The sequence below is a fragment of the Zonotrichia leucophrys genome, chromosome Z (genome assembly GCF_028769735.1).
Source record: "Zonotrichia leucophrys gambelii isolate GWCS_2022_RI chromosome Z, RI_Zleu_2.0, whole genome shotgun sequence".
Lineage (NCBI taxonomy): Eukaryota > Metazoa > Chordata > Aves > Passeriformes > Passerellidae > Zonotrichia > Zonotrichia leucophrys.
The window spans coordinates 34,069,032-34,211,742 of record NC_088200.1 but is presented as its reverse complement, the minus strand read 5'-3'; the positions used below and the strand labels follow the sequence as shown (position 1 = coordinate 34,211,742).

General features: G+C 41.6%; 6 protein-coding genes across 11 annotated transcripts in view; 1 reads left to right on the top strand and 5 right to left on the bottom strand.

Annotated features, from left to right (window-relative positions):
- Nucleotides 1–439: 439 nt before the first annotated feature.
- MTX3 (metaxin 3) lies at nucleotides 440–10,275 on the bottom strand. Of its 2 annotated transcripts, none has more exons than XM_064736462.1 (9): nucleotides 10,137–10,275; nucleotides 9,631–9,700; nucleotides 8,084–8,160; nucleotides 6,632–6,724; nucleotides 5,414–5,596; nucleotides 5,200–5,276; nucleotides 4,182–4,339; nucleotides 3,699–3,787; nucleotides 440–2,339 (listed from the first exon to the last, which is right to left on the bottom strand). In XM_064736462.1, the coding sequence occupies exons 1-9, from the start codon at nucleotides 10,215–10,217 to the stop codon at nucleotides 2,220–2,222; spliced, it is 948 nt and encodes a 315-aa protein (XP_064592532.1). In that variant the 5' UTR covers nucleotides 10,218–10,275; the 3' UTR covers nucleotides 440–2,219. The 2 variants fall into 2 exon arrangements, with proteins under 2 accessions (XP_064592532.1, XP_064592533.1); XM_064736463.1 differs by having other exon boundaries at nucleotides 440–2,313.
- Nucleotides 10,276–17,022: 6,747 nt separating this feature from the next.
- THBS4 (thrombospondin 4) lies at nucleotides 17,023–56,276 on the top strand. Its single transcript, XM_064735320.1, has 22 exons — nucleotides 17,023–17,116; nucleotides 21,209–21,412; nucleotides 25,510–25,757; nucleotides 26,836–26,941; nucleotides 32,256–32,338; nucleotides 32,933–32,984; nucleotides 34,314–34,486; nucleotides 37,590–37,727; nucleotides 38,324–38,401; nucleotides 41,670–41,822; nucleotides 43,127–43,231; nucleotides 43,451–43,558; nucleotides 45,002–45,161; nucleotides 45,860–45,978; nucleotides 46,841–46,893; nucleotides 48,947–49,140; nucleotides 49,428–49,606; nucleotides 50,999–51,047; nucleotides 51,145–51,341; nucleotides 51,848–52,020; nucleotides 54,102–54,241; nucleotides 56,142–56,276. Exons 1-22 carry the CDS (start codon nucleotides 17,029–17,031, stop codon nucleotides 56,201–56,203), a joined length of 2,862 nt encoding a protein of 953 aa, XP_064591390.1. The 5' UTR covers nucleotides 17,023–17,028; the 3' UTR covers nucleotides 56,204–56,276.
- A 3,509-nt stretch (nucleotides 56,277–59,785) lies between these two features.
- On the bottom strand, nucleotides 59,786–99,562 carry SERINC5 (serine incorporator 5). Of its 2 annotated transcripts, XM_064735872.1 has the most exons (12): nucleotides 99,382–99,562; nucleotides 87,455–87,622; nucleotides 81,055–81,233; nucleotides 80,647–80,729; nucleotides 77,716–77,809; nucleotides 75,887–76,098; nucleotides 75,042–75,137; nucleotides 72,275–72,401; nucleotides 70,619–70,685; nucleotides 67,484–67,523; nucleotides 66,636–66,783; nucleotides 59,786–66,389 (listed from the first exon to the last, which is right to left on the bottom strand). In XM_064735872.1, exons 1-12 carry the CDS (start codon nucleotides 99,406–99,408, stop codon nucleotides 66,242–66,244), a joined length of 1,389 nt encoding a protein of 462 aa, XP_064591942.1. In that variant the 5' UTR covers nucleotides 99,409–99,562; the 3' UTR covers nucleotides 59,786–66,241. The 2 variants fall into 2 exon arrangements, with proteins under 2 accessions (XP_064591942.1, XP_064591943.1); XM_064735873.1 differs by lacking the exons at nucleotides 87,455–87,622; nucleotides 99,382–99,562 and adding an exon at nucleotides 83,794–83,885.
- A 10,913-nt stretch (nucleotides 99,563–110,475) lies between these two features.
- Nucleotides 110,476–130,407, bottom strand: CDK7 (cyclin dependent kinase 7). Of its 4 annotated transcripts, XM_064736321.1 has the most exons (12): nucleotides 130,238–130,407; nucleotides 129,973–130,032; nucleotides 126,899–126,932; nucleotides 125,051–125,118; nucleotides 123,185–123,253; nucleotides 121,732–121,842; nucleotides 120,461–120,579; nucleotides 119,339–119,438; nucleotides 117,516–117,602; nucleotides 115,559–115,708; nucleotides 113,815–113,962; nucleotides 110,476–110,687 (listed from the first exon to the last, which is right to left on the bottom strand). In XM_064736321.1, the coding sequence occupies exons 1-12, from the start codon at nucleotides 130,295–130,297 to the stop codon at nucleotides 110,662–110,664; spliced, it is 1,032 nt and encodes a 343-aa protein (XP_064592391.1). In that variant the 5' UTR covers nucleotides 130,298–130,407; the 3' UTR covers nucleotides 110,476–110,661. The 4 variants fall into 4 exon arrangements, with proteins under 4 accessions (XP_064592391.1, XP_064592392.1, XP_064592393.1 ...); XM_064736320.1 differs by lacking the exon at nucleotides 110,476–110,687 and having other exon boundaries at nucleotides 113,691–113,962; nucleotides 130,238–130,396; XM_064736322.1 differs by lacking the exons at nucleotides 110,476–110,687; nucleotides 126,899–126,932; nucleotides 130,238–130,407 and having other exon boundaries at nucleotides 113,690–113,962; nucleotides 129,973–129,997.
- Nucleotides 130,408–133,025: 2,618 nt separating this feature from the next.
- KGD4 (alpha-ketoglutarate dehydrogenase subunit 4) lies at nucleotides 133,026–140,288 on the bottom strand. The gene is made up of 4 exons (XM_064736526.1): nucleotides 140,169–140,288; nucleotides 139,087–139,150; nucleotides 134,544–134,746; nucleotides 133,026–133,314 (listed from the first exon to the last, which is right to left on the bottom strand). Exons 1-4 carry the CDS (start codon nucleotides 140,205–140,207, stop codon nucleotides 133,297–133,299), a joined length of 324 nt encoding a protein of 107 aa, XP_064592596.1. The 5' UTR covers nucleotides 140,208–140,288; the 3' UTR covers nucleotides 133,026–133,296.
- A 130-nt stretch (nucleotides 140,289–140,418) lies between these two features.
- CENPH (centromere protein H) overlaps nucleotides 140,419–142,711 on the bottom strand; it is a 6,918-nt gene continuing 4,625 nt past the window's right edge. The window contains exons 8-9 of the mRNA XM_064735832.1: nucleotides 141,968–142,128; nucleotides 140,419–141,242 (exon numbers count right to left, since the gene is read on the bottom strand). Coding sequence (XP_064591902.1) covers nucleotides 141,150–141,242; nucleotides 141,968–142,128 — 254 coding nt within the window. The 3' untranslated portion in view covers nucleotides 140,419–141,149. The remainder of the gene's footprint in view (nucleotides 141,243–141,967; nucleotides 142,129–142,711) is intronic.

The following is a 142,711-nucleotide window of genomic DNA, read 5'->3' as shown; positions in this document are numbered from 1 at the left end:
GGAAGTGTATGGCTCTGCAAGGTCACTGCTTGCCTGGGATGGTGTGCACGACTGCAGGCAATGTTTGCTGTCACCTCCAGCCCTGTTGTCCTCTGCCATCAAGTGAATGAAGTTCCATAAGCATTGGTTTACCAAAATTTCAGATTAGCCCAATCACACAGCCCAAAGCTCACATTTAGTAAGATCAGCAAATGTGTGCCTCCTCATTCCCTTTCCCAAAAGCAGTTGTGTTGAAAGAAAGGAATGGTACTGAAGAGGTGTAAAAATTTAAAATCTGATCTCATGAATATGCTAAGATGCTTCAATTTCTTGTCCTAGCAGTCAGCAGCATTTTTTTGTTGTTGTTTTTTTTAACAGACAAGACAAAACTTTTCTACAAGGAAATAAGAAAAACACTCAAAAAAATCAATGTATATAGCACAAAAAACTCTACCAAAAGTCCACGAAAAATGCAGAATTTTAATCTTGGAATAACAATCCTTTTTACAAAGAGATTTTATAGGCTGAGTGTATGCATTCACAAAAGCGACAAACTAAGGCATATTCTCCATAGCCGTGTTTGTAAAAGAAAAGCTCTGGAAAGCTACATGACATGATCTCACATAAATCTTGTCAAGATACAGGCAGTATGAATTTTAAACATTTAAATTACTTTTGCATGTAATGGACTGTCAGTTTATACACTTATGAGTATGAGCTAAATTAATTTCAAATCACTGCAACAAATACTCTAGTAAGAGCATGAAGCTTAAACAGTATTTTAAAGTGCTCATTAGAAACCCATTTCAATTAAGAAATGTTAAAGATTTTACATTCCTTACATATCAAGTCCAAAGGTACAATATGTACACAGTGTACCATCTTGTCTTTACAAATAGGAAGTAATTTATCTGTGAATCTCAAACATGACTAGTAGCCAAAGTGAAGCTGAAAGACCATCTCGATCTGGCCAGAAAAACAACAAAATATCCCCCCCAGAACAGTTATCCCACACATACTGCTATCAGAATTCTATATCTGAAGCACTGCCACTTTGTCCAATCTCCTTGTCTAATTTTCTTTACACCTACTCATGAAGCATCTGCCAGTACTTTGCCAGTAAAAAATTACAGCATCTCTCTTTTAACAGAATCGCTTGGGTCTCTAGAACTGGGAAGGCTTCTGTTAAAGACAAAATGTAACTGAACAAAATAAATACGCCCTGCAATATACCACAGTTTGCAAAGAGAAAAGAGCTCTTAACTAAATAGCCCATCATATAACAAAAATTTTGACAGCTGTTAGTTAATTTTTGGATCAACTGTAGTGCTTATTAAAAAAAAGATGAAACTAATTAAGAGGCATTTGTGACACATTTAAAAGCCTACATCAGCTTTCTTATACAGCCCTAACCTGTCCCTTTCAATCCATAGATGCAGTTAATTTGCTAGTTAAGTCTTGTCCTGACAGCAACTAATCAAACGTTTCCATTCACTACAAGTTTTCTGTGATTTTGACTTAACAATTTTGCAGCATGTGGTTATTACTCTGTGCACAGGTTAAGCCTGTTTCACAAAGGACTAATTCGAGGTACTGTGAAATGTTAGCACTGTGCATCATTTTAATCCCCATAGCGCACATGCTTTTCAATAATCCCCTTCAAAGTACATGACAAATTTTCAAAGGTACAAACAACCATAAAACACAAATCCCAAATTCATTAAAGCACAATAAAAATATTTACGTTCCTGTCATTGATTTCATGTCTCAGCTGCCATGAATGGCAACATTTTGTCTTTTCAGACTTTGCAACTGGACTTTGTCCTTTTTAGACAAAGAGCATACCCACTCACATACAGTAACATGATTACAGTAAAATCAAAACCCACAAAATAAAGTAACAGTGAACATTCCATAAGCAGATTCTTAACTTTAGGTAAACATTTCTGCTAGGCTAAAGGCAAAAATAGGCTGTACAAAATCATGTTAACATCTGCAGTAATAAGCTTTATTTAGCTTAGCTTAGCTTCAGCGTAGTGTGTGGCCAGCCTGATCTATGCAATTTCTTAAAAGAACAAGTAGATAGAAGATTGTAAAGATGTAGTTCTTCTCTACTTGTACCCATTAGCAGATTCTTCCCTTGCAAAACATTCATGTGTAAAAAAGATCTACTGTGGCACTCAGCTGAGTTACAAAACACACATTTATGGGCAACAGGAGATGTCAAGGTGATAAACGACTCATTGGACTGCTTTCTTCTCCTCCTGCAGCAAGCTTGAGCGTTGTGAGCTTACGAGGGGGATGCTGAGGACTCTTGCGAAGGTTGTCGTCCATCTGCAGAGAAACAATGAGAGCCGGATCTGGCAACAGCAGAATATAGATTGTACAATTAGTCTTATTTGTCAGCATTAATACTGGGTTGGTTGGTGTATGTTTACTGTCAGGACCAGCAGCAACTGCTGCTTTGGTTTCTTTCCACTCCCAAATATATGTTTGTGTTAGAGCTGCTAATCATTCCCTTACATATGATGCATCAAACCCAGGGCACCTGCATGTGCTTCTGCTCAAGTTATCTGGTCAAGATTACTGAAGGAAGCAACACCAATTCTAAGAGGTCAAATATTGTACAATAAGCAAATGCTGAGAAGGCAGATCAAGAGTCAAGCTGCTAACAACGGATGCTTCTGTATATTCAGCAGCACGCAAGAATAAATCTTTTGAAATCAGAAATGTTCTGGGGATGCCGGATGAATTTGTATTTAGTTACATTTCAAAAAGTACGGAATAAAGCACTTGTGGTAAGACCTTTTCAAAGACAGGTTAAAATTAATCTCTGGATATAAACAATTTATATTTTCATAGGAAGTCACTCTAATGCCCTATGTGTAATGTGGTCTGAAAAGGTTTAGTTGGTACAGAATAAAAGCACAGGGGAGATCTGCAGAGGCTGTCTAGTCTACTCCATTCCTTCAAGTCAGGATCAGATTTTCCTTAGTCATGACTGACAAATGTCTGCATAACCCATTGTTTAAAACTTCCACAGCCACACTTCAATGACAGAAAAAGCATCAATACCTAATGCTACAAAAGCTGATGATAGTTAATGATCTATTTCACATACTGATCTTTCTCAGAAGAAATGCCTTCTACCCTTTCAGTTAGAGTGTTCTATCTGCATGAAAAGGCTAACTCTTCACAAGGTTTTTTCAGTGAAGTTGTATAGTTTTTGATAGGTGCTGAGTGACAGCCTTAGAAACAGAGAACATAAGAAAAAACAGCTAGATGTAGAACATAAGAAAAAACAGGTAGATGTAGAACAAACAGGAGAAGAGTGACTGCTGGGTAGTTACTACAGCATGCAGCTGGGAGCAAGAAAAGCTGGTGATCAGTCTTAATTTGCAGGACCATTTCTGAGTTTTGACCAATACATTTTCCTCCTTAGCTGAATGTACACTTGCAGAAAGATACCACTCCTCTGTTGGTGTGCACACCTGCAAGACAATGTTCTTTTGGTTGTATTAAAAATACTTTTTAGTGCAAGGCTTCATTAATTCCTCCTTCCAAATGATGTAATATTCTTCCCGCCTCTCTACACACTCACTAGAAAAGAAGTAATTAAAATAAAGTCCACTGTACAGTTGCAATTGCCATGCAAGGATATCTGTGAACAAGTAACCACAACAAAGCAGTAAAATTAAAGATACTGAAGCAAAAGTAACCTTTTCAATCAAGTTGGATTCCTTATTTACAAGCTGTGTGAGTTTCTGCAGATTAGCATCTGCTGTATCCTGTCCAGCTGGAGAATGGCCTGGAGAGTGAAGGCAGAAAGATGAAGAGTGAAAAAGTATTTACAGAAGCTTTTAAATTCTTAAAAAATAAAGTCACATTGAAGAGAATTCATGCAGTATTTTAATGCAAAGAAGAATTTAAGTGTAAAAGCCATTCCATGTGAGAAAATAAGAACTACTGAGCATGAGCCATAACATTTTGCCAATGCTTGACAGAATCTAAAACTGAGTATTAACACTTGCTTTTAATTTTGAATCCTTTCTGCCCAACTTTAGAAGTTTCTTCATTTCCCCACAGAAAGTCTAGCATAAACTACATGAAATCTAATCTGCCTTGGTTCACAGGTGGAATCCTGGAATACTAATCCCAATATGGGTACAGGTGACAAAAAGGAGAAAATAAACACAACTTACCTGAGACAGTTAACCTGAAGTAGCAAGTTAAAATATCATCACAAAATCGGCACAGATTGGGAAGCTGTTTCAAATGTTCTTGCAAATGTACCCTCGGGAAGCACACTTTATAAATTGGTGCAAGGAAACCAAACACAAAGGCATCCAAGGTAGTAGGCCTAAAAGAGTGACACAGGAAAACACTGAAGTGACTTAAGACTTTTATGACTTTTACAACCTAGTTTTCCGTGTATTTCAACTACCACTCAGGAGAGAATATACTCAGTCCTTCTGTCATTCCACCTTTGCCTATCAACCTGGTAAATGCTTTGTATCTACTCCTTTCACTATCTCTTAACTAGAGACTTGCTGACAAGCTGAGACAGTAACGTCAGCATCACAACACAGTCATGCTATCCCACACACTGATAAGCAAGCCCCTCTAAAACACCTTTCTGGCACCATAAAATTCATGCAGGGCACCAGGAGACCAGGATCCCTCCCTTCTGGAGGATCAACTGCTAAACTTCAATTGCTAAAGAAGAGATCATGCTTTTCAGGACGTGTTGGCTCTATGTTGCTAGCCCTATCTGCTTCCTGCTCTGCACACATAAACAGGAAAAGTGTTCCTGGACCTATGCCCTCCTCCCATGAGGGCAGTAGTAGCACCTCAGCCTAAAGAATTTTTTCTTACATACAAAGCCAGGAGGAGACATTCAGTAGCTAGAAATGACAGTAGCTAGGGTTCTCCACTGCACCTCACATTTTCTTAACAGCTATGGGAAGCATTTCCTTCTCTGTGGAACAAAGCAGGATAAGAGAGACATCACATTGACTCAGTCTGACCACCTCATTTGTGCCCTGTTTGCTCATTCAGTTTTATCTGAAAAGCAGACTATGAGACATAAAACTACTGGGAAGCACTTTTAACATTCTGGCTGGTTAAAAACGAAAGAGAAAGCTCAAGTGTTCATAGAATGGTGTGGTACTTTTTTCATTACTCATTCACCAAAATAATTTTTTTAAAAATCACACTCACGTATCTCCAAAGAAAAACTGAGATGTTCCCAATCTCTTCGACAGGAGATTCAGGCACTCCTTGGCATCTCTGTATATCTGATGAGACACAAAAGCCCTAGGTGTAGCCACGCTGGTATGCCCAGCACCATTAATCGTTTAACAGTGTGCTAAATTGTTTAAGTTCTTGTCTTTGACAGAACCAACTTACAAATTCCCTTCTGCACAACTCATACCTGTGCTTCCACTTCAGTGAGACTGTAGAGTGGAGGGCCTCCCTTGGTCAGCAAGATCCTGTTCAGCGCTTCCCTGGACATCTTTCCAGGCAGATACAAACTCAGTGGGAAGGCAATCCTTGAGGCAAACCATGGCTTTGTCACACTGCAGTAATTTTCAGCCTCAATCCAAAAGGTGTGCAGCTGTATCAACACAAGGAAAAATGTAATTGAAATCTGAATGTCATGAGGAGACATCTCATGACACCTGATATGCAAGACCTCTCTCAGAAAAGCAGAAGAACAAGGAATTACTGTAATTTAAAGCTATCAAGCTCTGTAGAGTAATATACTAATCCTCTGAGTGCAGGATTACACGAGTAAGGAAATAATTATCTTCCAAATAAAGAAAAACACCAAAGATATTACAGAGATCTATATGCAGCTGCATAAAATTACATACGCACTATGTATGTACAGATACGTACACACAAACACACAGAGTAAATTGAAAATATATTGCAAAAGAGTTGCACACAGCAACATACACAAAGCAACAGGTTAGAAATTCCTGGAATTTGGTTTTGAAATTTTATATAAATCTTAAAATACAAGATACTACAGAATTATGAATTTGAAACCAAGGTCAGCTGAAAAGGCGAGCTCATTATACCATCTGGTCCGAGTATTTTTCACTGTACAAAGTGAAGCCAAAGTCATTCAAGAGAATCAGTATCTGTGAGTCTTACAGCTCTAATGTAATTACACTGAAATGGTGAGGGCAAATGGCCATGTATTTATACACTGTATTCAGAACTGAAAAATTTAACTGGTTATGGGCATTTTAATTTATTAGAAGTTTTAACTCAACAGTTCAAAAGGCTTTCAGGTGTGTGTCTCATATCAGACACATCTTAATTAAAAGTTTTTCAGAAAATCAAATGAACCAAAAAAAGGGCACAATAAGGTGTTTTCAGGATACTGTTCCCCAAACACCAACAGAAAAAAAAACCCTAAGTAAGTGTCCTTTTAAATGTCTTTCATAAATCTACTGTTATTACTTGACACTCCACAAACACACATTTATTTCCTTTTCAAAAGTTGGTAGGCAGTAATTCCAAAAAACAGACTAACAAAACAACTATGTTCCAGCCAGTGCTGTGGCTCTCACACTGGGCACCTCTGACAGTATTGAATTCCAAGTATTTGGACCATTACAAAGTATTTATTAATATTTACCAGAGCAGGAAGCAATTTCTCTTCAAGTAATGCAATATATGCCAGTGTATCAGCTCCTTGTTTTGCAGACAAATCATAATCAGCATTGTATTTCTATAAATTAAAAAAAAAAAAAATAGACTCACGACGAACTTTCAAAAAACATTATATCATGGAAAGTTACTTTAAACTTAATACCTATTAAGGCAGTAAATGTATGTACAATTTTTGGAACAGAAAGCATGCACTCAACAGAACTTGCCTCTCGCTTATCCACTTTCCCATTCCTACAGCTTTGGGCCCCCTATTTCCAAAATAATTCTTGTGTCTCCTTCCAATTGTTTTCCAAACAAATGTCCAGCAATACAGAGGCAATTTTTCAATACTGAGAGATGTAGCAAACCTCTAGTAAATCTCCTGTGTTATTTTCCAAGAAGCATCTGACACGTCAGAAGGTGTAAGCATGCATTCCCATATTTTGCTTTTAATGAGCATTCTAGAAGTTAAGAAATTGGATGGTAACAATGCAAGAGAGCAAATATACAGCGAAATTAACGCAATTACTGACCAAACTTTTAATTCTAACAGTGGGTTCTTCTAAGATACATTATAAGGATTGAAAAATTGCGGGAGAGGGGGGAGTGATTAGATTGCTTCAATAATTTATAAACAAAGGGCCAGTGCTGACACTTGAACATCTGAAAAGAATGCATACAATTGTTATACTTTTAACATAAACAAGGGCTTCCCCCCGCCCCGCAAAAATTTGAAGTTTCACTAACATGGTGAACATCAGATCATATGACCACACAGGAACTGTATTTCTAATGTAAAAGCAGAATAGTGGGCTATAGGACCATCTTGGGAATAAAAAGATGATGCCATGGTTTATTAAGTGTCTTTATACTTTGTGAAAAGAAGAAACTGTACAGTTTTATTCTTTGTGTACAAAACAATAAGAGTCCTACAAAAGGCAAGCAAGAGTCCATAACCTGGTGTGCATCAAAAAACGCCTGCAGACCTTTTTCTGTTACAACCTATAGAAAAAATACATAGACTAAAACAATGCTGTATATATTATCTTTCAAAAAAAAGAGCACTGAGAAATGACCTATTTAAACTATTACCTAAACTATGATATCCTAGGTCTGCAAAGTCATAATGACATTGAAAACGTTATAATTACAAGCAGGGTGATCAGGAAGAAACTGCTCAATTAGAGACAGTTTGTTGTCCTTTGCAATTATTTTTTTTTTCATTCTTATTTTTAAATCTTTCACACAACTAATGATAAGACTTTTAAACAGCAAATTCTTGTCCACCATTTTGCAATTCTCATGCCTGCATGAGAAAAAGAAAAGCACTGAGTCTGAACTAAACTCCAGGCTTTTGGAAGCCTGTATCAGTGTACAGAGGAGACATGAAAGAGTCACTGTGAGTCAGGGAAAACAAAACTTTTTGAAAGAGACCTACCTGTTTTCTTAAAAAGTTTAGTATTTTTGCTGGCTGAGAAATAACAATGTCTTCTGATACCAGGACTGGCAGGTCTCCTAGAAGGCATAAATAATACAGTTGATTTGTACAGATGACTTCTAACTAGAAAGCAATCAGTCATGGTATGTACTTTCCTTTTCTCAATAGCATGCTCTCATTTTTCTAACATGTAAACATAAAATTTTACACAGCAGGAGAGTTCCTAAAAGGTAACAAATATTTTACTAATAAAAAACATTAAAAAGGGCAATATCAAATCAGACTGAAGCCAATGTTTTTTGCTAGGTATCCAATACTTTAAAAACCAGGCTACTTGTCTGGATTTCAGATGTTCATCTTAAGACAGAAATTCCAGCTCAGCCCAACTGCCCTCTCAATTCATCCACCTCTGAGCCTCTTCTCAATTTTTCCTCTGTCCTTCCCCTCCAAATCTATTTTAACCACCTTTTTTCCTCTGGCCTTGCCAGAAACAATGCCCAAGCTACCACTGCATAACCACGAATTACCAAAAGAACTAAGTACTTCCCTTTTGCAAGAAGTTGACCGGACAGCCTTTAGTTTGCAGATCAAAGCCTATAGAGTGCAAAGTCTCCTTAACAGGGTCTACCTTACGGCACATTCCCAACAGAACTGTCAGAATGAGCCCAATGGAACAATGCTAAATACTATTAAATTATCAATTATCACCAACAATTACTATTTAAACTGCTTTCTTAACTGATTTTATGTATTTTCCTTATGAAGATCGGCCCCCAAATTTCTACAAGTCCACCCAGCTAGTTCTTGGTCTTTTCCCCTAACAGGAAACAACACTGAAAACCAAGAATCAAAGGCTCAACTTCTGCATGAATACAGTATTAACTGAACTGATTAATGTTGTTAAGTCTAAGTGACATTAACCCTGCAAACCATTAAACACATTGCAAAAGAGGTGATTTTACCTCTCTTAAATGCACCAAGACAATAACTGCTGAGCAAACAAATAAGCAATGAATAGAAGCATCCAAAACAAAGAAGTCCTCTCTGACAGCTTACCTTCACCTTTTCTCAGTCAAACCCTCTAATTCAACATGATACCAAACATCCCAGCTAGTGTAACTGTGCTGAGGCTCACATTCCACTTCCACCTGTACCAACTAATTAAGCTATGGGTAATTAAACAGCTCTTCCATACACATGTCTAGTTACTACCTTCATAAATATGCAGAGTGCACAAAGCTTACAAATTTGCTTTCACTACACTATCAACTCAGACTGCCTGAATGAAACAGTTATGTACTCGGCATTACGGCTTTGTTAACTGTCTATTGCCTCACCCATACACATTTTAATAAACTGTCCTCTGGAGCACTTTATTTATGACTTCCATTATTTCATTCTCTCAAATTCATCACACTTAATCCTGCGATGTCATTCAGCTGGGGCAGACTGCATTCATGAACGCAAACCCAATGCAAACACAGAAACTAGGACCTACATTTATAACACGGCTGTGATTAGAGCAATAAAGGCTGCAAAAATGGTACCTTTCGGAGTTCTCCAGGACTTATTTATAGTATTCACTGTCAGGGGAGCACCAGAAAATTTGGCGTATGCCTGCAATAAAGATTGGAAGGCAGGGAAGAAAACCTGTCACAATGTGTAAGAAAAGCGTAGAACAAGGCTTCAGAAGTTGTGTTAAACACCTTCGTGCACTGAGGACCAACCACCAGCAGGTGCGCGACGGGTTTCGGCTGGGCTTCATTGCCCTGAGGAGACTCCAGGGAATGCTGGGCAGAGGCCCCGCTGTCCCCGGGAAGGGCGGCAGCGCCGCCGGGAAGGGCTCGGCGCCCCCGGGAAGGGCGGCAGCGTTGCTCGCGTCTCCCGCGGGGAACGAGCCAGGCGCGCACCGCGGGCCCAACATCCCGCCTCCCACCCCCGGCCTCTCCCGAGGCAAGAAGGAGCCCCGCGGGCGTCCGTGCGAGCGGCGGGCAAGCCCCGGGGCGCCGGCGTTCCCTCCCTCCCGGGCCGGACGGTGGCCGCCGCCCGTTACCATGACGGTGAGAGACTCCGGGTGCACGGACGGCAGCCCCCAGTCTCCTCCCCAGCAGCTCAGCTCCATGGGAGCCGCCATCTTGTCCGCCGCGCCGACAGGGCAGCGCGGGGCCGCTCCCCCGCATGGCGGCGCCAGAGCGCCCGTGGCCGCGCGCGGGGCCCGCGGAGGGCTGGGAGCGCCGCCCGGAGGGACGCGGCTGCACGGGCTCCTGCCCCAGGGATCCCCCGCCGTACGGGCTCCTGCTGCTGGGAACCGCCGCCGCCCGGGCTCCTGCTCCCGGGATCTGCCGTCCGCGCTCGGGGCGCCGAGTCACCGAATGAACTGGGTTGGAGAAGGCCTCTGAGATGATCGCGACCAACTTATGGCCGAACACCGTGTCAACCGGACCATGGCACCAAGTGGCACATCCGGGTTTTTCTTGAACACCTCTAGGGATCGTGGCTCCACCACCTCCCTGGGCAGCCCATTCTAGTGTCTAATCACCCCTTCGGTGAGGAAATTCTTCCTAATGTCCGGCCCAAAGCGCCCCTGACATAGTAACTCAAGACTATGTCCTCATACTACCCATGTCCCTTCCCAGAAGGACAACCCTTGCCTGGAGGAAAGGAGGTAATGAAAAAAGCAGTAAATGTCTTCCCCGCGGCGCCTCCTTTCCACCAGGCTAAACAAACTCGGCTCTCTCAGCCCCTCCCCACAGGACTTGTGCTCCAGAGCCGTTCTCAGCTCTGTTGCACTTCTCTGGACTTGCTCCAGCACCTCAATGTCCTTGAATTGAAAACTACGTCCTCTTGTCACTAGGCTGGGAGAAGAGGCCAACCCCTCCCAGGGAACAAGGTCGTTTCAGGTGGTATCCAGATGGGGGTCAGTCTCTTGGGAAGGGACATGGGTGGCCAGTACCTGTGATCCTGTGGGGAAATGCAGCAGCCACAGTCCTCTTGAAATGCTTTTGGTACTGTGTGTCTGAACCCTCACCCTCCAACCCGGACACTGCACACAGAGGTGTGACTTTTCGTAGGAGCAAAAGAAAAGATTGATTCTCAATCAACAGTGATGAGCAGCCATGACCAGCTTGGCACTAGAAACAAGGAGCTCTGGTTGTATGTTAGCAGTTTTGACCAGGTTATAATGATAACCATTCAGTGTGGTTTTAACTACAGAGCTTTAGAGGCATCAAGTTGTCAGCTGTTTATTCCAGAGCTGTGCAGACGTGCCACAGCACGTCTCTAAATGCTAAGTCAAGTTTCCATCCTTCCCACAAAATGAAAAAATACCACACGCTGACCAAAAAAAACAACTCTGCACTGACCACCCTTATTTAGGTCTTCTACACATAAGGAGAGTAAGGAAAAACTTCATTTTTCATTTCACCTTCCTAGATCCACAATTTCAGATTAGCTTGAAATTTGTCAAAGAAAGTGTGATGAAAATTTATGCCACAGATCTGAGATCATTCTGCTCCATTTATGAGGAACACGGGAGAAAAAATACATGCCCATTTTTTCCCTCATAAAACTATACCACTGGCAATATTAACATAAGCAATTTTTTTAATTGTTATATTACATTTTTCCTTCTAAAGACTTATTTAAGATATACATTGTAAGGATATTTTTAATGTCTTTTCCTCCCTACAGGCACTAGCTAACTTCCCAGTCTGTCAAAGTACTTTGCTTTGGTCCTTTCACCATGTAAACTGAGATGCAAAGCTCTGAAAGGGAATTGTGGATGCTGGCAGCTGTGATCCTAAAGATCTGTTTCCATAAGGAGTATTTTACAAAGGGCTCAATAGTTATATCAGCCCCTTTTAGTATCTTGATTGATTTTGATGACCTGGACAAGGGGATCAAGTGCACCCTCAATCAGTTCACAGGTGACACCAAGCTGGGTGGGAGTGCTGATCTGCAGGAGGGCAGGGAGGCTCTGCAGAGGGATCTGGGCAGGCTGCATCATGGCTGAGGCCAATGGTGTGAGGTTCAACAAGGCCCAGTGCCGGGTCCTGCCCTTGGGTCACACCAGCCCCAGACAGCTCCACAGGCTGGGGCAGAGTGGCTGGAAAGGAGCTGGGGGTGCTGGTGACAGCAGCTGAACATGAGCCAGGCTGTGCCCAGGGGGCCAAGAAGGCCAATGGCATCCTGGCCTGGATCAGCAATGCTGTGGCCAGCAGGAGCAGGGCAGGGATTGTCCCCCTGTGCTGGGCACTGGTGAGGCCGCATCTCCAGTGCTGTGTTCAGGTTTGGCCATTTCTATAGGAAGGTCATTCTGGTGTTGGAGTGAGTCCAGAGAAAGGCAATGGAGCTGGTGAAGGGTCTGTAGGACAAATCCTGTGAGGAGTGAGCGAGAGAGCTGGGAGTGTTTAGCTTGGAGAAAAGGATTCTCAGGGAGGACCTTATCACTCTACAAGCACTTGAAAGGACACTGTAGATGGGTGGGGTTCAGTTTTTTCTCCCAAGTAAGCAATGTTAGAATAAGAGAAAATGGCCTCAAGTTGCATTGCGCTGGGGAAGGCTTGTATTAGATATTATGAAAAATTTCTTCACTGAAAGGGTTGTCAAGCATTGAAGCAAGCTGCCCAGGAAAGTTTCCTCAACATTTCTGGAAATGTTGAGGACATGTTTTAGTGGTGGATATGGTGGTGGTGCTGGGTTGATGTTTAGATTTAATGAACTTAGAGGTGTATTTTTAAGAAAAACCTAACTATTCTATGAGCTTCTCTGTCATATGGCTGTTTTGAGGCAGGCTGAAAGAAGGCTTAGGAGGTAAATAGGGAAATAAACTTTGCATTGCCTTCAGGCCCGGTTTATCTCTGTGTTGTTGTGGAGTCTGGAGCAAAGATAAAAAAAAGAGGCAATCTGTACCTTCCCTCCCCCATGTCAGGAACTTTTTCCTCTTGGTTGCCTAAGTGGAATTCCTAGCAGTGTAAATGAAAAGTAAATAAGTGCATTGAAGATGGATATATGACTTGACTTGAAAAAATGGAGCTTCAATTTGTGTTTTAGAAAAGCAAAAATTCTTTTGAAACCTGTCTTTGAAATTTGAAACCCTTGAAACCAGCATTTTTTTAAAATTAAGCAGGATCAAAACCAGGAGTGTTGACATAAATGCGAAAGGATGTGGTTTAGAGCTGATACTTCACTTGCCTTAAGATTTCTATATCTTAATTGCCCATGAATCCTGGTATTTAATAATCCATATACTTCCATGAAAACAGTGAGTCTCCTGATGCATATTAGGAACAAAACATGTAAGGTGATTAAGCATCAGGGTTCTTTTCTATTTCCCTTACCCCATTATTTGGAATTTGAACAAGTTACAGACACTTCTGTAAAACAAAATCTGTAATGTTTGCAGCTTCTCTGTATTCTGTATGCTTAAAATCTTATCAAATTTACATAATCAGGTCAAACATTATCGTGATTGAGGTTTTCTTGCAGATGCTATTCAAAAATTACAGTCACATACTTATGACTTCCTGACGAAATGTGACTGACATTATGAAAGTTTCTTGGAAACACAATTGATTAATCATGTTTTTATTCTTGCTTCTTATTTAACCTCCAGTAATTTAAACTGGAGTTTATATTTCAGAGAATACAGAAGACTGAAAAGGGAATTGCTAGTATTCCATTGTTTTTATTGAAAATGTTGATTAAAAGGTCAAGTAGTCCCTTCCAGACAGCAGATAAACTTACCACTTTGTCAAAATCCTTAAAGAAGGTTGTGCTTGAGCACCAAATCCCCTTTAATCTGTAACACATTCCAACATAAAACTCAGAATAGAAATGAAAACTGAAGAAATTACAGTGACCTTTAAATGTGCTAAGTTCATCTAAACATGGACTTAAGCTTCTGTTTATGTACATCGTGAACCAGTCCCCTTATGTCATACTGGATTGTGCCTCGTGGGCTGTTTGCCAAACATGGCTTCCATGTGCATTCTTTGTGAGTAAGCACAAAGAATAAGCAGATACAGAGCAAGAACACCATATGGTCCTCACAAATCTAATACTAATGAAGATCTAATACTACAAACAAAATCCTCCTCCTGGAGGGCTGGCCAGCACCAGTATGAGAGACTCCTTTGTATGTAAATCAGAAGTAAGGAATGGTAAGTTATAATTACTTAATATTTCTGTCAGATAAGGAGATCTTTCAAGAAAACATTTCATATGCTTTAATAATCTCAAATTCACTAAACTCAAAGTGCATAATAAATAGCTACAAATTCTTGATGGTTCTCCCCTTAGGTGAAAGCAAATCCTTTTTTTTTTTTGTTTTGTTTTGTTTGGTTGGGGTTTTTTTGTGGTTTTTTTTTTTTTAGGTTTTTTTTTCTTTTTGTTTTTGTTTTGGTTTTTTTTTCTTTGTTTTTTTTGGTGTTTTTTTGGTTTTGGTTTTGTGTTTTGGTTTTTTCTGTTTTTTTCCACAACTAATGATTTTGCAGACCTTATAGTGTTCTTCTGTCATGCACTTAAGTATATGTTTGCAAAAAATGCTCTTTGTTGAGTCAATGCTTTTCCTTAATAAACAGTTGAACATCATCAGTACTGCTCTAGATCTGCGTATTAGCCTTGCAGCACTTGTATACTGTCTCCCCATGCTTTAGGGTGGGGACAAATTCTGAACTAACACTTCTCTTTAAGGAGTTTATGACATTCAAAGTTCTTCCTTTTCTTTTTCCGTCTGCTTGCCTCCTGCTTGCCCCTTTTAGCCTCCCTTTTTCCCCAGCTCCACAGCACTTTGCCCCTGATGATCTGTTTTTCTCACTCCCCTGTGCAGCTCTTGGCCAGCTCATTGACACTATCATGTCATCCTGTCACTTGCACTGCAGGGGCAAGGATGTGGGAATGAAGCTGAGGTGTTTCTTCTTGTGTGGAGACGTATACAGAAGAGCAGTAGGGTGAGGAGGAAGAATAGCACCATGCTGTCACACAGGGGCTATGGCAGAGCACCCTTCTGCCTGGCAATGGGCAGAGGAAAAAATGGGCTACTTCAGGAGCGGGTCAACACTGCTAACAAGAATAAGCTAAGAAGCAGGGGTGTGTTATGGAATGTATGCCATGTAGGGAGGGCAATTAGAGGACATGTGAATATAGGCCAGCTGAAGGTATCTAAAAATCTCACTGGGGCTGTGTTGGGGAGCAGCCCACCGCTCTCTGTGCTGTAGAGCTGCTGGGGCAGCCCCTTTGCAGCGCTCGCAGCCCCCACCCTGCAGTATGCTGTGTTTTGCCTCCCACACGATAAGCCCCTCAAAGGCTGTTCTCTGTGGTGGTTCTTAGATATATGCACCAAGCCTGATGAGACTGAACATTAATCAACACTACTTTGCTCACTTTAACATAAACTTTCCCTTCTATTGTTGCCCTGCTTTTTATGAAGTAAATAATATCAGACAGCTCCAACTTTTCCAACTGAGTGTGGATAGCAAGCTGCGAAGGGGCCAGGCAGGGCTTCCTGGATTTCTGACGTGACAGGGGTCCATCAGCAGAGCTGATACATACAGAGATGTACAGGACAAAGAGAGCTGTGCAGCAGGATAGGAAGCTCACAATGTGTTTGAATTTCTCACTTGCTCCCTTTCTCCTGTACTTTCTTAACATCAGCAGTGCAGACTAGAATTTTCTGAAGTAGAGGACAAACAATGGGATAATGATATCCTAAGGAAACACACAGTGCTGAAAATTGTTGTAGTTGAAAGAAGAAGGGTTTTTTTAAATTTACTTTGGCTAAGTTATTGAGTTTGGGAGTTTGCTAAGACTTTTTCCATAGTCTCCATCTGGTCAGTTTGAGCACTCCCAATGGTTCTGAACTCTTTAAATGAAACAAAGGAGCAGATGATACATTCCTCAGTTTGCCAGTCAGAGCCTTCTAGAAGCCCAGTTTACCCCAGTGTGCAATCTGCATGACCCCTTTTAGTGACACTCCTCAGTTAGGAAAAATGGAGTATTTAAATTTCTACCAAGACCATGTCTGCACACCAGAGCATGCCCATTTGTTTTGACTGAAGATGTGCATGAGAGAGAATCTGTTCTAATATATGTTAAACCTTAACAGCTGACACTAAATACCTGACTGCAGAGCAGGCAGAGAAACCTGTGAGAGGGCTTTGCAAAGATGACAGCTGTATCTTTGCTGTCAGAAGACACAAATATATGGTCACCACTTGGTGAACATAGAAAGGGAGACAAGAGACATTTTAAAGTAAAATTTTGCCAACCTCAAAGTTAAGCATCCTGCAGTCAGCAGGACTGGGTGAACAAGGCTGCATTATCTTCATGTTTCTGACACTCTTCTACATCCCTCACCAGGCAGGTGGTTCTCTGAAGGGCTGCTTGTAACAGCGCTGGACTTGCCGTCCCTTAACTTGCAGAACTTACAGAACTCATACTCACCGCCCTGAACTTACAGAACTCCTACTCAGCTCTTAAAGCACATCCAGTTCACTTTTGGGGCAATCTTCTTGTGACTGGTAGTAAGCATAGTGGCTTATTAACCACTGAACTCCATGATCTTCCAGGTCCTTTCCTATCTCGCTAATTCTGTGATACTGTGAATTAAAAACCATTAAACACATTGCAATTTCCAGGGCTCCTCAAAGGGCAGACTCCAGACAGCGTCCTCACAGGTGTTGATTTTGGGGGGCGTCGCCAGGATCTCCACTTCTGTCCGAGCCACCTCCATCAGTGCCAGTTCTCGGCTCGGGTTCCGACGGAGCGCTCCCCCCTGGTCCCCCCAGGGCTCGGCCGTCCCCCTCCGCGCCCCCCGCCCGCCGCCCGGCCAATGGCCCGCCGCCGGCCGCCGGCCGTGCCCGGCCCCGGGGCCGCCCCCGTTAAACAGCGGGGCCCGGTGCAGAGCGGCGGCCGTCCCTCGCCGCCCTGCCCGGCCCGCGGCCGCCATGGGGTGCGAGCGCGGCGCCGCGCTGCTGCTGCTGCCGCTCGCCCTGCAGCTGTGCCCGGGCCGCGCCGCCGCGCCCGCCCCCCGAGGTAAGGGCCCCGCGCCCCGATGGAGCGCGCTCTCCTTTTCCCTCTTCCGTGGGGAAGGCTCTGGGCTTGCGGTGTCCCGACCCCTGCCCTTCGCCGGGAGCCCTGCCTGGCAGCGAGAGGCAGCGCCTCTGCAGGTGCTAGGGGAGCCGGAGCCGTGGCGGGCAGCAGGAGCCGCCGCTGCCCGTCGGGGCGCAGAGCGCGCCCGCGGAGCCGCCCGGACTAGCGGTGGGGACCGGAGGAGATGGCGGTGACAGCCGCTCTCACGCAGCCTGCAGAAAGTGTTTCTGCAGGTGTGCTGGTGGGTGCCTGGAGCATCTGAATAGCCCTTTTCCAGCTGCAAGTTCTCCTAAATGAGAAGTGAATTTCTAAGCCGGGAAAACTCTACTGCATAGCAGAGTCCATAGGAAAACTCGTACTTTTTAAACCCAGCATTGTCGTGGCAATATTACGCGCGTAGTAAGTCAGGAGCTGCTGTATTTTAGAGCTTGAGCGAAGTGGGTGGTATTACTCTGCGGTAGCAGCTTATGATTGCCGCCAGCTCGGCTGCCGAGTGCAGCAGTTAGTGCAACTTCGTGCTACTCCAAGAACCTTAAGGCTGCTTGTGGTTTTCGCTACATTTTTAACCCCCTCTTCTGCCTTACAGAATTATTTTTAACATGCCAGTTATTATTATTATTACAATCAGTTATTACCTAAGATCTAAAAGACAGCCGATCACAACAATATAGCTGCATTTTCAGAAGCCTTTGTTGTAGATCTTTATGATGTGAAGACATTTCAGAGAATTTTTGTAATGACAAGTTGCGTATTACCGGATTAGAAAAAAGCCAGCTTTCTAACCTGTCAGGGGCAGTGGCCAGCTTTCTAACTTGTCAGGGGCAGTGGCCACTCCACTCTCGACAAGGGATGTTTTTAGCTTCTTGTGGTCAGTGGGAAATTGTTGTGGTAGGGGTTAGGATTTCACTCCAAGTGTCTAAGCCATTAATAATTGCCTCGAAAAGTGCTTAACAGTAGTGGAGTAGTGTTTATATCTACAGCTGTGATTAGGTGTGACCAGAAAACAGCCTTAGAAGGTCTCAAAAAGCTGGTGTGATATGACAACAGAGTTAGAGAAAAGAAGTTCCATGCTCTCCTGTGTCACTAATTTCACTCTTCCATGCCTTCTCATCCTAGCACTTTCCGTCGTGTCTTCTAGCTCTCATCTGAAAAGCTAGCCTTGATGGGTTTGGGCAGATTTCCAAAGTGTGGTTTGCCCCTGTCTCACCATGTAGCTCATCCTTTGTTAGCATTTGGCTAGGAGGATAAGCAGCTCTATTTTAAAAACCACAGAAGGAAGGTGCAGGAGAGAATTCCTGGTCTGTCTCATGAGTGGGCTCAGTTTAGCCCAGTGGGTATGCACACTCGTGCTTGAAGGCATGAAGGCATGTCGGAGTTTTCAGTCCATTGCATGGATTAGAACCAGCTGCTTGTGCTTTTCAGCTTTGGCAGTCATATTCTATGTATTTGCTTTCAAGTCTGCCTTTCCACTGAGAGGAACAGAGAGACAGGGTTCTTCAAAAAATGAGATGTCAAATCTTTGTGATCTTTTTTCCCTGTTTCTTCCAAACAAATAATTGTCTCTATAATGGCCAAGAGCTGTCTCTCTTTGCCTACTCTACTAAGGATGTAAAATGAATTTTCATGGCCTCCTCATTCTTCTGCTAGCTACATTTGCTAGCATATGTGTAGCATTGTGCTTAAGGATGGATCTGATCATGTAATGCATCATCCGCATACTAGTCAGTGAAGATATTCCAGGAAAGATTTTGATAACATGGTGCTAAAGGATCGGGCTGAGGCACTGTGCTCTGTGGAACACAACTGCCAAACCAGTTTCAGTATTAATTGAAATATGCAAATAACAAAAATTTCAATAAACGTTTTCTGTAACATTAGACAGATGTCTCACAGTGTTTAGTCATTACTTTTGTAATATTTTGAAGTGATTCTACCTTAGATTAGTGAGTATCACAGAAATTGATAGAAATTCAGCCAATAGGCCCAGAACTGAACAAAATGTATATATTTTGTACTATATTTTGTACTATATTTCATGCTCTCAAAGTCTTTGGTATTGTATTGCATTGCTCCACCTGAGGAAACACAGCTGTATTTTATGAATGGCTGTTCCTTGTAAAATGCTGTTGTACAGAGTAGTGAGTTGCATTTCAGTGTCTTATGTGGGCAGTTGCTCTACTCTCTCTGCACTAAGTGTGATGAGGCACCCAGCCTTTTGCTTCTGCTTTCCAAGTCCCTGCTTTCAGTGGGAGCAGTGGTTGTCCTGGTATGCTGCAAATCTGAAACTTAATGAAGGAGAAGTCTTTTGACCAAGTCCACCTTACTTTTATATGTCTTAGTTGTTTGACAGCAATACTACTAGTGCATGCAAGTCAAGGGCCTGATATTTTTTGTAGTGTGTCCAGAAAATTCTCTGTAGAGTCATGAGATCCTTAGACCCAATGTAAGTGTAGACTTCAGAGATTACTTCAATGACTTCATGAAATGAAGGGAAAATGGTCTTCTTTTTTTCTCTTTTTTGGAAATAACATTAGTGTCTAAATGAATGGATGCTTCAGAATGACTGATGGGAGCAGCATAAACCCACACTCTAGTATAAGGGAACAGGGTTTCCCACATATCTGTGGGAAGGTCTGCATGCCCATTTGATTGTTCTTTGAGTGCTCTTCAGTCTTTTCCTGTGCGTAACTTACGGAAACACTGGAATGGTAGGATGAGCTCATCACCTTGTATACACAGCAACAGCTTCGGGGTTGTGCTGCATAGACAAGGATCATCTGAAAAGGTCCACCGGTGTTTTTTCAGCCTGGGAAACAAAACTTATTAGTACAACCACTTGAATCAAGCTAAGGCACAATGTGCCTTTGCCATCTGCCTGGTGTTACAACTCTTCTCTAGTGAGAGCTCTACAGTAGTGTTCCAGAGTGGGAGAAAAATATGGCCCAGCTATGGTGGGCCTGTGGAGCGTCAGTGGTATACAATGGCTCAGTGTGCTCTTGTATTTAAACGACACTTGTGCAAAATCATTTATCAAACTTTACTGCCAGGGTATAATATATATACTGCTTTAATTGCAGTGGGTTGGAATAGGAAATAATCAAGAAACCTAACAGAAGTGTTTATTGAGTTTGGAGATGTCGTGGATTTGGGAACATTGAGGAGAACCCCACTTCATTGTTTCAGTTGCATAAAGGACATAGCTGACTTATATATGTGTAAAATCATAGACTCTTTGCTGATGCATTGTAGAAAAACTAAAATAAAAATTTGAAAGAGCTTTTGCTATGCCTTCAGGGTTTGTGGGTTTTGTTTTGGTTTTTGTCAGGCCTGTATTTCTTTGTTTTCTTTGCCAGAAAGGAAAGATGAGTCTTATTTGTATAATATATATTCTGGAAACTCAGTGAAGTGAGAAAGTTGTGAACATTGTATTGCTTACCTGGCTTTTTGGCATTTTAATTGGTGTTCTGCAAAAGCTATCAAAGGATGAGCACTCTGAAAATCTGTCTGAAAATTTTAATGATGAATCCTTATCTAATTGAAATGTGAACACAAATATCTGAATTTATGAAAGCAGAAGTAGGTTAAAAAGCTTTCTGTTGAGGTGGATCCTCAGAAGAGAAGCACCTTTGAGATCTACCTAAAAATATTTGCATACCTCAATTTGAAAACTAGTTATTTCTGTGTTAGTAACTTATCAATAATTCCTTTGAAAAATAAAAATAGTTAAAATAGTTGCAACAAACTATAGATATTTTGATAGAATTATAGAATATCATAGCTGCAGCTGGCAGGCACCACCTTGTCCTAACTCCCTGCATCTATGGGGACATGTTTCACTAGACCAGGTTGCTTAAGATAGCCCTTCCAGTGCCAGGGATTTGAACTTCATGATATTTACAGATGATCATCATATTGATAACTTTTTTTTTTGGTGGGAAGAGTGTACAATCTCCAATATGTGGCTTCAAATATCATTCTTCTTTGGTCATTATTATATTTAATTTTCTGTTGAAATTTGCCTTTTTTTCCCCTCAGTTTTTGATCTTCTTCCTTATTCAAACAAGCGAGTGGTACTGAACTTCTTGCAACAAGCATTTGGGGATCCTATGCTGAATGAAGTTTACTTGCTTTCAACATTCAAATTACAGCCAAAGAGTACAGCCACTGTTTTTGGCCTATATTCATCAGCTGACAACAGCAAGTATTTTGAATTTACGGTAATGGGACGGATGAGTAAAGGTGAGTTGCTTGGAATGTGTATGGTATAACTGGTGTTGGATCCATAGTCACTGGTCTGTGACAGATGAATGTTGACAGCTGTGTGATTAACCTTTGTGCTTGAGTCATTCCTGTTGCGTAGTGTCACTTTTCACATCCCCTTTCACCCCTTCATCTCCTTGATGCTGCTCTCTCCTGGCCAGGGAAAACTGACCTGACAATCAGCTGGTATCTTCACTTTGGCTGCAGTGCTTACTCTTAGCAATGCTGAGAAAGGAGAAAAAAGACATGGAATATGGAGCATGGAGACAATTTGGTTTGGTCTTTTTTTTTTTTCCTTTTTTCCCTAGGGACAATCACTGGTTCTTATTACCCAGGAATGTGAGGGACACACGCACATGCTGCCTCATGCATATGAAAGGCAGGTTCTTGTTCCAATGACCCTGGAGGTTAGATGTGACTACGCAAGACAAATATTCCCGGCACTTACGAGATCTGTTGGGTGAAATAAAGCATTAGTCACGAGTCAAAGTAGGAACTGCAGCACTTTTGAAATAAAAGTAATAGTTTTATTGATCTGTAAACCAGATCTGGGATATACTACAATTTTAAGGTTCAGCGAAAGATCATTGATTTATTGATTGATTTTTGTTGATTTATGTACATTATTGTTGCTGCATTGACTTCACTACTATAGTAATTTGCTACTGAGTAATTAGCTGAATCGAATATACTGTGAAATTATACTGAATAATTCTTCAATACATTATTGTTGCTGCATTGACTTCACTACTATAGTAATTTGCTACTGAGTAATTAGCTGAATCGAATATACTGTGAAATTCTACTGAGAAATTTCAGTTTCTGCATAGGGAAATTATTCAATATGTTGCAAAAGAAGAAAAGCATGCCTTTTCATTAAACATGGTTGGGGAATGAGTTCAATAAAACATTGGTAATTTTATCAGGTCTGCCAAAATCCTTCTGAGGTAAGGCAATAAGAACTCTGTGTGTGTAGGGAATGGGTAATACATGGTCACACAGCCTTATCAAAAGTGCCATACAATTCCCAACACTGACTTGCTTAATTGCTAAATAAATGATAAATTACACATACTCCCTCTCGCGCATGTACAACTATGTGTGCAAATGTTGTACATATATATATATATAGGAACACATGTATATGCACTAATGTGTCAATTTACATACAAGTTTGAACATGTCGAACTGATTTTCCAAACTGTCTGTGTGATTGCATGACAGTCTCTTAAGCCTGTTAGAGCGTTTCTGGTGGAAGGTTACATGGTTTCTTTTGGTTTTGTCCTTGGTAGGTTGGTGTTTGAGTAACATCTGTGTGACAGGACAAATGCAATAATGGCCTATGCATAGGCAGCATGAAGCAACTTGTCCTGTCAGTGACCAGTGTTGAGTAGATGGGGGACATCTGTAACCTATTTTATGTAAAGGATTTACCGTCAGCTTGATGTAAAAGATTGGCCAAAGAGAGGGAGGCTTTTTGCAGTAAGACAGTTCATTGGACTTCTTTGCCTCCTTGTTACTTTAGAGCACCTTGGTTAAGGCATATGGCAGTGAGCAAGTTGTAGGCAGTGTTTTCACATGTGATTTCTCTGAAGTGTTAGGGATCCCATATGGCTACTTCATACAGTAAGTTAAACTACATCCACGAGATTGTCATGTCAGCTGCAAGTATGGAGTGTGTGAGTTGTGTATGATCCTCTCAAGACTGAACAGCAGTGCTTAAGTGATGAACCAGTGTCGGCATCTCAGCAAAATGCAGGGTCTTCATATCTGTGGCATTTCTCTGCATGTTACTTCTAGTTAGCGCCCAAATCTGATTTAGGGAGCTCAAAGCAGACCTTAGTTGTAATTCAAAATGCCACATATAAGAGTTTTGTTCCCAATGGTTGCCTCATATTATGTTTTATTGTGGTATAACTGATAGTAATGTGTTTATAACACCTAAATGTTTATAAAAGCACAGGTCTGAATTACTGAGTTAACAGCTAAACTTACTGTAGACAATTGTGTCTTTCAGAGATAGATAGCAACCATGGATTTCTTATCCTTTTTTAAGTATTCTTGTATGGAGCAAACAGCAATTAGTGCATAGAAGTGTTGCTGTTAAACAATTCTGTGAAACAGCTCCTATTTTAATTAGAAAATTTGTTTCTTAAGCAGTTTACGTGACACTCTTATGGATTTCTGTAAAATATTCAGTCAGCAAACATACTGCAAGGGCTTGTGTGAGTTAAATCTTGGAGGTGGAGGCTGTGATCCAAGAAAATCTCTCTTCAAAAGCCTACTCTGGTTTACCAGATGAATATTTGGCTTTGGCTGAGGAAAGAATACTTGATCTTCTTTCCAAGTCTGATTGCTCCTTGTCCTGAAACTATTCTGGCAGGGTCTGTTCTGGGCCCTGCTTCCATCTCCTCTTTCTTTCTCTAGGCTACTGTTGTGTTTGGTCACTCTGAGTGGGGCCCAGATCCAATTTTATATGGCCGGGCGTGTGTAATATTCACATAAATAAAATGCCTGCAATGTCCTCTCTCTTGCCGTATCTTTGAGTTTGCCAAGAAATGCTGCCTTTTAGCGAGTTACTGGTGACCTCATGCACCTTTGCGGAAATCTCAGCTCTGGCAGTGCTTTGACATAGACAGTAGTGAAAACATTCCTGATATTGATCACAGCTGCTGAGGCTCTAGCACTGGTGTAGACTTCAAAGATGGAGACATACCCTGCCCCATTCATGCTGGTATAAATCTGGGGATTTTTTCATCATCAGACTGAGGAACTAAAAAAATTTTAGGGAGCATGTCCCAGTAAGTTGGGAGGTCACCAACAAACAGGTATCATAGCATCAAAGCAATTTTATTAGTAGTGGAAAGATGGGAAGGTAGTTTGTTAAATGAATAGAAATTGGATGGTTTCAGTAAGTAGCTGTTATTAGGTCCAAAGCTAGTATGAGCTTTTACCTCCACTATATCCACAATTTTTGGTTGACTTAGTGTCAGATCATTTGTGAGCTCTCGCTTGACACAACTGTAGCAGCCATCTGTGAATTTCAGACTTTAGCAAGACCCAGCATGTAAATATTTAGATGCCTCATGTCTCTGCAGCTTGATTTCTCATGCACATAACTATTATGATCAGGAAGTAAGAGGCTGTCAGCTGGTGATCAGCAGGGTCTTTGAAGATCTGTCTGATTTTGCAGGGTAGTTATGCACTGTCCAGATGCATTCAGCTTGTTGCTTCTGCAGATATGCAGTTGGAGAGCCAGGGAGAGATTTTGTGGAGAGAACTAGCTAGCTGATCTTAGAGATCTGGCTCACAGATTCTAGCTTACTATCCAATTTCCTTAGGAAAGAGACTTTCAATATTACTCAGCAGGCATTTATTGTAAGAGTATTTGTCTGCTGTTGCGGGCTTTTTTTGATGGTGAATTTTACTTAATGAAATGAGAATTTTTGTCAGGTAGGCTTTTTAAAAGAGCTGAGAAAAGGTTTAGTCATCCCTAGGAGTGGACTATGTATTTTCTGTATTATACTTTGGTTTTACTGAGTGTTTGTTACAGAGAAGTGCAGGTTATTGGTTTGGAAACATGCTTCCTTTGATTTTTAATTATGCATTTGGATGCACTCTTAAACGGGTCCACTGTATGCAGTATGCATCACTAAAATTGATTTTCTAGTTGTACGCTTCTGCTGCAGAGTATCTCTGGGTCTGTCAGATGTATACATACCAAAGTGCTGACTGGAGGCTGCCTGCTACGCCCTGTGACTTTACCACTTGCATTTTAGCACATTATGGCCTGTAAAGTGACTTTGGTTAAGCCATTTAGGGAACCTTGGACAAAGCAGAGGAAAACTCAGCACAGGCCACAGAGTTTCACAAATGTCATGCAAGCATCCTGCTAGTGCTGCTTCGAGAGTCAATGTCCCATTTATTATTACCATTGTGTCTGCATATGGGATGCATTTGCAGAAGCGGACATGTGGAAAAATACCAGAGCAATTGCAGATTTCCACAGGATGTTCCATGATCAGCCTTGGGCTGTCTGCTACCCTCTGATAGTCCTTCTGTGTGTTTTGTCCTAGCGGTGCTGCGCTATCTGAAGAGTGATGGAAGGCTGAATTCCGTGATCTTTAGCAACATCCAGCTGGCTGATGGGAAACCCCATGCTGTCATCTTGTGGCTGAGTGGTCTGCAGCAGGGAGTGAGCACTATAGAGCTGTATCTGGACTGCCTGCAAGTAGGTGCCATTGAGGACTTGCCAAAACCATTTTCAGCACTGTCTCAGAAGGTGGTGGCAGCTGAGTTGCGCACTCTCCAAGAGAAGCCACAGGTGAGCATGGAAACTGGGAACAGGCTGAGGACTTAGAGGGATCACCACTGAACCTCTGGATCACTGAATTCAAACCTCAGTCCTCACAGCAGCCAAGCTCTCTACAGTAATACTTTAATATTAAGTTGTGGAATAAATGTAAATAGAAACTCCTATGGAGCAGGCGAAATCTTAGCTCACATGAACCCTATAATATTTATGCTATTTGTTTTAGACATAATTTTTAGCTTTTTAAATAAAATTTTAAAAACCTACTGCCTCCTTCACTTCAATCTAGCTGTTTTTTGGGGAGTAGACTTTTTGTAAGGACTCGACTAGTGCAGTAAGAACAGTTTTTCAATGGCTTTTTACAGCTATCCTGTATGAACAATGCTTGTCTGTGTAAGTGGCTTTCCTCTTCATGATATGCGAAAAGACTAAAAAAGACAAAAGAAGGGAGGACTCTTTTGGTGCCAGAGGGAAACCTTCATCTGTTTGACTGCAATAGCATTTCTTCCTCTGTCTGCCAAGCAGGAGTTGATAAAGCTTCCTGTCATCTCCCTATCAGCAGTCTGAGATAAACAGAGTCTTCCACAGCATCTTCCATCATCATTAATCAAAAATACTTATTAGAAGGTACAAAGGCATTCTGCCCCCAAGGTTTCCCACTTACTTTGTTTCATTACAGGCTTGAAAGTGAGCCTGTTTTTATGGAGAATGACTGATGTGCCCATATTCCTGACATGAATATGTGTACGTGTTTGAGAGGAGAGGAAAAAACCACAGCTTTGGATGCACTTAAAACAAAATCATATGCCACAGAAATATGGGAGCTTCTAGTATGTGAGATTTTATTAATTAGAACAGTAAAAAAAGTTTGAAATAAAACCACAGCTATATGAAAATATGCAAGGCAAAGACTAGACATTTTATACAGTTCAAATGGTAATGGGCGGTCCTGAAGGGAATGGTGTAGGACCCATGCATGCATAGGAAATGGACTCCCTCTCTTAAAAAAATAAATTTACTTTGTCTGATATTTCATATTCTTCCCATTGTTGTACCAGAATTGTGAGCTCTGTTTTTCTTGTGAGCCCAGGATACACTAGATGAGCTAAAGCTGGTAACTGGAGGAACCCTTGCTGAAGTGGGCAACCTGCAAGATTGTTTTCTTCAACAAATTGAGCCTGTACCTCAGTACACTGGTAAGGCCTGCAACTGGGAGTTAAAATTATTCTTAATGATACCAGTGCAAGGAAACTAATGTGATGAATACTGAAAATGTGAAAAAGCCTATAGTCAAGTAATAGCAATTATTTGACTAAATTATAGCTATGACAATTTCCTGTAAATGTTTTAGAAATAGCTCTGTTTGGAGATAAAATTCTTGCTGGTGATAAAACAATGATCTGTTGTTTTAGTGAAAGACAAGTCTGTAATGATTAAAAGAGGTTTTTTAGCCTAATTTGGACGACAGATTTTTGTGATGATGATCTACTTGTGTCAGCTTAATAATATTTTAAGTACTCAAATTACAAACAACTGCAGCTGGAAAGTAGCTCTAAATGGGGTACATTGCTACAGGTTGTGTGAAAGGAAGATCAATGGAGTAGCAAGACCTACCCACGTACTTATCCACACTCTCAGTGTCAATCTCTTGTTGAGCACTGGACTGTCATCCAGAGGGGAGGAGCAAGGTGTGAAGAAGCTTGCAGGAGACTAAAGAAAACATTTGTGCCATGGCTGCAGAGCCTGTATGTCTATGTGGGAAAAACCATTGCACAGTAGCCACTAGTCCTGCCACAATTTAGCCAAGGCTTTTGTCACCTGCTGAAGGGCCTCAGAGGCCTCTTGCAATCCCCTGTGTTAGGTGAGGGTGCTTCCCGACCTCTAGACGCAGAAAACCTGTGCTAGACTATCCCATCTGTAGTCGTTCTAGTTCCGTTCATCTGCCTTTCTGCTCTGAGGGAGAACAAGGGGTTCACACTGTGCATGGAATATGTTAATATATGACAACCATAGGAAGGAAATTCAGTTCAAGGTTTGAAACAGGATTAATGGTATGTTTTCTCTTGTAACCTTTCCTGTCCCCCTGCCAAGCCCAACCCTGCAGCACTGATAGTTTTGATAAGAACGGAGACAAGATGCAGAAATTTTGTGAGAGCATCCCGGGTATGCCACATGAATGTAGGCACCATTGCAGTGGTAACAAAATCTGGTCTACCTTTTATCTATGTAAATCCTTAGTTCCAGATACTTCTATTTCCTTGCTTCCTAACTTAGATACACTTAGATTAAAAATTAATTTTATTCTCCAGGCTCTCTCTTTTTCACTAGACCAACAGGCATTCGAACTTGAAACAGAATGGTAATTCAGTGTTTCCTTCTGCAAAAACTGTCAGCTCTCCCATGGCAGGTTTCCAAATGACAAAGTTGCAGCTTTCTCATTTTTATCTTTTTCTCACTAATCAATAATGCAAATGGTAATATACAGACAGACTATCTTTCTGTGGCTGCCTCCACTTGGCTTAGACTCTCAAATTCAGTTGCTTTTAACTTTCAAATGGAATTAGTGTCAATAATAACAATAATAATAATAACCCAACTACTCACATAAATACATCCAAAGTCTACATAGTCTAATCCACCAGAAGAAAAGGTGGATGTTCCAACAGCAATTTTAACTTGTGTGCCTTGAACTTTGTTTATGCATCATGATGCCTTTCTATGGCAATGGTATATCAGATAATGTAAATTGTGCCTGCTTCCATGAAAAGCTGGAATGCAACTGTTCAGCTGTATAGGGGGGTAAGACCTAATGTCTTGGTAAAAATCTGTGCTTTCATATTAATTGGAAAATCCTCAGGAGTGCTTTGGACCTTAAAAACTGTACATGGCTTTGACTGTGTGCCTGGTTTTTGCTCATTGCTTTCACAGAAGCATTACCTCCATGTTCAGTCTGTGAGGCTGAGACACCTAAGCAGTGGGATGAGATTATGATGATCAGACACAGGCTGAAGATGTATATTTGGGTTTTTGTGTTTGAGTAGGAAATTAGAATGCAAGGTGCACTGGCTTTGGTAGATGAGATTAGTACACTGCATGTGATCATCGTCACAAGATCATTGTGGTCCTAAGGGATCTTAGGAGGTTGTATAGCTCATGTAGGGTACCTGAACCTGGCAAAGTATTAAAAAATAAAAAGCTATATTGCACTGGACCAAAAATTCTTTAAACAAGTTGCTGTTAGAGACAGTATGTCAATATAGACCCACGGGCAAGAGAATAATGGAAGGGAGAGTGTGGCTTTCTCTGAATGCTTCACTGTTCTCCAGTTCATGGTATTCAGAGCTCTTGAGTCAGTGGTGATGTCTTTGTGCTTTGTATTCAATATATGTTTTTGTCCATGAATCTGTCCAGTCAATTTTAAATGCATTGTCAAGAAATTTATCACATATCTGAGGAATATTTCCTTCTGTTTACTTGGAACCTGCCTCTTCTTAATTCCACGTAAAACTTGTACATACAGCTTCTTTGGTGAAAGATTTTAGGCTGTTCAGAAACGTTTTTTATTGTTAGCCATCATCTGTTCTATAGTCCTGGTTTGCTCTCTGGTCAAGAAACCACAATCTTCCAGAGCTCAAGAAACTGGACAATGTTCTCATGCACATGGTGTGATTCTTGGGACTGTCCCATACGGGCCAGGATTTGACTCGATAATCCTGATGAGTCCCTCCCAACTCAGGCTGTTCCATGATTCTATGGGTGTCATTCTCTTAGAATGACAATTCAGGATTTGAATGACACAGACAGGAGCAAATGTGTTGCTTGAGCCAGGGAGCTGTTGTTCCTAAAGAGAGGAAGAAGCAATAGCTGTGAGGTGTTTCACTGTGGCTATTGTTTGTGCATGTCTGGGCCAGTTGGCTGTGGAACAAAGCTGGATCTATACTGCAACATCCTGGCAAGAGAAAGATGGGGACTTCAGTTCCCAGTTGGTCAGTAATACTTCAGAGCAGTCTCTGAACTTAGTTATTACTGTGAAATCCGCTCTGTTAATCATATTGTTAGTGATTCAAGAACATGGAGCTATGGAGTAGCTGAACTGGGGAGTTGCCTTATAAGGTGTTAGGGGTATGGATGAGAGAGGCTACATGGAAGGGCTAGATAACTGTATAGCTTCATGCTGGTACCTTTCGCTTACCTGCTTTCTCCTGGATCCACTGTATTGTGGACTGACAGTTCCTTAAAAGCCTCTCTGAGTACTTATCCCTAAGCATTGGTTATTCTGCTGCAAGTGGGGCCTGCTGTTGGAATTGCTTTTAATGGAAGGAAAAAACCCAAACCCAAGTGTATTCAGCTGTTTCTGCTCTGTCCAAATTTGCACACAAGGCATTCATGGCAGTTTACCCGTTGAGTCCACCTTAATGTTCAGCAGTCTGCAAAACTTAACTACAGAATAGGTCTGGTTTTGATTTAGATGCTAGCCAAAAGACACCATTTGACGTCTTGAGAATTTTTTGCAGGTTTCAACCAATAATGCCTAAATTAGCTTTTGTTTTAAAAATAAAACAAGAACAGACCCCAGTATCTGGCCTGACAGCCTGTGCCAGGTTCTACTATGGGATTCTGAAATACCCATGATATTATGTCCTGCTGTTGTCACCCAAATAAAAATATGGCAAGGTTAGGACTAGAACAGAAGCAGGCTCTGGAACAGGTGATTCCTGACTTCAAACTTGTTCAGTGTTTGGATGAGAAAATACAAGGTGGAGAAAACCCAGTGTGTGAGGATTTGGATGGTTCCCATTAGAATGTTTGGAAACAGTTAGACATGCTTTGAAGTACAAAACAATGAGGTAAACATTAAGGGATGCATTTTTCATATAAGCTTTCAGTACTCACAAAAATAACATATGAATAAACCTCCCTGAAGCTATCAGGCATAATATCAAAATATCCTGCCTGCCTAGACTGTGGAAGAGCATATATTTGTGAAGTTTGTTTTTAGACACAGTCTTAGAGAAGTAAACAAATATCTTCTTCTTGAGAGGTACAAATTCGTAAGTAAGCTGCAAAGAGAAGCAACTACAAGCTACTGTGCTTTCTGCTTCTTCTCTGTCACTGTCTGAGAGCCAGCATTTCATTTAAGATCTTAAAATCTCCTGTGAAGATCTTGGGTTTGATATGGTCCTTCCCTATGCCTCATTACAGATGTAACTTTTGGTTTTTGTTTTAGAGGTCTTTAATTGGTTACTTGGTGTTGAAGGCTGACTTCTGGTGTGAGTTCACAGTGTGTTGAGTAGATGTTTGTGAGTCCATACAAAGTCTGCACCAGTCTGAAGCAAATGCAGCCATGAAACTTGTGCAGTGTGACGAGCTGCCTTTGAGAAGAAAAGCCAAGTGACTGTTGCAGTTACTAAAAACACTGTTTTGTCAGAGCAGGCACTGTTGATGTGTTCTCAGAGCTTCACAGTGAGCTTGCTCAGAAAGCTGGGTAACTTCACTTTGAAAAATATGTATGAATCAGTAGCGGTTACAACTGTGCTATGCCAGCAGGACCAGGGAAGTAATCAACCCCCCGTACTCAGGGTTGGTGAGGCTGTGCCTCAATTCCTGTGTTCAGTTTTGGGCCCCTCACTTTAAATATGAGATTGGGGTGCTGGAGTGTGTCCAGTGAAGGGCAACAAAACTGGTGAAAGGAGCAGAAAATGTGTCATACGAGGAACAGCCAAGGCAGCTGGGTTTGTTCAGTCTCAATAAGAGGAGGCTCAGGGGGACTTCATTGCTTTCTACAACCACCTGAGAGGAGGGTATAGCTAGGTGGGTGCCAGTCTCTTCTGCCATGCCTGCAGTAGGAGGACATCAGGAAATGGCCTTAAACTGAGGCAGGGGAGATTCAGCTTAGATATTAGAAATAGTTTTTCATTATTAGGGTTGTCAGGCATGCCAGGGAGGTGGTGGAATTACCTGGAGGTGTTCAGATGCTGGCTGTATCTGGTGCTAAGCTGATGGTTTAGTGGTTTTGGGGTCACAGTGGTAGTGTTGGGTGGATGGTTAGACTGCGTGATCTTAAAGGTGTCTTCCAACACTGGTGAGTCTATTGCTCTGATTCTATGACAGGGAATACATTTACTCAGGGTGTCTTCCCATTGCATGCACACATGCTTCATGGCCTCACCTTGCCCTCCTGCCCCAAATAGGTTATCACAAATACCCAGTCCTGAAATCCTGAGGTTTTCACTCAGGGTTGCTGGTCTCAGGCCTTGGGAGGAACCACTAGCACTGGTGGCCTTAGTTGCCCAGGAGAGCCTTAATACTGAAGTAATGGTAGAAGAAAATTTGAGGTAAATACTATGTTTGATCAGGTAAATACTCTGATGATTTCTACAGGGCTTCCAAAACAGTAGTGTCTGCCATCTATGGCTCTTCATGGCATTTCTATCTTATATCTCCGAAATTACCATGACAAATGAACAAAAGTTATGTTGTGCACACTTTTTCATTGCTGTTTCCCTGCAGGTGATTTTAATAGGCAGCTGATGGGTCAAATGATGCAGATGAACCAACTACTGGGAGATGTGAAAGACCTTCTTAGACAACAGGTAATGTATAGAGGCTTTGGTGTGAAATATTCCAGTTTTGCTCCTTTGATAGAGTCAGCACAGACTTCAGCGCATGGTAAGCAGTAAACTCCTGTGTGGAGTTATTGCCCTGAAGGCATGCCACAATCCAGAAGAAATAACCATGTAGGTCCTGGTACCCTCTGCTTGCAAGGGAGGATCATTGAATGTGGGGGTGTATGGGGCTTGCTTATTCAGATCCAGGAAGTTTAGTGTCTGGTGAGGAAGTAGAGTAGCCATCCTCGCCCACTATTGTGAGTGTGTTGCATGGAGTGAAATTGCATTTGTTTCACTTGCTGGTGGGCGACAGAACTGAAATTGCTGGTGGCACATTCCTTTGGTCAAACAAGGACCTTTGGACCTTTGATGAAGGCTGAGCCTAAGTACATCCATTGTCCATATCCTTAATTTTATGGAGTACAAACTGCATCTCATTTAAGACTAATTAATTACTTGCGTTGCATGGTTTGAGTGGCATCTTGGGGACTAATAGTTCCTCTCTCAGCCAGGTACAAACTGGAACTATCTGTACCTAAGTAAGTAAGTATCTGTACATTGATTTTCTATATTCTCAAGGTCAAAGAAACAACTTTTCTGAGAAACACCATAGCTGAGTGCCAAGCATGTGGTGAGTATTCCTGTTATTGCTGATAATCTAGAAGATATTAGAGTTGTTTTAAAACTAGTATTGATCACATTAGCTTTGTGTGGTTTCTAAAAAGTACTTTTTAAAAAATACTGTGTCCAAAGTTCTGTGTGTATTTGTATTTGGACACAAATTTAAAATAGATTTTCATTAGAGAAAACTTCCACAGACCCAACAATCACCTATTGGGGGATAAAATGCCACTAAACCAAGCAGTGCCACTCAGGCTGTACTGTCAGTTCTCACTCTGACACAAAGCTGTGCCACAAGTTCCAGTGGAGGGAGGCACTGTCTCCCAGCTATGTCATGCACAGTCTTAGTAGAAGAACAAGGGAGAAGGCATATTCTGCTCTGGCTGGCATTATGAGTCTGAGGAAGATCCTTTGCAGTCCACCTGAAGTTTGTCTGATTCTGAGTAATCAGTCACTGGTTAACAGCAGTGAGACCCAAAAGGTGGTCTTCAGCTTTTCTCTAAATGAAAAAGTGCATACTTTCTAAATGCTACTGTGTGGCCCTCCTGCATCACACACAACTGGCAATCAGTACAGAAGAGCAGTCAGTATAAAGACCAGTACACTCCCTTTCTGTGTGAGATGAAAGGTCTTAAACTCATCAGGCCTTTTAGTTGATTTATTCTCCCAGTCTGTCAGCCTCATCAAAACTCAAGTTAAGCTCTAGGCAGGGTAACCTTTATATGTAAGTGCCAAAGGAAAAGTCAAATTCCTACATGCACTTGTACCAAGGTTCTGTATCTGCCAGGGTCTCAGAAGGACCTGTCTTTGGCTAGTATCTGTGCACCTAAGCCTGTGTACTTGCATAGTCCTGCTGTGTTTGTGGGCTGCCTGCTGCTCCTTCTTTATTCTTATTTGTAGACTGTCAGAGATACTGTTGTGAATCCAGAACAGTGCTTTTTTTACGGAGTTGTGGTGTTACCAGTTTAGCCGGAGAAATGCTCTGTATTTGTACCTTATACTTGAGTCCCTTGATCTGAGGTCACAGGCTTTCAGAGTTGCCTGCCCTGGCCAGCAGCAGGTCTGTTTTAGGACAGACCTAGAAGGAGGACTCCCATATGTATCCAGGAGAAGCACATGAACCTAGAGGAATAGCCTCAATTTCCCCTTGCTGGGGACACAGTAAGTTCCTGAGCCATTCCTAGGATGGAGCCTTTCAGCCACGGCACAGCTGTTGGCAGCAGCAGCACAGTGCAGGGGCATGAAGTGTCTTGGGAATTTCTTCAGAATGCTTGCCAGCTGAGAGTCATGATGAACATTTCTTTCAACCACTGAAACTGTTGTTCTCTCTGCATTAAAGGTTTAGGCACTGTGAGTTTTCCAACTCAGCTTCCTAGGCGCACTAAACCGAAATGTGAAGTTAATTCCTGCTTCAGGGGAGTGAGGTGCATGGAAACAGCAGAGGGATTTCAGTGTGGGCCCTGCCCTGAAGGACTCACGGGAAATGGAGTTACGTGCTCAGATATTGATGAGGTAAAATAGCTACTTTCACTGAATTAAAAAAAAAAGAAAAGCTAAAAAGCAACTGTTTCATACATATCAATGGGTTGCTAATACTTTCTGTCTTCAGCATTTACTGACTGCTTGCGCAGTGAATATTAATTCATTCTGATTTGATTTTATATCCCTGTTTTGCTGTTTCTTCAACTTTATGGAGGTTATGTGTGTGAAAACTTGAACCACTCTGGTGAGTTGAGAAGTCACTTAAAGAAGCTTAATGTTTGGGAAAAAACCCAGAATCTAAACCCAACCAAAACACACTTTTGACATTGTCATTTGTGTTTCACAAGAAGATGCTATAGCTTCTGTTATAGGCTGCAGAAGCACTTTTTTTTTTAATATGGGCTTTGTTTCTTTAAATTTTTGTGCTTCTGAAGCAGCCTTGAAGACCAAAATCTTCTCTTCAACCCAGACTGGAGTCATGTTTGCATCCTTACCTTAGAAGTCTGTGAAAGAAGATAAACAATCATTGTCATTGTTCCTTTTGCTTCTTTGTGTTTGTTGAAATCTGATCATGTTGATTTAAATCTACTTCTTTTCTTGTGCTATATGTTAGAAATTCAGAGCTTGTTTGTACTGAGGACCAAATTAATAAATCTACAGTATCTTAATTAAAGAAAACCTGTGTTAATTGGAATGTGACACTTACTCAGAACAGAAACAACAAAACGACTTACAGGTTCACTGCATTTTTTTCTGTGGAATGATTTTCACCATTACTCTTTAGTCTTTTCTGTGAAAAAGAACCTGGATGTAGTAGACCAAGGAACCAGCAGAATTAGGTCATAACTGTGGATAACAGTTCTACCAGTGTACCTGTTTAATAATGTAAGACAGCAAAAGCAATTCCATATTTCTCCTTTGTAGCCAACAGGAAATGTGCTTTAACTGCTCTTTTGATTTACTCCCTCCTGTAGACCATCAGGAGAGGATTTGATGTACCTCACACCTGTCTGCAAAAAGCACTGGGGAGAGAAATTGAGTTGAGGGTGGCAGTTTCCTGAGGCATTGGCAATGTCTCTTGTTTTGCCTTACGTGGCATGAACTGTGTCTGCTGCGACAGAAGGCACAGAAAATGGAGGTGAAGCTCGAAATGTGAATGCAAGTGATGGATCCAAGACAGCTGTGGTACATATTTCATGCTACAGACAGCCATGGTGTGAGACTCAAGCCAGCCTAGGTGGAGCCTGCCAGTATGGATGGGTTTCACCTCCTGAGCTATTTTCAGACTGAGGCAAAGCATGACAATAATCTCCTCCCTGCCATTTTCAGGAGCAACTCTACCCATTACAGCAGTGGTGGAAAAAGAAACAGAGACTGGTTTATGATGGCTTGATATTATAATGGTTGTCTGTTACCAGTCAGGCTCTGATCACTGGAGATTCATGTACCTTCATCTTCCTGCCACCATTCCACGTGACAGATGACCTGCTTTCACATTAGAAACAGCAAGGAATTTTTGTCAAAATCATATCATAAAATCTTGCTTATTATGAGATCTTTATTTGGACACTGCCATTAAAATGCCACCTTGTCAAGAGCAGTTTTGTTCACCAGGAAATACCTACTTAATCAGCTGGATTTTTACTTAGAGTTGCAGGGAAAAATAAAAAAGCAATAAATATCAATCATTTTGAATTGTCTTATGAGAGGGATGTGTCATGGTACTTGTTTTCCTGAGTTAGCTGATATGCAGGAAAGTTTTTTTGTTTGGTTGGTTGGTTTTGTTTTTTCTTTAAATTTATTTAAAGCATTTTGTGAACGAGCTATTTCTGTACTTCCTGATAATAGGCATTTAAAAAGAAAGTATTGTGCAAGTTCTGGCAAAGACAAATATGGAAGTTCCCTAAGATCTGCCATCATCTTCCCTGTCGGTGTCAATTTCTCTGTAGTACCGTCCCTAATTCATTACCATTTTGAAGACATTGCTTTGGTATTCTGGTGCCCATTATCTTGGGAGCTGCAGCTCTGCTCTCTGTGCCGTGTAATTTGGGTGCCCTCTGCTGCCTACAACAAAGAATCCACAGCAAAATAAGGAGACACAAAATGTCTGTCCTCGGTTTGCCATTTTCCTCATATTACTGACTGATGTACTATTAACAAATCTTTCTGTCAAACACACTTTGATATTAAACATGTCTTTTCTTGCTTCCATGTGTGTGTGTGTTTGGTTACAAGTTGTAGGTCTCTTGTAGGTGTGTATTGTCTGGTTTGGTCTCCCTCCATCTTGCATAAATTTTTCTGTTAGTGATGGAAAGGAGTTAAAAAAGGCATTTTTTAAAACTTTTTAGTATTCTTTTGTGATGTTAGTCATTCATTGTTGTCTTTGAGCCCTGTGCAGCAGGATGGCATGTTGATGGTTTTGGTACTTTTATAAACATTACATAGCAGCTAGTTGGTGATGTTGGAAAGGCAGTAATGTGGGATGTGTTTCCCACATTGGCACCCACAAGACCGGTGAAATCGGTCACAGCTGTTTTGAAAAACTGCATAAAGCAATGAAGTGAATGGTGCCTTCAGGCCAAGGGTGATTTTGTGGACATGTGATATTTTGGGAGAAGATCCAAGGATTGTCTGTGAGCCTCCAGTCTAAAAATGTGTGGATGCCACTGACACATTCCTGCTCATCTGGCTTATGTTTGGATTCCTTCCTTGGCTATGAGATTTGTCCAAATAGAAATGAAGGAAAATGCTGCTGCCACTTCTGTGTGTACAAAACACATTATAAGGGGTGTTTGGAGGCTTGGAGTTATGTGGCTTTCCTAATATTGTGGTCTTCAGCCTCCAAGGGATCTGAATCTTCCTAGCTAAAAGAAGGATTCAGGATGAGAGTTTAGGACATCTACTACAGGCTGTAATGGAAGGTTGCAAATGATATTTAAATTACAGAGATAGCTGAAGACTTACTGAGGTCAGAGATACCTGCAGAGACGGTTTCCCCTCTAGGCCCTCTCTGAACAGAGGACATACAGATGTTGAATGTAGCATTGCCTTTGGTGAGAGGTCTGTACTCACAGTCAAGAGTTTGGATGTTAGTGAAGCACGAACATGTGCTTGGTTCATTTTTTCTTTGCAGTGTCGTTACAACCCTTGCTTCCCTGGTGTGCGATGTGTGAACACTGCTCCAGGTTTCCGCTGTGAGACCTGTCCTCCAGGATACACAGGACAAGCTGTGCAAGGGATAGGACTCAGCTATGCCAAGAGCAATAAGCAGGTGAGTGGTAGCACCTCTACGGCAACCTCCATTGCAAGGTGCTGGTTTTATATTCGCGGTGCATCTGTATTGAATGGTATTTATTTTTCAGTTGTTCCACAATTGCCTTATGCTGTTAGGCAGAGCTCAGGGTGTTTCAGTTAGAGATCTGAATTGTGTTTGCATATCTTTAATGGGAGTATTAACAATCTAATTCTCTTGACTGGCATAGAGACAAGAAAAAATGTCGTCATCTTTGTAAGTATCTCTGATCAGCCTCAGGGGGTTCTGTAAACTGGCTTTGAACTAAAAAGAAAATTATTTAAAAGGCCTATTTTACAGCAATATTTTTGCATATTTCTGTAAGCACCCTAGAATGGGAACACAGTTTTTGTGTAAACTATTCTGTATGAACCAGAGCACATCCTAAAGTTGAAATTTTCTGTTTCTTTAGGGCTTGGAAAATTAGCCTATGGATAATGTCAGTGACATTCTGACAGCAGTTTCAGCAGAGGCTACATCTCTTTTCTAGTCTTAAACTTTGGTGTTGTTTCTTCAGTCTTTGATCTCAATAAATTTACTTAATTTTATTATTTCTGGATTTGGTTTATTGCTAGGTCTGCTTAGATATTGATGAATGTCAGAATGGAGGACATGGACTCTGTGTTCCAAATTCCCATTGCATAAACACTTTGGTAAGCATCTTTTCATTTATGCCTTTAAAAAAATCAATTGTTTTAAAATACCATGAGACTAGGATTGGATTTATGGGTCTGATGAAAGACCAATTAATAATGCAAATTTTTTTCTTCTTATAAATCAAAGAAGCCTTTTCTATTTTCCTAGCTAATAATAAAAAAATCAGTATTTGATTTGTCATGAACACATTCATCTGAATTGTATCCTTATCACTTTCCCTGAAGAGCAGGAGCTCTTCTCTCTATACCATCCAGCGATGTGTGTTTATGGGTACGTTGTTGCAAAAATGCTCCTCTGAAAGATTGAACCTTTGCTTCCCTTATCTCCTGCCTCCTGAGAACTGTGGCAACAAGCTGTTCCCCTGGGTGCTCTCTTTATAGGAGTTATGCATAGAATAACAGCTATCCCTCTAAATAAATGGAAACAAAGAGAGCTGCAATTGGTACAAGGTTAATGCCATAGGTATTAAACCCAGGAGTGCAAGTATAGGAGAAGTAAAAATGGTTTGAAAGATGTTAGGATCCAATAAGAAGAGCATACGACCACTTTAATTCTATGAAGCAAGCTGGACATAGCATTACATGATCCTATATTCATTTATGATAGAAAAGACCCTTAAGGCCAAGTCCAACTCTTAACACAGCACTGACAATCCTGCCACTACAAGTGTTACATCCACACCTATTTTGAACACTTTCAAGAATAGTGAGTCTACCACTCTGCTGGGCAGCCTGTTTCAATGCTTGATAATTCTTTGTGAAAATAAATTCCTGCTACTATTCAATCTTAATTCTGCTGAACTGAGAGGGCCTGGAAATCTGAGGCTGTTTCTTCTTGTCCTGTCACTTCTTACCTGGGAGAAAAAACCTGAACACTACTCACCCATCTATTGTGTCCTTTCTGGTACTTGTAGAGTGATAAGGTCCCCCCGAGGCTCCTTTTCTCAGGCTAAATACCCCCAGCTCCCTCAGCCTCTCCTCAGAGGACTTGTCCTCCAGACCCTTCACCAGTTTTGTTGCCCTTCTCTGGACTCATTCCAGCACCTCAATGTCTTTCTTGTAGTGAAGAGCCCAAAGCTGAACACAGCATTGGAGGTGTGGCCTCAGCAGGGCCCAGCACAGGGGGACAATCCCTGCCCTGGCCCTGCTGGCCACAGCATTGCTGATCCAGGCCAGGATGCCATTGGCCTTCTTGGCCCCCTGGGCACAGCCTGGCTCATGTTCAGCTGCTGTCACCAGCACCCACAGCTCCTTTCCAGCCACTCTGCCCCAGCCTGGGGAGCTGCCTTGTGGAACAGCAGTGGTGACTGAACATCTGGATGAGCACTGAACTGGACTGAAGACTGGACTGAACAGCAGGATGTAACTCTGCTCAGCACCACTCTCTGGGCCTGGCTATCCAGACATTTTTCAGCTCATGAATAGTACACCTGCCCAAGCCAACAGCTGCTGCCCTGGGGGATTGCTGTGGGAAATGGTGTCAGAGGCTCATTCACTGAGCAGGTCACCCTGTTACAGAACAAGCAGCACCCAACTTTCATAAATCCTTCTGGCTTGGCCTGATTCCCTGGTTGTCCTGGACATGCCACAGGGTTTCTTCATAGCAGGAGAAAGGTTAAAAGTATCCTTCAGGTGTAGGGGTGGTCCTTTCTGCAGCAAGGCATCATTGAGGCTGCCATTTGTGTTCAGTGTTATTTTTCCTTGAGAACAAGCTTGTTTTCATAAGGCTGCTTTCACTGTTCAGTGTGTTTGTATCTTTTTTTTAATATCTAGAACATTCACTGTCGCATTTTGTATCTTACTGCATGACTAGACATGGAGCTTCTTTGGGAAGCCATTGGGCCCTGTCAGCAGAGGGCAGGCCCAAGTGTCCTGCCGTCTGTCCGAACAGAGCAGTGTGGGGTTCCTAATCCTGTATCCCTTCAGAAACAGTCTGGTCTGGAAATGCCACCTAAGAGGCTATTTTAATGCATACCAGAGCTTGATATAGGACAGAATACACCAAGCAAATTCAGCAGACTCCAGAATATACTACCCTGGTGTCCATTAGGATGAAGTGCATAGGCTGGTGTGTTTTAAGTAAGCCATACCATTTGTATCAACCAAGGATTATTTTACTCTTCAGTCATCTGTTTATTTTCATCTTCATCCTGAAAGTATGCAGACAGAACAGAGTTAAATTTGTAACAAAATTAGGAATGGGGATAAAAGATAATGCCCATCTGAGCAGTAAGTAGATTTCTCTGTAATGGTGGACTACGACAGTCCTGACAGTTCTTCCAACAGACTTTGTACACGAAGTTGTATGAAGCAGCTCAGTTGCACCAATGGTTGGATGCACATGTTTGTCTGAGATCCGCCCATTTCTGTCCCTTGACATGTCAAAAGATAATCATTCTCCACAAGATAAAAAGATTGTGCTCAATTAACTTTTATGTCTTAAGTTACAGATCTACAGGAATGTGAGACAGGAATGGTTTGGATGCCTAAAGAAGATCTTGCTTTATCTGCATTTATCTGTTTATATCTCTTATACATATGAGGATTAACTCATCTATGGGGATTAACTCACCACCTAATGAGATTCCTTGGCTTAGCTCTTTTGTATCTGTTAACACAAGAGAGTAATACATATGAAATACATATGCATGTGTCATGGTAAACCATAGCAAAAACTTTCATGGATGTTCTTATTGCAGTGTAAATGAGGATCGCTGTGTCTTCAGATACAGAATTCTTTTCTGAAGAAGAAGATTTGGATCAAATTGGCTTAAAAACATTTTAGCTTAAAAATAAAACCGGACAAAGATATGATGAACTTTCTTATCTCTCTTTGATTAAAATTTGGCCCCAGTTGATAGACTGATAGGTGTGCTTTACAGTGAAATAAGATCATCCCCTGATGATTAATCAGCTGATGCTTCAAGTTTTGCACAAAGTTTCAGCCACTTGGAAGAAGTGCAGGGTGATGCTGGCAATGACAAGGCATCATGAAGAAGCTTTTGCTGCTACATGACTTTTCTCTGGCTTAACAAAACTGGTCTAAACAGACAAGAGTTGAGTATGTTTTCCAGCATGCACTCTGGGAGCCAAATATCATTTTCCTGTAGAAAATTAAGTTTGTTTACAGTACAAGAGGCCTCAATGGATGAAAAACTACACTTGCATAGCATAAACAGTATGACTTGAATCTTGCTCTTGTGCTTGCTTTAAAAAGGAAAAAAGTACAATTAAAAGGCTGGCTAATGGCTTCTTGTTCTTACAGGGGTCTTACCACTGTGGGCAGTGCAAACCAGGATATACAGGGGACCAAACCAGGGGATGCCAGGCTGAACAGAGCTGTAGGAATCGAGCCCTCAATCCATGCAGTATCCATGCCCGTTGTATTGAGGAGAGAAGAGGAGAGGTGACATGTATTGTGAGTTCATTAATTCATGCATTTTTACAGTGAAATCCAACCATTTTTAGGCTGGAAATGAGAACGGCTTTGTGGTCATTTTGTACAGTTGGATGTTTTACTAATTATGGCACACTGGCCAGCTGTGAAAACTGGAGCAGCCATATTAATGTATCATATTCACTGTGCCTGTGTAATTAGATCTTTAGGAATCACTTTTGTAGACTTTGTGTAGTCCCCTCAGAAATGACTGTCAAGTGTCACTCTAGAGAAGACATCACAAGGACAAATTCCTCTCCTGGTGCTCAGCTACATAGCTGTGAGTAAGGATCCTCTCCGCATTGCCAACATGTCTGTATTTGCTGGCTGGTAGAGATGATGTTTTCTAAAGTGAGAGGACAGATTCCAGGCGCAGGGAGGCTGTATGAGGCTGACCAGCCAAGGGGGCAGAGGAGCACAAGTAGCTTATGAACTTTCACTGTAAAGAGTATACTGAAGTATATTACTTAGTTTTTCCATCTTGCAACATAAAGCAAGAGACTAATCCTGTGTCCTAAATTTGGGCACAGAGCATGCTTTTGCTGGCACTTGCTTTGGTCTCATTTTTAAGTGCATCTGTTTCAAAGATAAGTAATAGGATATTTTAAGTCCATGCTGTAATGGGAAGATGCCTAGATACTTGTAGTGGGCAAGTCCTGGTTTTAAGGGAAGGTCAGATTTTGACATGCAATTCTTAGCATACGTCTTCGACACAAATGATGTGTTGGTTTGAAACAGTAATAATTTAAAATTGCCTAGGAGAAACTTGTGTGCAGATGCATTTGTTTTGCGGATGCAAACTTAGTGATTGCCAGTAGAGTTTTCTCTTAAAACTTCCTCTAGTTGTAGATGTGTACTTGAGGTAGTGAACAAAACAGTCATCTCATCTAACCATGTGTCCCATGCCCAGATGCTAGGTGCAGACTCTACCTAGTTGCTCCTTTCTTTTCTCAGCCTGCCAGCGAGGAGCCAAAATTAATTCCTGGCCAGTGTCTATAAGAAATCTTATAGACAGCTCCCATTGAAATCATTAGGTGTGACAGGCACACATTCCAGTTAACATCAAGTTGTAGCTCTTTCTAGCAATGTCTGGAAACACCGTAGCATCTCTCAATGTGGAAAGAAAACCTTTGTTTCAAAGGTTTCTGTATCTCATTGTACTTCAGTGTCTGGCCATGACTTCAATATACTGCTGTTTTCAAGACTGGTGTGAGTTTTCCTTTTTGAATATTTCTACAGTGACTCATTAACCTTTTGATAGTACTGCTATGATGTTTTATTGATAGTGTGGCATTGGCTGGGCTGGTGATGGTTATATTTGTGGAAAAGATGTTGACATTGATGGCTACCCTAATGAAGAACTCTCATGCTCTGCTGAAAACTGCAGAAAGGTAAGAAATGCTTTCTTAATTCTGTAATAATTCAGAGCATGAAAGGACAAAGAGGAAGACTATAAGAAATATGACTCAGTGTATTCATCTTTTATTCAGGTGATTGAATTCTATTTAATTTGGTGATTATTTTTTAATAATTAATAATAGAAAAATTTCAAATTATGAAGGCCTCCAGTTTACCTCTAGAACATCAGACTTGTCTCCTTTTCTGTCTAGGACAATTGCAGATTTGTCCCAAACTCTGGACAAGAAGATGCTGATGGTGATGGGATTGGAGATGCCTGTGATGATGATGCAGATGGAGATGGCATTCCCAATGAGCAGGTGCTGTGTATAGATCAGGATGCAGGGGTCTGTGCCAACAGAAGGATTTCCCACTCCTGCAGTGGGAAGTGACTCTGAAATCTGACTCACTGCTGTTTGCCAGAGATTGTTACATACCCGTCACTGTCAGTGGCCCCTTAAATTCTTTTATATAATGCTCATTCTTATAAGATTTAAACCACACAGCCTTAAATCCCACATTTGTATCTTCTGTTACTAACTTTTGTCATTTAATTATAGAGCTTTTTGTATAGAGCTTGTGTCTTTCTGTCACACTCTCCCACAACATGACTTCAGGAACATTCTTGCATTAACATCTTTCTATTTAAAGAGCAGGTTGACCTGACAACACATTTCATCAGGGATCCAAAACCCACATAAATGAATGTGTGTCTTGCCAATAACTTGAAAAGCTTTGGATCGTGTCCGCAAAGCAGAAGAGGTTTCCGCGTGGGTACACGCGGCAGAATATATTAGAGGACACATCAGATTGGAAAAGCCGTTTTGTTTTCACCCTGTATTCTTACAAGCCAACCGTTGTTCTATATTGAGATCATTGGCTGATACTGCTCAATGTTCTCCCAAGCCAACAAGAATGTGTTATCCAGAGTACAAATGTCCACCTGGAGCTAGGGCACACCAGCAGTCATAGAGGGTCTGGGACAGACTAGCAGTCACAGAGGGTCTTTCTCAGGCTGTTTTGCCACAGAGTTCCACACTAAATTCTGCTAGTTTAAATCAACTAGTTTTATTAATGTTTTAAAACTAAAAAATTAAATCCTCGTACAACTGTAAGTCTATTTGCTGGTTCAGCACCTTCATAATAAAGTAATTCCTATATTGTTTCTATTAGTCTTCTCTATGGGCAATGGGGATGAGGTCATGAATGTGCTGGATAGGTGTAGAAATTTTATACCACTTTGACATAAAGTTTTCTCCGTATACCTCCTGGTGGACTTTAAAAGTCAATAGCAGCTTTCTTGAAACAAGCCCACCAAAACCAAACAAAAACTGATGCCTTTTTGCATCAAGAAGTTCTTTCCCCATTTTCCAGCTAGTCTGTACCAGAAGGGGGCAATGGCCTTTCACTGAGAGCATCTGCAAAGCTTGTCAGAGTCTCTGAACTGCAGCTTTTGAGAAGAACCACGCGAGAAAACTCGGGTTCCTCACCATGCACCCATGCAAAATGAGAATCAGAAATCAAGTTATAAGTACAGCATTATGGTGCTGGGTGTTTGTCATTAGGGTTCCCACAGTGTGGTTCAAAGCAGAGCTTTGAGGGAGCAAGTGAAATCTGACCCAGAGCTAATATTGACATAAAATGTCAAAACTGCTCTTTTTTTTTTTTAGGAGTAGAAATAAATACAAGAGTTTTATTAATCAACTGAAGTAGAAATTAAAGATTCCTGGCCGGACTGAAGCCTGATTCTGTGTCTTTTGCAGGATAACTGTGTCTTGGTTCCTAATGTTAACCAGAGAAACAGTGACCAAGATATCTTTGGAGATGCTTGTGACAACTGCCGTAATGTCCTGAATAATGACCAGAGGGACACAGATGGTGATGGGAAAGGAGATGCATGTGATGATGACATGGATGGAGATAGTGGGTGATTTTTTACTATCGGCTTCTCTGATATCATTCAGATTTTCCCAGAGTGTGCTGCACGTTAGGACATTTCATGTCACCAGCTGTAACACAGTCTTTCTTCATGAAACTTTTGGCTTTAATCCTTTTAATTTAGTTAATACATATCTTAGCCTGCATTGGAAGCACTGTACACTGTAACAGAGAAGCCAAGCCATCTTTCATATAGAAGTTAAGGTTGTTGATCATTCAGCATTTCATTAAAGGTACAAACTTTCCAGGGTGTCCAGTGACTGCCAGTCACTGGTACCCAGAGCTACATAACATACTATTTTCATTGCTGTAGGAGGCTTGAAAGAAGTGAAAAACTCACACCTCTTCAAATATAATTTAAAAAGTGGAATGTCCCGTCCTGCAAGTTGTGATACAGGAACAGGATAAGAATTAATTGTGTGTAATTAAAGGGTGTGATGGGGTGGACAGCTGTGCTTTAGAGAGATGTTCCTAACTACTACTAAATGAGTGATGCACACATAAGGAAGATTAACTTATGTGCAGACTTATAATTTCATTGCAGGAATTACATGTTTTTTAAAAATTGCATTTCATTAAGTAGTTGCTCAAAAGGAATAGTATCTTTACTGTTTTAATGCTTATATTGTCCAGTGTGGACAAATATGGAAATTGTCTTTAACACACAATCCGCTTTACTCTAGGTGTTAAGAACCTTTTGGATAATTGTCAGAGGATCCCCAATGAAGACCAGGAGGACACAGATAATGACGGTGTTGGTGATGCCTGTGACAGCTGCCCTACAATCAGCAACCCAAACCAGGTTAGCAGGCAGAAGGAAAAACTGTTCTTGTTTAGGGACAAGGACTGCTGAGGCCTAAAAAGGTGCAAGAGAATGAAGCAACCCATGCAGCCATAGTGTTTGTATTTTAATAATAAAGTGTATTTTCTGGATAATATAATATATAGTATATATTTAGGTATTCAGGAGAGTTTTACAGACTTGCTGACTCTTCTGATGTGAAAAGGGGGAGCTAGCAGTTGTACTCTCACCATTTGGGATGTTGTTAGGACCTCTGTCCAGCATGTATCTTCTACACTCATGCTCTGAAATGGGCTCCAGTCCCACAGAGTTCAGTGCCAGATTCCACACAGGGCTGTGATTTAGTTATCCTTGATATTTCTTTAATCAGGACAAAAATCCTTGTGTCCTTATTTACTAAAACTTTCTCCTAGTGCTCCTAGGTGAGAAGTCACCGTAACTTTTCATGTGTAGGAATTCTGATTTCACCCCCTGTGACTAATGAAAAATGTTGGAAACCATAGAGAAACATAGTAGATTTTTAAAGATGGTTAAGATATAAACCTTGGCTAGAAATGAGAATTACTTCTTCTCAGTAGCAGAGGAATCTTGCTTGAGCTCTTCAATTAAGTTTAACTGTGTTTATTCACTGTCTTTTTTCTTTAATAAAACTGAATTTTTGGTTAGATGCATGATGCAAGAGAGAGAATACATTCTGGATGATGCAAGAGAGAAAATGCATGATGGATGATGCAAGAGAGAAAATGCATGTCTTTTCATGCATTTACTTTAGTTGTATTTGATTTGGTTGTGTTTTGATTTAACTGTGCAAATAGATGCTTTTGACAGCTGATACTGGAACTTTCTCTGTTCTCTTTTGCAGTCGGACGTCGACAATGACCTGGTTGGAGATTCCTGTGATACCAATCAGGACAGGTATGCTGTGAGGGAGGCTAGTCCTGAGCTGAAGCATGCTGCTGATTCCTGGAGAGCTGTAATCCCTCAGGCTAGCCTGGATTTAATTGCTGAGAGATGTTATTTCAAGAACAGTGTTAGTATTTATTAGACTTGTTTGTTCCCTCTCCTGTGGTAGTACACTTAGAGTGCCTTCACCCTTGTAGCCATTCACAGGCTTCCTCTGAGTTCTGTGGAAGTGATGTTCAAGCAGTTCTCTGGCTGTAAAACCCAGAGCACTGCTCAGAGCTTCTTAGTGAGAAATTGTCTCTCCTTTTTTGCATTGTTTTTCATTCCTCTTTTATTTCTCTGCTTCCTTAGCAGAAATTTCACAGTTAAGGGCTCTATTTATTTCCTTTAGAACCTAGTGTTGCAGAAACAAAATTCTGTTATCAAGTGTAAAACACTGCAGAGCAGCCCCTTTGCTTTAGCACAGCAAGACTGGCAAGGATCCTCTGTTTATGGCTTTCATATGCCTTGGGCATTCACAGGAGCACATCCCATGACAAATTGCCATCACTTCTCTGGAAGCAGCTTCTGCATAACCACTTTAAGGGATGGCAGGTTCTCCCATGTGCACCTTACCTACAGCAAGAGGCAAGGAAAATGATAAATCCTGTGCTGTCACAGGATTTCATCAGCCACAGACAGCTGCAGGGTTTCACCCCAGGGCCATTGGTGGGTGCTACTGTCTGTGAAGGGACCTGCAGAGATCCCTGTGTAGGGATCATTCCCAGTCTTGGGCCAGCAGCTGCCAAGGCCATCAGCATTTTACTCTTAAGTTGATATGTCTTTGTTCTTTTTCCTGTTTTAAAAAAATGCTTTACCACCCCCATAAACTTCACTAATGTGTGTGAAGCATTTCCTGTGTGAAACATGCTTAACCTTGCACACACATGGATGGTGCTTATTGCATTTTATCTCAGTGTTGTGAGATGTTCCTAACTACTTGCATACACATGGATGGTGCTTATTGCATTTTATCTCAGTGTTGTGCAAACATTGGTTACTCTGACCTAAAACTAAAGCACATTTCTTAAGCAGGAGAGGTATTTGGGAATATTCCTACCTATAAGCCATAGCATTATTTTAATTTGGCTGCAGGTAATTTCTGCTCCACCTGTGCTAACAAGAAGCTATTGAGGGAAAGCATGCCTGCTAATTGCTAGAAAGCAGTTTGGTTTTGGTGTGCATACAAAACACACCATACTTCAAGCAGTTTTTCTTCAGGGATGCATTTAACAGTTGGGATGGGAAAGTTATGTAGCCACCCCATAACTTCTTGAACCCTCTTCTGTAGTGTATGTCCCTGTGCCTTCCCTGTAACCAGCTGATGCAGCCATGGCCCGGAAGGAGCTACAGACTCTTTCCTCTGTTTCTTACTGTATGTCCCCCCTGCAGGATGCAATAATTTAGTTTAGAAAACATCTTCAAGGCCATTGAGTCCAAGCACTAACATGGCAGTTAGTCCACCACATGACAAGTCCACCACAAAAAACTTGTTGTGGAGGAGGGTGAGAACAGTGCTTGTATTTAAATAAGTCTGATTTCAGGTGCTCATGTAGAGTCTCTCCTAAAGCTTCATTCCCACTTACACCTGTATGTTCATGAGCACCAAGGCACATGTCCACATAAGACAAGGGACACAAGGTGTCCAGCTCTTATTTATAAAAATAAGCCTTACACGCCCTTCAGGAGTGGATGTTGATTGGGGTCTTAGGCTTCAGTATGTTTCCCACACCGTGTAAGGCTTATTTTTATTTTCTGTGAGTATTTTTTTAGGTCCTGGCTTGGAGCCTTTTTTAGTTCCTGGCTCCTTTGCTTTCCTGCTGCCTTATCTTATCTGAGTCTCTTTGTTCCTGCTCTCCTTGCAGTTCAGCCACCTGAGCAACGACAGGTTGTGTTGCCCACTGTTCTGCTTCCAGCTCCAGAGCTGCCCCTGGTGTGTTTTCCCCTCAGGCGTCCGTGCTGTTCCCTGTGCAGAGGCAGCAGCTGATGCTGACATACCATTTCTTTTTTGTTTCTGTGCTTGCAGCGACGGTGATGGGCACCAGGACAGCACAGACAACTGCCCTACTGTTATCAACAGCTCCCAGCTGGACACAGATAAGGACGGGCTGGGTGATGAGTGTGATGAGGATGATGACAATGATGGCATTCCTGATCTCTTGCCCCCGGGCCCTGACAACTGCAGGCTGGTCCCCAACCCGGGGCAGGAAGATGATAATGGTAATATGGGCCTTAAGGAGCCACTTTGATTCTCAGGCACTGCATTCATCTCCAGATGAGTGCACCAGCATGCAACACTCCATTACCAATGCATACATTCATCCCAGGAACAACAGCAGCACTCAGGCTACTGATTTGGCCCTATAGCCAAAACAGGGCACTCTCTCAGGCACTACAGCCAGCAGGGCTGACGCTCTGCCTGCTTCTTGGACACCCTAATCCTGTGGCTGGGGCAGTGTGACTACTTGCTGTACCACAAATCTCCTTTGCTTCTCTTATGCATTCAGGTGATGGAGTTGGTGATGTCTGTGAGTCTGATTTTGACCAGGATACAGTGATTGATCGGATTGATGTGTGCCCTGAGAATGCAGAGATCACCTTGACAGACTTCAGGGCCTATCAGACAGTGGTGTTGGACCCAGAGGGAGATGCACAGATTGATCCCAACTGGGTGGTTCTGAACCAGGTAAAAATACACTTGGTCTTTGTTACCTGTCTGAGAAAGATCATTTGAAAACCGCAACACAATGAGCTCTGTAGTTGCTGGACCTCTGGCAGACGTGAAAAGTGGAAGGTGTTGGTTAGTGGAATATTTTCAGGAGTAATAATAAAGGAATTTTCCTTTTGATAGCCTTCGAGCTATCAAAATTGATGCTCCTAATACTCTAAAACAGCTACATGCTGGCCAACTTATTCTGGGTGGATTTCACTGCTGCCTGAAGGCAGACGTGTTACCCTGTTGAAATATTTCTGTAACAAACAAGTTTCATTAATCCTTCCATAATTTAAAAGTCTGATGTGCTAAATAACAGAGCATTTCATAGAATGATAGAATGGTTCGGGTTGGAAGAGACCTCAAAGCTCATCACATTCCAACCCCAACGTGCCATGAGCAGGGACACACATCACTTAACCATGTTTCTGAGAGCTTGAGCCAGCCTTGAACACTTACAGGTTTGGAGCATCTCTGGGCAATGTGTTCCAGTGCTCACAACCCTGACAGTAAAAATGTTTTCCCTCATACTTAATCTAAACCTACTTGCACTTTGAATCCATTGTCCCTTGTCCTGTCTCTGCATGCTCTTGGTAAAATAAGATCTTTCTCCATCTTTCTGGTAGGCTCCCTTCAAGTACTGGAAGGCCACAGTTAGGTCACTCCAAAGCCTTCTCTTTTCCAGGCTGAAAAACCCCAGTTATCTCAGCCTATCTTCATAGGAGATAGGTGCTGCATCCTTCTTCTGATCATCTTTGTGGCTCCCTCTGGACTTGCTCCAACAAGTGTGCTGGACCCCGGAGCACTCCAGTACTCCTAGATGGAGTCCAGTAACTTATTTACACTAACAAATTTTAGCCTTCCAGAAGGCTAATGTGTTATGAGTCACAGGGAACATGCAGTTTTTTCCCAATGCAAAACTCTCTGCCAAGCCAGCTGGGATGTACACATCTTCCTTAACACAGTCCTGGCAGTCAGTTTAATCCTGAACTCTGTGATCCAACTGTATGAGCTAAGCCTAGGAAAAGTGCTCTTCCTCCCACAACCCTCTTCCCCTGCACCCCAGTTTTGGCCAGATTCAGATTTCCAGAAGACTGTGGTAGGGAAAGAAAGTATCAAAATACCGGTATGTAAAGTATCAAAATACCAGCACTAGAAAAGCTAACAAATCATTTCCGACTCAGGCTGTGCAAGCAGCTGAAACATTACTATTTGATTATAGTTCTCACTGATTTTAGTTCAGAGCTAAAATATGTTGTGAGCAAACAAAAGAGAGGGATGAAGGAGGTGCTTGAGGGAGACCAGAAAAGGCTTAGCCAATCCAGCTTACCACACATGCTAACCACCCTGAATTTACCCTTACAGGGGATGGAAATTGTGCAGACTATGAACAGTGATCCTGGTCTTGCTGTTGGTATGTAGCGTCTTCTGAGATTCAAGTTTTCCAGCAGAAAATGCTGAATATGAAGATGTGTTCTGCAGAATTGTTTTTAACTTGTGTGTACTCTCAGGTTACACAGCTTTTAATGGCGTTGACTTTGAGGGCACTTTTCACGTGAACACAGTGACAGATGACGACTATGCTGGCTTTATTTTTGGTTATCAAGACAGCTCCAGCTTTTATGTGGTAATGTGGAAACAGACGGAACAGACGTACTGGCAAGCGACTCCCTTCCGAGCTGTCGCAGAGCCCGGCATTCAGCTGAAGGTACTGGTGGCGGCTCCTGGCTAAGGACACAGGGCACACTGCAGCCTGGCTGTGCCATCCTGCCGTGTGCTGGCCACGGGCTAGGTCATCATGCCCTGCATAAGCCAAGCCACTGCACTGCACGTCAGCTCTGCTGCCCCACTGCTGTTCTCTGTTGTTGGCAACTGCTGCCCAAATAGCTAAGTCAGGCAGCTGTCACACAGCCCTGTTAAGAGCACTGGTTTTTAAGGAACTTAACCTTGCCTTTCTGATCAGCTGGACCATTTAGTCTCTGCAGTGATTGTGCTCTGACCCTGACTGGTCCGATTGCCTCATTTTCTTTTGTCCAGGTACCCAGCTAGTTGCTTTGTCCATGTAGGCAGTGGCTGTGGCTGTAGAACAGAAGTTAGGGGCCTGTTAGTAGTAGAGTGGATGCTTCTGCAGACCTGCTCCTCACTAAAAAAAAATCTTGGCTCCTGAAAGTGACTTTTCTCTGTGGTCAGTGTTGGAAAATTGTATTTTTGCAGGCTGTGAAATCCAAGACAGGTCCAGGCGAGCACCTCCGCAACTCCCTCTGGCACACAGGGGACACCAACGATCAGGTCAGGCTGCTGTGGAAGGACCCCCGAAATGTAGGGTGGAAAGACAAAGTCTCCTATCGCTGGTTCTTGCAGCACAGACCTCAGATTGGTTATATCAGGTAAGAGAGGAAAGGATAGATGAGGTGAGTACAGATACTGTAATTTCTCAACACCTGACTCAGATGATAACCTGAGAATTTGTACTATGTCTGGGCTTTGTACTGATGAAGCCTAATAACAAATTAGACTTCTGGAATTCAACCTGCAGCTCTTTTCCTGGACAATTCCAAGTTAAACCTCTTTGTATGGACCGCCTGTCTCTTTTAACTGAGCTCTTTTCTGGCTTTAATACCTTGTTTTCCAAGCTACTGCTGGCCACTAATCTGAAAAGCAATATATTTCAAATTTTCTTAATTTTGATATATTAGAGTTTTTTTGTTGGAATTGGGATAGTGCATTTATATATTCTAGGATAAGAGAATAAAAGTTGTCCACTTAGAAGTTGTGATTCTAACTAAAAAGTCATTATCCTCATGTGATAGATTTGACATTACTCAGAAAGTTTGTAAAAGCTTTGTAATGTGTGTTTTATATTCTTATTTTGGTGGTTTTGGGGAAAAAACAGTTAATAATATTAAAAAAATCACCATTCAGGTGATTTTTTTCTGCAACATCCCGCAGAGAAATCAGCAGGAATTGCATTTGTAGATCAAGGCTGATGTTAAAATGCAAAAAACTAACTGCCCTGGCATGATGAGCTCAGGTCTTTCAACCCTAAAATAGAACAGAAATAGGGGTAAGTCAGCTTTTCTACAAGAAAATCACCACCTTGCAGTTGAGGTGCAGTAACTTGATGGTGTAATTATTCCACTTTTCTAGTGCAGAGCATCATCTTCAGTGGCAATTGCAGTGAGCATGATTGACTTTTACACTAAAATGGATTAGCAACATTTATACCATCAGTTATTGTGCCCCAGCCACAGGGCAGTAGCGAATTGATCTCAAGCGGCAACTTGCATTTAGACCAAGACGTGAGTGAAGCTGCTGCAGGAGCAAACATCTCCTATGGCCGCAGTCTCTCTGACCAGCCTAAGTACTGCTCCCTGTACCTGGGAAAGGTAGCACAGTCACAGAATCCTTTAAAACTAGAGGCAGCCAGGCCTAAAGTGAGCCTCTTGTCAGCTCTCAGTCTCCTCGTGCTGTGCTCTGGTTAGGCCAGATGCCACAGACCACTGTGTGTCTAGCAAAGGTTTTCCGAGGCTTCAAGGCAGTCACTTGAGCCAGCCTCTCCCATGGAAATTTGCAAACTACAAATTCTATTCATTGTACAGATACTTTTGGACTGACTCAGCAAATGAGTAAATAAAATCAGAAACATACCAGGATTTGGGGTTTTTTCCGTATTTTGTGAAAAGTCACAGGAACTTTCATTCCTTTCACCGTTTGCTCTTTTCTTGTATGCAGAAATGTATCAGCAGTATCCTTATCCAGAACAGGGCCCTCCAGGCTCATCATCCTCCAGGTCATTTACCCTGTATCCCATAGGCTAAGGACTTGATGTGGGCAGTGCTGCAACAAAATCCCAGCTGGCTCCACTGTGGTCTGCTTGAGCGCCCAGTACAGAGTACACTGGGAAACTGGTGGGAGCAGCTTTCACAGGGCTATTTGGGAATTTGCTGATGCATTTTCTAACAAGAAGGTGCTAGATCAGCAAAACAGTTCCTGGAGTTAATCATATCCACATTTTTAAAGAAATCTCACAGACAAGTTTAACATCCCAATGGTTTGTTTGGAACTTTTCCTATTACAAAAAAAAAAAAAAAAAGTTCAACTTCAAACTACGCAAGACAATATCCATCTAGTCTTCTTCTGATCTAGTCTGGTTCTCCTATCACTACTGACTGTGGAAAATTTCAAGAGCTAAAGCACTCAGCTGGACTGACTACAGGAAAAAAAACATTCCAGAGTTTTTTTAGTATATGTAGAAACCCCTCAAAAAACCCTCCCTTGTCTGGCTCTTGCCAGCATGCAGCATTGCTCCAGTTCCCACTCTACACAAGAGCTACCTTAACTCTTTCTTCCCCCTGGGCTGGATGGGAGGGATAGCATGTCCAAGAATAGTCTCCGTGGATAACATTACTTTCAGGAATGTTGCAGCCTTAGAAATGACCTAATATTGCTTCTGTTTGCTTTCATTAAGGGCAAGATTTTATGAAGGCTCTGACCTAGTGGCAGACTCTGGTGTAACTATAGACACCACGATGCGTGGAGGACGGCTTGGAGTTTTCTGCTTCTCTCAGGAAAACATTATTTGGTCCAACCTGAAGTATCGCTGCAATGGTAATGTTGCTCTTAGGCCATTTTAGCTAACAACTAGCATGTGACAATGAAGAACCAGTAGTAAGGCTGTTGCATTAAGCCATTTAGCATTCTTTCCTTTTACAAGTTACTCACAGCTGTGAAATGCCTCCCCTGACACCAGCAGCACACTGCAGCCCAGCCAGACAGGACCTAACAACACCTCACAGCTGCTCCTCCCAGGGCAGTCACTCTGCTACAGAGAATGGGCCATCTGAGGGGCACAGCTGTCATCAGAGAATTAGGAATGTTACATAAAACCAACTGACTGAGAGCTGTACACACACAATAAACACAGCGATGCCATAATGTATGAAGATGCCTTGAGCTTTGAATACAAGGTGAAATACACCTGGAGAGTCAGTGAGCTCAGGCATCAGGCATCACTGTCACTTGTGTACTTGCTGGCTGGTCCTGTGGCGGGGCAGACAAGGTCATAAGATGCCTCTCCTCCCATGTAGGAATGCCTTTGTTTTTGTGGGAGTGTGCTGGCTCAGTTCTCTTGGGGCAAGAGCCTTTTAAGAGGCTCTAGTCCTGATCATCAACTATACAAAATAACTCAAACTTTCATCACTCACATAGAGTCTGATCATTCCAGTAGCAGTTCAGATAACTTGAACTAGGGCTGAAGGGGCTGCCCCTCTTCCTCTCATCATCCATACCCCATCTTTGGAAAATAATCTACTAGCCAAGTTGGAATAGTTTCCTTGTCTGCTTTCTGTGGCCCTGAGAAGCCCAGTCCAGAACTGCAGGGGACAAGGCCACTCTGTGGCATGTAATGCTGATGGACTCTGGTACTTGGACACTTAGCACACCTAGGCTGGCTCGTGGAGGTCACAGTTAAACAGGGAACTTCTAGACGGTAGTGCATACAAATAAAAATTTCTTGGTAATTTTTCAACTGTATTGTAGTTTCCCAAAAAGCATGTATCAAAGCTGCCACTGAGTCACACTTAAATGGCAGTGAGCAGGCAAGTGGCATTGCTGCAAGAGCTACATAAAATGAAACCCACTCAAAAGAACTCTAAAGTCCCACAGTATCTCTGTTCTCATATCAGAGAAGTTCCTACATTATGCAGAAAAGGCTTGAAATTCCTTTCAAGCCTTTTAAAGGTGTTCAACAAAAAACAAAGGACTTACCCCCTTTTCCTATATACTCTGTGTTTATATACATGTCTTTTTTTTTTTGAGTTTAGAGCTACCTCTCCTGCATCAGGGTGGAAATAATCAGAGTGAAGTTGAGGTCGTGCAATTGAGCTTTGTTGCTGTGGCTCCATTGCTGGCTGCAGCTTTAACTCTGTGGTTGCTCTATCGCTCTCCAGATAAAATGTTGTGGGATCTGGTAAAGGCAGACTGCAAATAACGCTTCAAACAGAACTGTAGCTGCTCTTATGACATTGATCCATCTCCAGCAACCTTGTCCAAGCCTCAAGTCTTTATGCCAGTTGCTGTTGGTCCTGGGGTTAATGCTTTTTGTCCCTTCTTGTGGCCTGGGAAACCATCACATCCAAGCTGAATTAGGATACATGAGAAATAGAGATGCTGATGCTACAAATGTGTCTGGCATGCAGAGCAAGACAAGCATATCTCTTGCCTTTCTGGTCAGTGTTCATTGATAAAAATTTAAGAGTGCTAGCCACAAAGTCTTCAGAGATATGTAATTTGAAGATTGACAGTACTCTTTTTTGTGGACTGCAGCACTCACTGTCTTGTTAGCTTCTTTCTCAGTGGTATACAGATAAAAATGAAAATATTCCCTATTCATTATTAATGTGGAAACAAAAGAGAAGCATGTTACCTAAAAAGAGACTAGGTGGGTAATTTAAATGCTCCTTAATTTTGTCAGAAGAGACTAAACTTTTGCGTATTTTTTTGTTTTCAGACACCATCCCAGAGGACTTTCAAGAATTTCAAGCGCAGCAATTTGGTGTTGGGGATATTTAAAAAGTAAAAGCAAACTAACATTGCTATTGCAAACAGTAAAACAATATATTTTAAATCCTTATATGATTTTTGTTGTCAGAATGCACACCGCAGCTTTGTTCTCATTGATGTGACTATGTCAGACTTTTTTTTTGTAAAAAAGTGAAAATAAAAAGGAGACAAAATATACTTGGCCCTCATGTCTTTTCAAATTTGCCCTAAAATCTAAAGAGCAGCATGTAAATGGAGTAACAAATTGCTCAAAATACACTCAAGAAAAGTTTGCATGTACTGCTTTTTTGGATTCAGTATTAAACAGGGTAGGGAAGAAAGTGGAATTTTCTCCACCTTGAATGTGTTATAAACAACAGGTTGCATCTGGTAATGAAGTGGTTCGGAGCTGTTTGGCCGAGACATGTAGTACCTTTCCAGTCCTCCTGGGAATAGGTTATATCTCCTTTAGGACATTTTAAGGCCTTGGGAGACTGTTACCTTTGGCAGACCTCCTCTTAAGCAATGTATTGAACCTCCCATTCCCAAAAATTGTGAGTCACACTACTACATCGTGGAAGAGCAAAAAAGCTGACAGCAGAGCATTGCAGTCACATCTTACGACTGCACGTGACTAAAACAAACAAAAGGACTACAGAGATAATAAATACAGAATCACCTAGATAAAACAATCCTAGCTTTCACATACAGAAAGCCTGACCTGTCACCAGGGTCAAGCTCTCTAGGCAGGTAGTGCAATATAATGCAAAGAAGTCACCAAACTAAAACCCCAAAACATCGCATTAAGCACTAGTAACCATTAGAAAAGGACTGAAAACAGCCAAAAGAAACTGCATCACAATGCACTCTCGAATTGGAAGTGCAGAAAGGTATTAATACAGTGTGCATTTTTACTACATTGTCTTTCAAAATGGGGCTAGGAAGGGAGAGAGGACAAGCTCCGAGGACTGTTGAATAGATAGGATAATTACTTTAAAAACAACTATATGCTTTTAAAATAACTGCAAGAGAATGACTTCAAAAAGGACAGTTGGAAATGACACTTCAATCTGGAGGGAGGGGGAAGGAATATAGTGAGAGTTTTGAGATCAGAAGTAACCCTGGGAAAATGAACAGTCCTAGCTCTTTCCCAGCATTAGAATACATGGGGAATGCTGAGTTAAATTATCAGGTGAGAGCACCAAACAACAAAAACACATTTCTTGTTCTCAGTACAATAAAAATACCCTTAAGGATATTACAAGCTATCAGAGGCTTTGACTTCTGGCAGAATTTTTCCATGAGCTCCTTCAACATTGCCAAAGTTTCTGGAAGCAGGGTGGCCCTAGGAGCTGGCCCATGAGGATCCCAGAGTCCCACTACAAAAAGCACAATGCCAAAGCATTAATTTGGTTCAGTGCTTCATGATGAAAGGTCCTCCAGTTTCAGTCCTCCTTTCCCCTTGGCATCACTAAACCCAACCACTCACCAGATGTCTGAGGACTGAAAGGCTCTTTACTCTGGAGCAACACAGAGGGCATTGTCAAATGATGCTTAATAGATGACAAAAAATGTGTTTTTCTAGCTAAGCATGGGCTGTAACTGCAGTATTGTTCATTTATGAAGGAGAACACACACTGTAAAACAAATTTACATCTTCCTTATCAAACATTTGCATTTCATCAAAACCAGCCCCTTCTCCAGGCAGAAATCCTCTCTGAATGGTGTGGGCAGAGCCTGGGCAGAAGGCAGTCACTATGCTCACCCATGCCACCCCTGTGGAGCATGTGGGGCCTGCAGTGCTCACATTTTGCACAAGTGGTCTCCTCCTCCTCCACAGTGGAGGTAACAGGCCTGGCCCACCCTGACCTGTCTGCAGCATGGGCACCAGCTCCATCAGAAAACATGACTGCACTTGGCCTTCAAATGCCCTTGCCAGGCTCAAAGCTCTGCTCAGCCCGTCTCCTCCTGCTGCAGTGGCTGGGAGGGAGCAGCCTGGCCCTTTGCCTTATCAGCTGGTTTGCCACCATGGAGCTCGCCTGTTTCAGGGCTCTCTTCTAGTCCATGGGCACTGGAGGCTGGAAGGTGAGATACAGGCTCTGGCTCTCAAGCTGTTGCCAAAGGTAACTGTGTGAAGCTGTGAGCCCCTAACCACCCCTGACAGAAAACTTTCGGTCTTGCAGTGCTGGCAGCCACAGATAAAAGTCAGACAGCCAGAACTTGAATTTCAGAAGGTGCTGTTGGGACCTTACAATGGGATGCTGGAGCTTACTGTGTCTGTTACATGGATACACCAAATGCTGGGCAGCCTATAAGCTCAAGAGTGAGGCCAGCTGTAGCAAACATTTCTCCCAAGAAGATCACAGTCAGGGCTTGGGAAACCTTCTGCCTCTTACATTCTCATCAGAGATTGTGCAGTCCCTATTCAGAAGTGTTTAAACAAGCTTCTCTAGCACCACAACTCCCTTCTGGACTGTTGTGCAATGCAGACATAACTCCATGTGTGGCCTCTGGCAGTTGAAGATGCTGCAATCCCACATCTTTAAAATTGAACATGTAGCTCACTCTTGACCCCACCACTGCACAGCAGGGCTGCACTCAGCTGGAGCAGCAGCTGTTACTACTTTGGCGTTCAGAATCCTGCAGCTTCTGCACGAGGATCCACCCTCTCAACAAAGGTTAACTCCTTCCTGTGTGCTCCAAACACCATGGCAAATACACTTCAAGTGCTTCTGTTTCCTGAAGACCATCTGGCTGGAATCACGAGGAGGGAACATCCTGCCAGGATGCTGGAGTGCTGGGTGAGGGCAGCGGAGGGCAGGCTGGCAGGAGGCTATGGAGCACAGGCACTTGACCGTGCCAGTCCTTGATACCTGCCTCTGCCTTCCTCCTCGGCCCAAACACACCCTCCCAGCTCCATGCACCAGAGCTCTCACACACCAGCAGCTGCACAGGGAATAACAGCCACCGTTAGAAGCTTGGTCAGCAGTTTCTCAAATCCACAGGAAACTGTGTCCTGGTGTGGGTCTGGTCAGCTCTCTGGCACTGGTGCCAGCAGTACCAGTACCAGGAGGCAGCTGACACATGCTGAAACAGGACACAGATGGTGAGAGGGAAGAAACTACCACCCGTGAAGGCAAAGCACTCTCCCTGGTGTGGATCTCAGCATGTCAAGCTCAACAGCTGGCCACCCACCATCTGGGCAAGTGAGGGAACAAGAAAAAAATCAGAGATTTGCATCTCAAACAGCTGCACAGTGCTTCAGTGATACATCAGCCTTGAAGATCTTTTGTTTGTATTGCAACGGTATCTTACACATCTCAAGGAGCTGGATTGTACAGAACAGATGCCACAGACACATCTGTGAAATCTGCCATCATCCAGTATCACACATCAGAGAAATACAGAAACAACATGGACATTGAAGGCCTCTAATATTCCACACAGCAGCATTTTTTTGTTAAACACTGAAATTTAGTGAAAATAAAAGATCAACCAATTTACTTTTACTGGCTCAGTAACTGCATAACTCATATATTTAGCTTATTTTATAAGTTTCTTCTAGAATGAACTGACTTTGAAAATTTAATGTATCACAACAATTCATTTCAAATGTAAGAAAAATTTTATTGGTCCATTAAACGTTAAATCTAAAACAGTACATTCACTCAGTATACAAAAGGAAGTGTCCATAAAAACCATTAACATGCTAAAAAGGCAAAGCTGTTGACTATTTTACAGGCAAGATCTTACAATTCCGGAATCTTTACCAATCCTTAAAGTCAAACTATTACAGTTACTAAAGACCACAACACTTGCAAAAAAGTTAAATAAACTAGCAAAATTCCACTTCACTGGGCTACAGTTTAATAAAATAAAACCACACATACACACCAAAAAGTTCCCTTGAGATATTAAGAACCTTGAAAAAGACTAATTAAAATCCCCTCACCATTAAGAAAATGTGTTTATATTTTGACAACTATTTTGCATCCAGCTTTTGAACATGGCATATATGAGACTGAACACCACGCATCAGTGGTGAACAAAAAGCAGACACTGAACCCTTATGTTCCTAGTAAATCTTCTCCCAGCTTGTATATTACAAGAAGAATGATTTCATCTGGAAGTTAATTCTCCGCACTTTAAGTTTGCATGGATGTCCAAAGGACATCTAAGCACCTGGACTTGTATCGGCAAGAGGAAAACTAAAGCTACGGTATGTCCAGTGATCCATTACTTCTCCTTAGTTTTGCAAAATTCTTGGCTTTGCACTTTCTTCTTGGCTTCACGCTGAGGCTTCTTTGGCAAAAGCATGGCTGCACTGCTGCACCCTGCAGCTCTGGTGAGCAAATCCCTGGAAGCTTTGGGCTGCTGGAGTGGTTTCAAAGCTGATGAACGTGGCTCTGAACAAGTCTGTGAAAATGTCTGTAGGCTACACACTGGGAACTATCAGGCACTGGCAGGCAGTGGGGAAGCCAACATGGCTTATATCTGATATAAATTCTAACTTTTTAAAAACAACATTATTGAGCAGGTGAGGAAATAATCAAATCCAGATTTGATAAAAACCCCTGAACAAATGGGATTTAAGGCCTACTTGAAACCTACAGAATTTCCTTGGGCATTAGAAAGCAGTCAGCATGCCAGTGTCTCAAAGTTGCTGCTTCAAATTCTGTGTCTACATCCCCATCCTAGGCACTTGGGCACTCTGCCATGAGGATGTAGAAAATGCAGAGAAACACCAGTTCCCAAGCTATGTATCCCATTCTGAGTAAAAAAGCTAAAGCTTTCTAAGCACTTGACCCCTGGCATTCACTTGTACAGTCATGTGAAACACTGAATTTTAACTACTGTTTACAAAACTGAAAACACAAGTAAAATGTCATGGTGTTCATTATGTGTTTCCCTCCCACAAGAACTCGTAGGCCACTCTGGAAAACAAAGAAGCAGTTGTCACAGAGAAAAACTGATCCATGTAATAAACTATGATCCTTGACTCTGCTTCAATGCTGCAGGCTGTCCTGCTATGAAAAGGAAAGGATCAGTAAGACTTGGCAAAGAGGTCTTTGCTAGTTTCTAGCACCAAAGACATCCCATTTGATAGGCAGCAGGTTGTCTGGGAATGAAGGAGGTGAACAGTGCCTTTTAAAAACATATCCAAGGAGAAAAAGGCAAGTAAAACAAGGAGATACAGCCTCCAGGTGAAAGACACTGCTTCTAAAGCCCCGAAGGAAAATGAGAGCAAAATTTTAGCTGTAGATAATCTCAACTCATTTAGCCACAAGGGTATGGTCTTGTGGTATTTTGCTTCATCAACTTAGGAGAAAAGCCTAGCAGTTTATAAAATCTTTACAGTGCAGTTTAAAAACAGTCAATGGATTACTATGTTGCTGATCTGTTCAGAGATGCCCATGATACTGTGGGCTGCTAGCCAAAGTTCAAGCAGCGCACTATCTTAAGTATCCAAGTTTTCCTCACGCCATCATTCAAAGCCAAAGAACTGTTAAAAACCAGCTTTTTCACAAGTGCAATGGTTGCTTCGTTAATAGCAATGTTCTAGCCCAGAAATGGTTGCAGCAGTAGCTGACAAAGCTATTACACATGCGTAATTTATAATCTCAAAGCGCTTATAGACTTGTAAAAAGGTGCTAAAACACAAAATAAATAAATAAATAGACATGCAGTGTTTATGATTCTGTGAGGGGACAATCCCTCTCTCTGGACTACACATACACAAGCAACACTGAATTCTGCATTTCAGAGGAAAGCAGCCCCCAACAAAGGCAGGATTTACCACATCAGCTGGGCACGCAGAAGCTGTTTGAACCTCATGGAAATGCTGGAAGGAGAAAGCTGAGAGTATCACAAACATGCAACACCTCCGATGTGAGACTGCAGCAAAGCTCAGCTGCAAGGGCTGCCTGCACACCTTGAGGAACTATGTGGCCAACAGCAAATGAGGACACCCATCTGCTTTCCGCACATCCCTAGTAAAGTTTTGCTATCTCATTGGTTAGTCCAGTTACGTGGATTCAGACACTTGCTGTCCGAGTCTGTCCCACTTATTTTATCCCAAACAAGAACCGGTCATGACTGTGGCTCTTGGTTGCCTTCACAAAGAAAAGTAAAATTGTTCCAGTCTCAGATGATAGTGCAGCAGTGAAGTCCCATATAGACTTTATGACGGCAAATTTGACAAAGCAGAAAAAAGCCAATAAAACTATTTCACCTTCCCAGTAGGACTTCTGTCAACATTGTCTGTTCCTCAAAAGTCTCCTAAAGATAGCACTAGTTCAAATTTAAACAGAGGAAATTTAGTACAGTACATGTTCTCTGGTCTTGCTGTCTTTGTAAGCTTTCTCGCAGCCCAAATCCACTAGGAGCCAGAAGTGCTGCACTGCTTACGTCTGGGAACAAATTCAATGAACAAACATGGTACAAGGCAGGATAGACACTGTGCTGTGAACTGCCTCAGCAGACAGCCACCTGCACTTTCAGGTATGGGGAGAGAAAGTTAACTGTTTACAGCTTAAATGTAAAAAAATTATTTATTTACAAAAGCATCAGGCTACTTGTGAGTTTTCCCACTTAATTTTCCACTGCACAGTAACACCTGAAGCAGTCTTATCCCCAAAGGTTTGTCAAGCACAGATTGTTTGGTCTTCCATGTGCACTCCAGGTCTGATTGTGCCTTGTACACACTGGTGTAAGCTACAAGGCAGCACCACCCAGTCACAGGCTCAGTCCAGGTTTTCCAGTTCTAGCGCCACCTGCATTAATAGTTATCACAGCAGTAAGTATGAAGGCACTTCCTAACAAGTTTTTTTTTAAGCCCATTTGCATTAACTGTTTGGAATCTATGGGCTGGGAATTCGATTCCTTGACCTGAGCCGAAGATTTTGTTATGTAGTTGCACATGGAAGTTCACAGTACAGATTTTACAGCAAACACTAAGGCTGTAACATTTGCCTGGCCAGCAGGAAGCCTTGTCTTGATGAGGAACTAGAGTCTTTGCACACCCAAGTGCTACTAGTTACTGATTCCTTAGAAAGGCCTGGAAGTCCACAGCTGGATCTAGGGCACCATGGACACACAGGCCCTCAAAGTTATTTATTTTTGGGGGTTCCCCCCACAAGCATTTGCTCAAAGTAGGCAAAACTGTGTAAACAGGCACTGCCCTATTCCTACTCTGTGTACACCTGCAGATCTACACGTCTAAGGTCAGTAGTTAGTAGTAGGGAAGGATGAAGGAGCAGTTCAGTGAGGTGAGTGCTGTGTAAGAAGAATGGACCCACGTCTCACTGTGGACTTTCTTTTTACAGCCTTGCTTCCTCTGTGCAAAACCTATTTCCCTAAACACCAGCATAAGGAGGTGCAGAAAGCCCTGATGCAAATACTAGATAAAATAAGTGTTTCTGTAAACAAGAGCATCCAAGGACCGAGATCAGTATTAAGTTCATCCACAGTTGTGACGGGGATGCCTGAGAGCCAGACAACAAAAACCTTTCACAGCCTGTAACCTGGCATAGTGTGTGCCTTCCTCCATAAAGCTTCTTTCCCTGATTGTTCTGTTACAAAAACCATGGCTAATTTATAAAAAAAGAAAAATTCCAAACAAAACCCCCAGACAAACAAACAAGCAAAAAAACAAACCCCAACCAAGCTTGGTTTCTCATAGTGCAACATCTATGGTACTAGAAGGCAAATCTTGCATGCCTCTTAGGATCAGGCAAGGCATGAGCCTGGACTATTTCAGCTGCAGCACACAACTACAGCACTGGATCAAAACTGTTTGTCAGAATTGCTGCTGTGAGTTAGGTGGGACAACTATCAGTCATCACTGCACAGCCCACAAGCTCTCATCTTAAAGATTGGACAAATAAATGCTTCTGGATTGAAAAAGCATTAATAAAGGCCTACTTCAGCTGCAGAAGTATCTGTGTAGCAAGACTACATGGAGGCAGAAATGTTCTTGCTAGCAGAGCTCTTGGCAGGATCAGAACCTCCCAGCAGAAGCAAATGGAGAGAGGAAAACCTGCCTCCCTCCTCAGAGCTATTTGTTGCTCTTCTAACTCAGTGTCAAAGCCCAGCTTCAATTGCTATTTTTAATTCTTGGTGCAAATAAGAACACCAAGGCAGTCACTGCTGTACAGACTCCTCCTTCCCTCAGATCTCAGGACATGTATTTTGAGGCTCTAATTACTGGGGTAGGTGGCATAAGTAGACAGGACTGCAGACCTGAATATTTTGTTTCAGGTAAGAGTGCACAGGGTAGGGAAGATCACATCTGTAGAAGCTCCAAACAGGACGGAAGCCCTGGGATATCATAACAAAAAGGCAGCTAAAAGTGGCAATGAAAACAAGACGAGAATCAAGATCCAATATGTTAAGATCACTGACCAGGTGGGCATTAGCCATTAATTATTACAACAGAACAACTAAGGCATGCAAATCTTTTGGCCAACCCACTGGCATCCATGTTGTGCTTTTCTTTGACTTGCAGAAAGCAGTGGATGAAGACTTAAGGCTCAATCATATTTTTTTTTAAAAAGAGAGCTGCTAATTGGTTGATATTTCACACTGTACATGTGTGTGAATACACATGTTGCTGAGAGAAGACAAAAACCACCAGCACTAGCTCAAGTCATAAATTCATCCCACCAGAATGCAGATAAATATGGGGGTTCAACATTTTTCAGCATTCAAGGCATTTGAACTGCTGTTTTACCACCAAATCATCTGCTTAAATTAATTTAAAGAAAGGTGACAAGGTAGTGTTTAATATTGTCAAGTCATTTGTGCTAAGGCAGCTGCTTGTTGCATTTGTGTCTTCTAGTTTTGCTTGTCTGACTGCTTACTACAGTGTTTGGAACAGGAGATCTACAAGAGAATTTCTGTCTCCATTAATACATTGGCTGGCTAACTCCCATCCCAAAAGCAAAAGTAATATCAACAGAGGAGTATAAAAATATAGTAGTTAGAAGAAATACTTTCCAACAAACACACAAGCAGAAAAGATGATGACACACTATAGTCCTTTTCTGACCATCAATGCATGTAAAATATTATAAAACTAGTCATGGAAACAGAACTGAAGACTTGGGAGACCTTTAGCGACAAGCTGGAAACAGCAGGGCAGAGAAGTAAATGAGCACCCCACTTTTAAATTTAACAGCAACGGGCAGTGCTCCCTAACTATCATTTTCTCAACAGCAAATGATGTAAATAAACAATGTACCTTATCTTACATCCCCATGCAGTACACTCAACTTTTGAGTGACCTGACAAAGCAAAATTGGGCAAAATTCAGTTTGAGAATTTGCGTGTAGAACTCCCCTTCAGTTATTAACTGGGCTAAATCTGAATTGCATAAAATATCGATGTGCCTTTAAAGTAATAATAGAATAAATACTTTACTATCATTGGTACATTCCTTTCTTAATCTAGGTATAAAATAACTTAATATATTTAATACTTAGATAAACAATTTTTAGTAGATGCTTTGGCAGTCAAATTTTATATATTCTCTTATTTCTACAGAAATACTTAGATATGGTTTTGGAAAAAAAACTATCTGGATACTACTTACAAGTATTATATGCTGTACAAAACAGCAGTCCAAATCATCACTGCAAACTGTAAAAGAAACAGTTAATGAAAGAGTATAAAAAGGAATTAATGCATATTTGCTGGAAGATACCAAACATTCCTGGGAAGTAAGAAGATACTATCTGCACCATGAGTATTTCTTTTCTTGTCAATGTAGCCAGAGAAAGATTGCCAGTTATTTGAAGAGTACTTCACTTATTCCAGTTTATGCAACAACTGTGTATTCTACACACCACACATAAGCATTGTAAAGTTTCAAAACAGATTTGTTCCCTTAGGCAATGCTTGTTCATGATAATAAAAAATGGTAAAAAAAGTCTTCAATCATTTGTTTAGTCTGACTAAAAAGGTAATAACTGGTAGATTATGATAAGTGGGTAATTGGTGTTTCCTCATTCCAAAAAAAAAAGAGAAAAAAAACATAAAGAGAAAAACTTAAAATGACCTTTAGACTGTTCACACTGAGAACTCTCTGGTTGGGCAACAGAGTGGGGCAATAAGAGTCCATAAGTAGAGACAGACACAAACCCAGCAGGAGACCATCTTAATCCAGAAGATAGACCAGGTTCCAGTGAAGAATTTTTCAATCTGAGCACTTTCATAACTGTTAAGGGAAAAAAAAAAATAATGACACAAAAGACTTTAATTAGTTAAACCAAGGATGAAGCAAGGGAGAGCAGCCCTTTATAGAGCAAGATCTTGCTCAAGAATTCCCAAGAAAGACTAGTAATGTCTCTTCAAACTTCTACCATAAGGATTGGAAACACCCACACAGCAGAACTTCCCCTTCACATCTTCCCTCTCAGCACAGAGAGATGTTAATTTGTTGGCATTAAAGAAATACACTTACTGGAACCAATGAGTTACTGTCATCATCACATAGAGAGAAGCCAGGAAGAAAACAAAGTGGAAGTAGGCATAACTGTACACTGTGCCCTTCTTCTCGTCATAAACCACAGTCTGGCCTCCCCTTTTCTCAACATGCTCTTCAGCATCAGCTGTAAGAGACAGGAACAAGAAAGTTTTGCAAATTTAATGAGAACTGAAAACAGCAGCTGGCTTCACAGAGAACACAACAAAACATCAACAGCGTGATTTGGGAAAGTGTGACTGACACAGAGTAACACTTGAACTTTTTCTCACCCACAGGGCATGGGCCTGAACCCTGAGTGAAAAACTGGACTAAAACTGAAATTCTGCCTTGTTAACAGCTTCCTGGTTTACTGAGTAGATTTTGACCACTGAGAGCCCTTAAACTGCTCTACCTGTGCAATATTTTTCTGGCAAGTCCAAGCTGATAAACCTGATTGTAGCAGGTCTGCAAATAGGACACTCCCTTCCTATCTCACTCCTCAACTGCAGTCCCTGCAGAGCTGCTGAGCCATAAGTCCAGCAGCCAGTTACATTCACAGCCATGCCAAAAACAGAGATTACTCTTTGTATGTTGCAGGAATGAAATGTACTTTAAAGAATTATTAACTAGCCTAGTATTCCTAGTATTTTTGAAATGGCGTTGCGACATCTTTTGCTTCTCTCTGTAGTCTAACTTGGAGCACTTCATCTGCTTCAGTTTGCATTCAGTACTCTATTGAATGAGGGTATGAGCAGCTCTCCATCCACAGCTGTGTCCTTACTCTCTCTGTGGCTTTGGTCCACAAGCCACAAATATGGTAAATTGTGCAGAGAAAACATAATTACCGTCTCCGTCAGGTACACAGCAAAAGCAGCAACGAGCTACCTGTGGAACAGACAACAGGAAGGGGGTAAGAACCTGTGCTACAGCAAAGCAGAACGGCTGGGGAAGGAAGGTCTGTTATGTCTAAACTACAGACACTAATTTAGAAAAGTCTGGTTTGCATTTTCAATCAGGACAAAATTTAAATTAGGATTTGCTTAGTAGCTCAGAACAGCAGTTTCCAAGCTTTGGAAAAACCTGCTCAGTAAATCTGAAGAAACGAGCCAGTCTTTAAAAATTGCTCTACCCATTTTACATAACTGTAGGTCCAACACAGATTCAAATAATTATGACAAAATGGTGGAAACGCTACAATAAAGCACATTCATATTTAGAGGACTTATCTATTTAGATGTGTATACAAGTGCTTTTTAGGACATTTAATTTCTGTACGAAGATGAAAGTATAATGAACTTTTAAAGTTCATTATACATGAATTGGAAATTACAACTGTACCAGTGTGAAATGCACCTACTTCTCTTAGCAAGATTTTGCTGAAATAGAGCCAGAATGAGCACAAGAAGAATTAATAAAAGCAGAAACCTGGTTTTACTATTTTATTTAAATTAAGATCTCCATTTTTTTTAACCTGATGGAGAAAGAAAAGCTGAAATTTACACTTTCTGTGTTGAATGGTAATGTAAAAGGAGAAAAGGCGCTGACCATGCAATAAACAAATATAAGAGTATTTCCTGCACCAGACTATGGTAAAAAGCCAGCACTTCCTGCAGTGCATCACAAGTATTATTTGTTCTCACAGTATCCTTCTCTGGGATTTCTTTTGCTTGTGGTCTGATTAAGACAATGAACCCTATTAGGAAAATTCACTTTCCTATTACATCAATCAGTCTTTATACCATGAAAGTGTGTTAACCTTGTTTACTCATATTAGTTCACAGCATACTGTACAATGCAATGAGGAACTGGAATTTTACTGAAGACTTTGTTATTGTTCACACTTAAGTAAAACAAACTAAAGGACCGCCCAGCCCTGTAAATAAGGACATTGCTTCTTGGAAACTTAGAGCTGTCCATGAAGGACAAAACACAGCCCTGGACAGCCAAGGTAAGGCCGGCATCCCATGGCCTCTAAAACACCTTTGAAACCATAGCAGCATCATAGATAAGTAGCTGTCTCAAGACTGACTTAAAGGATGTCTGGATCAACAGACGAGCAGCAAGACTGCTGCAGAAATATAGCTGCTCTGCAAAGTTTTATCAGGATTAGTAATGATGGTGTGGGTGCCAGTGATTAGTAAAATCATGCTGCACCTGAATGCCTGAAGGATAGAAGACCCTTGTATAAGACCACAGTGAATAAATATTTATGCTTTGCACTTCTAAACTTTATGTTTTAGTTTATCCCCTGTTGCAGGGACTGGTTGCATGCTTTCCCAGACAATAGGTCTTTAAAGTAAAATGTCCAGCAGAAACATCAAGTGGGAGGCTCACTGGGAGGTTCGCCCCATATATCCCTGATTACCTGTACTCAGTGGGTTCATGAACTCAAGAAAAGCCAAAAAGTTTATTCTTTCTCAAAAGACTGTCTGAGACTATGTAAACTCCTGATTCTCTACCTCTTTCACCTCTGGTTGTCCCAAGTCTCACCTGCAGTGCCAGCCTGCCTTATGCTGGGGCTGTACTCACATTCTGAAGCAAGCACAGGGGTTCCCTTCAACATTTTACCCAGTTGTAATGTAGTCCTGGTACAGACTGGAATTAGCAACGCTGGCCCACCCACCCTAACCTCTAACACAGCTGCCTCCAGCAGAGTTGACAAACCCTCCCTGAGCTGGAGGCAATCAGAGCGCAGCTGGTCGCTCTTAAGCAGTCCTTTCCTTATATTTACATTTAGTGGCTCTTCTACACTATTTAAAACCCAAAAATTGAGAACTAATCCAGTGGGCAAGTACTCTGGCTGACGAGATGGACCTTCCCAGTGAGGGGCCACATCCCAAATCCATGCCGTGCCATAGGTCCCAGCCTTCCCACTGCTACCCAACAGGGCACAGAACCACAGCTCCGGCAGAGCCTCCTACAGCTGGCAGAGGAGGTGCAGAGGCACAAAGGGTGGCTGTTTTCTCTGCAGTGCTCCCTGTCCTGTCCCTCAGCACGGCGTGGGAAGGCACAGGCCCTGCCAGGACCTGGCTAAGGCAGGCCAGGCCAGGTCTGTGCTCCGTGCCCAGCGGGCAGCGAGGGCTGGGCTGGCACTGGAGCCCTGTCCAGCCACAGCATCCTGCCACAGGGCAGCACCCCAGCACCCTGGCACTCCCACACTGGAATGCCTCCTGATTCCCCACACCCAGCTACTGCAAACACCAAAGGCCTCAGCAGATACCTCGGCGATTTTGAACTCTCACACTTTGATTAAAGACTTGTGAAACAGAAGCTAAAATTGCAGACGCAAGTAACAACAAGGCAGAGAGCTAGGGGTGGAGACTTATCTTCCAAACTAACACATATATTTGAAGAGCATCACTAGCAAGCCTAAGCAAGGGGAAACTTACTTAGCAAAACCCCACTGATTTCCCAGAGTTTTCTGGGTGTACCTAGGACAAGGAAGTCAAAGTAACAGGTAGGTGGAACAAAGAAACTTGTAGAGCTGAAACAGGGACAAGAAATACAATCAGAGATTAAATTATAGGCAAAAAGAAAGCAACTACCTATGTATGGAAATAAAAATAAGAGATAAGAACTTGGGATCTTAGTTGCTATGAGAACAAAGGCAACCAGGACTGAAAACGTTTCAAGAACTCCTCCACTTTTTCTTCTGGTAGCTTTCCAGCACACTTTTCCCTTAAATGACAGGACATGAGCTCATGTTGAACATAAGATTTTCAGGAAGTCTGCAGGATGCTGAATAAACTTCAGAAAATAGAAAATAGTTTCAGAGCATAAAGGGACCTCCACGGGACCAACAAGACCTACAGAAAGGCCAATGTGGATAAATGTTCTGATGAGTCCATACCCAGAGACACACAGCATACATGCTACCAAGAATAGCTTCTCTTTTCAGATGACTGGCCACGAAAACAACAGCAATAAAAGCATGGGGAAAAGTCTACACAAAAAGCCTGTGTGAAGAAGCAAGAACTCACTTCAGTTTCAGCTGTCGCATATATTCCTCTCAGTGCCTCTGAGCTTGCACGTGTTGTTGAGGTCAAACTAGGAGGGAAAGAAGATAGTGTCAAAGCCCTGGGCATAACTACAGCCCCAACAGGGGAACTCTTCAACATCACAGCAAACATAAATAGTCTACTCTCATGTCTCAGCCAAGCATTTGCCTGGATGCTATGATCAAGCACTAAGTATGTGAGAAGTTTGTCCTGCACTAGGTAGAAACCAGCCTGGCAGATGGCCACTGGCCAGCTCAGACTGAATCATGAGCTTAAAAGTAGGTCACTCCAGAAAGGTGATGAATTCACCATCTGACAACAGCAAAATCTAAGTGCTCCAATTTGCAAGCCAGAAGAGATCTCCCCTGCTGTGCACAACCAGTGCATTTATACTCAGTTCACAGCCATCGCTTTGGCTCAGCATTTCTGTAAAGGCTTTGCCAGCAAGCTCACAGGTCTCTGGCAGCCAGTTTTCAAAAGTAAATAACCAGCAACTGTTGTCCATGTACCAGTTCCTAGAAATGACTTTCTTGCATGACTGCAGTTATCTGTGGGGGAATCTTTTCTAATTTCTTCTGACAGAAAACACTTCCTGCCCTGTCCTGCTCTTTTAGGATGTGAAATGCAAACTTCCCATTACCCACAGGAAGGCCTTGGTGTACACACTGAGCTTTGGCAAGCAATGCTTCAAAGCACGCCCCCTGAAGGTATTCTTACCTCCCCAGCTACATGGTACAGTTCAGTGGCAGGCTACATTAATATTGTCTGTGTGCTAAAACACCTCCCTGATGCAATGTAAGTGCCCTTCTAACGTGAACTAGATCCATGATATCCATATTTATCTATTTTGTATCAGAACAAAATGGAACACGTGTATTTGATAAAGAGAAGAATAAGTCTCTTGTTTTCACTTCATAAAAATATGAAGGGGTTTCTGAATGTGAATTTTGAAATGGACTGATTCAGTAGCAGAACCTGCTCAAAAATCTCCAGCAGACAGGCAGTGCTGCCTCCTGGCAAGCTGCACAGCCAAAATAAATGACACACCACCTTTCAATCACTGGCAACTCCCTGTCCCGGAGCATAACTTAATTTATTGAAGTGAGCTGCAATAATATAAGATGAGCATCAAGGGTGAGCAGCACAGGGGTTTTTTTAGAGCAGATCAATGGCAAATCCTGATGGCAATACTGTGGCCATCATTTTTTCAAAGGACACCCTAAACCCTCCCAACAGTTTATTTGTTTTAAAGACCTTCAAGGACAGTTACAGCTTTTGTCAGGAGGCTAAAAAAATTTCAGATAGATTTTTCAGGTAAATGTAACTGTATTGAGCTTTAGAGTTCAACAATGAGATTACTTGGGATCACGGAGAGGTGGAATTTCTTTCCCTCTGCCTCTACATAAATTGCCCTATTTGATTTTAATGAAATATATTTGTTTCAAAAGTTGTATTACCTTGTTGAACATTTTTAGCTAAAACATCTAAAATTCTGAAGCTGAGGAAAATACAAACCTTCCAGCTCAGCTTTATTCCACACTTCTCTGTGACTTTGCATGAGGCCTGCTATAAGCCTTCACTCTTTGGACCCCAACATTGCTTTTAGAGAAAGGTAACTGCACAAACTCCCAGACTTACCAAGAATATAAAATGCAGCCAAACAGAATCGTAGTACCCAAGCCAGTAACCAGGTTTTCATCTCTGTGCAGGCCTTGACTGAATTCAGGTACACAGATTGTGATATTCCTGTTGTTTTCATCCAGGACTTCACAAACAAACAAACACAAAAAAACCAATTTGCAGAGCTCATTTCATTCCATTTTAAAGTAGTCTTCAGACTGAAGGCTTTAACTGAATTTTTATTATCTGACAGTGGATAGATAAATTTCAGTTATTTCTGTCTAGTTCTTAGAAAGATCACAGAGAAAAAATGGGTAAATCTAATCTAGCAGACTCTGTGTTTCAGACAAAACCAAAAATGCAACTTAGTAGGGTACTAAAATTTCCTGTCTGACCACAACAACAAACAAGGGAAAAAACAACTGTTTTGTGACCTAAGAAAGAGGAAATTGGAAGTCTGCCAACACTTCACCCAAGACTACAAAACTATGTAAGACCAAGACAGTACAGACCTCAGACCAAAAATCTCTTTGACAGCAAGGGTGCCTTGAGGACAACTATGAAATCCATACACCGTAAAAAAATGTAGTTGGTAGTTGCCCTGTTCTCAGTCAAATCAATGTTAGGTAAGTTCATGGCAAACATGAGCAACAGGGCTGGGACCCCACAGTAAGTAACAGCCCCTCACACATTCTCTAGCACATGCTACTGTGAAAGTTGACAACCAAATGTGGAGTCCTTACCACACAGACAGGCAAAGAAGGAGCATCTCTAAGAGCAGATGACAACTGTGAAAATTCTCAGGCATGGAAAGACAAGGAGGCCTGAGAGTGTGCTTGATGCATACTCTAACAAATGCAATAGCCACACTTGCAATATATACAAGAAGAATTAGAATATTCACTTAACTGCTGAAGACTTTGTCTGTGACAAGCATGAAGCAACACATGCTTGTCTGTGACAAGCATGAAGGCATATGATTTAATTCCACATATTACTTTCTTGACCTTCTTCTTTTTACACTGTGGACAGGCTTTTGAGTAACTCAGATGCCTTCTAAATTCAACTTTATATTAATTCAAAACATGGCTAAAGTTCCATAAGTAAATCTTACACCTAAATACTGTCTGGTTTACTTCCTAACTCTAGAATAATCCCGTGTGTATATCTGTACCTACACAAGTATGACAGACTTTTTCCCCCACCTCTCCCCTTTCTTCTTGAGAGATCTCTGTATAAACTTTTCCTTCCTGCCCTAGGACTTATTTTCCTCTAGCTACTGTTGTTTCAGCTATTGAACACTTAAAAGTTGAGCAATAATAACGAACGAGTGTACTAACTCAAACCATAAAAATCTTCTCTAAGCAAAAAAAATGCTCCCAGTGCAAACATAGGAATCTGACATTTATTTGGGTAAAGGAAAGTTTGAACTGAGCTGTAAAGTCTTGCTCTGGTTTTGCTGTGTCAAGAACTTAAAACTCTAGTGAGTTCCATACTCCTGAACTGCAATACTAGTGGCTGAAAGGCAAGTGGAGTTCAAGAGCTCTGCTGAAGAACAGCATCATCTCAGCTGCAGCATAACTCTGAGACTCAACTCCAAGTCCTTTCTTTGAATACTTCCTCTCAAAACAAAATACAAGTGGTGTTTTTTGCTTCATTACGAGTCCAGGCCTACCCAGCAGACTAATTCTAGGAGGAAAAAGTGTCATATTAGTATCCACTTTGTTGGCCAGCACATGCTAACTGGACCTTGTAAACTTTTGGATGGAGCTGATCATCCAGCTCCTTTAGAGGAATCCAAGAGCCATTTGTTCCAACCCTCTCCTATCATGTGACCTAAGACATCATGTGTTTTGTCATACTCAGTATTAAGACAACGTGTACTTGTCACAGGAGGAATCGACTACAAGACTTTGGGAAATTTGTTCACAGGAAATGGTGCAACAGATTCAACTCATCCAAGGTAAGTGAAGTGCCCCTAGACCAAAGCATTTAACAGGGAGAGTGCCAATTGCAGAGTCTCTTGGCTGCACAGATTTATTGGTACGGTTTGCAATTTTTCCTGTGAAGACCAAACCCAGCACTTCTATATCCCTGAATCTGTTAGTCCAGGTTTGCTAAATTCTTGCTTTTAATACACAACATGTTTAAAAGCATTTACATTGTGAAAAATGCATATTTTATGATTGGCATTTTGCAATCATTAAAACAAATATTATATGTGTTATGTTAAAAGGTATGCTGTATTAATTTTCTTAGGCTATAATATAATGTTAAAATAGAAACTTTGCTATGTAAGATACTTTTTTGAAAGAGAGGAATGAGGTACTCCAGATAGCAGCCACAGGACACCTAAATCTTTCAGAGAAAAATAATTTATTGCTCTCTTATCAGAAAGAAACTAACCTCTTCCCACCTCATTCAGCCCTGAAGAGTCAGGATTAAGAGGAAGAAGTTGACACTGACCAGACAGAATCCTGTGTTTGAATGGAATTTATGCATCAGGTATGAGGTGTATGAATACACAACCGGTTATTGTTTTCAAGGGTTAATCCTCTGTTAATTTGTGTCCTTTTTTGGGCTCATTCTGCCCAGAGAAAGATACCCAGACCATTCATAACTCTTTGTTCTTATTGTCTCATATTGTCCTAATCCTAATTGTCCAAATTTTTATTACTCTAATTTTATTACTATTTTTATAACAATTTTATTACTATTAAACTTTTAAAATTTTAAAAACAAACGATTGGCATTTTTCACATACATGAAGCAGTAGATAACTTACTTGTTTCTGGTGGTTTGCTGGATAGTGCTGAAAAAGTGAGGTACATGACATAGCAGCTGATGACTCCTGACTGCAGCAAGCCAGAGTGGGGCTGGCCTTTACAAGAACGAGGAAGATTAATTATTTTTGTAGTCACTTTTGCAAACTAAAAAATAAATTTATATATTTTAAAGAACAGCACATCAGTACTTTTTTTTCACTTTAAGCAGTTAGTAAGTGTTTGAGGCAGTTAAGATACAGTTCCACTGTCCAATAAAGAGAAAGAAGTCTATCCCTTAGTTCTATGGGCTGTTTTAGGAAAGCATTAGTGATTCCTGTGTAAGTAAAGAACCACCTCTGTGCTTTTGCAAAACAGAGCTGCTTTTCAAATGCTGCCACAATAATTTTATTTGCCTGTAAAATCTCTGTTGGAGTCACACTACTATTTTCAGCCCAATGCGTGCAAAATACTAACAGCACACAAAGTATAAAATACTGCTGTTAACTCCACCAGCCCCAAACTTTACAAACAATAAATCCCAAGAAGTCAAAGGTAAATAGTAAAAGAGTAGTGAGTTTGAGAGCTACCACAGCCAGACCTAGGTAAGTTTCACAACACAGTGGCAGCCATCAGCAGGTGGGTGTTCTCTACACTATGTGCCTGATAGAACACCCAGAATGTGTGAACCCACACCTCTGCAGTTTCAGCAGTCAAGCTGACAAGGAGCAACCTAGCACAAGGTAGATAAAGAGCCAAGAGCAGCACCAGCTCTGAACTACCAGTAGACTTTGTGCCCAGACATGGCTGATGGCACACGACCGGGGCAGCACCAAAGGCCAGGAGGAGAGCAGGCCCGGGGACTCACGGTTCTGGACGCAGGGCGAAATGGCCACCAGGGACACCAGGAGGCACAGGCCACCGTTCACCCCGATCAGCACCTTGTTGTGCAGGCAGCCCTCCGGGCGCGTGTAGAACAGAGCCATGAGCACCAGGGCTGCCACAGCAATGGAGTACAGCGTGAGAGTCACCAGGGCAAGCAGGCCGTTCCACACCTGCTTGTGGTTTGCCCCTGCAGTCCTGCGGAGAGAGAGACAAGCATCCTATCTTTGTCTTCCCTTGCCCAGAACATAAAACTCTAACAGCTGAAGAGTTCATATCCTCAAAGACAAAAGACAGTGTTTCCTTTCCCAAAGCACGCCTGCGTCACTACACCAGATTCTTGCAAGGTTTCTACCCATGAAATAGAGGGAAACATTCCTTAGCATCTGTGTTTATCTTCTGTACCATCACAATCAGCTCCTTCTGATTATAATTTCAGCCCAGTAATTATAATAATTATAGCCCAGTGTTGACTCCCAGAACTCCCAGGAGTTCTCTGGGATCAGCCCATCAGCATATCTCAGCTCAATACTTCAGGCATTTCCTCAGCACCAGCTCCAAGTACCCCAGGCTGGGCTAGCGAGTGGTGCTCTCCACACAATGAAACCAGAGGTTTATTGCTCATGGCATAGCCTCTCTTCTGCTCCTTGTACTACCTTGAAAGTTTTTAGACTCAAACGGAGAGGAGGCTTTTTGAGTGAAAGAGTAGTACTCTTTCACTCAAAAAGCCTCCTCTCCGTTTGAGTCTAACCGACGGACTCCCTCAGCTAAAGAATGGTTCATCTTGTTTTCCTTTCTTCACCTTCTAAACATCTCTTGCAAAGCCCACCAGGGTTTAAAAGGAGCAACTAAAACAGCTGTTTTGAAAGAATGGGCTGTTTTATAGATGGAAGGTCTTTTCAGTGGGGTTTTTTCCCTGTGGTTTTGTGGAAACAGTATTTATTTTAAAAGACTATCTAATGTAAAGAGAGCTAAAGTTAAATGCTGGTGCAGGAATTCTTTCATCCACAAAAAACCAGCTACAGTAATTAGCACTAAAAATATCTGTGGTATAAGGAGTTCTCACCTCTTCCTCCCTGAAACAGGAATTTATCAAAGCCGAAGGATTGCTAAAACTCTTTCTTAGCAGGTATTTTAAGAAAGAGCTGCAAGAGTTTGTAGAGGAGGGAGACAGAAAGGGTGGAGGCAGGAGAATACATGTGACAAGAAAACTTAAATATTTTAATTTGATGCGAGGTGAAGGGCTAGGACAGTAATAGAAAATATACTTGAACCAAAAATGAAGTCAATGCCCAAATATTGTATATCCAGGTTGATAATGGAATCTTGCCTATTTATATGACAAGAAAGAAGTTGAACACAAATTAGCAGTCTTCATTTGAGAAAGAAAATTGATGTGCATTAAGCTGACATAGACAAAGCAGGATTTATCAGTTCACAACTTTGCACATGGTTTCACTATTACATTTTTGCAACTCCAGTTTTATTCTCTTGCACCACTCCACTTAGCAGATGTATTTTCATATAAAATATATAATAACTTTAAAGTAAGAAATTTTTGCATCCAGACACACTACTACTTAACGGAAGCCAAGCAGTTCAGGTAAGAATAAACCAGCAGAGTAGAAGTGAGCAATAAGGAAACATTTCTGTGGGGCAAGGAGAAGGTAGATGAATCAAATATGAACAGCTCTGATTCAAGTGTCTGCTTTCAAAAATTACATCTAAGACACATCTACATTCTTTGTTACGAGAAAAATATTGGTCAGGAGTCCACCAGAATTTTAAGGAAATAACTGCTTTCCCAACACATACCAATTTTTATTCCACTTGTGTGCGAACTCAACCAGCAGGATGAGCTGAATGGCAATGAAAAGGAACCCTCCTGTTGCTCCTACATAGCGCCAGGCTGCAAGGCAGAGAGGCAGAAAATAGGTCAAACGCCTTTCCCTTGAGAGAAAATGGATTTATTGTCTATGCAGTGAAGCTGTTAATGTGGTTGAATATCTCAAGCTCAACAAATGTAGCAGGAGATTTCAGATGAAAGGCCAGCTCAGTTAACTCAAGATTAGCTCCTTTATGAATTCAGCTTGCAACCCGCTACATTTTCAATATAATCATGTCAGGACAGCTAATGGGTTTCCCTAACCTAGAAAATTTTTGTGGAGCCTATGAGTTACTACATTAAGACAGAAAATACTGAAACCTTTATTTGTGACTGACAGAAAGGAGGTGGTGTGAAGGCTTTCCACAGGAATCTAAACCCTGAAATTGAAGGTACTGGAACCCAGTCATTACTAAAACGGGCAATTTCTTCTCCTCCAGATTCCACTACCACAGAAAAACAAAGGTGGGGTTTATCTATTCACAAATGCTGTTCCGAGCCACTCCCAAGGAACACTTAGTATTCACTGACTGGTTTTAGGACAGGTTATTTGGGTACTTAACTGTTGACCTATATATACTGCATTTGGGCAGCTGCTTGGATGTTTTAGACAACAGATTTCTTACATGCATTTTATTTTAAATTTTAGCTGTATATACAGCTTGTGCTGCTCTGCAGTACACAGCCTACAAATTACTCCAGGTGTGCAACTGATTTCAATGAAGAAAAGACCAAGGAAGTGCATTAGCAATATTCAGCCATATCCTTCCATTGTGCTTTCCTTTTGAAAAAAAGCCTGTGTAAGTTAAGAGGAAGGATGGAACAGTCAGGGCTCATTTCCATTAGCAGTTGATGTAGAGATTTTTATTTTCTTACTCTATCATAAGCTCATTATTTAAAAGCAAGCAAAAATGTCATTGTCTGGTTTGCTAAACACATTGTATGCACTTGACAAGCTTCTTCAAACATACAAAACAAAAAAACAGATGAAGTTATTCTGTAAAAAGTACATAAAAACAGGCAGGGCACAAAGTGGCATGTGTATTTGGGAAAGGGAGAGTAGGAAAGGTCAGATCACCAATGGAGTGAACAATTAAACAGACTTTCCTGGTCTCCCTCTACCACGGTATACTGCAGACATTTATGGATCAATCAAAATTAAGAACAGCATAGCCAGGGTGGATTTAGCACTACAACCCACAGAAACCTACTGCTTGCACATAATCTTCCTCCTCCACAATTAACAAACTGCTTGGGAAACATGGCAAGAGATTTTATTTTTCAAGAAAAAAAAGCAGTTGGGAGAATGACCCTCTCCAGCTAAAAAAACCCTAAACAAAACCAAGAAACCAATAGACAGTGTAAGTTTCTTGAAAGGAGGGGAGAAAATCCCACAAACATATCATATCCAAACTATCTGTAAATTTCAAATTCAGGGGCAGACTAGAGGTCAGTTTAGCAGGAGTCGCAGAATACAGCTTTGGAGTGAAAAGTCATGAGCTAGTTTGGGAAAGAAAGCTTGTAATGCTGTATCTCCAGACTACATTAGACTGCTGTTGAGAATCAGCACAGAAAAATTCTATTTCTCTTCTTCTGAAAACACATCAGTTCCTGAAGATGTTTCACCATGACAAGGGCCACTTGCAAAGATGACAGGCAGTCTCACCTGCTCATGAGCACAAGGCATTGCACTGCATCTACATCTAAACCAAACAGAATGAGTCCTAAGGACAAACACATACAGCCAGGCCACAGCTTCAGAGAGGACATGGAAGAGAGCCTCAAACTGAGCCAGGGCCAAACAAACAGACAGCAAAAGCAAGAAGCTGAATTATACTTGTCAGTGGTTTACTTGTAGTGGTTTTTACTTTCATTTCCCAGAGTACTGAGCTCATAGTCTGCCTGCCCACTCGATTCTCTTCCTCATGTTACTCCTTCCTCCTGCCCTTTTAAACATCCTGGCTAGAGCAGATGGGCCTTGAGAACAAGGTAACCAAGCAAGTCTTTGTGGAAGCAGGCAGCATACACAACTGCTCCTTTGCTCTACTGATCCCATTCCATTCCCCATCACCTGTTCAGACCCAGCAGCTTAAGGGCTTACAAGGACCTGCAAGATGTACTTACTGCAAATGCAGGAGAACAAACTCATCTTGGTATCACCAGGATTTTTGCTCCTAGCCCACAAGATTTCTGTGATAAACTCCCCTCCCAGCTGGCACTTCAGTACTGGGCTAGCACCAGCATGCCTGTGCCCTGCCAGCATTCCTTCCAAAACTGGAAATGCTTCTGAAATGGCATCCTCAGCAGGGCACACGTACCAGGGGCCAAGAACTAATTTTACTTTACGGCATGTACACCTGCAACCTGAAAACTAACAACATCCCAAATTCTTTTGGGGCACTGCAAGTTTCCAGTGCCCAGCAGGTTACTGTGCCTCCTGGAGCACTGGCATCTCTCCACTGTGCAGCCTGACTGCTGCACCATGCCAGAGCTACCCTGCACAAGCCAAACTAATACGCAGCTCTGTGCTCTTGAGTGAACAACTCCTTCTGCACCATTATAGTTCCATATTTCTTAAAGAACTGGCAAGAATTCCTGAAGAATTGCTGCAGTGGTATCGTTACCTACCACTCTGGCCTGCTCTTGGTCAGAAAAAAAACATGCTGCTCCCTGCACATTCACATGAAGACCATGTAGTTTGCACACAGAGTGTTCCCCCCAAACACTGGTTTTGCATCTGGCCTGTAAAGGCTTTACTTGAAGAAACAAGGCAATATTAATGTTGATCAGACTTCTCAGATTTCTAACCAGTCACAAGATAGTAGAGAATGAACCAGCATAACAAAAATACGAGGACATACCATTGAGGAAAGTGTCCTGATCAGGAATGAAGAAGGCTCCTGAGCACATTGCTGCCAGAACTATAAGTTTGATAAGCCAGAATCTGTATGAGAGAAAAAAAACATCTGGTTGTAATAGGAATTAGAGATTTTTAGCTTTAGTACCTCAAGAAATCTTTATTTAAAAAGTAACGAGGAAAAAAACCCATCCTTTGATGACTGATTACTACTTCACTTAGTTTTCACTTGACCACATTATTTCTAAAAACAAGAGCAAAGTGAAGATTTTTGAGTTGTGGGGTTTTTTTCTGCCTAGTACTACATCTAAGTAGAAAGTTTGTGGCACAAATTTGTGAAGAGATGTTAAAATTAGAGTGGAGATGTTAAAATGTTAGATGTTAAAATTAGGCAATCACATAAAAAACTCACCCATTATGAATGTATGCTCGGCAACTTTTGCTGTTGTTAATTTTGATGGTGAACAAGAAGAATAAAAAGAAGAAACAGGCCATTCCAAAACAGACTTTGTACACTGCAGAGTATCCCACCAACTTCTCACACATCTCACCCGCCTGAATACCCTTGCACATCTGCTTGTAGAAGGGAATCTGAAAAGCAGAACACATTATATATAAACTGTTAGAAAGGACACAAAGCACACATAAGCACGTCTATGTCTGGGCACCACTGACTTTTCACTGGCTGCATTTAATACCTTTCACTTTTGACATCCCCTCAGCCTGGATTTCAGGGTTCAGGGGATATAATAAAATTCGAAACATAAGGGACTGAACTCTTCCAGAGCCTTCTCTCAATTCTTTACAGATCCCTTGGGGTACAAGTCCACTTTCCTTCAGCTTGGTTCATGCCATTACTGCTTATTCCCTCACCCTAGGGACCTTCTCCCTTCTTCCCACGCTGTACAGCGAGAGATTCTGATTGCTTCAGTAATTCAGCTTATGTGAGACACACCAGGGGCTTGTGCTGCCCTGGCTGCAAAGGCAGACTGAAACACACCCAAGTGTCACAGGGGCAGCAGCCACCCTCCTCTCCATCACTGCTTCTGACAGGGAGCTGCGCCAGATGACCTGATTTTGTTTTAAATTAACAGAAAGATGGAATATTCCTGCCTCTCTTGACTCATTAAATATTTGCTTTTGAGGCCTTTCCCCGCAAAGGGGAAAACAAACAGCAGCACATTCTGGCTTCAGTTGCACCACATGAATATGATGCTGGGTGCTCTGAAAAACAGAGGTCTTGTGGCCAGGACCCACTGCTATGAGGCACCTCTGTGTAGACATGGGCTCCTCACAGCCAGAGAACCATTCAGCTGCGCAGAAACATAGGAATTTAATTAGAAAACCACTATCCATTTCAAAGAAAAAAAGGGCCTCTCTGTGTGCTTACAGCCTTCAGCTAAGGCTGGTAAGACCAGTTGAACAGCATTATTAAACCCTCTGGTGCTGCTATCTGTGCAGGTGACTGGAGGATAGAGAAGCCAATGTGCAGCAGGACACAGCATGCACAAATCAACAGCTATGGCAAAGGAAACACCTTCATTCAGCAAGCAGGTCAGTACACAAAGCCGTAACAATGAAAGAATAACAGGGTCTGCACGCTAGCCATCAGACAGCATTCCCAGCCGGGTAGAAAGTCCTTGAGGTTCAGGAAACAAGTGATAAACAAGTAAACTGCCAGCTTCCAGCACCAGGCTCTGAAAGCCTACCTCTCTCAGCAGGGTATGCAACTTCAATCCATGTTCCAGGACTCCAAACCAGTCAGGGGCTCAACAACCCTCCTAGCAGTTTCTCAAAAAGAGGAGCTCACTGCAGCACTTGTGTGACTGAGCTGAGGGTAGCAAACCTAACTACAATTTGGAGCTGATTTTTGGTGGGCTAGAACCAGCCGAGGAGATGAAAACTGCTGTTTCATCACTGCTGTTTCATCACCAACAGCACAGCTCTGTGGTGTTACAAGAAGGGACTCAAGCTGGGCCACTCCAAGCTGTTCCTTCAGCAGTAACTCAGAGATTAGTAGCCTCTGCATAAAGAAGCTGGACATTAAAGTAGCTGTGGCTAACCTGCATCCAAGAGTTTTTGGAAAGCTCCTGAGAAATTGTCTGGAGCATCAGCAACACTTTTCCCAGGTCTTGGAAAGCAATGAAATGTCTGACTGGGAAAATATGGCAGCATTCAAAATGAGCAAATGGATTGAATGGAATAATTATGAGAGCTCTCAAAGCTACAGTGATGCCAGGGCAAGCCAAGGGGTCACAACAATGCCAGGGAAAGCAACTGGACTATCAATTAATGCTTTCCTGTTCTTTGCTTATAATAACCATCAACCAGGAAAGGTTAGAAAACAGCATAATATAGAACTAAAAATATTTCTGGGAAAATTACTTATTTGTTTGACATCCATGATAGTACTCACCAAGGAGACAGATTTTTACAAGTTCTGTTCACTTTACTTACAAGACTTTCAGAGCAAAATATAACAAAACAAAAATATCACAGAACCTGATTAACTGACTAGCTAATCAGAAACAGATCTATGGGTAGCCATAAATAGGCACCTTCTTTAATTGCATAGGTTTCTACAGAAATCTTGATGGGATTTTTGAACCTATACATTCTTTCCTCCTGTAAGTATTAACTTCGTTACAGGTCTGGCTGAGAGAAAATGGATGGGTTCACAACAACAATAGCTCAGTTTGCCCTACATAAGCAACAAAGAGTTTAGCCACCATGTAGTATTCACCACACTAAGCAGTAAAAAGTGATGGCCACAGAAACAGTCCCATGAGACTGAATGGTCTTTTAGGAAACCCATGGTCCTGAAGGAACAAAACAAGAATAAAATCAAACTCTTGGAGACCTTAACAGGTGCAACACACAAGCACAGTGCCAGGAGCAGGACTGGTGCAATAAAAACAGTATGTTTTTGTGAAAGGACGGTCTATTGCTGGGAACAATGTATCAAGGCTTATGCGACTTCATTGATAGACAAAAAAGACTAAAGTTTCTTTTCAATCTAGATCTCTGAAACATGTTCAGCTGCTGAGAAGGCTGCCCACCCTATGTGTTTTACCATGCTGGGTATTTTCGATAGCCATTAAGTCACATATTTGTTATTTGCCAAGATACAGTGAAATAGCTACTTCTGTACCTTTAAAAGCAGCAGTAGTTAAACTCTTTGGCCTGGGAGCAGAGGACAAAGCATTCTTGTTGCAGAAACTCAGTATCCACTCCAATAACACGAAGGCCTCATCTGCTGTGCAAGCAATGATGTTATCACAGCAAAGCTGGCCATCTTCCAGCACGCACTGCAGCCCTCAGAGGTGATCAACATCTGAGCAGCGTCTACAGAAACACGATGTCCTGAACTTGCTCTCCTCTCAGCGCAAGCTCCAAGCACACAGAACCACCGTGGTGCCTGGCCAGCCCCAGGTGGGGTCTGTCGGCGCCTGAATGTGTGAGTGCAGGAGTGTGGCAAAGCACATCCCAGGGGAACAGCAAGGGAGAAGTGCGCAGAAACAGCCCCGGAGGACCCTGCTTCCACCGGGATGTCCTCTTCCAAGGAGGGAGAATATGGCAGGCAAACTTCGTTAAGGATGCATGAGTGAAAATCTATGTAGGTGGGAAAGCAAGGGCAAAAATCCCCACGTAAAATCACCTGTCCTGAGCAGCTGAGAAATTAAATAAAAAACCAAGAAACAATCAGATAAGAACACATCATCATGAATCTATGGCTAAATTTTTATCAGAAATAAGCAAAGGGCATCAGCACTCAGAACGCTTATTTTTGGTAGCATATTTGGTGTTTAACATGCAATAATGCAGCTAAGGGCCAAGACATAAAACTAGCAGGGAAAATAAGCCTCAAAGTATGTTTTGCTGGAACATGTGACCACCTTGTACTGAAATGCTTTCACACAACTAAACCGAGGGTTACTGGTGTTCATTTTCCTGAAAATGTATTTATTTTTCTTTTCATTAATTAAGTAGGACATGGATATTTTTAGACTGAAACCATTAGTTTTGAAAGAGCTTTAACATTAAAAATTTAAATTTTAAAAAATCTGAACTTTTTTTTGAGAGACCAAAACAATTCTTTCCCTTTTCTTCTCTAAATTATCCTTTCCAAGCCTGTAAAATGCAATTTTTTGCTTCAACAGAACACATGTGAGTAAAGCTGTATCTGTTTTTTTAAAAAACAGCATAACAGAAAAAAAGAAATAATATATGGATCAAGTTATAGAAGCATAATATGCAGTGTAATTCCATATTGGTCTTTTCTGTATTTCTGTCCCTGTCACTGGGCTCACATGTCTTGATTGGTGAATACTCAGTCTTTTGCCTTGATATGCAAAACTGCTATTGCAAAATCTATTTTACATTTTGCTATCCGAAATTTTTCTGCAAATAACCACCAACTTCTTCCCTGTGCTTCCACTGCCTCTTGCTTCTTTCCCCAGAGGTCTACTACTGTATACTTGGGAACGTACAGCAAAACAACCAAAGAGAAAAAAACACCGCTCACTGACAAATGAGAGATTCCTTCCATGTAAGATCAGCATGAGTATTTGAACTAGTAAAGGAGACACATGGTTCCTTGCCAAGATTACAGCTTCAAAAAGGACTGCACTACAATTTGAGATTTGACATTCTTTACCTAAATACAATTTTAAAAAAAAAATCTAATTAAAATTAATCAAAATCTGTTTTCTCTCAAAAAAAAAAAAAAAGGGAAAAAAAAAAGAAAAAAAGAAAAAAAAAAGGAAAAAAAGAGAGGGTGAGGTCCCAAAAGCATCATGCAAAGCATTTGCTTACAGTTTGGCTTCAGGAGCTGGGAGTGTTCCATGACCCGGCCAAAAGCAAAGGAATCACTAAGTGCATAGCACTTCCAAAACACAGCTCATCACTGAGAAGCTGAGACTGGTTAGTCTGAATAAGTATTTTCAAGGTGCGCTCTGTCAAAACTGTGCTGAATTAGCATCAGGGGTCTTTGAACTCTTAACAGCCCTGAACATAATTACTAAATTAGAAAGCAGATAAAGAAAGCCTACTTTCAGATGGTCCATTTCCCATTCAAAGACATCAAATGCTCTAAACTAAGACAGTGATTATCCTTCCACTTCAAACTAACAGCTACTCTTTGTGTCATTTCTTCCCACACTGAGCTTTCAGGACTATGAACTGGAAAAGAAATTTGGCAATACTGAAAAGCATGTTGTTGAAGGCTTCTTGAATCACTTCTCTGTTGGATAAAGAGTATTTTTTGTTAGGGATACAAGCTGCATTAAAACCACACTACTGATGGAAAAGAACTTTATGAAATTTGGATATAAGCACATAATTTGTCTCCCACACACTTAAGTTCCTTGGGTTATTCACTTTATTGCCAAGCTAAGCATCTAGTAAGTCAAAGCAATTCCTGGCAAGCAATTTCAGCACACACATGTTGAGCAGTTTTTAAGTCACAGCTTACAGGCAAGCATCACGTTTGTCCTGGGTGCTCCTACAGGGTGGTCATCAACTTCTGGTGGCCTGGGGTAAAATGGGGCACTAGGATAACTCACGCAAAGTGCTATTAAATGAAAGAAAATTAGGACAGAACATACTAAGAAGGTACAATCGGAAGACAGAAGGGTCACGGGCAGCAGAGCACAGAAGCCCCCAATCAGCCTGCTGTAAACCCACAGGTTCATCTGTGTTGCAGGAAGGGGGTGCTGCCACCAGCTCCTTCATCTGGGATGCTCCGGCTGTTCCAGAGACAACCAAAAGTCAAGTGCAGAACGTAACCAGGGCATCAGCTTGCTCAGCAACTGGTTCAGTGAGGAAAGAGGCCTCGCTGTGCACTCCCTTGGGAAAGAGGCACCAAACAACAAGATGCTCACACTGATGGAAGCCTTCTGAGCCTCCCCGGACAAGCATATACACAACCCCCAGAGCAGGCCCAATGATGCATTTGATGCATCTTAATTTTTAAGAATTAAGCAATGCAGTCCTTGTTCTCTCTAGTTAAAAGCAGAGTTTTATTATTGTACTTTGTGAGAGAGAGGATTTGTGCTACTTGGGTGGCTTATGAAGCCAAACCAAATATGTGGTACAACAGGACCAGTGTGTGAGCACAAGCAGGCTGGTGAGCATTGAGTTTAAGAAAGTTTTATTAAGACTCTGAAAGAAACTTGAGTTTTAGAGTCTAGCTTCAGCCACAGCTCCTTTCATGCTTTTGAAGCTCTCTAATTAAAAAGACAATTAGAGATGAACAGTATTTGCTGTGGTTAGAGGCCATGTGAACACAATGACTCAACACACACTGAAGAAAACCCCTTGTAGAGGCTCTGCAGCATTGCGCTTTGCAGTAGACTGTCACACCAGGAAGGCAGAATTAAAATTGCAACACTTGAAGAATTATTTTCTAACTTGCTGCTTCTGCTGCTAAACAAGCTGCCAGAGACAAAAATCAAGGTTAGACTGAACTGATTTGTTCTACTAAAACAAGTTCCCCAATACTTCTCCGTCCTGCGACAGTGCCTACACAGCAAACCTGGGGTGGGTTCACTGCAGCCGATTTCTGCACTTGAGAGGAAGGATGCTAGGCCTTGGCTCTTCCTGTTGTGAAACACGCTCAGTGGGTGACAGGAAGATGTGAGCATGGAAAAATCAAGAGATTGGGCATGGAAAATCATCCCATCTGTGTTCTGAAGTGGATGGGTGGAGGAAATTGACCGCCTCTTCTGAGGGAGCACCCCTGTACACAAAGAGCTGTGGAAGGAGTCCCGTTTTCATCCAGGGGCAGCAGTGACCCCATCCCTGCTACTTACGTGAGTTTTCATTTCATTAGCTACTGTTGTGGACATCATGACACAGCAGATGATGGTCACCAGGATGAAGTAAAGCGCGTACATGAAGCGGGTGCTGGTTGACTGCTTAATCTTGGGGCAGCATTTGCAGCACAAGGAACAAGCAGCAGTACCGCAGCAGCAGGCCAGCTGAAAAGTAAGGCAAAATAAACAAGTCAAAAGTCCACCCAAACCCTCCATCTTAAGGTTTCTATTGCAAAAGTTAGACAGCTGGGAGACTTCCTGTAAAACTCCAGAATTTCTCAAGTCTTCCTCTCCCAGCTGAGCAGCATTTAAGTGGAAGCAGTCTGTCTTGATTATCAAAACTCACTAGTCTGAAGCACATCAGTGTCGAGCTTTCCCAGATTTGCTACAGACAAGAGACAGATCTCTGTGTGTATTTTAGTTTTGTACCAGCAATTGAGAGTCCACCAAGATAAAATCCACAAAACATAGCAAAACCCATGTAAATATTTTATTCAACAAGGATAAAGGTACGGAATAAATCCTGAAAGGGATCTAGATTGAGGTTCATTATTTTCTTGCTGTCAAGAGTATCACTGACTTTCAAAGAACCTGGATTCACCTTCCCTGCCTTCTACTTTTAGAAAAGCCATATATAAAACACAAAGGTAAGCCTTACTTATATACATAAGGCAGCACTGTCCATGGCAAGGCCCTTCCTTGCAATTGGCAGCAGCTCCATATGGCTCCTGTGTGTGCTTAACCCACCAACCATGACCACAGGAGAGATTTTTGGACATCAGCAGGCAGCCAGGAGCAGGGAGCCGCCCTCCCATGTCTCATTGCTGCCAACCCAGAGTAACCTCACCCTGCCACACTCCCATTTTCCAGGCACTCCCTGAGGCTAGGTATGGTGAGCTGCCAGAGCACAGCACTCCAGCACACCAAGGCTGCTTCTTATTGGTGTTTCCTCGCTTTTGGAGGGGCCACGGGAACATTCAGAGAACCTTCTGCTTTCTACAAGCAGGTGTACAAGGCGGATGCTTGCCAAAAGACTGAAAATTCACAAGCACCACATTTGAGTAGTCCGGGCAAACTTCATTGGTTGTATGAGTCTTCAGGCACCCAAGCATCATGCACTGTTTTCCCTCCAGGACACTTCCTCTTCCAGCATCAAGGACTCGTCTGATGAAGGGGAGGGGGCTTCATGTGTGCTGTCAGACAACTATATCTAACTCCACAGAATATCACAACCAGATTGGTTGTTCAAAGAGCCTCAAATCATCCAGAAGTCTCTTGAAAAGACTCCAGTTTATCACTTCCTTGCTATGACTATCTCTGCAACATTCAAGGTCATACTTCCTGCCTCCAGCCCCCAGGAAGGGGGTGGCAGACAGGCCCTTCCCTTTCTCAGCAGCAGAAGACATAAAATGGGCACAGTCCAACCCAGCCCCCATGCTGCTCTTCTCTCACTTCACCGCTGGATCTCATGCCAGAGGAGACAGGGCCTCAAAGCATGCAGCTGCTAAAACTGCTGCTACTGCAGAACAGAAATCCTGCCCAAAACACAGAGCTCCAGATATGGGGAATAAACAGAATGGGTTCATGCTGGCACCTAAGCTGGAAATTAAAAATACTATGTGCAATAGCACATCATGCAAGTAATACTTTCAAAATAGAAGGCTCTAGTGGCTGAATGGCAATTCTGTTTTTATAGGCAGTGAAATTACACTGTCTTTTAGAGCATCAGCACAGGTCCAGGATATAAGGAAGCTACAACAAATTACTGACTCAGCAAACAAATGCGGTAACATTTCAAAACAAATGCATACCAGAAATGTGTAATTTACACACTTCAGAATTTTAACAGCAACAACAAAAAAGTAATAGTTTTTTTTTTTTAAATAGGTCCTTTTAACATGAAAGGATTTGGTTATCAGCCCAATCCAAAGTATCCACAAGGAACTTGAACTGCTTGCCTTAGCATAACAACTACAGTATGGAAGTAAAAAGGTATGCAGCTTTGGCATTTGTAAGAAGAAAAACATTTTCCTACACCAGGTGCTAGAGAGCTCTGCCAGTAAAACCTCATCTACATCCAGCAACGTCTGCTATTCTACTCCTGGGTCACTGCAGCTGCTACTTAAAGCAACAAATGCTTAAACAGAATATGTAAGTCATTTATGTACTTTTCCACATAGACCTTAATGATAGTTTCTAATACTGAGCACGTACCCTAAAAATAGGAAATATTTGTGAAAAATACCACAATTTCCATCTTGTTCCACATGCACCTCTTCAAGCACTCTGAAAAGCCATGGAAACCATAGAAAGTTGGTTAGACTATTCAGCTACAGCCTCAAATTTGGTGGTCTGGGGTTTTTTTGTGAGGGTTTGAATTTTTTTTTCTTTTTTAAACTGTACCTCTAACATTCCAGAGCAGGCCACAATGAAATAGGTGTTATCCAAAAATAAATGAGAACAGTCTCTGTCCCAAACACTAAGATGCTGACCACAACCTACTGACCCAAGAGGTTTCAAAGATATTATCTTTGAGTGACAAGACTTCAAAGCCCACATATACAAAGAGTTCTCTGTTAAGTTTTGGTCAACGTGGAGCTAAGCTGCACAGACACACTGATGCCACATCCTTTACTGCAGGTATGGCCCATCTCTCCTCTCCTGGATGATGGCTGACTTGACTGGTTTCACAACAGCAGCTGTGGAAAGTTGTGTGGGAAATATTTCTGTTAAAATATATTCAAACTACAGTTTTACAGCCATTTCTTCTGGTGGCCAGGCTGGCTTAACAGCCCCAGGCTCGACCCAGCCTTTGTCCCAATGACACCAGAGTTGTGGGTATGACCCCCACATAGCCCATTCATGTAAGAGCTGGACTCAGTGATCCTTGTGGGTCCCTTCCAACTGAGACTAATGTGCCAGCCGCCTGCCCACTCCTACCCCTGCTCCAGCACTCACAAGCCCTGACAGTTCTTTCTTCTGCTGCGTGTGACCAAACCAAGCAACCTAGTGGCAAGTTGTGAACAGTCACATATCAACCCTTCTGAGCTGCTGATTTATTACACTACAGCAGCAATTGTTCTACCACTTAATGTGAGGGCACAGTGCACAGGAGGAGGGGAAAGCAGAGGTGAATGCTTTGCAGCTGTCCTACACACCTTCTCCCCTCTCTGAGCAGATGTTTCCAGGGGTGCTTTCCTACCACCTCATTCAATTTGAGTGCTGTAGTGCCTGCCAATGCAAGGAACAGTAATTTTGACATTCATCCAGTAAAGAGCAGAAGAAAGCAGACACATAAGAGCCCTAGCTCAAGCAAACCACTTTCCAAGTACCGGCAGGCACAGACACATTGAACAGCCCCATCTTACAACAGCCTGGGGAGCACCTATGGTTAACAAGAGTTAGGCAGGTCAATAAAACAGGGTAAAAGCAGGCTTACCACCTTGCGAGCCCACTGTCGGTTCCCTACAATAAGTACTCTGCCAACACTCACTTAACATCTGCCAGACACTCAAGTCTTGATTTTTGCAAGCTGTGATGCGATCTGATAAATCAGTAGAATGGGGTACAAGAGTAATGTTAAGCACATGTAACTGTTTACATACAAGACTGAAAGGAAGAGAACCTATCTTGCTTGCTGCTTTTATAGAGACAGTGAGATTTTAAGAATGTATTTACCACATACATTTCCAAAAATATTTCAAAGGCTTTAGAAAATACTTTGTGTAGTTATTAAGGTGAAGAGTTTCAGGATCACTGCCCAAAATAGCCTATGGTATTTTAAAATTAACTAACCATAGGCAAGTATCCAGCTTATCACAACAAAGAATTTCCTTTTGGGAGACTTCAGCAGAAATGGTAAAAATCAAAGGGGATAAGACCACAATGGAAAAAAAAACTGCATTCTTTAATGAAATGAAGACTTAGCAGCTTTTCATTTTTCCTTCCTAACTGACAGCCTGGTGAGAGCAACAGGGGAGACAGGCGACAATGTGTGCCTTCCAGCCCATCCATGGAGCACAGGAATGTGCCCTGCTGAAGCTTCTTTTCACGGGGGCCTACAGCAGCTTAGTTTTTCATGCATTGCTTGGTTACTTGACTACCAGCATTATCTGGGCCATAAGATTTGCAGATAATGCAGTCATCGAGCTGTTAACAGCAGTGTCTATCAAAAACACCCAAACATCTACTCCCACAGCTGCAGGCAGCATGCAAGCAGGCTGGACAGGCAAAGCAGCCAGCCCTGCATGAAAAAGGTCCTGAAGTGACCACACATCCACCTTTGGTTTCAGGAAAGAGCATCTAGACGCAAATATTTCATTAGTGCACTGGTTCATGAAAACAAGAGGTCTGATGCCAGGTGTCCTGAGTGTTAGGAGCTGGTCTCAGACTATTACTGAAAACCCACTGCTGTTATGCATATGCATTTTCCAAAAGTTTCTCCAATGGGTCACATGATAATGCAGCTGTTTGTCCCTCTGAAGTAACTGAACTCACCAAAAAGGAGGCTTTATTTTGTCTTTTGTCTGACTTAACTGGCTTTCCACTGCTTGTTATTTAATATTCAGACTCACCATGTGACTTAAGCCAAGAGGCTTTGTGAACCAACATACCAGTTAATCAACTGATGACCTATTTTGAGGAGCGCATCTCACACTGCAAACTCTGCAAAACTGAAACAGATTTCAGAGAAAAGCCATGCCAGCCCCGACGCTGCCTGAGACGTGCTTTCTGGTGAGGCTTTCCTGCCCTCAGCCACCACGGACGGGGCAGAACTGCCACGCAGCACCAAGCAGCTCTAAACCCAGGCAAGAAAGCCACACTGGGCTGAGGGCGATTTGCTTCTGTTGCTCTGCGCAAACGTTTCTGAGTGGTGACTCAGCTCAGCATTAGAAAATAACACCACTGCAAAATGTCCAAATGCAAGTCTGCTCAACTGCTCTTCTCCTGCTGATTTTGGAAAAATCAAGTCAATTGTTTAGTCTGATCTGAGCCTCACAGGGTATTGTATCACCCATCTCCTCTACTGAGCTATTTTCCATTAGCACAGACCATCTGGATTAGACAGCAGTATGAGGAAAACTGTCCATCCCAGTGGTTACTTAAATCTGACACTGAAAAGTGAAAAAAACCCTACCTTCTAATTTGTCTGCTACAGTTTCCCAGGCACTGGTTCCTGGTGAGGCTTTCTTTACCAGCTTAGACAACCTTTTAATTTCCTGGTCTTTTCTCCCTGCTCATCAGACAAGGAAACCAAAACATTTATCCTCAGTCTCATTTGAAGACTTTAAGACTTCTCCTCCCAGCACCTAAGTTTTGCAGGGTCTTTTTTCTCCCCAAAAATTTCAATTTTACCCAGTCCCTCCTAGAAAACCATGGTAGTCCGATGGCAAAGAGTCCATCAAGTCACCTGACTCCTCTCTCCAGCACACAGCCACAAAGGGGTGGACTCAGCCTTGCAGCAGTCAACACACAAGGCGGCCAACCAGCTACATGGCTGCACTTAAGAAGTTATATTTTTGCCATACAGGTTACATCTACTTCAATAGTAGTCTCTGCTTCACCAGTCCTTTCATCCGCCCATTGCTTCTGAGAGCAATTTTAAATATCCTCTCAAGTCAGACCTGATCCTAAATTTCCTTCGCATTGATCCCTGGACATTCTTCACTGAGAGCAACCTCTGTTGGGTGACAGGTTCAGCTGCCCTTTCCTATAATTTCACAGTTTTCTCATCTGCAGGTAGTTTAAGCTCATGCTGCAGACACTTCTCAGACTTTCACAGCAGAGGAGACAGTAATCGAGCAACTGAAACACGAAAGAGAAGCGAGCAGTCCCAAAGTCTCACAACGGGGGCCATCACTTCATACAGAGAGCAGATTTTCCCCAGGTTAGCTCTGATGCTCAAGACCTGGACTCTGGAGGTAGGATGGCACATGGTATAACATGGTACATCACCAGGTACAGAGAACAAATGCAGGGCAGTAACTGCCCAAGTCCATGTACCACTGGAGTGAAGAAGCAGTTAAAATGAAATTTTCATATGCATTGATTTAAAAGCACATAGCTGGAACAGCTGCTTTGCTTTTGAATAAACAGACAGCCTTGAGCTGTTTCACAAACATGCTGAGTCTTTAAAAGATGGTTTCAGTACTGAGTCCAAGAGGACTTTAGGGTAAGGAGTAAAAAAAGAAAAAAAAAAGACATTAACACTTTGTACAAAGAGACAAAAGCCAATAAACTGGTGCAAAGCCACAACTCTTGCTCATGCCTTCATATTAAAAAAAATCCTACTTGTTCAAAGCATTGCTAAAGGTGTTTCAGTTTACATATACGTCACAACATTCACACACTATTCCTGAGTGGCAGGTTCAAAGTGGAGCCTGCTCACATCCTGACATTGCTTCTTGATGAGCATTTTTAAATATAATGCCTACATTGTCCTGATATAGGAAGTATTCCTGAACCACTGTTTTGCCAGTGACGGTAATAAGCCAAGAGAAAAACCCTTGAGACAGGTCTTTCCAGAAAACATGAAGAACAGTTCCTGTTAAAACTCAGGTTGATGTATTTTAGATCAGTGCTACCGGGCAGAAAGAAGAGCAAAATTTTATATGCTTAGACTGTTAACTTTTATATCCTTAAGTACTTGAGCACACCATCTTTAACTGCTGGAATATCCCATTACTAAACTGCAAACACTAGTTCCTGCGTAGCTACCACTAATTAAAATGATGATGAGATGGCAGGTGTACAGAGCCACCTCCCCCACATTCCATCACAGGCACACCCTGCAGTCCCCCCAGCTCTGGGCGGCGCAGTGCCTCACTCCCTCACCCTGTAACATGCTGATGCTGGAGCTTATTTCATGGATAACTTAACAAGGCAGCAGGTCAAATCCCATCGACAGAATGGTCAGCTGCAGAGTGGCATTCAACATGCTAAGACCTATTAGGGCCTGTACCCTAATGGTGGAGAAAGAAATGGAAGCACCGCTGACTGAGGTCCTTGAGAAGGACACAGGAAGCAACCTCAGGTCCAACCATCTGCACATGGCTAACTTGAGAACACCATGCAGCCTCAGCATGTGTCTGGGATGAGAGCAGACACCAGCTCCAACGAGACCTACAGCTTCCACCGCAGCCACAGCTCAGCCTTTCATCCCTGAATTAAGTAGGTTTTGTACCTACAACTGCAAGCGCTTCCATGGCAATGAAAGCTTCAGTAACAGGAAAAGCACATCCTGGAAAAACCACACTTGCAAAAACTAAAATAAAACTAGCTGTAGTGTTTAGATCCTTCGGCAGAAAAATACCCCTTTGCCCTTAAAAGTGAAGGCCCTGCTCTTATACTGCCTTCACCCCACAGCTCTAGAGCTATAGGTATTTGAGGCATTTCTTTAACCTCACAATACAACCAACTCATGGGATGCAAGAGAAAAAGTCTAAGAAAATAGGAAGCAATTGGAAATCAGGCAAAAATGAGACAGACTGTCTTCTCCCTCTTACGCAGCGACAGGGAAAGGATCCCAACCTAGAAATGCAATGTCAAATGATACAACACTAACAGGATCTCCCCATCTTTTGGTCACTTTTCCTTCCCATTCTGAACAGTTTTGAATCCAGCAGTAAATTTTATCCTGCTACAGGAGGCAGATGAAACCTCCAAGATAAGTTTTTAAAGTTTCCTGGAAAAGAGGCAAAAGTTTTAGTAGAGGAAAAAATGATCTCTCAACCCTAACCAAGGAAAAGGTTGCAACGCAACTTCATATTTATTAGAAAGGGAATCAGCCTGAGAGACCAACCTCAATGGACAAAGCTGCAGGAAATCAGGCTTTGCTAATTCAATTATTCAGGAAACCATTTATTTAAAGCAACAACTCCATGTTTCTGCAAACAGGGAAAACAGTCCTTCACTAGGCTTTTTTTCCTAACATACTGGAGTACACTGTAATACCCTATATCTGACCCCAGACAGCTAGTTTCACCTTCTATCACAATTAATAACAGCAGTGGCAGAGGTGTGGAAATACCTGGAGCTAAATGTTCAGGTCAAACACACCAAACACACCCCTGGCACCTAGGAAGACCATTTGCAGAACAAGAGATAGCATTTTTGGGAGCACCATGCGGAGTGAAGCCAGGATCACCACCGCACCATCCCTCAGCACTGTGGTACATCACACTACACACACGTCTGCAACGCTCCTGTGACCTCAGAGGACATAAATCTGGATGAGGGTGACAGAACCACCCTTTTCACCATCTAATGAAAAGAAGAGACCATGGAGGACAGGACTGCAAGCCCCCTTCTCAACCTGCAGATGCAAACAGGCAGCACCAGAGAGGCAGGCAGTCCCGGAGTGCATAGGCATCTCCCTCCTCTCCCCAGAAGCTATGAGTCACAGAAGTCAAAAGATGGGCCAATGTCAACCTTAAAAATATATCAGTACTGTTTTTATCCCTTTTCTTTTTTTTTTTTTTTTTTAACCCCATCAGAATTAGAATTCTGGGTAGAAAATGAAAACTTGATATTCTAACTTGTGGCACTTCTTTTATTTACTACCTGATATGATTTCTAAGTGCAGAATACTACTAAGGACGTCTCTCAGGACTTAACAGACCTACAAAAAGAGCTCCATCAGCTTGAACAGCTATCAGTTCTAACTCAAAAATTCATCTACTTGAACAACTCAGCTACAAGACACCATCCACCCAAAATGATTGTTAACGATCTAAATTACATTTATTTAACTCTGGAAAAAACATATTCATTGTAATAAAGACTTTCCGCAACAGCTGCTTTCTTCAACCATGATCTCAACTTTATCCTCTTGAGAATCATTAGTGAAGAAAAGCCAAACAGAAAATCCAGTTTCCTGTCAATTTAAGCAGTTTTTATGTAATCAAAAGCATTGTGAAGGCCCAAGCCAAACTGTATTCTCACTGCATTCTAAAAATAAGTCTATCAACGAGACACAAGCAAAAGAAGAAACATATAGCAAGCTCATTACAGCTCAGAAATCTAAATATCACAATTATCTTCAAAGCAAGGTTGTACACTGCCCAGTAAAAAACTACTGCAGAAATTAAAGTTTATAAATGGCCAAACTCCTTCAAAGTAAGTTTCCAGGGTCTACCTGGCAAGGATGCAAGTCACACAGTAATGTCCATTAAGATAATTTTAAATAATTTCACAAATGCAAAATCAGCATAACTGATTTTGTCTGGCATCTTGCCGCTACATCCTGTAACAACAGGAATATGGGCTGCAAACCTAGATGCATTCATTCTGACAGGCATCATCGACTAGACATTTAGCATGGTCTGACTCAATAAAGTACCAATCATTGATCATCCACTTCACACCAGGGAAATTTTTTTGAGTGAAAATTAATTGTCATGTTAACTCACAATAAAATTTCCATATCAGCTACAGACAAATGGCAATTACAGACAAACGACAACTGCACTTAAATAGCTCAGAAAGACAATACCAAAGTTCTCATTCAGCTCTAGGAAAGCACATCCACAGACAGAGGCATGCATAAGATATCAACAAGGCAGAAATACTCACCACAAAAAACCCCTCACACTACAGGACATCAAGCACATTAAACTACTGCATTTTAGGAAAAAATGAGGGACCTAACATGAGAGTTGCTTAGTGTAACTCTTTGTAAAAGTTTCATCTTTCCTCAAGCACTTAATCTCTCTTTCTGGACACAGGGTTAACTTCATCTTCAGGGAAACATTGAAGGAGAGGCCAAATTCCTTCTTGATTTTCCAGCTTAATGAACAGTACCCACAAAATGCCTGAGGATGCTTGGATGAGACAGAATGAAGAACTTCTATCCCATTTGTTTTTCTTGTGTATTAATCATGCTATACAAACACGCCCTCATCGAGTTTGGAATAAATCAAATAAAAAAGGCAAAGATCATTTTTCATTTTAAAAATGTGACACTGCATGCTAATGAAACATGGTTTATTCTGCTCATTATCATGGCCTGTAAAAAGGTTATCCACGCTGTGTTTGCTGGTGTAACTCCAGCAATATGTCCTATTTAGCATAAATAATTCTTACATCAAAAGTAGTGCTTGAGCCAGCAGAATAAATGTCCCCAGAGATTTCTGGCACAATGATTACATCCACCTTAGGGCTTTCACTTCGTTTTCAACAACAGTAAGGAGTTCAGTTTATTCACATACTCCAAAGTGACATTTCAGTGTCAATGAAACACATTACTATCAGGGATTACCCGACAGTGAAACACATTACTATCAGGGATTACTACACAGGGTAGGGATGGAGGCTTTAAGATTGTCTCAAAGGTTGGTCATGCTAAAGCCATGCCATTCACTGAGCATCACAACAGTTTCATCCTCTTGGTAATTTAAATTACTTCTCCAGGAGCTACACCAAAAAAAGGCACAATGAAAATGCAAAAACCACGAGTCACTGTAGTAGCAGCACCTACTAACTTCACTTTGTTGAGCTGCTCCACAACTTGTTTCACACCCTGCCAGAATGGTTATGAAGCAGCAGTCAGGGAGGCCCCTGCATTAAGAAGAGCATTAGCAAATGTGGTTACTGCTGTCCTGCAGGTCCACAGGACTGTGTGGAGAGGCTCAGAGCAGCTCCCAGAGGGTAAGCAAGTGGATGCATGCTCAGCAATCCTCCTGTCCCACTGAAGACTGAAAGAACCACAGACAAAAGACCAAATCCACCCCAGGATTTCAAACTACAGGAAAGACACAACATTTTTCCCAGGTGGCTCATAAAAGAGCAAAAGAATAATCAGAGCCTAAGGGTGGGCAGAGTGAGCAAAGGAAAAGAAATATCAATAGAATTAGGACCACAAGGTACTTAAATATGTGAAACAATAGAAATAAGCTCGCTGGCTAGTCTGCTGCAGACAGAAGTAGTAATGGGTTTCTATTCCAGAAACAGAGATTTATGAAAATTAACCACAAAATAAAGTGCCTGGGGAAGATGTCTAACATCATACCAGAGAGACAACTATTAGGAACGGAGTCTTTCCCTTCAGTGCAACCAAGAAGGAGATCTGGAAAGGGCCTCACTACTGCCTATCTCCTCCAAGTCATGATCCTTCACCTGTGGAATTGATTTGAATGGGAAAACAGGTGTACCATGGTAAGATGAGGAGTTCTAAATTCTCACCCCATGGATACCGAACAGTGTAGGTCCTGCACCGCCCTCCATCGCCACTTGCTCTAATCTCTCACTTCCTCTGCCAGCACCTGAATATGCTGAAACCTTCCACAAGCCGAATTTAAAGGAGTTTGTGGATAGGCGTCCAGGGGCTATGAGATTAGTTAAGTGCATTCCAATTGTTACACCATGTGGTTTAAGAACTCCGCACCACCTGCAGCCAGTGGCTATCACCCAACCGCCTCCCGCAGCAGCTCAAAGGATCTGTAGCCCTTTGGGAATGGCTCCTTGCGGCGCAGGGCTTTGGGAAGGCCTCTCTCCCTGTCAGCGCCTCCACCCGCACGCCGCTGCCCGCTCCCGGCTCCCGCCTGTCGGCCCGCACTCGGCACAGCCCGCGGCTCGGGACAGCTCCCTCTCGAAACACGAGCGGAGCCCACGCAGAAACTGGCCGAAACACCACCGTGGACACTCGGAGAGCCTGCACAGGCAGCCCGGCTCGCTGCAGGGCTGCTTTGCCTCTACCGCGCCGGCGGCCCGGGGAGCCTGGCGCGCAGCCCGACCCGGAGCCCGCCGAGCCGCGGCCGCTCGCAGCGCAGGGACGGCCCCTGCCCAGCCCGGCCCCGCTGCCGCGGGGAGCGCCCACCGCCCTGCCCCGCCGGGACCCGGCTCCGCGGGACCGCGCTCCCCGCCGCGGCCGCGGGAATGCCCGGGAATGCCGCCCGCCCCACACCTGCCGCGCTCCCCGAGCCCACCTGGCCGGCGCAGCAGCGGGCGGACATGCTGGCGGAGCGGGCCAACGCGGCTCCCCCGCCGCTCCCGCATGCAGGAGAGCCCAACGCTGGGAGGTCCTGGGTTGGGCAGGGCTGGGATGTCCTGGGATGGGATGGGCAAGGCAGCCCGGGGCGCCGCGGCGGGCGGAGCGGCACCGCCTCTGCCCCGCTGCCGGCCCGGCCCCGCCGCCCGGCTTCCGCTGTCGTCAGCCGCCTGTGGGCTCCGCCGCCGCCGCCGCCCGGGCCCGCCGTGGCCGCCGAGCTGCGCTGCGAGCGGGACCCGCCTCGGCGGGCTGTCCTGCTCACCAGGACACTGCTGACACCGCCTGCCTGCTAGTATACTTACTAAAACACCTGGTTTTCAGTAGCTGAGATCTAATAAATTCAGTGAGTTAAATTCATTTAAACGTGCGGGTCTTACGAGGCCGGGCATGGAATTGAAGTTTAACGCTGTAGTGCACCAGCCCCGGTGCAAGCCGCTTTCTCACGGCCGGCACACACGCCCGTTCCTGCGTGGAAAAGCCGTGTTTGTTCTAAGGAGAGCTGTGAGGCCGTGCTTTCCTAACAGGAGCTGCGACCTTTCCCCGATGTTTCCAAAATACTTCCTCCAGACTCCAGCTAAGAATCCTGAGCAGTACTAGGCAGTAGCCAAGGATTTCTCAGCTTCCCATGTGATGACAGGAACTTCCAAAGCCAAATTCAGATATGACAGGCGTCATCATATCAGGTTATTGTGTCTTTACAAACACACTGCTTGTAGAAGAGAAGGCCAGAGATAAGGTAGATAACGAGAAAACCCATTAATTTTAGAAGGCTTTACTAATTGATGCAGACAGCTGCTCAGCCAAGGTCACGCTAAACTCCTGAACTTTGTGAAGACTTTATAGAGGTTTGAATATTACCTTCTCTGCCCAGGGCAGACTTAAAACTAATTTTAATGATCATGTATGTTCTAAAGGAAGGCTGCATATTAAGGAGATGTGTTGTAGATGGATATGGGAAAGTCTATACTTCCACAGGACTCCTTTGTGGAGACTAAACTGTAGCGACAGGAATTTTCCACACAGATAGGAATTACTACTGTAATGCTATGAAAAGTAGAAATTAAGGACTCTCTGGAAGGACCCTGGTCTTGACTGCTCTGTGTGTGTGTGTGTGCGTGCTGTAATATTTAAAATAACTATTTTAAACTCTATTTCTAGTCCTAACTGCTCTTATTTTAGGAATTCAGTGCAACTAAAAGCTATTATCCTGAGTAGGAGTACGTACGTGTAGATAATGTAGCAACACTTACCAAGGAAACTGGGATGGATTGCAGGATGTAAAACCCCTTCCTCTTTCCTCATGTATTCAAACAAACGGAGTTGATGCTTCAGGAAGTGGATCACATGATGAATCACCATTACATAATTTGGTGTTACACTAGGGACTGAGGAGACCCATTACCATAGTGGTACAGTTAATAAAAACCAGATACGTACTTTGTTTTTAGTGGTGCTCCAAAAACTGCATATACTGAGCCAGAGACAAGGTATTTACCAGTCATACAAGATTAATTCTGTCAACCAGATGGTTGTTAAACTGAAAAGCACATCAGTGGGCATCTGAGAGGACCTCAGCACAGTTCAGGCACTGATGTGGCTGATGCTCATGCTTTGTGGCAGCAGCAAAAGTCCCAGCCTCAGGTGACGACTCCTAGAGCCAGGGTTTGGGCTGGGGACTCAGTACACCTTCTTTGATTTGCAGCTCCTTTCCCCAGAAGCTGCAGAGATAGACTCAAGAATTGAACAAGGATCAGGAAAGCAGCATGACCGGCCAACAGGCAGTGGAAAACCACTGCTGTGTTTAACTTTGAAACACAGTCAGCTTCCCAAAGAATGTGGTTAAGACATGGGAACACAAGCATCACAGAATAGTGAAAACTCAGCAAAACTGCAATCATCTTCTATTTCTGTTCCAGACTTTTTGTACAATTGCAAGAAGCTGTCCGGTCAGGCTTTGTTAAATTTCCACATCTGTAAAATCAACTCAAAAGATGAAGTAGAATTTGAGGTTTAATTTAAAAATGAAGCTGTCTTACAAAGAGAGACTGATGAAGGTGATGTATGGGCCTGGTGGAAGACTTTGGGGGCTGTACCATACATCAGCATGTCTGCAATAGCAACAAGCATTCACTGCATGGGGAGCACCATTAATTCACTGTTTGTGCAGATCTGTTAAAGTCAGCCAGTGCTGTTATGAACAAACCCAGCCTCTGCACTGGGGAAAGCAGCAGAGCTCTGTAATGGCTTTCCAATCAGTTAGAGCACCCTAGAACTCTGGGATGTGTGCCTTGGCTTTTTCAGTAAAAATTCATCACCAGAAAGGCTTGGACTTCCCTGCTGTGTTGCTGGCAAACATTACGCAGACTAATAGCAAAGCAGTGTGCAGATGTTATTACGTGGAAAGGACTGTCATTCTCAAAATATCAGTGCATTTAGAATAAGGTTTATCCATCAAATATACATTCTAAAATCAGAGAAGGGTGATCTGATTTACTGGGCGGAAATCTTCAACCAGTAGGAATTCCTGCCTCAAAATCTTCCTTTTGGCATGGGGCCTCTTTGAGGAGATGCTAATTCTGATTTAGGGCTTTCAAGTGACTGCTTCAGTGGGGAATTCACTGCTTCACTAGGGAAAGGCAAGATGCCTTGGTCTAGCTTTGTATGGGGAATTTTATGCACACAGACTTATAGGGTTCTAGTAAGTCAGGAAGAAGGGAAGCATGGAGTGTCCCCACAGGACAAAAGACAGCCAAGGAGTACCCAAGAACTGACTTAAAATTCCGATCTCCATTCAGGTGCCAGGGAGCAAAGAAGGAAGGAAAGCACTGGGTTAGAAGCTGTAACCATCGGGCAATTCTCAGGAAAACCCCTTCTAACCAGAAGCCAGTTGTGCCCTGGGAGCAAACCATTCTCCTCACCAGAATGTGCACAGGTGGAGCACATCAGCTTTGCTCAGGTCACTGAGACAAGCGTTATTGCGCTCAGATGCCAACCACAGTTTCACCTGCAGGTGTTGCACCTTTACACATATCTGCTTTACTCTTGCCCCACTCATTCCTATGGACTGTTGTTGCAGAAGCAGAGGTACTCACCATCCTCCTTCACTGTGAGAGGAATGTACTGCCTCTGCAGAGAACTCAAAAGATGTTTGTGGTGAGGCAGAAAGCTTTTCGGCATTGCACAGGGAAATCATAACTTACCAGGAATGCTCAAAGACTCTCTGCTTCCTCAGGACGAACCAGCTCTGTGTGTTTTAGGATAAGAATATTAGGAATTGCATTGTTCTCATCTTCTGAAATAAAGCTACAATTCAGAATGATGTTTTCAGTATTATGTAATTTCAATTTTTCTCAGTAATTAAACAGTTTTTGTTTGTGTCAACTGACAAAATGAAGAGCACAAAATGTCTGCATCCAATGAGAAGGAGAAATACACCACTTGGCTGTTTTTCAGGTGAAATTAAATATGGCAATTTTCTTCCAAATGTGTATGCAAGCAGAAGGAAAACAAAACCACATTGTTACATGTTGTGGTGGTCACTTCTGTAAATTTAGAATTTCTATGCCTGTTAAAACAAAAAAGGCTTGAAATTGCTTTTTAAGAAAATGTGTATTCTGCTTGAGCCTAGTAGTTAAGAAACCAGACAAAAACATGGTTATGGGAAGGAAAAGAAATGTCTACGCATGTGCACACACATGTTCTGGGAACCACAATAGATTCCCAATGGGAATTCTGACACAGCCAACAACCTTATTGTTTGCTACAGTTGTTTCCTGTGGAAAAGATATTGCAGTGTAGGGAAGCACTGCACAGGTGTGATCAGACAGCAGAAATAACTTATCACCTGTAGTTTTACTTGTGTGTCATTGCAAGACCATCTGTGTCATGCAGTCTAGGTGGCTAAATACCATAATAAAGTCACATCTTTCTCCACTTGTTCCTAAGTGTGCACCAGTATCTGGATTATGGATCACATCTCCTCACATTCTTGTAGGTAGCCAAGGGTTTCCAGAAGCCCTGTCCTTTGGAAACCTTCCAAAAGCCAGCATACCCTAGTGTGAAAAATGGATATTATGTGATTGGTTCTTTGCAAATATTAAAATGAACACTATATGTGTTATGTTGGAAAGTTATGCTGTGTTAATCTATTTTAAGTAGTACTGTGTTAATCTGTTTTAAGGAGTGTGGTAAATATAGTTTTTAGGCTATAGCATAATATTAAAATAGAAGCTATGTTATGTAAGATACTTTTTGTAACTAGCTCAAGGAATGGAAGAGATAATCAAGAAATTCTTTGGATTCTCCTATCTAGGTAGGGATAACAGCAACAGACACAGAGATCCCAAGAGAAGAATTATTGTCTCCTTATCAGGAAAGCTCAGACTCCGAGGAACCAAGAAGGTTGATTTACAAGATGGTGGGGGGGGAGCTGAAATTAAGCAGAAGCACCCTAGTTTGAAAGGAATGTTGGAATAATGTATGAGATATATGAAGATGCAATAGGCTATTACTTTTAAGGAGTTATTCTCTGATAGCAAGGGGTGCTTTTTGGCGGAGTGCCAGGCACCCAGACATCCGTAATTCTTTGCTTTTTATTGTCTCTTATTGTCCTAATTTTTATTACTATTTTCATTACTATTAAGCTTCTAAAATTTTAACAAAAGTGAATGGTGTTTTTCACACCAGGAATCATGCCAGGAGCAGCTGGAGCAGCACAGTATGTCCAAGCTGTGGGCCTGAGAAAAAGAAAGTTGGATTATCCCAGTACTTGTTACCAATGTGGCTGGATAATCACCCTTATGACTGTGTGTGGAGGCTGGGGAGGCAGAGTGAGCAACCACCACAGCAACCCAAGGATCTGCCAGCACAAGGCAAGAGCAGCCCGCAACTATAAATCCCTGAGGAGGAGTGATCACAGACACTATCAGTGCACGTGGGGCCTGACACACAAATGTAACTTCCCCTTTCAGAACAGTGAGTTGGTCATAATGCTAAATGGTGGTATCTTCCTCTGTGTTTTTATTAGTGTTTTGTGATTCCCACAAAATATATATTCTGGCTGGTAGCAGTTATTGATTTCTAAAAAAATTATCCATGCATTTAAGTATTCAGATTTGGTTAGATTCTGGTCAAATGAAACTTGCTGGACTTGAAAAGAAGTATTGCATATGGCAAATGCTATGGCATTTGAAGAATTTATTTTTAAAAAGACAACAAGGCTGGTATTTCCAGGCAAAATTGCTTAAAGAACCTTGTTTTTTTGAGAATGATAGTTTAATAAACTGGTTCATTAGCTGTTTTTCCACTCCAGTGTTAATTTAGAATGGATTAAGATCTGCATTGTCTATTAAGGAAATGCATAAATAACCCCTTTCTGAGGGAGCTAATTTTTGTAAGGTAAGCATAGAAGTGGGGCATTGCACAGGTTTGCACTGAACTCCCCAGTGTTGCATCATTGCCCCTTTTTAGCACAATGCCATGAAATGCCACTTACAAATGTTATTCTTTCTAAGCCCCTTGCCTCTGGATGCAGTGCAACATTTCATTCCTACTCAGCATTTCATTAATGACATGACATCTCAGATTTTCAATCACAACTAATTCCTTCACCTTAGAAACAAGTGACATGGACATTTAACTTAAGTGATGCTGGGGAAACAGTGTGCTGGGAGGAAAGTGTACCCCAGCATATTTCACATTTCAGACACTCAGGTAACCAGCAGGGAGTCTGGTGCTGACTGGGGGGCACTGAGCCTTACTGGACTTCATGAGTGGCAGATGGAAGAAGGGAAGACTGATATCCCCGAGTCACCAGATAAGGTCAATATAAAGGGTCTTATTAAAGCAGCAGGAAGAGCTGAGCAGGTTGTAAATCAGAAATTCAACTCCTGCAGTTAAGTCTAATAGACTAAAATCAGTTTCTACGACCATATATAAAGCTGAAAAACATGGTGGCATTTTCTGGACTGCTGACTCCTTTGGGATGCTGATGTGGGAACACCAGAGGAACTTCCTGAACCTACAGGTAAATTTAGAGTAGCAAGAAGAGGACAGTTTTATATTTGTCACCTCTGTAGCAGACTTCTTCAGGATTGGCAGATGGCAATAACTGTTAATTATCTGTTAATTTTAACAATGAATGTTTTTTTTTTTTAAAAAAATTATCACAGATGACAAGTCCATGCAGGACAGCATAAATATTCTCTAAGTGCACCTGCCTACCACCTTGGCCCAAAGTGGAGATTTCCCCAAATCAAAGCACATAGCTTTGATACATACCTGTTGTGTAAATGAGCTCAGCATAACTATCAGTGCCAAAGGTACAAATCTTATGTGGTGGGCAATAAACTACACAGTAGTAATGCATTCTAATTAAGAGTAAAGTGCCTCATCTCTTTCTTCCATCTCTGCAGATCATTCTGCTCATATCACAGTAATGAGTACTGTTACTATGAAGCTTTCTGGGCACAATTTGGGCTGGCAGAACAAGAAGAAATTATTACAATGCTAATGGTCTCTGTGCTGTCCACACAGCAAACATCTCAAAAAAATATCCTTGTGCATGACCTGTAGCCCATGGATTTGATACTTTGGAAGGAAAAGACAGAACCCTCCCCTTCACTCTGTCCTTTTATTTGAAATTAGTTTTTAGAAAGAAATAAATAGAAATCTTCTTAATAAGTTGCCAAAAAAGAGAAAAAAAATATTGGAAACACCAGAATGGAACGGAGATTATATGAGTCTAGTTCATGTAGCATCAAAGCTCTACTTAGGAAAACCTGAAAATGAGAAGTTTGCATTATGTGATGAAAAAAGTTTGGCCAAATAGAGTTCTCTCACTAGCAAGACCAGAGCTGCTTCAGGAATCTTCCTGGTAGTGGTGAACTACAGGAGGAGTCAGTCTAATTCCCAGAAGGTCTTCTGGAAGATTAGGATCAACAAATGTTTTCCTAGGCAGTGCTGTTTTGGAGTAAAAAGAGACTGAAGCCGTGCTTGTCTTTTGCAGAGCCACTCACAGTACTGGATACCAGCAAGGTGTATGTCAAAATACAGCCTGCCAAAAGTGTTCAAAGCACTCAGTTTAGTTCTCTGAGAAGTTTTTCTGTCTCAACTTGATAAACCATATGAAGACCTATCTGTGGTTTCTCCTGTAATTTTATTACAGGCTTGTGGAGAGAATAGCTTAACTCAGAGACAAAGCTGATGTAGCTGAGTATAAAATGCGAGGGGGAGAAGAAGGATTAAAAGAAAAACAGACCCAGTGATAGGGGTCTTTTGTAATGACCCCTTCCTTGTCTTGCAGGATCAAAAGGCCACAGGTGACACCTGCTCTGTGAAAGAATCATTACACTGGAGCACGTGGGGCACAAACATTTGTGCACCAGAAGAAATGGCTAAGTGAGCAGTGCACATGCAGTAATTCAAGAGAACAAGAACAGTAACAAAAGCCAAGAATGACTGGTAAAAACAAAGAATTGGCAGTGCTGCCTGGAGCACATCAAGGCCACACTGTGTATAGAAAAATACCAAATATGCAAAACAGTAACTGTGTAACAACTCAACTCCGAACCTTCTTTGCCGAAACAAAAAGGTTTCTGGGATTAGCATTGTCATTTATCAAGAACCATGGAAACAGAGGATGTGATAGCTAGCAGTCCTTTTTCTCCATGCCACAAGTAATCCTGGCATCTACAAGAAAAGGAAATCAGTTTTGTTTAAAATACGGAGCACCTTTCTGTGTGCTCTGTGTGCACACCTTTCTGGTGTGCCCATACAATGCATTTTGCTCCATTTATTGTGGCAACAAAGTGGAAGAAGAAAACAACATTCTAGTTCTATTATAATTACAACATTCTTGCTCAATTACAAACAATACCGGTACAATGCACAGAAGACACTCAAATTCCATCAAGTCCCGAGGTAAAAGTTGTCATGTTTGCAAAGAGAATTAACCTTTTAGGAAGAAACAGCAGTAACTCATGATAAAAAGATGGTAAAAGCAGAAGACACATTGCAAGGCATTTACATTGTGTTCCTATTTGCTCAGGTGTGCAACTGAGAGTTTTGCACAAGCATGTAGACACATTGCATGTTCCAGTCAAAACCTGCTTGATTGTTGTGGTTCTGAACAGAAGCTAAATATATTGCAGCAGCTGCATATTCAGTCAGTTGGTGTGATTAGAGACAGACTGTCAATGCTGAAGCGTGCTTACCATGATATATAAAGCTTACAAACTAATCAAGCCACAAATGAAACAGTATTTAGATGACTAATTGTGTGACTGCATATTATATTCACCACAAGTCCCAAATATTTCTTCCAGAGTTCTGACCTGTCACAAAAGTTAAATCAAACCATCCAAAAGCCCGAGATTAAGGAAAAAAATGTTGTGCTGATCCTTTCTATTATCTTATCTTACTCTGTGATGCACATACATTTTATCTGTGTACACCATCACTAAGAGCAAGGCAGTTTTAGTCCCTGACACAGGTAGCTTCACTCAGCTCCATTCAGCTGAACTCAACTGAAAACAAAACTCACTGCACACACCCATGGTATAGAACAGGGCTCAACTGTACGCACAGAGCACAATCCAAATTGCTGTGTGGGATCTGGAGGAAAACAGCTCCTGAACTTGTATCATATAAAAAACAGCACTTCATGAGCTTCTCCTGTGGCATACACGCGTACAAGACAATCTTGGTCAGAAAATAGCCTCCCATTTTATTTTGCCAGTTGATGGGGGCAATTTAAAGAACACAGACACCAATGGAAAGAATGATCTTATTTTACTACAAGTATTAAGGCAACACAAAAGTAAAATGATACATTAAATAAAACAATAAGCTTACTACGTGCTTGTTAGGAACATGCAAAAATAAGCAAGGTAATGCACCTCATCATTACTACACAGGAGAAAGGGCAGTGATTTAGAAAGATGTATCACCAACTGCCTAAATACTTTACCATCATCCAGAATAAGAAATTGCTGGGGAGCCCCATTTTGCAGTGATGACCTGGAGAACCCTTCCTGGCAATTGGGAGAATCCTGGCAATTGGTGCATCCACTTGTAGATGAGGTCTCTAAATTCACCCTGAAAGGGGATCCAGCTTTTACAGGTCCAAATCAGCAAGTCAAAGTGACTTGATTGCATTTTTAGTGCCGAACCACCTGTATCTGATGGTGTACTTCCCTCCCAGTTGGGGGCAGGGCATGGCCTGGGGCCAGGTCTTGGCTGGGAGCATCTTCTCTGCAACACCCTACAAACAAGCCTCTATTAATGCCCAGTGGGAAAGTTCCTTAAAATGATACAATTCTTGCAAACAGTTGCACAAGGTGTGAAAGTTTCTAAAGCAGCCAGTTGGTGATAAACAGCTAGCATAAGCATGTCAGTCATTTGTTTTTAGCTAAACAATACTGTTATCACATAATGCCCAAGAGTCATCCCCTAAGTCAGCTCTGGCTGAGCACTTCACACTTCAAACCCCCTCTTACACAGTACAATAACCATGCTCTGTACATTAATATACAGACTGCCTATAAAATTTGGTACCTCTACAACTCTTGCCAGTAGGAGCTTAGACGTTTGCTATTTGTTCTAGTGGAAAAGGTTTCCTTCAAGGAAGGGTATTTTCCAGATTGATACAGCTTTTTCACAAGAAGGAAACGGTGTTTCTTTCCCAAAGCAAAACTGACAGAATACTTAAGATTGTCACTGTCATGCAAACCTTATCTGTTAGAAGGGATACTGCATTTTTCAATGACTATCTGTTCTAGGGGCTGAAGGTCTCCAAGCTTTTAAGACCAGTTAAAAGATATGCTAGATAAGTAAAGGCAAAGAAGTTGACAGTACTCCTAGATCCCTCTTCCCTATTCTGATTAACGTATTTTTGAACCTGTGCCAGTGAGAAGTAGGACTGTAGTTACCTTAATCCTCTAGCCTGCAATGAAGAGGATGATGTTTGATTAAACAGGCAATAAAAATTTATACAACTAATGTTAATGGATAAACTTTTCTCTACACTCTCAATTACCCATCCTAGGAAATCTGGTTACTTTTCAACTGCCAACACCTAATAGAGAACACAGAAGGCTACTGGGAAAATACCAACTCTTCTCCCTTACAAGCCCTAATACTTTGCATTAGCTCAAGTAGCAGCAAAATGAAGGAGCACATGAGCAAGATGATGGTTGCTGTTCCTCTACAAGCTTCAAAGTCTGGCACTAGTATGCTTGCCACAAAATTAGGAAAGAGAATGCTGAATGTGGTTCCAAGGCAGAAAGATGACAATGGCTCAGCAGGTATCCCTGAAATCCACTGTACAACAGCAGGTGGGCACTCAGTTAAGATGCAGCACCAGCATGTGTAATCTTGGTTCTCTCCACTGCAGAAGTCTAGTTACCCAGCAGAAACTTTGCTACCTCTGGAATTTAGGCAAAGCTGAGTGCAGTGTCTGCACCACAGACTGTCCTACAGACACAGGCTGACAGCAGGGCTAGTGTAGTTTCACCAGCTGGATCTCCTTCCTCTGTCTCTCACTGCAATCTTCAACGCTCTGAAGGAAACAGTATCTGTATATTTTCTCTGGTAACTTCTGCAACAATCAAATAGAAAAAAAAACCCCCTCCAAACAATTCACATTAAATCTGCACTTCACACAGTTTTCAAGGCAGTGGATGTGTCTTTGCAGAAGTCTGAATGCATGACTGCGGAGAGAGCATTTGCAAACTTGTTTGTTAATATTTGAGCCTACTAACTGAAACAAAAACATATCCTACCCTTTACTTACAGGGATACATTTTTATTACAGGTCTAGAAGACAGTCATATGTTCATCTAAGCAGCATGTGAGAAGAAAATGTTATTTGTAGTTTTCCCCCTTAGGATGCATATGTGGACAGAATAGCACGTGATTCAGCACAGAGGTTCTGCAAAATTACTCTATGTACACCTGTAGCCTGCAAGCAGTTTTGACAGTTATTGTCTCAGAGCACGACTCTCAAAAGACAAGACAGCAAATCAGATCTTTTTTTCTCAATAATGATTTTATTGTAAAAAGAACAGTTAATAAAACTTCTCTGTCCATACGGAAATAATAAGTTCATATTTTACATATGAAAATATTGAAAAATAACCATCCAGCGACGATTACAGCATTTTGTCAATGGCTGGGACTCGGAGCATTTTCACTCATTTTCACTCATCATCCACAGCAATTAAAAAATCAATTTTTTTGGTAATCCTGAAAAGTGTAAATCACATTGTTAGCAAAGTATAGAGGTCCAGCCTCCTCCTCAAGGCCCCCTCCTACTCTTAACTATTGAATGCTATTTATGACAGTGGCAGTACTTGATGACATTTTCTAACAAATCCATGAGAGAGTGCTAGAATCAAAGTTCACTTGAAGCAATATGTACATTCCAAAAGTCATCAATTCTGTAATTAAGTTTTAATTGCATTTAGGATACATGTAAATATTTCTCTTCGTTCATACAAAAACCTAATTGTTGATACGGAAAGCTAACCACCTAATTCTACTTTGAAACTCAAGAAAAGCAAGCTTGTTCTAAGGCTTAAGTTTGTCCCACCACACACATACTCTAAAGGATTTTTCTTATGTGCTGTCAAATCTAGGACAAATTCTTAATCTTAAATATGAATAGAATGTTTCTGGTTTTTTTCAAAACCAATAGTTTTGATACCAGATTCCTTATCTACATAGGAAAACTTCAGTGCATCATCCTTTATAATCCCTGTTTTGTGTAGCTACAGCTCTGTAGAAATGCATATTAACAGGACTAGAAATAGGTGTTCTGGGGAAGCAGTGCTGCTTCTAGTTAAGTGACAGAGAGGAGATGGGCAGTTATGTCATTATAGAATCAGTGTCTCCCAAAACCTCACTGATCAGAAGTAAATGGTAGCAGCAGATACAAAGCACGTATGTTCCACACTTTTCTCAGGCAGTCATCCATCTAGTGATAGATTTCCTCTGAGAATAGAGGCTGTTTTCTGAGAAGTATTTAGATTTGGTGAACACACCCCACAGGCCACAGGGGTTTGTTCTTGTGGAAAAGCAGCACAGAATGATAGTGGAACCCTGGAAAAAGTTAAAGATAGAATCTAAAATGTTAGGCTTTGTGCTTTCCCAGATCAACTGCACCTGCGTAAGCAGTATGATAAATTATATAATTGTTAGATGTGATGATTGTTTAGTAATTAAATGTAATTATTATATAACCATAAGAAGAATAGTGAGAAACTATGTTGGAAATTCAGAGAGGGGCTAAATTTATGTATACAATAGAACAATATAAGTCTAATAATTAACATGAAAGTTATGTAACGATAGAGTATAAAACATGATCATTTCCAATGTATGGTCGGAGTCAGATTTGGGTTGAATATACCCCGATTCCCAGAGCTCTTAATAAAAAGCACTGCATATAATCCCCCGTGATTATGTGTTTTTGAACACTAACAATATGGCAATGGCGTGAATCTTTATTCCAACAGTCAGCTCCCGGTGCCAGTAATTTCAAAGAGGATACCCATCAGCAAGCACTCAGGTTATTCTGCCAAGTTCTGGAGTGCTAACTCAACAGGGCTAGGGGAAAGAAATGTGCTCTGTAGGATGCAAGGCTATTCTAAGAATTTCATGGAATGCAAGTTATTTTTCTTGGAAATTACATTTGCACATTTCCACACCCTCCAGCACTATTGTCCTTCAAATTTTTATTTAAACCAAGACTAGAGGATTATTCTTCCAAATTACTATTCAGATTTTAAATTTAGATGGTAATGCTATGTAAGAAGAGCAAATCCAGGACAGCAGATTTGCTAGCTCTATCATTGGCGCTCTACTTTAACATTTGTTGGCACTAGAGGAACTACCTTTGAAACCTTCTGGATCTGTCAGCCCATCTAAGGCAGTAACAGAACATTATGAAAATCCACATTAGAAAATACATCATGTCTCCATTCCCAGTTGGTAGAAATTATAATGCTTTTTATAGCAATACTCAAAGGTCTCAAGAAGTAATGCGAACTTCCTTATCGCCTCATTTCTAGCCAATCTCAAAACTCCTAGCATTTACACAGAAGCATGGAAACATGTTAAAGCAACAATTGTTCTAGCTTGATATAGCTCTGGAAACTCTGCTCATTGTCAAATGCACAAATTCAAATCATTAAGTTACAGAAATCAAGCACTCATTTCTCCTTTTTCCTGTCCTTTAGTCTACAGATGTATTTTAGGGTGTATACCCCCAAAAACTTATCACAAACTCTCCATGATCTTTGGAAAAGGAGATAAAATGCTTAAATTAATTGTCTGTGCTATTGTAACTTGACAAGTCCCCACATGCCAGGACACCCATGGTACTGGGGTCAGCAAACAATGTGCAAGTAGTCAGCAGATTAGTTTGAGTTTTCAATCTCAAAAAAAAAGTTGTGAACCTAATGTATTTTACCTCTAATTTGATGAAGACAGAAACAACAATTCAAAGTGCCTAAAAAGCAAGTTGAACCCTAATAAGGGAAATTTCTCTCTGAATTCAAGAGGAAGTACACTTCTATCAAAGTAGCTCCATGCAAAAAAAAAAATCACTCATATTAAAACTTGAGTCTCATATTGGCAATAAGAAAAAGCTGATGCTAACCTGACGACTGCTATCTAGCATATTCCAGATGTTAAGAAGACCAACTACAAGTTTAAAAATAGTATTTACCTCCTGATAGAAGGCCTGAGTAATTTAGTGTCAGATACAGGTCTTGAGTCCTGAGCACTTGGGTTGCCACAAAGGTATGAAATATATCCTACTGTCTGGAGAAGACTGGAGGTGGGTCACAGAAGTGTGCTTAATGTTCTTGACTCAGAGTGGTCTTAAAAGTTAACCTCCTTACCTTAAGACAGAATGAGCAAAAATCTCTCCTCTGAATCTGATCTACCCTCTCCAGCCTGTCATTTCACAGAATATCATGCTATGTTTCAGATTCTCTCTCTCTTTTTTTAAGTGGTGTGAAGTTAAATTACTTCCATCTGAGTAAGAGGTCTCAGGAAAAAAAAAAAAAGGTGCATCATAATAGCCTATAATTTACTGGGGAGTACCACTCTCCATTACAGAATTAATGGAATAGGGTTATTTTTTCTAATAGACTCCTAAGCATCACTGAAGAGCCTTTTTTGCACTAATTCTGTTAGAAACAGGGCTAAGTAATTCTGACCCCAAACCATATATCATTAAAGGGCTTCAGCCAGTGCTCAGGGAATTAGTTCATTTAGAGGGTTTTTCTTCTAAAACACTGGAAGCATCCCATTCTCTCTGAGCATGTAGCTCCTATTTAAAATTGGTGTCGTATTACAAAGTTACCTTGATCTATTCCTTCTGTTCTTTTCCTTTTTAAATTTAAAAGTGCATTTTGTGGCTCCTTTGCAGCTTCAGCAGGACAGTTGGGTCTTGGAAGCTGATTTCCTGGAGTGGGTCCTGGTCGGTTACTGAAATACTTCTGTTTCAATGCCTTAATGATAATCGAAGAAACAGAAACAAGTAATTAGTATGAAGCGTAATTTATAAAGAGGTTATAGTGAAACCAAGCACTTTTAATTGGGCCTTAAAAACTACTTGAGCACTTTTATACTACAGAGTGGCCTCGAGGCAAATAAAGGTTATGTTCGCAATTACTATCCACCCCACATGGATCTGTAAAGCAAGAGATAATTGTACACTCCTATTTTTAACCAGTGTTCAGACATCCTGACAAAACTAGATTATTTTGTACGAAGTCTTGTATAAGTGGCTTCTAGCTCTGAAGAGCTTACATTCTGAATAGACAGATCATATAAGATGATGATATAAAAGAAAGTAGGAATAATGAAAAATTAAAGGAACATTTTTGAAGTCTTGATCAGATTCACAATCTGGACACCAGCTGTTTTGTTAGTTTTTAAGATGGGCCTTTCCCCCATATTGCTCTAATTGTGCTGTTTCTACCCTGTAAACTGTGAGAAAGAAATCACTTGTGTTAGAGCAGAAGACAAACACTAGTCAGCAAGATTGGTTTCACGTAGCAGAATTACATACCTTACTTTAAATTTTTGGAACCATGAAGTGTGATTAACAAAAAAGTAGCTGTCTCTTGGGTAATAATTCCTTTGCCAGTTACATGATATTCAATGTCAGCTATAAAGTTTAGACTAGAAAAGTAATATATATTCAAGTCACAATCCTACAATATGACCTGAAAAATGACTACATAATTTTGAACTATCTTTGAACTATTGAGAGATGTCTCAAGCATAGCAGAACTAATTATCTGGAAACTTAAGAGCAAATATTCTTAAAGATAGTGGCCAAAACAGCCTGAATGTGCTCTGGAAAAGTCTTCTAGTAAAAAGATACATAACACATGCACTGATCTCATGGATTCAAATCTAAGCAGCAATGAGGGAGTCCTGGCTCAAAGGGGACAGTGGTTTTTTGCACGCTTCCCTATCAGTGTAAAGTGATAGGGAAGCGTGCCAGCTGCTTTTAACTTTTAAGCTTTTAACTGCCAACTGGTGTATCTGCCTCATCTCAGAAATCAGTATTGCAAACTAGAACATTCTGCAAGATCTTGCTTCCAAGTCCTCCATTTCTCCCCATTACGGAGTAGTAAAATTGAAAGTATCACAGAAAAGGATAATCAGATAAAAATGATGGTTTAATCACCACAGAATTTTATGTTTAAGAAGTACCATAAAAGTTTAAAAGACATTGAAGAAGAGACAGGATGAAGTAAGGAGAAAAATCTTCCAAACCCAGGGAGTAAGATAAGCTATGTTAAGACTTAACCTTCAATTTTTAGGTGACTGAATTCAGCATGTCAAATATCACTGTTGGAAGGTCATGGCTCATACACATTTTAGTTCTTTACCTTGACTCCACACTGGGAATGGAGATGACCACTTAGTACTATCCATGCCTTTCACAGTTATCTCTATAAAACACTGGGATTACGTTTCTAGTAATTCATGTCATGTTTCATTTCAAACATGGCTAACTGGCTTCAAAAAACATTTATCTGATATTAACAGTGGTTTAATGAACATTAGGAGATAACCCAAGTGCACTATACCTGAGTAGCTGTTACTCTAGTGGAAGGATTAAACGTGAATAAGCCTTGAAGAAGACTGAGCAGATCATCACCAGCTGCACTGAAGATATGCGGAAGTGGCATTCCAGGGAATGGCTTAAATGTGACATAATCTGGAAGACTTGTCATCCCCTACAAAGACCAAAAATAGAATATATATTTTTCCCCTAGAAAGAGTTCAGCTTTTCACAGAAAGTGAACTGCATATGGCTCTTTCACCAGAAGCAACTCATCTTTCAAAACACACTGCTAATACTTGGTCACTGAAATAAAATAACTAGAGGAATAGAAGGTCATAAAAGCTTTTTTTAAAGTAACTGCTACAGTGTGAAACAACTATCCAAATGATCTGTCCTTCCCTTGCCTTAGTTGTGACCAGTCCAAAAGGAAAAACTGCTCAAGGAAGTATGAAAGAATTTTAGACTGGGTCAGACAAATGAAATAAAACCTCCTTTAGTGAACTGACATGGCAAGAGGGAAAATATTTACAAAAGAGTCAGTCTTCTCTATATTAATAAACGTTATCTGAACATCATGTGCATTTTGATTTTAAATGCACAACTGAAACTTTATATGGATAATGGGAGCAGGGAAGGAAAATATGCACCAAGCAGTTAAACAAAAAATGAACTGCATACTTTTTTGTCCTCTAGGTATGAAATCAAACCCATTGTGTTCACATTCTAGCATAAAAATTACACAGACAATTGTAACAGACAATTACACAAACATAATGATTTTGTAGTGTTTTAAGTATTTAAAGCCTTAGCTGTCACACTTCAAGTTTGTCCAAGTAAAGTAAAATATTAATACAACATCAAATATGTATTCAATCAGTTATAATCTTGATAGTAAAGGCTGCAATTATTAAAATGCACATGTTTGGAAATGAACTTGGGAATTATGTCATCTTTGTTGTGTTAACCAATCTCCTACTCTCTCTTTTCCCCACTAGCGTCTTAAATTTTCCCCTCCAAAGGAAGGAGAAATGTCATGGCAAAAACCTTCATGCATTCCATTTAGAACCTTCAAGAAATATCAGAATTGGGGGGGCCTAGCAGTGCCTCACACAGCAGTTCTCCATTTGGCTATAGCTCCATTTCATGATCACATACCATAGCATTCCAGCACCACTTACAATAAAGAAAAGCTGCATGGAAAGAAGGCAGAAGTGAACAAGTCCAGTGAGTGCTTCCACAACTCCATCCTGATCAAAGAATTCTGGACTCCCTGTGTCCAGAACTGGTACTACTCCCTGGTAACTGGTACAAGTAGCTCATCAGACATTATGTCTTGCCTCCTGTCACTCTGTTTAATAACCACAGTTGGGTAGGTCATTGTGTGATGTGACAGTAAGTTTGGCCTGGTGTTACTTAACTTGCTGTCATCTCAGAGAAAATCGTACTGATTGTATTTGTTTCAGGACCATTGTTGAGGCAAATTATTTATCCTTAAAGCTGTTGGTCTCCGCTTCATATTATCCCCAAACTATAATTTACCAAGGCCAACCTGCAAATGGTTCCTACTTCTGAAAGTGGCAAATTATTTATCCTTAAAGCTGTTGGTCTCTGCTTCATATTATCCCCAAACTATAATTTACCAAGGCCAACCTGCAAATGGTTCCTACTTCTGAAAGTGATTAAAGCCTTCCAGGTTAAAGCATGCTAATTAAACAAGCAACTCAAAAACATTAAGCAGCAACAACAATCTCACACTAGTAGCCATGTGATACTGTGCACATAGAAAGGAAGTGTTGATACTGTTACTGTTGACCAGAGGTTTGGCAAGAGAAACAACAAATCTCAGTTGCTTTATGAGATGAAGCAACTGCCTTCTGAAAAATCTACTCAAGTATTCTGGTATAATCACTTAATTTCAAGAGCAAAAATAGAAAGTATCAAGTAAAACCAGTATCAGTCTGTTAAACAAAACAACTCACAGGCCATTGTTCTTCCGTTGGAGTGCCCAGTGTTTCAAATATCCTTGTCAGCTGGTCAAGATCAGAGTCTCCAGGCAAAAAAGGAACCTGGAAGAAGGACATGGTATTTGATTGAATTAACTTCTGAACTTCAATTTTAGAAAGAAGCTTTGAGTGATACTGCATAATTGTAAGGCAAAAGCCCCCTGTATACCATCTCCCCACAAAGAGGTACACTGGATAGTTGAGGCATTCTGTTTATGCTCAAATAGATTCTGAAAGTTTCCTGAACCCAGGCTTGGTATCCGTGACTTGACAGCAGACAGCTTAAACATAAGACTATGTTTAATCACAACCACATTAACGTAAAATTTACTAAACACAGAAAAGATTTTATATCTCAGTAGTCAGCCTAAAGTCAGTTGGTCATCTTTTCCCCACTTGTTCTCAGGAGGTAGCTTTTATATATATTTAAAGTGAATCACAAGTTTGCCTTACGAAATTAAATGAAAACTTGAAGGAAAGAAAGACCCACTAGGAGAGAAAACTGTCTGATCAGTGTCACATGACATTTAAATAAAGCAAAAAACTGAAAAGGGGATATTTGTCCAGTCCAAATTCTAGCTCACATATCAGACACACAACGTAAGGAAAAAAAAACTTGGTGACCGAAGCAAATTTATGAAGAATTAGAGGCAGTGTTTAATTAATTAGGACAGAAAAACCATAATGGATATCCCTAGTAGACAGCATACTATATTGTGGCATCATGAAAGCCTCTTGAATATAAACTGCTTTCATAAAAAGCTCTTGGAAGTTGCATTGTCCCAAAAAAGGACAAATACATTTCAAAATACCACAATGATAAAAACTGAACCATAATGCACTTTGTGTTTTGTGACAAACCAAAGAATCAACTGAATTCAAGAATTATTGGCTTACTAACTTTGCTTAAATGCATTCAGATTTAGCAGGTCTAATGCATATTTATGTATTCATCACCAGTGCTGCTTAAAGAGCCACTGTTCATTTCCATATCTTGACCTGCCAATCAAATTGAACCAGCACACCTATTTGGTGTGACCAGTCAAAGCAAAAGGTTTCTTTCAAAGTCTTTTCACACAAGTCTGGTTATGATATGGCCACAAAAGCATTCAAAGGTGTAGAAACCAAGCAGAAGTCACTTAGTCATGGAAGTGCAGGATACGTCATGCCTTCAGCTGTATCTGTACCCGACCTCTCCACTGCTCCCCTCACACTTTAATGTCTTCTCCCAAGAGCTATACAATAAACATTCCACTTCAGTGGAAAATACTCAAGGATCATTACATTTGTTTTCCACACTGAAGAGTGCCATAGGATTATCCTGATGTTAAGCTTCACAGCTTCATTCCAGTATTGTCAACTAATCGCATTTTAGAAGAAAATTAGTCCTCCATTCATTTTCAATAAAACCACAATTAAGGTACTGGTGATTATAACTGAGGAACAGTGTATAAGGGATAGCCCAAGCATGTATATGCATGTGATGTTACCTTCCTAGAACAGTAGTGAACTAAAATAGGTATCTGTGGACTGTAAGAGTTACCTCCTTGACTTCTCCCAAGGCAAGACTGTGACAGTTTGTGGCAACTTTTTAACCCAGGTGTTTAAAGACTTCCAATGCTTGTGATGTTTATGAAGCCTCAGTTTATTCCAGAAAACCACTTTGATTACAGTTAATAAGATTTTGGAAAGTTTTTTCTGGCCTGTGTTCATCTGCTTTTAGCAGGAAAGAAAAAAAACCATAAAAAGCTGTAGTGAACAGAAGGGCAAATACAAAATGCTTACATTTGAATACTTACTCTGAGGAGTAATTCAGCTAGAATACAACCAACAGCCCACATATCAACACCAACACCGTACATTCTAGCCCCAAACAATAGTTCTGGAGCTCGGTACCACCTGAAAAGAAAACACATTTTGGAAGAATAATCTGGCTTTGCCCATGTCAAATGCTACATACTGTTGCAATGCAAAAGCTAAGAAAAGGATATAACTTCTACCTATATACTTTTTAAACACTGAAGAGTTGTATTCTGTAAAGTGTTTTGTTTAAGAAGAAAGGAACAAATTTGTGCACACCTCACCATAGGGTCATGTACAACCACAGATTAATTGCAGTTTCAACTGACCTGATTACAAGTATTGAACAGCAGACACGCAAGGAAGCAAGTTCTTAACATGCAGGTAAACTGAAATTTTCTTAAAATTTTATGTTGAATGAATCACAGCAAGACAGAATTCCTTCCATCTCCCAAGAATTTCCATATCAACAAACCTAAGTATAGAGACTACTTTTATGTAAAATGAGCCTTGTTTTATTGAAAGAACTACTCACACTGCCTAAGAACAATCAAATTTAACAAAATGGCACTGCATTTGACACTGTAGAATTTGTCTTTTGAATAAAGGTGTTAAACCAGCTTTGCCTGAATAGCTTTAGCATCCCAGCAGTCAGAAAACAGAATGTTGCATATTTTGCAGCCCCACTTTTTATAGCATACCTTAAATAAGCATGCCATAAAAACCATTCATAAATACTTAAACTGGTTCAAGTGTTTGTCTCAAAATAGGTAATGTGAATAACTCCAAAAATGGTTCTAGGTTCTTGTGATTAGCAGAAAGTAGCAGCTGTCTTTCTTGCTCCAAAATCCAGGCTTCTAAGCAGACACGTGCTATTTCCAGACATTTCAAAAGAGTATAATTTTGCCAGATAACAGGAACCACCCCCACAGATATATACTCAAGCAGCTCTTATAGAGACTTTGTTAAAAATGCTTCCTTGTGGTATTTTTATGCAGCTCTTGCCACATCACATGAGCAGATACCACTCTGAATATGTTGATTTGATATGACATATTTCAAGAAATACCTATAAAGCAACTAAACAATCTCTGTGTAAGAAACAAAATAGAGTGCCCTACCTTGTTACTACCTGATGTGTGTAAACTCTGTTTGGGCTTCCAAAAGATTTTGCCAAGCCAAAGTCAGCCAATTTTAAAACTCCATTTTCATCTAGCAACAAGTTATTTGGTTTAAGATCCTGTCAGTATAGAAAACAAATAATGAGATTTGCCAGTATTGATAAAAACAGACATATAATGAGTCTCCTGGCAGACACATCACAACCGTGTTGTAAAATGAAAGATTTAATTCTGTCCTAAATCCTACATTGTGAGCAAAAAATTTAACCCCCCCAGGATATAAGGATTTCATTATATATGAAAACCATTGTGAGACAGACCCATTTAATACTAACACATTTAACTTGCAGAGTTTAAAAAAGCCTCTTGATAGGTTTTACATTTTCTGCAAGTACAGCAGTTGTGTTATCTGCACAGCTGCCAAATTAATAATAAAAAGACTTGGCCGATGCTTCAAATAATGGCAGAAATCACAGAAGTCACACAGTTCAATACAGTAGCAGTATATTGTGGGCTGACCTCAGGCCAACAGAGATCAACCCAACAGTACCCAACCCAAAAGTATCCACACAGCCATTCGCTCTTTTTATTCTTATCCCACCCACCACCTTCAGCAGTACAGGGGAGAGAAGATCAAAAGCAGGAAAACTCTAGGAGCAGTACAAAGGCAGTTTAAGAGGAAAGAACTAAAAACCAAAGCAAACAAGCAAGGCCATGGAAATCCTTCACCACCCTCCAAAAGGAGAGTGATACATAGTCTCCAAACAGCAGCTAGCTTGTAAACCAAAATTCCCCCTTTTTCCTCTACCCCAGTTTTTACCACTGACCAAGGCATTACATGCCATACAGTATCCCTACGAATAACTTGGGTCAGCTGCTCTAGCTGTGTCTCCTCCTTACTTCTTGCCCCAAGCCTACTCATCAGGGCAAGGGCAGAGTGAGAAAAAGAGAAAGCTTTGACACTGCCTGATAGAAAGGAGAAAGCCTCAAGAGTACAGCTGCTATGAAAAAAGTCCAATCCATCCCAGGCAGACCCAATTCACAGTGACAATTAAAGTCACATCTAACTGGAGAACCTTTTATGCAAGTATCAAATCAGTAAATGTTAACATTTCTGGTACTGCTATTATCTCTCCAAAACAGCAAATACGAATGCTTATGGAATGAGACTGTCTAAATTCCAAAACTACCTTCATTAGGCTTTAGACTCCAAATCCACCCAATGTGATTTTTGTTGCAGGACGAAGGCGGTCAATTTAGTACATGCTTACCCTGTGTAAGATCCAATGCTGATGTAAATATTCTAATCCTTGAAGCGTCATCAGCATATATGCCTTGATGTGAGACTGCGTCAACACAATACTTGTATCCTTTATAATAACCTGCAAAGTGTTGAAGTCATGGTAAAGCTCAGCACACAAGACAACCTCATCTCCATTCTTTCAGCTCAACAGTTATTTCCACCTTTAAGACAGGCTTCAGATTGGCAGTCATATATTCTCTACCATTTCACCCTTTTTCCAGAAAAATAGTCAGTTCTGGAGATCAGAATTGAAATGGGGAGTCCAGATAGCTTACGTGAACTTTGCATAACCCAACAACAAAAAAATGTGTGGGAAACAGAAGTTTAGCATGCAATCTCAGTTCCATGTTGATACCCAAACTTCCAGGACAAAGATGTACAAATACGAATGATAAAAGTGACAATAAACTAGAAATTATGTTTCCACTTATTCCTTCTTTCTCTTAGCAATTTAAGTAACTAATCTTTGTAAATACAATGGTTTCCTCTTTTATTTCCAAAAAGACCAGAGGGTATGGCCACTTGATTGTATTTAAAAAAAAAAATCTACTTCAGTTTTCTACATTCTTTGATTTTTAACATTAAAATTCTACAAAGACCCCAAAGCTTGTTTGTTAATACTACTGTCCTGCTCAGTAATAGCCTTCCATAAGCTGAGTTATGGAAGAGCTAAGACTGCACAAATTTCATGTACGCAGCATATGCTTAATCACAACAGGCAGCAGTCTCAGTGGCAGCCTGAGTGATACCACAGTACAATTTAAAGACTGCACACATGTACATCATGCAATCCAAGAGTATTTAATTTTTCTTTGTACAGCAATCTTCTTCATCTCTAAACTTTGCCTAACTACTATGTAAACAGAATGAATCCTCTAAAAGTCTACTCATTACTAACCTCTATTAGCAAAAATCTGATCTAACCTTTTCATGACTTGCATTCACCTAAATTTCAGCAAGCCTGTCCCTGGAAGGCACCGATTTGCAATTACCTAGCATTGCTACATTTGAAAACATGTTTAAAGTGCACATGATTTTACTACCAGCTTGTCTCTTACTATATTTAAGTGTCACACTTATGTGAACATGTTTGGTGTTATGCTTATCAACTGCATTCCAGAAGCAATGATCCAGAGGTTCTACACTCTGACTGGAGTTCCAGAAAACGAACATAGTCAACACAATTTCTTCCTTTAAGATCATGCTGACAAGTATTTCGAAGTACAGGAATTAATCAAATGAGAACTCAAAAACTGAAATTACTGAAGGTACTTTTAAGACATGACCTTAATCAACTGACATAATAAAAGACACCTTTCAAATATGGGCCTGTTAAAGCAGCACTTTACATAAGCCTGTTAAAGCAGCACTTTCATAAACCATCTTAATATACAGAAATAAAAAGTCTTTAAAAATCTTACCTCTAAATCTGTTTCCATAAAATCAAACACCAGACTAATATTTGACTTGTGTCCAAATGCATCAATAAGCTGCAAAACAAAATACATTATGATTAAGCATGCTCTGATTCTTCCAGTTTTCTGAAATTCAACACTACGGTAGTCTGTATGTGGATTTTCAGCTTACTGAGAATTTGTTCAAGTTCTTTGACTTGTAAAACAAAAATTCTTACTCAGTTTAGATTCTTAACTCAGTTTCCAAACCAGAAAAAAATTCCCATTAAATATGGCAATAACATTTCACATGATTGCCCTTCCTTCCTGGAGACAGACAAAAGAGCAAGAATTAACTTTATCATGTTAACTACAACAGATAATGTAATGCAAACCACATATCTTCCAAACTTTCCTGTTCTAACTACCCTTCACTGAGACAAGACTAAGTTTGCCCATGGATTCAGCTTTGTGCATCTCCTTCCTGTAAGCATACAATATTTCGAAATTTTAAGTGTTAGGCTTATGAACTTCAGACATTTTTAGATCTGTATTCATTTTTGTAGCTAGCTTTCCAAGGCAAATAAAACTCTTTTGAGGACATCCAAACAGCCCTTTCTTAGGACGAAGCTGTGTAATGACACAATCAATTTCTAATTTGAGATAACACAAGCATGATATTGAGCAAAAGCAAGAGATCATTTAGCCTGGTGTTCTTCCTTCAAGATGAGGAAGATAGGTGTGCAACTGGTGCAGCTCATTCCTCAGTCTCAGTGTGATGACCACATAAATTGGCAAATTGCAAGGTATTTATTTGAATAGTTCAGAATAGCAGTGACTGTGTCCCTTACACTCCCAAAACCCACAAAAGTTTTGTAGGGATTACTAAGAGGAGCACAACACCATCTCTTGTTTTTAGAACCTGCTTCTGGAACTCCTGATCATGAATTTGTCTAACTCTTCTTTGAACGGTTGATGCAATTTGCTTCTACACGGCCCATGGCAACACATCCTATGAATTCATTACACACTGAGTGAAGCAGCACAGTCTCCACTCCTGCTGCCAATAGGTTTTAAATGCATCTTATTTCTAGGACAATGGTGTTTGGAAATATAATTCCTGCACGGACACCACCTATCACCTTGGTTTTGAAGACCTCCCCATTACCAGCTTTTCCCTCTCCAAAGTGATTAATTCCTCATTTTTTCATAAAGAATATGCTCCATCCCTCTGCCATTTTAGTTGTCACCCTCTGCATATTCTCTAACCTTGATAGCTAAAGAAACCACTTTGAAAGTAGGGTCACAATCCAGAAGAGAACCATATTTCCACTTTGAAAAGTATATGAAAAATTAATATTTCATGTACTTAATCATATTGATACTTTCTAATTATCACTATGATCTAACTTTTTAGTGTCTTTAGCTCTAGCTGTGTATCTGTAGGTGTAAGTATACCAAAATGCAATTGAAACTAAAAAGATATCAGTCTTACTCCTTCCAAAAGAGATTTTAAACATCATATCTATGTGCTAAAATAAGCCTGCTATTTTATACATGACTAATAAGCCACATGACTTCCCTGTTACCATTGCTTTAAAAAGCCTGCTTTTTGACTGTCACCAGTTCCCTATGAAGCAATCAATTAAGTAAATTCAGCACGTTGTTCATTAGCAATCGTATAAGAGATGCAAAACCAAGCAATCTACATTCTCACAATTGTTCTACCATTAGCATCTATGTAGGCCCAGGCAAAAAATTGAAATGATTAAAAAAAAAAAAACCAACACCTCTGCCTTCATTATTGAAATAGGCACAAAATAATTGACATAATTGTTGAATTACTGGAAGTATTTTAAGACTGACTCTAGAACTAGCATTTGTTTTACTTACACCAATAATATTTGGATGGCTTAGCTCCTGTAACAGTTTTATCTCCCTGAGGGCAGTCCTGTTGATTCCTACAGTGATGGAAAGGAGAAAAGAAGATGAAAGAACAAAATAAAAACTCTGGATTAAGCTCCAAATAAACTTGTCATTCACTCACAGACTATTTGCTACTACAAATTACATTCTTAACACTAGTCAATTTGCTAAATAACATGGACATTGCCATAACTAACTAAATTGCTGCAAAATAGAAATGGGCATACACTTTCTTCCACGGCAAGTCCATTTCACACCATAGTAATCAGGCTTAGAAAATGAAGCAACACATCTACATTTTAGCACAAAGGGAAAGTTGTAAGGAAAAAAAAAATCACCTTTTTCAGGGTATTGGAAGGCTTCCTTTAATTTTAAAGAAAAGTTTCATTTTGCAATCAGTCCCTCAATATGTCTCACTTCCAGAGGGAGGCATACCGTCAACCCTCATTAATAAACCTCTTTTCTTTTCGACATACCATTATCTAATAATGCAAGGCATATGTTTTTCTACATTTATTCTGTAGCATATACAAGGCATAAAAGAGAGCAACCAAAACCTGCTTACTCTTACTTGAATTTCCCCATAAGCAGATTTTATAGAGGAAAAACCAGGGGCCAATAGGGAGCAAACGGTGTCCTTCAGCAGGCACACTGATGGCACTGTCTCAAACCATGGTTCCTGCAGGGTACCAATTCCTCCTTCAAAAATGCTAGAATGTGTGGCTTGTATGAAAACTGGCAAGCAAATACTCCTGTGGTGTATCATGCAGAAAATTCCAGCTGCACATGAACTGAAAAACAGTGCTCTCCTAAAACCTGGCATATGATTCAATGCTAAAACTTGCCAAGTTTTGGGTCAAGCTACATTGATTACTTTACATTCCTGCTTTGCCTGTTTTAATTACATGTTTTGGAATCAAATTAACAAAGGCTGCTTTTGGGTAGGCACAGTCTTAGACGAAAACAAAAAAGCATGCCATGTTATCAGATAACACAGGGAAAGCAGATATTACCATTATTTTGAATAACATCTTTCACCTACAGCTAGACACTGTAGAGGGCAAAAGCAATGACTGTCTCTAAGGGCCATTAAGCCATTGAGGGCCAAGTAGATCACAACTCTTAGGCAGTTGGCTCAATTGTGAGACTCTGGGAGGAGTGATCAGTTTCTCTTTAAAAGAAAAGAACTGGAGAGTTGATAGCAAAGACTGTTCACTGGAAAGCTGATGAAGGAGTCCTGAAGGACAGCAGCCTGCACACAAATAAAATTCTGCTGCACCTCGCAGGCGATAAAGATTACTTGGTTTCAATTTGCCATATTCACAACTACAGGCACAGGGTTGGTCAGAGCACATGCTCCATAGGGTTGAACATCAAAAAAACAGGACACAGAGATAAGAGTTTTGATCTTGTTTTTATCCACTTTTGCCTCTGCACACATCACAAAAATAGAACAAAGGAAACATCTGAAAACATGCTAATACTCTCACTCGTCTTAAGTGTTTAAGGCATAGAGATGTATTGATACAAAAAGGTATTCTAAACTCAGTGCTGTTGTTATTACTATTAGTCCATGCTATATTCATGTATGAATTCCATTAAAATTGAGAAGTTATATACGCATATTTAAACATATACCATTCATGCAGGTGTCTACGCTGTTTTTGGTTTTCCGGCAGCTTGTGAAGCAAACCTCTACTAAGCTTACTGAGCTCAATTTTCTCAGCCAATGGTATGGGAAATTAATGTCTCAATTCACAAAAACAAAGCAAACAAAGCACAGCTTCTACAGCATGAATTTGTTTTAAAACTCACCATCTTTAGCTTCTGATCTATGCCCCAGTTTAATCTGAAAATAAATATTTCATGTTAAGCAAGATTAACATGGTGGAGAATACATTTTTTTAGTGCTGCTCCTCTAAGACAGAATTAGTTTTTGAGTAATGAAGCACTTTACCAGCTGGGTTGGCTTTAACTGGAGTTTATTTCCCCCTTAAAAATTAACTGTCTCTACAGCATTAGTTTTGACAAAAAATAGCAATGAGGGCACTAAAGACAGACATAATGCAAGTATAAACTACTTTGTAGCCACAAAGCTTTATTACAACACTAAATGAGCTTCTCCTTAGGGACAAATGAGAGCTAAGTAATTGACAGTTATCTTAGAGTGATTCTAGTAAAATTAGCATAGGCTGTAAACTCAGGCAGGCTCTAGGTCTTTTTGTCTCAATCATCTAATGACTTGAAATTTTAAGTCTAGAATCCTACCATTGATATTTCCAGATGATAAAAGTTAAGAAAATATTCTGATAAAACAAAGAATGCTCTCCACCACAGCCTCTACCAGCAGCAACCATACAAAACAAATATTGCAATGCTAAAGGAATTAGTGCATTAAACAAGATTGCTTACTATTAACACAATTCAACCTGTTGAGTCTTCAAATAGAGAAACCATTGTAACATGCATTTTTCATCCCTTACAAAGAACAGCTGAAGACCCATTTTTAATATAAAAACTTCCTGCAATTCCTTCAGATAGTAACAACTGAAACACTTCATGACAATGTAAGCATTTTCATCATTTGTATGCAAACCAGCGTGCTAGATATCCAAGATCACTTTTGTCATATTTTATCAAAAAGCAATCATACTGGATAAGGGACATTACTGGAAAACTCTGAAGACTAGTAAGGGCCTCTACTATTCATTATTGTTTGTTCAAGCTGGCAGCAACACAGTAACAAATAAAGGACTGAGGGTACTCAAAAGAGACTTGAGGGCCCCAGGACAATTAATAAAAGAATTTGGAGCACAGACAGTGATCCTTCTGGTATCAAGAAACAATACTGATGGGAACAGGCAGATCCATCAGGTTGCCATGTGGCTCTGAGGTTGGCGTCACAAGAAAAACTTTGGGTTCTTTGACAGTTGAACGTTTGAACACCTGTTCTACTGACACCTGATGGGTTGCACCTTTCTCAGAGTGGAAAAAGAGCTCTGGCAGAGGAGCTAGCAGGGCTCATTGGCAGAGCTTTAAACTGGCTTGGAAGCGAGAAAAGGAAAATGCCCAGCTCACCAGTGATAATCAGTGGGACAGTGTGTCAAAACTTGAGGAAATGAACACTAATGGGCCACCTCCATCTGCTTCATGAGGGGCTGGCTACAAATTACAGCGCCTGAAATGTTTCTCTATCAATACATGAGGAGCAAACAAGAGGAACTCAAAGCTTCGATTCAGTCCCACAGATTTGATATCACTGACTTAAGTGAAACCTGGTGGGATCAGTCCTGAGACCGGAGTGCCCTGCTGGGCAGCTGCAGGCTCTTCAGGAGACGCACACAGGACAAAAGAGGCAGGGGGTGGCATCATATGTAATGGAAGGGCTGGAATGTACCAAGCTTACAGCTGGAAATTGTGCAGTTGAGAGCCTCTGGGTAGGAAAGAAGGGACAAATAATGTGGATGTCATTGTGAAAATCTGCTACAGATCTCCCACTCAGGACAATGATGCCAATTAATTCTTCTTTGAGGAACTAAGGGATGCTTCCAAATCAACTGCCCTTGTTCTTATGGGGGACTTCAACTTGTCAGAAAGCAACTGGAAGCACCACACAACAAGTACAGCCTGGGACAGAAGATTCCTGAAAATCTGGACAACTTTGTGGAAAAGGTCCCACGGGAGCTGACTCAAAAGGACCTTCTTAGATCTGCTGCTTGTCAACAGAGACAATCTCATGGTCAAAGTGGAAACTGAGGCCATCTTGGCCACAGCAATCATGAAGCCATTGAGTTTAAAATCTCTGTTAACAGTAGGAAAGTGCCAGCAAAACTTCAACCCTGGACATGAGGAGAGCAGACTTCAGGCTACTCAGGGAATTGGTAAGTAAAGTCCCCTGGAAAAACATTTTTGCAGGCGCTGGGCCCATGAGTGCTGGCTACTTTTTAAGCATCACCGCCTAGGGGCACTGGAACAGGTAATTCTCAAATGTCATGAGTCAAGCAGATGAGGAAGAAGGACAACTTGGCTGAACAGGGATGTCCTCTTGACTATAAGGTAAAGAAGGAAGGCATACGCCCAATGGAAGCAGGTCAGGTGACATGGAAAGAATACAGAGAGGCTGCTTCACACTTATTGGAAGGGGAATCAATATGAGATTTTATTGAGATGGTGGCCAACCTCAATGGACAAAGCTGCAAGAAACAAGGCTCTGCTAATTCAATTATTCAAAAAACATTTGTCTAAAAATGACAAGACTTGAGGTAACAGCACAAAGCTGATTCAGGGGAGTTTAAGTTGGATATTAGGATAAGATTCCTCATCCAAAGGAAGCAGCCATGGCACCAAGTGGTGTTTGGACAACTGCCTCAGGCACATGGTATGATTCTTGCATTGTCCGGCACAGTGATGACAGCTGGATTTGATGATGTTGATGGGTCCCTTCCAACTCAGCATATTCTGTGTTTCTATAAATTTTAAGGAATTTTATAAAGGATAACATTCTGGAATGAAGGAAATTGGACACTGCCACAGGAACGATTTAAAATAAAACAAAAAAAACCAACAACTATCAAGGCACAGTAAAGTCTGCAGTTCAGTAATGTGTGCGTGTTGGTTTGTTTGTTGAATAAACCTAACAAATAACTAGAAATTCAAGTCACAGACCATGCAACCCTTCAGAAACACAGCAAAGCCACTCCCTCTTCTGGGGTGGGTGGGCATTACAAACAGGTTAACCAGATCATTTAAGCAAACTTCTGTGCTTAGAGAGATAAAAATGCATATCATGCCATTTCCCATCAAGTTGGTTAAAAAAGAAAAAAGACGTTAGGTAGGTCAAGAGTAACCAGACACTTTGTGACATGCTGAGAAGACATTCTGACACATACCTTCTTAATAGCAACGATTCGGTTGTTCGTCTGGTCCTTGGCTTTAAAAACAGTGGCGAACTGGGGACAGAGAGAGATGCTGCCGTGAGCAGGGCCTGACAGACTGGGCGAGGGAGAGGCCCCGAGCCCCCCTCGGGTCCGGGGTGGGCACCGCCCCGCGCTCTCCGCGTCTCCCTCCCGCCGCGGGCGGGCGGCGACACGGGCCGGGCCCAGCTGGGCTGCCGCAGCCCCAGGGCCGCGGGCGACCCCCGCCGCGGTCGCTCACCTGCCCCTCCCCGAGGAAGTCGAGCTTCTCGTAGCGCTTGGCGCGGGCCCGCGCATCCATGACCGGCGCGTTGTGCGGCGGGAGCAGCGGCGGGGATACCCGGCAAAGCGGCAGCACTGCGCGGCGCTGCTCGGCGCTTTAACCCCCCGGCCCCGCCGCTTCCGGCCCCGGCCCGGCCCGGCCCCTGCGCGCGCAGCGGCCCCCGGCGAGGCGCAGGCGCCGTTCCCTGACGGATCGGCCCCGGCTCGGGTGCGCGGCGCGGTTCGCGCTGCGGCACTCTGCTGCAGCGGGCAGCAGCTCCTCCCCGAAGCTGCTTCTGTTTTCACCCTGATATCAACGTCTGACATCCAGGGATGAAATGAACAGGGCCAGGAGACTTCTTCTCTTTTTTAATGCCTTTAGTAAAAGTGATCAGCTCAGGATTGGGCGGCTCGGCAGGGCTGCAGTCTCCGTCGCGTCTCCCAGGGTGACTCAGAGGAGGAGGATATGCGCAGCTCCGTCCACTAGGGGCGGAGCCGGGGGATCCAGTCCTCGTGGGAGCTTTTAGGGCGTGATGTCCCTGTCAGATGTTACTTTCTCAGCGTTCAGTCCTGTCTGGTCCCGGCGTTGGGACGACTCTCTACTCAGGGCGAGAGGGGCTCCGCATCTCTGCAGGCTCAGCACTCGGCTCCTCACGTCCAGACATCACTGCAGTCTCTCAACTCTTATTTGGCTCGTTGTTTTTGGGGTTTTCTCTGTGGGTTTGGAGTCGGGGTCCCACAAAGCATTCTGGCCTTTGGAGTCACTTTGCATAACCCCTCCCCTCCAGGTCTCTTCTCTTCACTGTTCTGGGAAAGGTACAACTTAGCCTCGGGCAAGGCTCTGCTGATACAAAGGGAGCGATAAGCCACAACGACCCGGTATTACAATAACAAAGCACTAAGAACCTTGGCAGAGACAGATCTGGCTGCGTCTCTGTAACTCTTTCTCACAAAAAAAATATTAACCGAATTTTTGTTCATAACAAGGGACATTTCTGTAATTTCTGTGCTTAGAGGGATAGTTTTTTAATTTAAAAATTATTATTCTATAGAAAGGCTGCTCTCAGGCACTTTGTTAGGTTCTAGTGGAAATTCTTAATTGTACTTCTATAGTTTCTTCATTATGAATAATTACCTACAATATAGTACTTAAAACTACCGTCAATACCATCAATACTACTGCTGTAAGAGTAGTACAGTATTTCTCATACAGGAGAAATTCTCACTTGAAAATTAATTTCCCTACATGTCCAAGCTTTGCTATTATTTACTAATTAGTCTGTAAGACCAACAAAGTTGTGCAACTATGAAGAATAGCCAACATTTCTGAGAGCACTTCAGCATCTTCCTGCCTGTAAAATCATTCTCAGTGACACATCCAGGTGAGTCAGTCCTAACCTCAATCCCTGAAAAAGTGGTGGTGTGCCTCATACTGGAGGCCATCTCTCCCTATGGGGATGACAAGAAGATGATCAGGAATATTAACAGGGCTTCACTAGAAGCAAATATTGACCAACCTGATTGCCTTCTACAAGGAAATAACTACCTGGATGGGTAAGGGGAGGGCAGTGGCTATTGTCTACCTTATATTAGTAGGGATTTCAATGCTGTCTGTTAACATCCTCATAGACAAACTCAGGAATGGAGGCTGGATGAGTAGACAGTGAGGTGGATCAAGGACTGGCTGAACAACAGATCCCAGAGGGTTACAATCAGTGTCACAGGGTCTAGTTGGAGACCTGTCCCTAGTGGTGTCCCTCTAGTGTCATCCCTAGTGGTATTCAATGCTGTACTGTTTAACTTATTCATCCATGACTTGGATGAAGGAGCAGATGCCTTCTCAGCAAATTCATTGAGAACACAGAGCTGGGAGGAATGGCCAACACTCCATGTGTTGTGCTGTGCAGCCCTTCAGAAGGACCTCAGCAGGTTGGAGAAATGGACAAAGAACCATCTGAAATTCAGCAAGGGCAAGTGCAGGGTCCTGCACCTGGGGAGCAACAACCCCAGGCACCAGCACAGGCTGGGGCTGCCCTGCTGGGGAGCAGCTCTGTGGAGAAGGACCTGGGGCTCCTGGAGGACAAGAAGCTCTCCATGAGCCAGCAGTGTGTCCTGGTCGCCAAGAAGGCCAATGGTATCCTGGGGGCATTGGGAAGAGCATTGCCAGCAGGTGGAGGGAGGTGATCCTGCCCCTCTACTCAGCCATGCTGAGGCCTCACCTGGAGTGCTGTGTCCAGTTCTGGGCTCCTCAGGACAACAGAGACATGGAGCTCCTGGAGTGGGTCCAGCAAAGGGCAAAAAATTTTATTGGGGCTCTGGAGCATCTCTCTTGTGAGGAAAGACAGGGAGAGCTGGGGCTGTTCAGCCTCGAGGAAATAGAACTGAGAGGAGACCTCATCGGTGTTTATCAGTACTTGAAGGGAAATTGCCAAGATGGACCAGGCTCTTCCTAGTGGTGCCAAGCAGTAGAACAAGAGGCAGTGGGCAGAAACTGATGCCCAGGAAGTTCCGCCTGGACATGAGGAAGAACTTCTTTATGGTGCAGATGACCATGCACTGGAACAGATTGCTCAGAGAGGGTGTGGAGTCTCCCTCACTGGAAATACTCAAGCACCATCTGGACACAATCCTGTGCCATATGTTCTGGGATGACCCTGCTTGAGCAGGAAGGTCAATAAAAATGACCCATTGTGGTTCCTTCCAACCTGATCCATTCTGTGACTTTGTGATCTCAACCAGTGGAAAAATAAAATTACTCTGTTAGATTGTTGACTTTTCAAATGGCTAATTAGAAAAATATTTTAATGGTGCAGACATCATATATATTCAATTGCTATTAGCCATCAACATAAAATCCTTCTCAGTCACAAACAAATCAGTATCTTGTGTGTTGTGTCAATCTTCTCACCCATCATATGGGATTTTATTAAAGCTATTAGTATACAATAATTTTCATTATTAAGGCATTTTAATTTAACGCCTTTATTGTGAATATAATACCTCATTCTTCAACAGTGGCCAAGAAACTATCTTCTACATTTATTCTGGACCTCCACGCTGTAAAAGAAAATCATACAGTTAAATATATTCCACTAATAGAACTTAAAACTGAGATAAAATTCTCTTTTACACTGTTATAGACTAAGAGACACAGTTCTAGTTTTAATTTCTGATTTAAATATTGACCTATATAAGAACAGATAGCGTGGATATCAGCATCCACCAGTCATGGCTACATTTTTTTCAAGGGAAAGTACAAAAAATTGAGCAAGACAACACATGCCACCTACAGTTACAGCTGCTTCCATGTCTCTTTCTCTGAAGAAACCTGACTCTTATCCTTCAAAAGGTCTGACAAACACAATGCTAACAGACACAAGTTTTAAAATAACTTTCACTGCCTACATTCCAAACTGCAAAGTAAAAACAAAGCCAAACAGAGTCATTACAATCTTAATGAGAAATCAGAAAGGCATTCAGTTCATTATTTTTCCAACAAAATTATTTTACAACTTACCTCACTGTTAACCAAACATGCAAAAAGTCAAAAAGTGTATTACTGTGGGAAATAACTGATTTTACTTCCACTATATAGATGCAGCCTACTTGCACACAAGATTTCTAGATTTCCTCTACTAACACAGTTATGCTAATTATGCCCTTACCATTTAACAAAACTTTGCAAGCATCTTTTAATTTCAAACTCACCATCACCTCACAAATTCCTCAAATTTTGTGCATTGTCCCTTTTCAACCATCAGTTTTTACAACTGAGAATTGTTGCAGAATAGAAGCAGGTTTTTCTTGCCTTTCATGTAAAATGTCATATTTACAAGTATTGCAGAAAATACTTATATCAAGTTTAATAAAATGTTTCCACTACTAGAAAGACAAGAGTTAATTTACTAATAAATAACCTATAAAACTAATTTGAGAAATATTTTGTACTTTGATCACCAGGTAATAGCCTTTTCTGGTCTAAGAACTTCTGTGATCCTGCTCAGCAAAGTCAACTTACACTTTAAACAGCTGTTATAAAACAGGTAGTGGTGGCAATTAATGCAGGCTATGACTATCACCAGCTTACCTGCACATCTGTTCTAAGTCCAAATCTCTCTACTCAGTGGTACCATGCTACTATGCAGTGAGATTTGGTACCTTCTGTGTTAAGAATTGGTACATTGGGTACTGCATATGAAAACCATGAAAGCCCAGGGCACACTCTTATAAAGAATTATTATGTGATACCATACCAGAAGAAGTAGAAATTAAAGAAGAAAACTTACTTGAATATACTCAATCTCTTCATCTGACATTTGTCTCCTTCTGTATTTCTGAGGTAAACTTCTTGCTATTTCAGAAGTGTCTGGTGTGCCTTGTACTGTACTAACACGTGAAATATTTTGAAAGGCTGGTGATGTGCCTCCTACAGATTCCTGTGCTTTTGAAGCAAGGAGAGATGGCATACTTGCTTGTAGAGATTCCTGTACTGAAACCCAGATTTTAAAACCATTTACAGAAATATTACTAGAGTGTAAAATTAATAAGCAGTCAATAAAATCTACCATTGCCTGAAAATCTTATTCACTACAACAAACACCTAAAAGAATTAAATCACTCTACTTCTCACAACCTGTTTTTATTGTTGTTAAATGTATCAAGTGCAGACTCTAAAAATGCTGACAGTAGTATGAAAGGCAGAAACGCTGATGTGGAGACGAAAGATCAACATACACCCTAACAATGGCTTTTTCACTGAGAAGCTGTACTCGGAGAAAAAGCATAAAGTTATGTAAATGTTTGTGTGTGGGCAATTATGTAGAAGATAACTGAGATGATGCTTTTAGTTTACTACAACTGAAAAGACAGACAAGTGAAAAAGATCTAGAGGCTTACAGAAAGATAAAGCTCGCAGCCAGAACAGGCCGCAACATGCAATGCAGGGCTGCGCCCATTTTAAATATTACAAAATGGCATCCTATCACATTTTGTTAATGATATGCAGAATGACCACCAAGTATCAGGCATCAGCAGTCAATGTTAATGAAATGTAAAGACCAAGGAGTGCATGAAGTTCTTCACAGGTGAGGATCAGGAGCTAAGCTTCAGGAATTCACATCAGAAAAGTTGCCTTGATTGTGCAGATAGAAGAGACGACAAAAGGGCAATGTCACAGTCAGTGTTCCAAACCTTAAGTCTGTCCCACCATAGCCGATTTTACAATGGAAATATGCAATTACCCCACTAGGCAGGACAGAGATCATAGCAATATGTTCATTTCAGGACTCAGTCCTATATATGGGATAGGATCCATCCCAGGTGATGAGGGGGCTGGCAGATGAGCTTGCAAAGCTGCTCTCCATCATTTACCAGCAGTCCTGGCTCACTGGTGAGGTTCCAGAGGACTGGAAGCTGGCCAGTGTGACTGCCATTCATAAAAACGGTGGGAAGGAGGATCCTGGCAATTATAGGCCAGCTAGCCTGACCTCAGTACCGGGTAAGGTTATGGAACAGTTCATACTGAGTGCCAGCACACAGCACTCACAGGATGGCCAGGGTGTCAGACCCAGCCAGCACAGGTTTAGGGGGGACAGGTTGTGTTTCACCAACCTGAACTCCTTTTGTGACCAAGTGACCTGCCTGGTGGATGTGGGAAAGGCTGTGGCTGTTGTGTACCTGGACTTCAGCAAGGCCTTGGCACTGTCTCCCACAGCACACTCCTGGAAAAGCTGGCAGCCCACGGCTTGGACAGGAGCACTCTGTGCTGGGTTAGGAACGGGCTGGATGGCCGGGCCCAGAGGGTGCTGGTGAATGGTGCTGCACCAGCTGGTGGCTGCACACCAGGGTGTCCCTCAGGGGTCTGTGCTGGGGCCAGTCCTGTTTAATATCTTCCTTGATGACATGGATGAGGGGATTGAGGCTTTCAGTAGTGAATTTACAGATGACACTGAGCTGGGAACATGTGTCAATCTGTTGGAAGGTGGGAGGGCTCTGCAGAGAGACCTGGAATGACTGAATGGATGGGCACAGTCCAACAGGATGAAGTTTAACAAGTCCAGTTGTCAAGTCCTGCATTTTGGCCACAGTAACCCCCAGTAATGTTACAGGCTGGGGATGGTGTGGCTGGACAGTGCCCAGGCAGAAAGGGACCTGGGGGTGCTGGTGACAGCGGCTGAACACGAGCCAGCAGTGTGCCCTGGTGGCCTTGCAGGCCAGTGGCATCCTGGCCTGTGTCAGGAACAGTGTGGCCAGCAGGAGCAGGGAGGTCACCCTTCCCTGTACTCGGCACTGGTGAGGCATCACCTTGAGTGCTGTGTCCAGCTCTGGGCCCTCAGTTTGGGAAGGACCTTGAGACACCCAAGCAGGTCCAGAGGAGGCAACGAGGCTGGTGAGGGGCTGGGAACACAAACCCTGTGAGGAACAACTGAGGGAGCTGGGGGTGTTTAGCCTGGAGAAAAGGAGACTCAGGGGGCACCTTAACACTCTCTAAAACTCCCTGAAAGGTGGTTGTAGTCAGGTGCGGGTTGGTCTCTTTGTCCAGGCAAAATCTGACAGAATCAGAGGACACAGTCTTAAGCTGCACCAAGGGAAGTACAGGTTGGATATCAGGAAAAAGTTGTTTAACTTACAAGTAATAAAGTACTGAAGTGGTCTGCCTGGGGAGGTGGTGCAGTCAGCATCTCTGGATGTATTTAAGAAAAGACTGCATGTGGCACTCAGTGCCATGGTTTAGTTGAGGTATCAGGCCATGGGTTGGACTCAATGATCTTGAAGTTCTCTTCCAACCTGCTAGTCACCCTGTGATATGTAAGGGTATAACACCTGACAAAGCTGAATGCTTCCACAGCAGTCCTTCCCAATGCTCCAGAAAATTGAGCAAGACAAGTGCAACATCTAACAGCTGGACAGAAGCTCTATATAACTATAAAATAAGCAGCATGAAAACAGCATGTGCAAAAGCATGTGAGCAGCTACAACAGCACAGTTTTGCCTGCCTTTGCCCTTCCTGGCTCCAGCAAGACCAATGACCACAAAGGAGAGGGAGCCTTAATGAAGTTTTAGCCTTAATTAATCTGATGCAGTTGCAGGATTGGGACAAACAATCAAACACTTGCAGCACTGTGATGAAACTATCATTGAGAGGCATATTAAGAAGCTGTCAGTCATAAGACTGGGTCTGAAAGTCCCAAGGTTGTTCAGTAATAATGGAAGATCCCAAACAGAGCAAGGCAGAAGTGAGCCCATCAAGAGTAGCATATTTATTGTGAATAGGGGACAAAGTATTTTTGTTTCAAGAAATAATACACCTTACATACAAAAAAAAAAAAAAAAAAAAAAAGAGAAAAAAAAAAGAAAGAAAAGGGGGGGAAAAGGCAAGAAAAAAAGGAAAAAAAAAAAGCAGTTTCTCCAAGTTTGTTTCACTGACCACAAAAGTCTAGAGATTTGTCAAGGATTTTCCTCTACTGTATGTTTCAGTCTGAAGTGCAGCTGGAATAGACTCATTAGTGAATTAAAAACACGAGAACTGCAGTAATCAGAAATTTTACTGTTGCTGCTTTAGTTCTATTACAGTCTCTACTACATCTCTCCCTTCCCTGTTTGAGACCATAATGTTGCAGCATTAATAGGCCCACTGGAATTTGGCTGGCCTTTCATATCCCTAGTTGCTCTGAGGAGCCATTTAGTGATGTAGAAGCAACAATCTGGTACAATTAAATGCAGATTTTGCTACAGCATTCAAGCAAAACAAAGTGGGTTACAGTTTACTAACAAGATAACAGATCCTGATGAAGGTAGAAAAGTCTAACATACTTAAAAGATACAGTCACAAGAGTCTTCTGACACAGAGATAAACAAGAGGTCAGAAACACATTTTCAAGCTTTTGAGAAAGTAGTTCACTGGCATAAGAGGTGGTGCATTTGGCTAAACTGTGCAAAATGTGCAGAAGTTTAACAGAAAGTTATTGCAGAAAATAGTTCCTGTAGAGTTCACAGGCAAGTCAGAAGAGGCATTTTTATGCACTGTGGAGGCTTTCAAATGTTAAACTAAACTTCAGGCTAAACTGTGGGCTTGGTAATCCTGACAAATAACTAGGCATAGTATAATATCAAAAGAAGTGAGAATAATGTAACAGAGCTTTTAAAGACAACTTCTACTTTTCTTTCAGATGCTTTTTGACCCAAAAGGACTTCTAAATCAACATATTGCTAATATAAGTTTATTGTTTAAATATAATAGTATTGGAAATACCATAAATATCAACACAGGTATAAAAGTTAATGACAAAAGATTGCAATGAATTTTGTTTCCCTTAACATTGGTTAGTAACACAAGAAAATACTTCTTAAAATGTACAGAGGGTTGGATCTCCCAGCTATAATTATGTTTTGAAAAAACAGCAGAAAATACATCACACACTTCAACTAAGAAAAAATTAGGAAAATGCAACATCATTTATGCAAATATCACTGAATAACTAAAGCTGCTTCAAACTGACTTGGGCACAGTAACTTCAGTAAATATTAATATTTGGGAAAATGTGACTTTATATAAAGTAGAACACAAACACTGGAAATCCTTGTGAATCTTTCTTGACAAAAAAAATATAGATCTGCATGCACTATGTGTCTACACACAGCTGCACAGAAAGGAAGTTGTGGAGAAAGTTCAAGAGTTGCCTTCAAACTAAACCAAGCACGTTTCAAAAACCTCACTCCAACTCAGTTCAACTGTATAGCTGAAAGAGAGAAATTTGGTCCCGGTTTTTAAATAAAACAGTCCATGTAAAGAAATGTGGCGCAAGCTGTATCCATATCAAAAATACTTACTTTTAGGTCTGGGACCACTTTTTCTGTCTGGGAACTTTATTGATGGAGTATGTGGCTTGACTACCTAGAAGGAGACCAGGCAGTGGGAGAAACAGACACAGGTTACCGTGAATAATAAAATGTATCAACCAACCACTCTAAACAGCGGCTCTCTGCTCCACTACTCTGATACACTTACTGCTTCTTGAAGTCCTAAGTTTACCTCAGGAAGAAGTCTACTTTAAAAAGTAGTCCTGCACCCTGAGGTCCAGAGCAGGTACAGGCTTTGTCTTCCTTTTCCCATCAGTCTGGGTGTATGCAGAAACAGCCACTGCTATTGCATAAATGCAATCACAATGCAATGTGCTCTGGTTAAAACCCATCCAGAGTGCTGTGTCCAGCTCTGGGGTCCCCAAAGGAAAAAAAACATGGACTGGAGTGAGTCCAAAGCAGGGCCGTTAAGATCGTTGTCCTCACCTCTCCTGTGAGATAGGCTGAGTGCTGGGGTTGTTCAGCCTGAAGAATGCACTGGGGAGACCTTACAACCCAAAGGGCAGGTTTGGATTAAAAACATTAGGAAGATTAGGAAGAAATTCTTTATTTTGAGGGTGCTGCAGCACTGGCAGAAGATGCCCACAGCATCTGTGGCTGTCCCAACCATGGAAGTGCCTAAGACCAGGTTGGATGGAGCTTTGAGCAACCTGGTCTAATAAAGGTGCCCCTGCCCACGGCAGGGAGGTGCTGCAACTAGGTGACCTTTAAGGTCCCTTCCGATCCAAACCATGCCGTGGTTCCACAGTGCTTTAGCAACGGAATCGCGAGCTGTGCTCTGCCTGTACAAAGCACTTTCACCTTACATAGGCCCATCTTAGGAAGGAGCTGCCAGTCAGCTCCGCACCCGCTGCTATAACAGCGTCTGGCACCTGCGACACCGTGTGCACGCGGCTGCACAGCTCTCCCCAAGGACACCGGCCGCCCCGGCGGCGTCTCCTTATCCTGCGGCCGTCTCCACCTGCTGCTCGGCGGCGGCAGCAGAAGCGAGCTCCGCCGCCCGAGCCAGGGCTCCGGCTGTCTCAGACACGCCGTCCCGGGGCCGCCCTTACCTGCACCGCCCTTGTAGCGGCCGCCATCTTGCTGCCCATGGTGAGGAGCCTGAGGGGCAGCTCGGGGCCCCGCCCACAGCCACCAACGCCGGTAAGGGCGGGGCCTGTCTAGGGGCGGGGGCCTGTCTAGGGGCGGGGTCTGTCTAGGGGCGGGGCCTGTCTAGGGGCGGGGCCGCAGCGGAGGCCTGGCCTGCCAAACCAGCCGCTTTACCGTGAGTTAAAAAAAACTGCAAACCAAGCAAAACATTTTCGGCAAAATCAGCATTTTATTATTAGATCAAGGCATCTACCTACAAAAAATAGCTGGCGATCAATCACCAAGTTAAAAGTGAAGCTACACAGCAAGATAATAAATGACACTACACATTCCTAAACTGTGCTATGCCCCAAGAGTCAATTTCCTTCAAACATCAAACAAAGAACACCAAGTTAAAAAAGCACAAATTCTAGTGAAGACATGCAATTAAGACATTGCTTAGCTGCACAGTCGACTGTATGAAGTCACCTCTGCAGACAAGAGTCAGTGCTAACAGGAGCAAAAATTTTTGGTGTTTAAAATTATACATAATGCCTCAAAACCAAAAATAGTCCCAACTCCAGACTTGCTCATAAATTTTCCTGACTGAGCATTTGACTGGGACTCAGCAGGGTTGTGCACCCTGCTTGAGCTCTATGGCTGCTGGTCCCCAGGGAAGGGGTAGAGCAAATCCTCAGTTTAAGTCCATTTCTTGAAACCTTGAAACTTTTCTTGTGTTCTTTCTGCCTCTCAGAGGAAAAGAAGTGCTTGAGACAGGACAGCTTGAGAAACGAGTCTTCAGGTAGTTTCATTTCATCAGCTCTACCAGCCCCTTTGACACAGTCTATTTCTCTGGAGAGAACATTTGACCAAAAAGGTCACATTTTAAAATTTAAGATACATAAAATTTATCAAGTTTAGTTAAAATGCACACAATGTATAAAATAAACACCACATCTCCTGACTCACTGACTCACTACATTTTTTTCAAGATGTAGAACAATTGCCTTTAAATATTCATCTTCTGCCCAGTTAATTCTGCTTGCAATGATGATGTTCTATAAATGAGAAAGATTTACAGGTTAAAACAAGCCCTTGTAAAGGACAATTCCTAGTAAAATATCTTAAAGAAAGTCTGCTTTATAATTTTAATTTGAAAGCCCTTGAAATTCACAAGTGTTTGAAGTAGGCAGGATGGAGGGAAAAAGGAGAAAGGGAAGTATTGCTTTAGATCCTATTGTTGATACATAGGCAAAAAAACCCCAAATCCATGCTTTTTTATTTTCTAGAGGGCCTTGCATACTATCTCTATGTTAAATACAGAAACCTAGAGAACGTTTTTAACAATATGAAGTAAAGTTTGCCTCAACAAAAATAACAGTTAACATTCTCACCCTGCCATTCTGGATTGAAAAGGGGAATTAAAATTTAACCAAAGAGAATTTGCTCTACTTAGGGCTGAGAAAATTTCAGGAATACAAAGCCAAGAGATAGTTTTAGACTCTTATCTAAATGCCAGTACAATGTTAAATTTCTCGTTCTGAATTTGAGATGTAAGACTGTCTCTAAACTCTGCAAAAAAATAATGCAAAGATGCTTGTGATCATTTCATTCTCTTAGCCTTTAAAGCAGAAGTTTTTCTTCTATACACAGTTCTTCCATTGTTAAACTTCAAGGTTTTAACAACACAAAATTGTTTTCTAAGTTATATTTGCCATACAGTATAATATCTTGAATGTAATCAAAAATTGTAAACTTGGTTCTAAAAGCCACACAGCATTACCTGGAACACATGTTGAATTATTGTAGTAATCCTTCTTCCTCGTTCTATTTTATGAAGCATCTTGTCTACTTCACATACATTCACATATGCTTGTTTCTCCTTTTGCCTTTTCTCCATGGTATGATTTTGCTGTAGTTTGTCTCCTCCATATTTTTTCTGTACTGTTACATTATTAGCAAAATTAAGCATTAAATAGTTATGTGTACAGTAGAACTGAAGATACTCTTTTCCTCACAGACACCTAAAGCACTTCCAGTGCATAATCCTTATTTCACACTCCACTCCTTCCCTCATATATTCCTCAATATATTTCTTTTATGAAAGAAGCAACACACGCTGTGGCTACTTGGTTATCAAACTATATCAGTCAGTTCCCTGGCCAACTGTAAAACAGAACCTACATTGTATGCTGCCTGCATTTCCCTCACACAGGGAGTAATTTGCATCTCTTTCCTATACCCTGTTTTTGAGTGCCACAACTTTTATAGGTCCTTTTTATACCTTTTAAAGACCCTTACTCCTTTTTCAGATTTCACTGAAACCAAATTCCAAAGTCATACAAGGAGAATATGAACATGACCAGCGAATATTACTATTTATATAGAAAACCAGGTTAAAAACTAGACTGATTAAAAGTGTTTAGGGGCAGTTCATGTGTTGAAAGAATGCGGGCAGAGCATTCCTTCCTTTATCTGCAGAGATATCAGTATGTTCATTTTTCCCATGTGAACAGTTATTTCACTG

What these genes read in the sequence shown, in the direction of transcription:
- CDK7 (XM_064736320.1), bottom strand. Translation starts at nt 130,297, where the DNA reads ATGGATGCGCGGGCCCGCGCCAAGCGCTACGAGAAGCTCGACTTCCTC. An exon ending in GAATCGTTGCTATTAAGAAG is followed by an intron (nt 126,933 to 129,972) that starts GTATGTGTCAGA and finishes ATTTATTTTCAG; the next exon opens with ATTAAACTGGGGCATAGATC. An exon ending in TTATGGAAACAGATTTAGAG is followed by an intron (nt 121,843 to 123,184) that starts GTAAGATTTTTA and finishes AACACTTTGCAG; the next exon opens with GTTATTATAAAGGATACAAG.
- MTX3 (XM_064736462.1), bottom strand. Translation starts at nt 10,217, where the DNA reads ATGGCGGCTCCCATGGAGCTGAGCTGCTGGGGAGGAGACTGGGGGCTG. An exon ending in CGGAGTCTCTCACCGTCATG is followed by an intron (nt 9,701 to 10,136) that starts GTAACGGGCGGC and finishes TCTTTATTGCAG; the next exon opens with GCATACGCCAAATTTTCTGG. An exon ending in CTTCAGGTTAACTGTCTCAG is followed by an intron (nt 3,788 to 4,181) that starts GTAAGTTGTGTT and finishes TTCACTCTCCAG; the next exon opens with GCCATTCTCCAGCTGGACAG.
- THBS4 (XM_064735320.1), top strand. Translation starts at nt 17,029, where the DNA reads ATGGGGTGCGAGCGCGGCGCCGCGCTGCTGCTGCTGCCGCTCGCCCTG. An exon ending in CGCCGCGCCCGCCCCCCGAG is followed by an intron (nt 17,117 to 21,208) that starts GTAAGGGCCCCG and finishes TTTTCCCCTCAG; the next exon opens with TTTTTGATCTTCTTCCTTAT. An exon ending in GAGGAGAGGTGACATGTATT is followed by an intron (nt 41,823 to 43,126) that starts GTGAGTTCATTA and finishes TTTTATTGATAG; the next exon opens with TGTGGCATTGGCTGGGCTGG.
- SERINC5 (XM_064735872.1), bottom strand. Translation starts at nt 99,408, where the DNA reads ATGTCCGCCCGCTGCTGCGCCGGCCAG. An exon ending in CCCGCTGCTGCGCCGGCCAG is followed by an intron (nt 87,623 to 99,381) that starts GTGGGCTCGGGG and finishes CTTACTTTTCAG; the next exon opens with CTGGCCTGCTGCTGCGGTAC. An exon ending in CACAAGTGGAATAAAAATTG is followed by an intron (nt 76,099 to 77,715) that starts GTATGTGTTGGG and finishes CTCTCTCCGCAG; the next exon opens with GACTGCAGGGGCAAACCACA.
- KGD4 (XM_064736526.1), bottom strand. Translation starts at nt 140,207, where the DNA reads ATGGGCAGCAAGATGGCGGCCGCTACAAGGGCGGTGCAG. An exon ending in CCGCTACAAGGGCGGTGCAG is followed by an intron (nt 139,151 to 140,168) that starts GTAAGGGCGGCC and finishes GTCTCCTTCTAG; the next exon opens with GTAGTCAAGCCACATACTCC. An exon ending in AAGTGGTCCCAGACCTAAAA is followed by an intron (nt 134,747 to 139,086) that starts GTAAGTATTTTT and finishes TCTGGGTTTCAG; the next exon opens with TACAGGAATCTCTACAAGCA.